Source organism: Chroicocephalus ridibundus, chromosome 23, assembly GCF_963924245.1.
Source record: "Chroicocephalus ridibundus chromosome 23, bChrRid1.1, whole genome shotgun sequence".
Taxonomy (NCBI): Eukaryota; Metazoa; Chordata; class Aves; order Charadriiformes; family Laridae; genus Chroicocephalus; species Chroicocephalus ridibundus.
In genome coordinates, this window is record NC_086306.1 from 2,119,976 (window position 1) to 2,232,100 (window position 112,125).

Here is a 112,125-nt window from a genome sequence, read left to right on the forward strand (position 1 = left end):
ACCTGGTGGCTCGGAAGGGGGTCGGGAGGGGACCCAGGAGTCTGGGAAGGGGACCCAGGTGTCTAGGAATGGAGTCAGGAGGGGACCCGGGTGTCTGGGAATGGGGTCAGGAGGGGACCCAGGTGTCTGGGAATGGGGTCAGGCGGGGACCCGGGTGTTCGGGAATGGGGTCAGGAGGGGGCCTGGTGTCCAGGAAGGGGATCCAGGTGTAAAGGGATGGGGTCAGGAGGGGGCCTGGTGGCTCGGAAGGGGGTCAGCAGGGGACACAGTGTCCGGGAATGGGGTCAGAAGGGGAAACGGTATCCGGGAAGGGGACCCAGGTGTCTGGGAATGGGTCAGGAGGGGACCTGGTGTCCGGGAAGGGGATCAGGATGGGACCTGGTGGCTCAGAACGGGATCCGAAGGGGACCCAGGAGTCTGGGAAGGGGACCCAGGTGTCCGGGCATGGGTCAAGAGGGGACACCGTGTCCGGGAATGGGCTCAGGAAAGGAGCCGGGTGCCTGGGAATGGGATCAGGAGGGGATTCGGTGTCCAGGAAGGGCACCCGGTGTCCAGGAATGGGGTCAGGAGGGGACCCAGGAGTCCAGGGCGGGGCCCAGACATCCGGGAAGGGGACCCAGGCATCTGGGAATGAGTCAGGATGGGACACAGTGTCCGGGAATGGGGTCAGGAGGGGACCCAGGGGTCTGGGAATGGGTCAGGAGGGGAGCTGGTGTCCAGGAAGGGGGTCAGGATGGGATCTGGTGGCTCAGAAGGGGGTCGGGAGGGGGCCCAGGAGTCCGGGAATGGGGTCAGGAGGGGATCCAGGAGTCCAGGGCGGGGCCCAGACATCTGGGAAGGGGACCCAGGCATCTGGGAATGGGTGAGGATGGGACACAGTGTCCGGGAATGGGGTCAGGAGGGGACCCAGGTGTCCAGGAAGGGGGTGAGGAGGGGACCCAGGTGTCCGGGAAGGGGGTCAGGATGGGATCTGGTGACTCGGAAGGGGGTCGGGAGGGGGCCCAGGAGTCCAGGAATGGGGTCAGGAGGGGATCCAGGCATCTGGGAATGGGTCAGGAGGGGACACGGTGTCCGGGAAGGGGGTCAGGAGGGAACTTGGTATCCAGGAAGGGGACCCAGGGGTCTGGGAAGGGGTCAGGAGGGGCCCCAGGCTCCAGGGGGTCCCAGGCGTCCGGGAAGGGGGTCAGGCTCCGGCCCCACCGGACGGGCACGAAGCCGAAGCCGTGGGCCATCCCGGGGCAGCAGCCGAGGCAGCAGCCCACGGACACCTGGAAGACGACGGCGCTCACCGGGACGCGGTTCCTGCCGGGAGACGAGCCCCTGTAGCACCCCACGGGCACCTATAGCCCCCCACAGATGCCCCTATGGGCACCTACAGCCCCCCACAGGCACCCCTATGGGCACCTAGAGTGCTGCGCAGGCTCCTATAGCAGAGCCCCATATAGCCCCATAGGCACCAGGGGGTTCTATACGGACACAGAAGAGGCCCCATAGCCCCCTGTAGGCCCCACAGGCACTGGGAGAGCCCCTATAGCCCCCATAGGCACCAGGAGGGCCCCCAAAGCCCACAGGCATTGTGAGAGTCCCTATAGCCCCCATAGGTACCAGCAGAGCCCTATAGACCCCACAGGCATTGGGAGAGCCCCTATAGCCCCCCTAGGCACCCGCAGGGCCCTATAGACCCCACAGGCACTGGGAGAGCCCCTATAGCCCCCATAGGCACCAGCAGGGCCCTATAGACCCCACAGGCACTGGGAGAGCCCCTATAGTCCCCAGAGGCACCCCCAGAGTGCCCGTGTCATACCCAGTGTCCCCCCATAGCTGGTGTCCCCCGTAGGCGGTGTCCCCATAAGGCACATAAGGGTGGCAGGGATACTGGGGGTACTGGGAGAGGTACTGGGGGTACTGGGAGAGGTACTGGGGGGATACTGGGGGTACTGGGGAGGATACGGGGGGTACTGGGCGTACTGGGATTCCCTGCGGGTAATGGGGGACATTGAGGGCACTGGAAGAGATACTGGGGGTACTGGGGAGGCATACTGGGGGTACTGGGAGGGATACTGGGAGGACTGGGGAGGATCCTGGGGGTGAGGAGAGTATGGGGGGATACAGGGAACACTGGGGATACTGGGGGATACTGGGGATAATGGGGGAGCTGGGGGTAATGGGGGGACATTGAGGGTACTGGGAAGGATACAGAGGTACCGGAGGGGGATACTGGGGGATACTGGGAGAGGTACTGGGGGTATTGGGGAGGGATCCTGGGGTTAATTGGAAGGGGTATTGGGAGGACTGGGGATAGTGGGGGCACTGGGGGATGCTGGGAGAGGTACTGGGGGTGCTGGGGAGGGATACTGGGGGTACTGGGTGTACTGGGGGTTGTCGGGGGCACCGGGAGCACCGGGGGATACGGGGAGCACTGAGGGGGTGCTGGGGGCTACTGTGGGTGCTGGGGGTAATTGGGGGTTACTGGGGGTACTGGGAGTAATGGGGGGTACTGGGAGCCCTGGGGGTACTGGGGTGACTGGGGGTTGCTGAGGGATAATGGGGAAACTGGGGGTACTGGGAGCCCTGGGCGATACTGGGGGCACCGGGGAAACGGGCTCCCAGGGGCACTGGGTGTTACTGGGAGCACCGGGGGGGGCACCGGGGGACGTGCGCGATGTCCCCACCGCGTCCCCCCCCCCCCTCCCCGTGCCCGCTGCTGCCGTGTGCGCGGGGGGGGGCGGGTGTCACTGGGGGGGACACGACACGGGGACACAGACGGGCCGTGCCGGGGGGTCGCGCCCCCCCCCCCCCCCCGAATTCCCCCCCCCCCGGGGCTACCGCACCCCCCATCCCGCATCCCCCCCCCCAGCCCCCGGCAATTCGGGGGTCCCGGTGTCTGCCGCCCCCGCCCCCCCGGGCTGGCAACGGCCCCTCCGTGGGGCGGGGCGGGGGGGGGGCGGCACAAAGGCTGTCACACACACACACCCCCCCCCCGGAGGGTGCCGGGGAGCGGGGCTGGGGGGGGACAAAGGGTGACCCCCCCGGAGGGTGCCGGGGGACACACGCAGAGGAATGACCCCCCCGGAGGGTGCGGGGAGGGGGGAGACAAGGAGTGACCCCCCCCACAGACACACAGAGGGTGCCGGGGGGGGCACGAAGGGTGACACCCCCCCCCCCGGGGGCGGGGCGGGCGCAATGGGGACCCAAGGGCCCCCAGCTGGGGGGGGCGGGACCCCCCCCCCGGGCACAGCTGTGCCCCATCGCGGGGCTGGGCACGGCCCCCCCCCCCGCGGCCTCTTAAACCGCCGGGGGGGCTGCTGGGAGCCACTGGGGGCTGTTGGGAGGTCTCGGGTGGCGACTGGGAGCGGCTGGGAGCCGGCTGGCGCTTACTGGGAGCGACGGGGGGGCTCAGGGTCGCCCGCTAGGCGCTGCTGGGGGCTTGCTGGTGTCAACTGGGAGCAACTGGGAGCTCGCCGCCGCGTCCTGGGAGCGGCGGGGGGGCTCGCCGCTGCCTGTGGGGGGCTACTGGAGCCTCCTGCTGCCTCCTGGGAGCCGCGGGGGGGCCAAGCGCTGCCTGCGGCGAGTCGACTGGGAGCCCCTGGGGCTTTACTGGGAGCGGGGGGGTGTTTACTGGTGCGTGGTGGGAGCTGCGGGGGCCCTGCTGGTGCCGCTGGGGAGTAACTGGGAGCCTCCTGGGAGCCGCGGGGGGGCTGTTGGGAGCTGCCGGGAGCGCGTTGGTGCTGACTGGGAGCTACTGGGGCCTCTCCCCCCCCGCCCCGCTGCCGGTGTGGACTGGGAGCGCCGGGCTTGGGGGGGGGGGGGGGGCGCAGGAGGGAGCCCCCCAGGGTAAGGAATGGCTGGGGGGGTGTCCGCCCCCCCCCGCCCCCAGTGTCGTTATTCCCGGCTGGGAGGTCGGTGGCGGGGGCTGTGCTGGGGGAGGCAGGGCTGGAGCGGGGTGAGGCCGCGGGGGGGGGGTTATGGCCGCCCCCCCCCCCCCCCCCGGGGCTGTGCTGGGCGGGGGGGGTTGCTATGTTCTCTCACTTTTTTTTTTTTTTTCCGAATTCTTATTTTTATTCCCCCCCCACAGGCCTCAGAGGAGCCCCCGGGACGGAGCGGAGCCGTGGGTTGGGACCCCCCCAGAGCCACTCTTTTTTGGATGTGGGGGGGGATGACCTTTTCCCCCTCCCCCGGTGTGTGGGGGGGGCCCGGCGCTGCCCGCGGAGCGCGGCCTCGGCCCCCCCGAGGCCGGCAGGGTGAAGCCCCCCCGCAGCCTTGGAGGACGCTCGGGGTGAGTCCTGCCCCCTGCCCGGGCTTGGGGGGGGGGTCCCCCGGGTGTTCCCCCCCCCCCGTCTCAGCGGCGGGTGCAGGGAGGCTCCGGGCACCCAGTGTGGGGGGGGATGGGGGGGGGATTATTAATATTGTTTTAATTGTTTTCCAGGTGTTTGTGGCGGAGCAGCAGCGGCGCCATTGTCCGTGCAGGTGCGTGGGGCGCAGTGCGGGCCCCCCCCCCGCCTCTAAAACCAGTGTGTGTGTGTGGGGGGGTGTCAGGGGAAGGGGAGGGCGGGCAGCGGGGCGAGGCGGAGGGGGGGCTGGGCGGGGGGGGGCGCGGCGGGGGGGGGGCCGGGGCGGGCCGGGGGGCTGGCGGGCGCTGTGGTGGCCGTACTGGAATTTGAGGCGCAGTTCCCCGATGCGGGCGCGGGGCAGGATGTCGGGGATCCACTCGATGATGAAGGGGGTGGGCTCCTTCTGCGTCGGGGAGGTGTTTCCTGCGGGGGGGGGGGCACAGAGAGAGAGAGGGCTGGGTTATTCGGGGGCTCTTTTATTTCCCAGGAAGTTGCGGGGGGGGGCTGTTTCCCCCCCCCCCACCCCCCCGGGGTTTTTGGGACTGACAGCGGTGCCGCGGTTCCCTTTGCCGGCGGCTCTGGCCGGGTGGGGGGTGTTCAAACTGCGGGTGTTTTGCCGCCCCCCCCCGGGGGGAAATGGGGGAGTTTGAGGCGGTTTTTTTTTGGGGGGGTGTGTGTGACGAGCCGTGCCGGCGCGGGGAGCCCCGGCCTTCCTGGGGCCGGGTCGGCGTTCCCCCCCCCCGGCGTCCCCCCCCCGCGGCGTCCCGTAGCGGTGCCCCCCCCGGCCTGCGCGTGTCTGCCGGCGGTGGGGGGGGCCGGTGTGATGGCGGTGTCTGTGCCTTCTCCCGGGGTGAGTCTCTGTGCTGGGTTTTGTGTTTTTGTTAATTGCCGTTAATGAAGTGATTTATGGGGTGTTGGCGGGGCTGGGTTTGCCCTTTGGCCTGGGGGGGGGGGGCGGTAGCGGGGTCCCCCCCGGGGAGGTTGTTGGGGGGGTGTTTGTGCGTCAGGCGCCCGGCGGAGCAGCGGGAGGCTCTTGGCGGGCGAGTGTGTTCGGGGGGGGGGTTTTGGGGGGGCTCAGGGCTGTTTGCGTGGCAGGGGCCGGCGGTGCCGGGCGGGGTGAGGGTCTGTGGCCTTTCTGGCCTTTTTGTTGCCGTTTTTTTTTTCTTTTTTGGGGGGGTGTGTTTTGTGGGTCGTTTGTGTGTGAGTGGTGGTGTGTTGTTTTTTTTTCCCCCTGGGTTGTGGGGGGCGTCTGTATTTTTGGCCTTTTTGTGTGTTGTCTTTTTTTTTTTCTGTTTTGTAGGGGGGTTGGTAGTGGGGCATGTGTGCTGTGTCCCTTGTCTTGGAGGTGCCTGGGAGAGCAGCTGGAAGGTGGCAGTGGGGTGAGTGTTTCAGGTGTTTTTTTTGGGGGGGAGGGGCGTGTTTGGGTTGTGTCGGGTGTTTTGTGGGTTGGGGTGTGTGTCGTTTTGGGGGGCAGGTGCCTGGGGGAGCAGCCGTAAGGTGGCGGTGGGGTGAGTGTTTTTCTTTTTTTTGTGGGTGGGGGGGGCTGGTGGTAGCCGGGGGGCTGTTTGTCTTTGGGTGGTTTTGATATTTATTTTTTGTGTGTTTTTCCCCTGCAGGTGCCTGGAGGAGGGGGAGGAGGAGCAGTGGAGAATGGAGGCTTCGGGTTGAGGTGAGTGCCTGGCTGGGGGTTTTGCCCCCTGGCCTTGCCTCTTTTGGTGGCAGGGGGCTGCAGTGTGTGGTGAAACCTATCTCAAGTGTTTGAGATTTTTTTTTTTGGGCGGGGGGTGGGCACGGACACTGAGCTGTGGCAGCTGGGGACACGGGGGGGGGGGGGGGGAGGGAGGGAGGGACCCCCCCGGGGTGGGGGGGGACCCCCTCGGGTGGGGGGGGCAGGACCCTCCCCCGGGTGGGGGGGTCTGGGGAAGGGGGGGCCCCTTTGGGCTTCGGGGCCCCCCCCCGGGTGGGGGTGTGAGGGGGGAGGCCCCTTTGGGCTTCGGGGCCCCCCCCGGGTGGGGGTGTGAGGGGGGAGGCCCCTTTGGGCTTCGGGGGCCCCCCCGGGTGGGGGTGGGAGGAAGGGGGGAGGCCCCTTTGGGCTTCGGGGCCCCCCCCGGTGGGGGTGGGAGGAAGGGGGGAGTGGGAGGCCCCTTTGGGCTTCGGGGCCCCCCCCGGTGGGGGTGGGAGGAAGGGGGGAGTAGGGGGCCCCCTTAGCCCTGGGGGGGGGGGTGTCCCTGGGGACTGGTCCCTGGCGACTGGTCCCTGGCTGGGGGGGGGAGGCCTCATAGCTGGAAGAACGCAGCACTTGGAAGAATTCCCGGGAAGGGGCCCCCAGGGCAGGCTGGCAGGAGGCAGCCCTTAGAAGAAGAAGAAGAAGCCCTCCGGGGGAAAGGCCCGGGGGGGGGGATCCTGGGCCCTGGAGGGTCCGGCGGGGGGGGGTGAGGGGGGGGTGTCCCAGCTTGCCCCCAACTTACCCACTTTGAGGAAGGTCTTGAGCTCCAGGGGCCGGATGGCCGGCTGCTTCTCCAGGGGGCCGTAGGCCTCGGCGATGCTCTCCACCTCCACCTTGGGACACCTGAAGAGCTCGTAGGAGCCGTCCCGGTTCTGCACGAAGCTGCGCGTGATCTCCAGCGGCAGCTGAAGGCGACGGGCAGGTGAGGGGCGGCCGGGGGGGGCAGCGGGCGGGGGGACGGTGGGGGGGGCCGGGCGGCGCTGGGGGGGCTCACCTCGGGCGTGTCAAAGATCTGCTTGACCTGCAGGACGTTGGTGATGTGCCACGTGTACTTGGAGAAGGTGCCCAGGGGGAGGGCGTCCTTGCGGACAAAAGCTGCGGGGGGGAGAAAGGGTCACTCTGCACCTCTTTCATTGGGGGGGCGGGGGTTTCTTCCCTTTCCTTGGTGGTGGCCTCAGCTCTTGCTCCACTCTGTGGCTACGGGCCCGGGCTGGGGGGGCAACTGCTGAGGATCGGGCTCTGCCCTTGGCCGCTGCTTCTCCCTGGGACTCGGCTCCAGAGTAACAGCGACTAAATGGGGTCTTAAACAGTGGTGCCGGCCTCGGGAGAGCTGCTTTGGCTCGTGCTGCCGGGGGGGGGCACGGGGGGGGCCGGTGCCGGGGGTCCCCAGGCCTCGCCGCTGCAGAGACAGTGACTCGTGCTCCCGCAGCGCCGACAGGACGGATTTAACTGTGCCCGGAGCCCCGAGGGGGTGGGTGAGTCTGGATTTACACCCCACGCTCGGGGAGGAGAGAGGAGGTAAAGCAGTGAGGACGCTCGCCCGCACGGGGGGCCGCCACCTTCCCCTGGGGGGGCGGGGGGGTAACAGAAGGAATAAAGTCTTTTGGCTCTAAGCCTGGCTGCGTCTGTTCCTGCGGCCCCAGCGGGGGCCGGGTTTGTGCCCTGCCACGGGCTGAGGGGGTTGCCCCGAGTCGGGCGTGGGGTCCCACTCAGCTCCGGCCCCCGAGGGGAAAAGCTGCTGGAAAGCGGAAGGAGGGAGGGAGGGATCGTTGGGGGCTGCTGGGGTTTTCCTCCTGCTCCTGGGGGGTCTCTCACGTGCGCGGGGCAGTGGCGTCTCACCCGTGGTGGAGTTGGGCAGCCTCTTCTTTGCGCTCCCGCTGGAGATCCGCTGCTGCAGCGCGTCGAAGAAAGCCTGAGGGATGTGGAACACCAGCGGCTCCGGCTTCCCTGGGGGGGCAGGAAGGAGGAGAGGGGTGGGGGGGTGAGGGAGAGGCGGGGGGCTGGGGGAAAGCCCTCCCCCCCAACTCCTGCTCAAGGGGCGAGTGTCTCTGCTGCTCCAGCCTCCAGCGGGGGGGCGGCAGGAGCACACTTTTATCACCTTTACAGTAAAGTATTTTCTCAAATTTAGAGTCTGGTGCCTCTGGTTCTGGCGTGTGGCCCTGCTGCCGTGGCTCCCTGCCCCCAGAGAGGGCGGCCCCCCCTGGTGAGGGGCAGGGAGTTGGGCCTCCAGCCTCAGGGCTCCCTTGGAACTGGAGCCACTCCATCGTCCTCCTAAGCAACGCCAGCCCTGGCTCTCTGCTCCCCCCCAGTCCCTCCAGCGCCTCTGCAGCCCTGAACTGGACGTGTCCCAGTATGGCCCTGTCTCACCCTGGGCAGGGTCCAGGTCTGGGCTCCCCGGTTCCAGAAGGACAGGGAACGGCTGGAGAGGGGACAGCAAAGGGCCACCAAGAGGATGAGGGGACTGGAACATCTCTCTGATGGGGAAAGGCTGAGGGATTTGGGGCTCTTCAGTCTGGAAAAAAAGCCGACTGAGGGGGGATCTTATCAACGCTGATCAATACTTCAAGGGGGGGTGTCAGGAGGACGGGGCCAGGCTCTTCTCAGTGGTGCCCGGGGACAGGACAAGGGGTAACGGGCACAAACTTGACCGTGGGAAGTTCCATCTCAAGACGAGGAGGAACTTCTGTGCTGTGAGGGTGGCAGAGCCCTGGCACAGGCTGCCCAGAGAGGTGGGGGAGTCTCCGTCTCTGGAGACATCCCAAACCCGCCTGGAGGCGTCCCTGTGCCACCTGCTCTGGGTGACCCTGCTCTGGCCGGGGGTTGGACGGGGTGATCTCCAGAGGGCCCTTCCCACCCCGGCCACTCTGGGAGTCTGTGAACGCACGGCCCGGCGGGGGCTGCCCCCCTTCAGCCTCATGGTCACTCATTGCTGCTGCTGCGTGGGGACAATATCATGGTCTTTAAGAGCCACAGAATCATTCAGGTTGGAAAAGACACCGAAGATCATTGACTCCAACCACGAACTGAGCAGAGCCAAGAGCAGCTCGTGGCCGACGCTGCCGGCAGTGTGCTCGCCTGCTCCCCGCACGGAACACGGCACGGGGGGGATCGTGGGCGTCAGGATGGGTGTCTCTGCCTTAGGTGACAAACTTACAACACGCTTAAGCTGCTTGCAAAGAGCTGCTTCCCCTCCAGCCCTGTTTTGGGTCCCTCTCTTCAGGGGAGCAGCTGCCCAGCTCTCCCAGCAGCCCAGAGACACACAAAGTCCATCCCCAGTAAGGATTTTCACAGACCCAACACAAGCTGCCGCCTCTCGGCTGGAGGCCGGGCCGGAGCCGTGCCCCGCTGCCGGCTCAGAAGCGGAGTGGGGCAGGCGACAGGTATCGCGGCCACGAGCCATCGCCCAGGGCCGTACGTGCCCAGGGAACGCTCGGGCCCTGCCTTCGCAAAGCGGCCCCCCCCAGCCCTTCTGAGTCGGGCAGCTCACCCGCCTTTGCCTCCCCGAGCTCGAATTCGAGCATCAACCACCTCTCGGGGAATTTCTCCCTTCCCCGGGATAAACCCCGGTGCCCGGCTGCTGCTGAGCGCCGAGTCCACCGAGTCAGGAAATAAATCCCAGGGGAGAGAAGCTTCCCCAGGGCAAAATACTGGGTCCGAAGCGGGTAAAACCACTTCCCTCCCTGCTAAGAGTTATTTAACGCTGCCAAGAGCTGAGCGACTGAGATGATGACAGTGCACGGAGGGGAGGGGAGGGGAGCGGTGCAGAGAGGCTCCCCCCAGCCTTACCCTCAAACTGGTAATGCATGGTTTGGTGGATGCGTTCGGTGACGCTGGCCAGCCAGTCCTGGAAGGAGAGGGTCACCTGCGCCTCGTCCAGCAGCTGGTTACAGCCTGCACGAGAGAAAGGGCAGGAAAAATCACAATCGGAATCCGAATTAGAACCAGAATCCGCACCCAAGTGAAGCGCCAAGCCCGACGGGCAGGAGAAACAACAGCTCGGGGCAGGAGAAACAACTCAGAAATAACAACTCAGAAATAACGACAGCCAGCCACTCGCCTCCCTGTTACCCCGCTCCCCCATAATCCTCACCCCCCTCGAGGCACTTAGGGATAACCCAAACCCAAGGCCTTCAAGCCTTAAACACGAGTTAAAGCCTCTCAGGTTCTGCTCAGACCCACGGGATAACAACCTGCATCTTCAGAATCCAACCCAGCCGCTTTCATTAAGCCTTTCCTAGCCCGACGAGCCCGGATGCCCTGGAATTCCAGGGAAGAGCCAGATGCCTAAACCAGCAGCCTTCTCTCTACCGGACCCCGGTACGCTCGTGGCGTGCGCCGAGGGGCTTGCAGCTCGACCGGAATGGCCGCTGCCGTGGCCCGCTGCGGTCCAGTATTCCCCGTTCTACCCGCACCGGTTCCCCCAGCGGCGCCAGCCGCAGCTGCCTGCGTTAAACCGAGCCCCGAAAGGCAGCAGGACACCGAACGCGACCCCGTCCGTCAGCTCGATGGACGAGACGCCGCTGCCCCGGGCACCTCGCTCCCAGGGCCGGAAACGCGGCACCGCTTGAATCCGCTTCCGAACCCCCCTCTGCTCTCGGCGCCGCCGTACGGCGACACCCGGGAGCCGCCTCCGTGGCCCCCGGCCCCGGGAGCGGGACCCGACGCCTCCTCGCCCCCCGCCCAGAGCGCCGCGACCCCCCGGGGCCGCGCGTGGGCATCTGCGGGAGCAACACGGGGAAAGAGACGGGATTTGTACCCCTTTCTAGGCCAACGCTAAAGCCGGGAGGAACAAAAGCACTAAAGCACAGCCCCAGACCGCAACCAGCCAGGAGAGCGGCTTTCTCTGAAGGGCCCCGAGTCGCTTTTCGGGTTCCCGTGGCATGGGGCTGACCCTTCCCTCCCCGAACATCACGGCGGAACACACACAACCACCCGGCCGCCTGCTCAGAGACAAGGCACGACGCCGGTGCCCGCAACCGCCTCCCCGGGGGGACCCCGGCTCCCGGCTCCTCCCCGGCCGGGCCGTGCTTCCCAGCAGGGATTTGCCACCAGAAACCACAGCGGCTCCGGCCACAGCAAGCTCCCCCCCGGCAGCTCTGGCCATTCAGAGACGCTGCAAACACTGGCAAAAAACCACTGGAAACCGGCTCGCAACTGTGTCTGACCCCATCCACCCCCTCATTGTGCCCGGGAAAGCACCTCGTGGCATTAGGAGACACCGACCAACACCTGCCCCCTCCCCAGCGGCACCGGCCCTACCAAAAGCCAACCTTTTTAAGCTCGCCGTGCCCAAAAATCCACCAAAGAGCCACCCTGGGAGGACGCCGGCATCGTCCTTCTCTAACAACAACCACGTCTACGGCCAACCGGAGCCACGCCGGACACACGGCTACCAGTAACACCAAGCTGCCCGAGCCCGACTGCCACCTCCTAGAGCCGGCGAAGGAGGGCGAGGGCTCGGCTGTCCCCCCCGCGGGGGTCACGGCGGCACAAACCGAAGGGCCGCGAGCGTCCGCCCGGTCCCCGAGCGTCCCGAGGCGCGTGGCCGAGGCTTACCTTGTCTCTTCAGCGAGGAGGCGACGGCCGGCTTCTTCAGGCTGCTTCTCCGGGCGTTGCCGTGAGCCGCATCCTGCGCCAGGAGGGGGCTGGCCGCCCGCGCCCCTGAGGGATGGGTTCAAAGAGCGTCGGCGCACGAGTCCCGGGGGTCCCCGGGCACCCCATGCGGGATGGGACGGGGAAATCCCCTCTCTCCCCAGAGCCGGCTGTCACCACAGCTCTTAACATCGCTAACGATCCTTAAAGGACCCGCCGGACCCAGGGCAGGGGTGCGCCCAACACCTGGAGCCGCTCCGAAAGTCACCGCCGGCGCCGGACACGAGCCCGGCGGGTCACGGCGGGGCTGCCCCTCCGGCTGGACAATGGCTTACGGCTCCGGCCCGCGTCCCTCCCTGCCCCGCAGACACTCACCCGGCGCGACGTCCTTTTTCCTCTTCTTGGCCTTGGCAGCAGCCGCCTCCCCGGCCTGCCCCGGGGACTCGGGGCTGCCCACCAGCTGCGGGACCGTCAGCCCTTTCAGCCCTGGGAGAAACAAGACTCCGTCCTTAAAAGCATCTCAACCACGCGCGGCAGCACCGCGGGGGACGTGGGGGGTCTCGTGTCCCCCTCCCCACGCCGGCGTTTGGGCCCCAAGACCTCCCAGCACACCCCGGACGTCCTCGGAGAGCCCCCAAAGCCCTCCCGGCCCCCCCAGACACGCTTCTTGGGGGGAACATCGAGGTGAATTCACTCAGGGCACCCTCCTCAGGGTGGATTTTCACCTTTGGGGGCCTAAAACCAAGGCGGCATTATCCAGGCGCGCCTATCGGGGCACACAACCCCCCGGGGGACTGAACCCCAGAGGCTGCTGCCATGGAGGGTGCGGGGGGAGTGGTGTGGTTCACAACGAGCTGGGCTCCCCCCAGCGCTGCTCCGGCCCGAGGGAAGAGAACACCCGGCTCCCCCCGCCAGGAGAGGAGCCCGACTCACCCCGAGCACCCATCGGGATCTGGCCGCCCCCCCCCACTTTGTCCCAGCTCCCGGGGGAGCGCAGGGAGCGCCCCGCTCCGCTCCCACACGGCAGGAGGGAGCTGCAGCCCAGGAGGAATCGCTCCCCAGGAAGCCCTGTCCTTGCAGAGGGAGGGGGCAGGCAATTAAACCCCAGCTAACGAGGCCCCGATGGGGAGCACATGCGAGGGCAGCCCCGGTGAAGCGAGGCAGGTGAGCAGGAGGGGAGTGGGCGGCATCAGCCCCACACATGGTTCCCCCCCCCCCAAAAAAATCCTCCGCGTGTCGCTTCCCCCACCTACCGCCGGCGTCGCAGGCGAGGAACTCGGCGAACTCCTGCGCCAGGCTCTCGTCGCTGGCGAAGGCGCAGAGGCAGGCCAAGAAGTGAATGCAGCGCGGCGACGGCGCCTCCTCCTCGGCCGGGCCGCCCTTGCCGGGCTTCGGAGCCTGGCAGGAGCAGGAGAACCTGTGGTCCGTCAGCGTCTTGGCGTTCACCTTGTGGGCGAAGGAGGCGTGCAGGTAGCCGAGGCTGTGCTTCTGGCTGGCCTTGCACTTCACCACCAGGATGGTCTTGGTGACGCGCTGCACCAGCGGCCCCGTGGGCTCGGTGGCCAGCTGCCAGATGGTTTGTTTGGTTTCGGGGGAAGCCTGCATGGAGTTGAGCACCGAGCTTTTCAAGGCCAGCGGGGTGGCCTCCGTCTGGCAGTTCAGGGCCAGTTTGACGTGCTGGCACTGGTTTTCCACCACCCCTTGCGTGGCCGCTTTCAGACAGGCCGGCAGGTAGCAGCGGCCGGAGCTGAGCTGCGTGATGATGGTGCCGTCCACCGTCTGGATGGCCGTCTCCGAGACCCCCAGCTCCACAAAGCACCGGGAATCCGGTCCCCGGTCCCTCTGCCGCACCGAATAAACCTGTAAGTCCGAGCCGGTGACGATCTTGACGGCGTCGACGCCGGGCTGCTTGCGGGCGCCGTAGCGGAAGACGGTGCCGCACGTCTTGTTCTTGCAGATGAGGCCTCGGGTGCCGTTGTAAGTGCCGCAGCGGGGACATTTCCGGATGCCCCGCAGCGTGGCCTTCCCCAGGTCCGACAGGAAGGAGGGGACTTTGGTCCTCACCGACGCCGGCTCCATCCTCCGGGAGACCTGGAAGGGCAGAGAGCGGGGGGCGAGTTAACAGCCCGGGGAGGGACAGCGGGGACGCCGCGCTCGGCTGGTGACACCCACGGGTCCCTCTGCAGGTGGCCGTGGCCGTCCTCGGTCCCCAGCAGCCGCGGAGACGGAGGGGACAGAGCGAGAGAGGGGGAAGCGATGGACTGAAAGGACATGGCACGTAAATAAAGCTGGGTGGCCTGCCGCCATGGCGGGGGGGGACGCGCGGCGGGGGGGGACGCGCGGCGAGGGGACGCGCGGAGCAGCTCCCCGGAGGGACACCGGAGCGGCAGCCGCCATCCGAGGTTTGGACGACGGGAGAGAAAAGCCTGCGTGGACGGGACAGAAACGGGGCGATTCCCCCCAGATCCACCCGGGTCGGCTTTTGGCAGCAGGTCGGCAGCCGAGGAGCACGAGTGACTCCCGGCGAGTGGCCCCGGTGCCGCCGGACCCACAATCCTGCCCGGGTCACGGCATGACACAATCATTTAGGTTGGAAAAGACCTTTCAGATCGTCACGTCCAACCGTCACCCCAACACCGCCCAAACCCCCACTACCCCACGTCCCTCAGCACCGCGTCTGCCCGGCTTTTAAATCCCTCCAGGGATGGCGACTCCACCACTGCCCTGGGCAGCCTCTCCCGATGGCTGATAACCCTTTCCGGGAAGAAATTTTCCCCAATATCCATCCTAAACGTCTCCTCCTGCAACTCGAGGCCGTTTCCTCTTGTCCCATCGCCTGTTCCTTCGGAGAAGAGACCGACCCCCCCTGGCTACCCCCTCCTTTCAGGGAGCTGTGGAGAGCGAGAAGGTCTCCCCTCAGCCTCCTCTTCTCCAGGCTGAACACCCCCAGCTCCCTCAGCCGCTCCTCACCAGACTCGTGCTCCAGAGCCCTCACCAGCTCCGTTGCCCTTCTCTGGACACGCTCCAGCCCCTCGAGGTCCTCCTTGGAGCGAGGGGCCCCAAAATGAACACACCGTTCGAGGTGGGGCCTCACCGGTGCCGCGTACGGGGGGACGCTCACTGCCCCGGTCCTGGCCACGCCGTTCCTGACACAGTCCATGAACATTTCTCCCCTGCCAACCCCATTTCCCCCTTCCCCTGTCCCTCTCCCTCTCACACCAGGCGGGCTGGGAGGGGGCTGCCTGGCTCCCCTCGACCCCACGGCAGAGCCCTCCGCTCGCCCCTGCCTCCCCACCACCACCAAAACCCCCCTTTTTGGGGCAAACCCAGGCACGGCGTGAAGAGCCACATGCGGCCGAGCCTTCGAGCCGGCGTCCCAGAGACGCAGACAGCGGGCAGAGGCAAAGGGACGTTTATTGTCACCGCCAGAGGCGAGCGGTGGGTGTGAGGAGAGGCCGGGGACGCTGAAAAGCAGCTCCAGCTCCCGGTGTCCCCGTGGTGACTGAAGCCAGTCCCAGACCTCAGGGGGGATTTATACTGGATAAACTGGCCGTACTGGGAGCTCCCGGCCCAACCGCAAAGGACAGGGCACAGCTCGGGGGATGGTGGGTCTGCGCCGACAGTGCCCCGACACCCCCCTGGGTGAGCGGAAGGGCCGTCACCGAGGGGAGCACAGGGGCAGGGTCAGGGACACCCCGGTCCCAGCAGGGCCCGGGGGCCAGTGCAGGAGTGAAGGGCCAGGCTGGGCGCTGGGTGACGTGGGACCAGGATGGGGGCACCCGGCTGGGCCGGGCACCGGGAGCAGAGCCTCCCCCTCGGCCACTGTCACCTCAGGAGGGAGGCTGGGGCCTCCCCATGGCCGCTGTCGTCTGAGGACAGAGCCTCCCCTCAGCCATCGTCACCTCAGGACAGGGCCTCCCCTCAGCCACTATCGCCTCAGGACAGAGCCTCCCCTCGGCCACTGTCACCTCAGGACAGGGCCTCCCCTCAGCCACTATCACCTCAGAATGGGGTCTCGGGCCTCCCTTTGGCCTCTGTCACCTCAGGAGGGGGCCTGGGGCCTCCCCATGGCCACTGCTGCCTCAGGACAGAGCCTCCCCTCGGCCACTGTCACCTCAGGATGGGGCCTAGGGCCTCCCCTTGGCCACAGTCACCTCGGGAGGGGGCCTCCCCTCGATCTCGGTCACCTCAGGAGGGGACTGGGGCCTCCCTTTGGCTACTGTCACCTCAGAATGGGGCCTGGGGCCTCCCCTCGGCCCTGATCACCTCAGGACAGAGCCTCCCCTTGGCAACTGTCACCTCAGAACGGGGCCTGGTGCCTCCCTTCAGCCTCTATCGCCTCAGGAGGGGGCCTGGAGCCTCCCCACGGCCGCTGTTGCCTGAGGACAGAGCCTTCCCTCAGCTACTGTTGCCTCAGGACAGGGGCTGGGGCCTCCCCATGACCACTGTCACTTCAGGAGAGGGCCTGGGGCCTCCCCATGGCCACTGTCACCTGAGGACAGAGCCTTCCTTCGGCTACTGTCACCTCAGAACAGGGACTGAGGCCTCCCCTTGGCTGCTGTCGCCTTAGAACAGGGGCTGGGGCCTCTCCATAACCACTGTCACCTCAGGAGTGGTCCTGGGGCCTCTCCGTGGCCTCAGTCGCCTCAGAACGGGGCCTGGGGCCCTCACGACCAGGCCGGGGTTCGCCTCCGCGGCAGGCCCGAGCCCCCCCGCCCCCCGCCGTGCAGCCTCACCCACAGCCCCTCGCCCGCCCCCGACCCCCGCGCTGACGTCACTACCGTGGCGTCACCGTGACGTCGCCTCCCCCCCCCCCATCCCCGCCGCCACCACCACTACCGCGTCCCTCCGTCCCCTTCCCTTTCCCCGCGCCGTTTCCCCGCCATCCTCCCCGCCCCTCTGATGTCACTTCCTGTCCCGCGCGCGCGCGGGGCTCCCCCCCACCCTTCCCCTTTTTTTTTTTTTTACCTGCGCTGCGGCGCGCGCCCCCCGCTCCTGCCCGGGACCGCCGCGAGGGCCTCCGCCGCGGCGCCACGCCCCCTCGCTTCTATTGGTCGGCCGGTGTCACGTGGGGCGCCGCGGGGAGTGCTGGGAGGTGTAGTCCGCGGAGGAGCCTCCGCGGACTACACCTCCCAGCACACCCCGCGGCGCATTTGCAGCATGAATTGACCTATTTCGGCCTTTTTCCACCCAAAATTCCCCAAAAAGCCGCTTCCCTCCCGCCGGGGGAGGGCGAGGGCCCACAGCATGAGAAAAGAGAGCACACAACAGGCTTCTCTTTTGGGTATTTTTTTCCTTTTTTTTTTTTGGCATTTTTTTTTTGGCATTTCCCCCCCCCCCCTTTTTTTTTTGCAATTTTCCCCATTTTTTTGCATTTTTTCCCCTTTTTTTTTGGAAGGTCGGTCAAGAGGTAGGACAGAAAAAAGGGGGGTTTTGGCCTGGACGAAACGCAGACCCGGGGATATCGGGGGCAGTTTTACACAATTCATTAAAAGCACGAGAGGGTGAAATTTATATTCCAAGCCATGCAAAAAAAATTTAAAAAAAAAATTAGAAAAATGAAAATTTGAGGCATCGACGGACCCGGCGTCCTACCTTTAAATAAGGAAACGGACAAAGGTGGCTAACGGTTGTGCAAAATTCTTAATTTGCTAAAATATTTTACAGAATCGATACACGTAAATGTAGAAATCGGTAAAAAAAATGAAAAAAAAAAACAAAAAACGAAAAAAAAAAAATTACCCCAAAACCCGGCCGGCGCGGAGGAATTTATCACAATTTTTTTAAAGTACCAGGATTTTACACCCTCCCGGGGTGGAACGTCCTCGCTCCCGTAAGGCAAAACCCACCCTGAAGAAAACAAAGCTTGAGATATTTTTAAAAAAAAAAAATAAAAATGATGGAAATTCAGACTTTATCCTCAAAAAAAAACAACCAAAAACCAAACCAAGCCCCGGGGGTTTATCCCAGAGGCTGTCGGTGCGAAGGCTGAAGGCGGCTCCAGGATTCACAACGCTTCGGGCTTTCTTATTTCTTCATTATTTTTTTTTTTTTTCCTTTTTTTTTGGTTTCGTTTTTATACAAGGGTTTATAATACAGAGAGGAGAAGGGCGCGCGGCTTCCCTGGGCGAGAAAAAGTCGGGGGGGGGTGGGGTGGGTGGGGGGGGTGGGAGGTTGGGGGGGGGAGGAATAAAACGGCAAATAAAAAAAAAAAAAAAAAAAGAAATTCAAAGGTCGACGTTGTGCAATTCGCTGCCCCCGCTTTCCCGGCGGCAGTTGAGTCCCTGCAAATTCCCCGTGTTTCCCGAAAAAAAAAAAACAAAAAACTAAAATAAAATTTAAAAAAAAAATAGACCAAAACCCCACCAACAGTAACAAAACCCGGATCGTGGGAAACACGTTAAAAAAAGGAGACGGGGCTGTGGGGGGGGGGGGGAGTGGGGGGGCTGGGAAGGGGGGGGGGAAAACAACCGAAAAAAAGAAGGCAGAAGTTGGCAGACATCCAGCATTTCCTGTGATTTTTTTTTTTTTTGGATTTTTGTTGGTTTTTTGTTTTTGTTTTTTTTTGTTTTTTTTTTTGTTTTTTTGTTTTTTGTTTTAAAACCAAACGGGGGGAATGTGACAATTTCATGATTTAAAAAAAAAATGCTTTTTTGTTGTTTGTCGTCCTCGTCGTTTGCGTGTGTGGGGTTTGGTGTTTTTTTTTTTTGTTTTTTGTTTTTTTTTTCTTTTTAAAATAAATACGTGAGGCTTGATCCCATCAATCCCGGCTCGGCGACGTTGCTCCCCGCGTCCTCTCTTCTTCCACCTCCTCCTCCTCCTCCTCCTCCTCCTCCTCAGGGCGCCTCGAAGCCGGCCACGCGGTACCCGCTCTGCCCCGCCAACACGCTGCCATTCTGCCCCTGGGGGGGCTGCACCCCGTAGCTCGCCCCCAGCCACGCCGCCGAGGACTGCGTCTGGCTGTGGGTGGGGGGAAGAAATAAAGCACTTCATTAGGCAAACGGAGCGGTAACGAGGGAGAATTAACGAAGAACCCCAATCCCTGCGGTGATCTTGTCCTGGTTTGGGGCGACACCGCGCTCATTTCTTGTCTAATATTGGGAAAACCCCCCCTTTTCCAGGGCTCAAACTGGTGCCACTGTTCCCTTTCCAGCCAGCTCTGGAGGGGGGGGTTCAAGGTCTGGGTGTTTTCCAGCCCCCCACCAGACGCAGGGACGGAACGAGGAGGAGCAAGAGCCGGGCGCCGGCCCCCCGGGATTATTTCATCCCAGGAACGGCCCCTTCCAGGGGAAACGAGGGAGTTTGAGGAGTTTTCTCTCTGGGATGAGAACTCCTGGCCCCGGTGCCGGAGCCCTGAGCCCTTCCCTTCCTCCCGCGGGGGCTGTTCCCTCCCGGGGGGGGCGGGAAACAGGCTGGGAATGATCCCGGGGTATTTTATATCGGCGTGGGGATCAATATTGGCTCTTTAGCGTCATTAATGTTCATTATCTAGTCTCATTCCCTTAAATCTGCTTCTATTTTAACCCTGGGGTTTCCTTGTTTTCCCCAATTCCCCTTCCCGGGTGGGGAGGGGTCACGGGGTGAGAGAATAATCGCCTAAACCCCAATAAATTGTGGGTTCCTCAAAGCGTAACAAGGAGTCACTCCACCGAGCTCAATTTCTTAGGGCAGAAGGGTGGAATACGCTCAGAACCAACCGAGCTGATCCCAGCTCTAAAAAGCTCCGTTATCCCTCCAAATCCTTAAAACCCCGCAGCCCGACGCTCCTCTCCCTCAGCCTTTGCCAACAGCCTCGGACACAACACTGCGCTTCAATTCGCAAGAGATGCCATCAGCAGCTTATAAACCCAACAAGGTATTTTCTTTAAAAAGCTCATTTCAGTGATTTCACCGAATCCCAGAGTGGCCGGGGTGGGAAGGGACCTCTGGAGATCACCCCGTCCCACCCCCGGCCAGAGCAGGGTCACCCAGAGCAGGTGGCACAGGGACGCCTCCAGGCGGGGTTGGGATGTCTCCAGAGACGGAGACTCCCCCACCTCTCTGGGCAGCCTGTGCCAGGGCTCTGCCACCCTCACAGCACAGAAGTTCCTCCTCGTCTTGAGATGGAACTTCCCACGGTCAAGTTTGTGCCCGTTACCCCTTGTCCTGTCCCCGGGCACCACTGAGAAGAGCCTGGCCCCGTCCTCCTGACACCCCCCTTGAAGTATTTATCAGCGTTGATAAGATCCCCCCTCAGTCTTCCCTTCTCCAGACTGAAAAGCCCCAAATCCCTCAGCCTTTCCCCATCAGAGAGATGTTCCAGTCCCCTCATCCTCTTGGTGGCCCTTTGCTGTCCCCTCTCCAGCCGTTCCCTGTCCTTCTGGAACCGGGGAGCCCAGAACTGGACCCAGGGCTCCAGATGGGGCCTCCCCAGGGCAGGGCAGAGCAGAGGGGGAGGATGACCTCCCTCCACCTGCTGGCCACGCTCTTCTGGATGCCCCCCAGGATGCCACTGGCCTTCTTGGCCACCAGGGCCCATCGCTGGCTCGTGGTCATCCCGCTGTCCCCCAGGACTCCCAGGTCTCTCTCCACAGAGCTGCTCTCCAGCAGGTCACCCCCAACCTGTGCTGGTGCGGGGGGTTATTCCTCCCCAGGGGCAGCACCCTGCACTCGCCCTTGTTGGATTCCATAAGGTTTCTCCCCGCCCAACTCTCCACCTGTCCAGGTCCCTCTGGATGGCGGCACAGCCCTCTGGGGTGTCAGCCACCCCCCCCAGCTCTGTGTCACCTCTAAACCTGCTGAGGGGACGCTCCATCTCTCCATCTAGGTCGCTGATGACATATTAAACACACATTGAATGCATTAACGCCGCAGCTCCTCGGAAAAAGGTGACGAGAAGAGGCTCAGAGCAAGGAGCGCTTTGCCTCCGCCGTCATCCCACCCTGACGCCCCCGGACGAAGGGATGAGACAATTCCAGCGGGACCAAAAAACATCCAGGAAAGACCCCGTCCTGCCGGGCACCTCCATAAAAGCCCGAAAACCTACTGAATCCGAACCAGCAGCTTTTACGTTGGGGTTGTCGCCTCCCCCCCAGGGTAGGGGGGCGGGAAAAGTCCAAATACTCACTTAAATCCCTGCTGATTCCACGCTTGGCCGTACATGCCGTAGGCGGGGACCTGCCAGCCGTTGGGCACATACTGGCCGATCTGGGCGTTGCCGTACCACTGGCCCCACTGCCCGTACGCCGGCGGGTACCCGATCTGGTTCTGCAACGGCCAAAACACCCCGAGTTAAGCCCCAAAATGGCCAGAGAAAGCAGCAATTTTTGTCAACTTGCGAAAACACCCGTCTCTGAGGGGGGCGGATGAGGCTGCTGGGTAAATCCACCCTGAAACGGCCACGCGGATGGGAATTTCTCCGGAATTTTACACTCCCAAGGGATTTAAAATCTTTGCTCGTCCTTCAGAGAAACACTCTCTGGTGAAATAAAGCCCTAACGCGGGTGACGGGTGCCACGCCGAGCCTCCCACCGCGTTTTACAGCCGCTCGGTGCGTTTCCGGTCGAGATTAATTAGCAGCGTCGTTAGCAGAGGAGAAGTTCTGACCTGCTGGACGGGGCTGACCATGTCCGGCGTCTCCTTGCCCCAGTAGCACTTCACCACGTGTCCTTCGATAGTCGTTCCGTTGACGGAAACGATGGCGTGCGCCGCGCTCTCGTGAGAATTAAACCTGTCGGAACAGAAGCCGTGGCCACGTCAACGACTCGCTCGGCAAGTAGCAGCCAGAATTAACCCCCAGCGAGCCCCCCACTAGCCCAGCACAGGTTTGGGGGCTCTTAGGACCACGGAGACGTTCTCCTCTTGCCCCCACAGCAGGGATCGCTTGGCTACCGACACTCATTCCTGTCGTGGCATCCTAATTCTCCCTAAACACATTGGGAAATTCCGCAGCGAGGAATCGATTTGCGATTAGTTTTTATTATCTGGAGGCTGTCAACAAAGAGATGAGGCTTCTGGAAAAGCCTCGAAAACTGTGAAATCGCACCAGCGGAAGAGACGGTGATCTCTTCCGGCGAAGGGCACCGCACCGGTTCAGACCGGGAGAATGGTTTTTCCAAATCCTTGTGCCACAAGCCGGAACTCGCTCCTCACATGGGGCTGCTGTAACGCATCGCCTCCGCTTCCGCGCACACAGCTGCGCCGCCAACTTGTCCTGGCGTGGGCGACACCGCGCTCATTTCTCGTCCAATATTGGGAAAAAAACCCTTTTCCGGGACTCAAACTGGTGCCACTGTTCCCTTTCTAGCCAGCTCTGGAGGGGGGGGTTCAAGGTCTGGGTGTTTTCCAGCCCCCCACCAGGCGCGGGGACGGGACGAGGAGGAGCGAGAGCCAGGCGCCGGCCCCCCGGGATTATTTCATCCCAGGAACGGCCCCTTCCAGGGAAACGAGGGAGTTTGAGGAGTTTTCTCTCTGGGATGAGAACTCCTGGCCCCGGTGCCGGAGCCCTGAGCCCTTCCCTTCCTCCTGCAGGGGCTGTTCCCTGCGGGGGGGAACGGGCTGGGAATGATCCCGGTGTATTTTATATCGGTGCGGGGATCAACGTTGGCTCTTTAGCGTTACTAATGTTCATTATTTAGTCTTATCCTACTAAATCTGTTTCTATTTTAACCCTGGGGTTTCCTTGTTTTCCCCAATTCCCCTTCCCGGGTGGGGAGGGGTCACGGGGTGAGAGAATAATCGCCTAAACCCCAATAAATTGCGGGTTCCGCAAACCCTAAGAGCATCCAAGCCCGGAATTCTCATTAAATTCCTCCAGACGCAAACCGCACGACAGCCTACCGTACAAAGGAGTAGCCTTTATCCGGGAAGACTCGAATTTCCATGATCTGCCCGAAGGGAGAAAAGGTCTGGCGCATGAGCTGTTCTGCAGCGGGGGAAAGAAAAAAACCAATGAGGCGACGGCGGCGTTACTGCGAGACCTTCAAGGCGAGGGGATTCGGAAGCCCCGATACCTGTGAGGCCGGAGGTAACGCCGCCGCAGTAGACGGTGCAGTTGCTGGGGCTGCTTTGATTGACCACATCGTCGTAAGAGAGTTGTTTGGCGTTTGCTTAAAGAGATTTTTACAGAGCTGTTCAGTGGACGGGGACAGACGGTACGGAGAAATTCTAATCCTGGTCGGCACGAGGTGTCGAGCACAAACTGCAGACAGTAGGTCTGATACACCTAGTTTGAAATGCTCTCTTTGACACGGTCCCGCTGGGTTATCACGAGCAAAAGATTTCAAAGCCAGGGAGCAAAGGGAAAAAGCCAGAGCGGTCCTGGCTGCCTGGAGAGAAAGCAACTTCCCACCTGAGCGTGGGAATCCCCCCCGTGGCGATAATACAGTCGCCGCAGCTACGGCAGCTGCTCAATTCAGGAGGTTTCGAACTGTCCGAGAGAGTCTTTGCCTTCAGCGCCCGCTTCTCCCTCCTCCCACAACCTCCAAGGCTTGCAGCTCGCCCTGTTCTCTTCCCTCCTTACCGGGAGGTTTGCAGAGACGCCAATAACTGAGAACCTACATTCATACGTGCTCTTTGGAGCCGGAGGTTTTCTCGTCGCCCAGTTCGTTCGGATTTGCCTTCCGCCGAGCCACTGCCCGCCCATCTGCTGAATGGCATTCTCCGCGTCCTGTCCACGAGAGAGGGAGGGGGAAAAAATAACCCCCGCCGTCGGCATCTCGTCCTTCGGCGGCAGAGCCAAGCGAAGGACATCGCCGCGCAGCCGCCCCGCCTGACATTGGCACCGTGCCACGAGAGATCCTGCTTCAAAAGAAGCGGGTTTAGGGCAACGAAGGACACCGTTAGGCCTCACTGAGCCCATCTAAGACCCTCTCGATATACACCAGATGTATCGTCACTCTGTCACGCACATCGCTCATCGGATGTCACTTCACAGAGTGGCGGGGGTGGGAAGGCACCTCTGGAGATCATCTCCTCCAAGCCCCGGCCAGGGCAGGGTCACCCAGAGCAGGTGGCACAGGGACGCCTCCAGGCGGGGTTGGGATGTCTCCAGAGACGGAGACTCCCCCACCTCTCTGGGCAGCCTGTGCCAGGGCTCTGCCACCCTCACAGCAAAGAAGTTCCTCCTCGTCTTGAGAGGGAACTTCCCACGGTCAAGCTTGTGCCCGTTACCCCTTGTCCTGTCCCCGGGCACCACTGAGAAGAGCCTGGCCCCGTCCTCCTGACACCCCCCTTGAAGTATTGATCAGCATTGATAAGATCCCCCCTCCGTCGGCTTTTTTCCAGACTAAAAAGACCCAAATCCCTCAGCCTTTCCCCATCAGAGAGATGTTCCAGTCCCCTCATCCTCTTGGTGGCCCTTTGCTGTCCCCTCTCCAGCAGTTCCCTGTCCTTCTGGAACCGGGGAGCCCAGAACTGGACCCAGGGCTCCAGATGGGGCCTCCCCAGGGCAGGGCAGAGCAGAGGGGGAGGATGACCTCCCTCCACCTGCTGGCCACGCTCTTCTGGATGCCCCCCACGATGCCATTGGCCTTCTTGGCCACCAGGGCTCGTGGCCATCCCGTTGTCCCCCAGGACTCCCAGGTCTCTCTCCACAGAGCTGCTCTCCAGCAGGTCACCCCCAACCTGTGCTGGTGCGGGGGGTTATTCCTCCCCAGGGGCAGCACCCTGCACTCGCCCTTGTTGAATTCCATAAGGTTTCTCTCCGCCCAACTCTCCACCTGTCCAGGTCTCTCTGGATGGCGGCACAGCCCTCTGGGGTGTCAGCCACCCCCCCAGCTCTGTGTCACCTCTAAACTTGCCGAGGGGACGCTCTGTCCCCTCACCCAGGTCGTTGATGACCACGCTGAACACGACCGCACGCAGCACTGACCCCTGGGCTACCTGCCACGTCCTTTACGAACGCTAAAGCACCAGCAGAGCATTTCACCAAGCAGAGAGAAAAAGCGCAGCCGGCAGCCGGACGGAGACGGGGACCGACACCGCAACGCTCTTTCCCCGCTGAAAACCATCCTCCGCCCTTCAGGGCCGCTGGAGAGCGTGCCGCAGCTTACCCATTTATTGAAGAAGGAAACGAAGCCGTATCCTTTCGATTTGCCCGTCGCCATGTCCTTAACCACCCGCGCGTCTCTAAAAAGCAGAAAGGAGAGGCAGTTTAGCGCCTTGGAAAGCCGCCCTTCCCAAAATGACAACTCGAGTCACACGTACAGCTCATTTGCACGTTTCGCCTTTACTAAGGTCAACTGTTTTTACGGCACCAGCAAGACAAGTCAAAGCAAAAGGCTTCTTTTCGAAGCAGAACTTTACTACTGCTTTGCCAGGTAGTAGCAAAATTAAACTTAAATGGGGTAAACATGCAAATCAATAGCTGCTCTAACAAATAACGACAGTTGGCTCCCGCTTCAAAATGCTTTTTACAGACTGTTAAGACACAAAGCATGGTCAAAGCAGCTATTCAAAAGAAGGACTTAAGGCACTGACTAACATTAGCTGAACGGCTCTCTTTAACCATGCAATTTTTTTTTTTTTTACGCTCGCTCTTTGCCAACACATTCTACCTACGTCATTCAAAATATTAAATAGAGAAAAAAAGAAAAAAATGAAAAAAAAAAAAAAGATAGGAATTAAAAGGCATACGTCGCCTGTTAACCGAATTCTTTAATTTTCCCGGGTCAATTCGTTACCCCCTTTTTGGACTGTGGGCAGCTGTAAATTTTGAGAGATTGACATTTTCAGAAATTATTGAAGAAAAGAAAACACCGCAACATTCATGTCTTAAAACTACATATTACACATCATTCACAACGGCATTTGTACGACAGCAATCATTACAGGACCGATTGGAAACTCCGAGAGATATCAAAAAAAAAAAAAAAAGAAAAAAAGGCGAAAAAAAAAAAGAAAAAGAAATGATAAAAGTAAATAAGAAAACTACAACGTTTGTCCACTGTGAACTGTAGCTTGTAGTTAGCCATGGCAATTCTGTCCATTCTTCAGAGACACTCTGCAAAATAACCAGAGCCCTATTATTTGAGATTGAGAGTTAAAAAAAGAGAACCCAGCTAACAAGAGCTAAAACCCCCGCTCGTGGAACGCCGGCCTACGGCGTTTCTCAGGCAATTTGCGCACCAAGTTAGCCGAGGATCGAGACGCTCTCGCGTCCGGGCCACCCTCTCCTCCCCTCCTTCGCCCCAACACGAACAGGCAGTAAAAGAACAGAAACGACGACAGAAAACCAGTCGAGAGAGTCATGCGATGGGACTTAACGGCTGCGTAATATAAAGAGGGTTCAGGGAAAACTAGCGTGCAACGTTTAGCGTGCCGAGACTGGCGAAAAAAAGTCACGGCCAAGAGAAGGTTCGTTACGCCCGGGGTTTGTTGGGGTTTTTTTTAAGCCTTACGTTAAGGATCCTAAGCCTAATTCCGACATCCGTTAGCCCAGAGTGCTGACACCACCACCGAAGGCAAGACCTCTCCCAAAGCTCCAGCAGAAATGGGATTGCTTTTCCCTTTTCGAGCCCCCCACCGCCCCCCGCCCCCTTCCCCCTCTTTTCTTTCTTGGGTTCAATCCGAATTTGGGCCGTACGTTACAAATTGCCTGAGAAGAGCCACTTTGGGAAGCTTTAGATGGGTTCGCTCTGAAGAGTCTAGAGAGGGAGAGGGGGGAGAACTCATCTCTACTTACCCTCAACTGAAAACTTTGAAAATAAAGACTTGAGAACAAGTGAAAACATGCGTACAGCAAGCATCGAAGGAAACCACAACGACAAGTGTGCTTTGACAGCGATTGGAAAAAACAACCACCCAGATGGAAAGAATTACCCCAAATCTCTTATGCGCTAATCATGCAGTAGAGTTCAACCTCGGTGCCATTAAAAAAAAAAAAAAAAGCTCAGTTTAGCAGTAACAAATGTGAAACTAAAAAAAAAAAATTAAAAAAAAAAACCAAAAAAAAGGGGAAATATTCCATTAGCACCACATTTCCAGAAATCAGTCACTGACGAAGAACAGGTACAGTAAAGTAACTTTGTTTGACCCCTTAAGAGGCAGCAGCAGGATTTTTTCAGCTTCAATTTAAACAAGCAGCAAATCGAGGTCCCTTCGGCTTTATTTAACCCCTCGGTTTTGTCCCAAAAGAGTCATCCCGGGGCCAATTCTGAATCTGACAATACTTTGGCGGGAGGAAAAGGACTGAGTTTGGGTTTGGCCGGTCACTTTGAGCCGTTTTCCATCCGTGGGCTCTGGCAGCCGAGCGCCCCGAAAACCAGAGCTTCCCCGGCACCACCACCACCACCACCACCACCACCACCAGCACCACCAACAGGCAGCGACAGCTCTGCATCCGAAAAGCTCTGCGAGAAAAAGACGGGAGGACGGGCACGGACCGACGTGTGGGTTTTATACTCCCCCCCGCCTCCCCGGCTGACTTGGTTTTTTGCTTCAGGCTCAGGAGGGGGGTGTTTTGTTTGGGTTTTTTTTGGGGGGGGTGGTTTGTTAAAGGTTGAACTGTCACCTCGCGCTGACTCAGCTGGGGGAAAACCTCTTCCACAGCTCCCTGGCCGTCCCACCAACGCCACCGTCTACTACGGCCTCCCTTTCCCCCTCATTCCAGCAGCTGGGATCTACTCTAGCGTCCCTCGTCCCTTCCCTCCAGACCACATTTGGCCGGGGGACGAACGGACTCTCCTTTAGGAGCCCGACCCCCCGCGTTTCCTGGATGACAATTTGCAGTCGAGCGTTAACAGCTGTTCTGAAGCGAGTCACGTTCCGATCCCGGATTTGGGTGTTTTGGTTTTTTTAAACCTTATCGTTAAGAGGGAAATCAAGCTGGCATTGAGAGAGTAACACACTGGACTCTTGAGGGGGAAAAAAAAAACAAAACAACAAAAAACAAACTTACTTCAATTAAATGCTTCACTACACAACACTCCAAAGCACTCTACGTTCTCTTACATCACCATCAAGAAACTTCAATGTCCAGTACAGACAACACTACAAGGAAAATTAATGGTTTACATTCGGAGGATGGAATGAACGAACCGCTCCTTACTCTGCTCCGCCCTGAATCCACGGCCCTGCCGGCACCGTTCCCCGCCTGCCACGCGCTCGGCCGCGACGCCGGCGCAGCTCCTTGACCCGAGCCGCCCCGCGGATTCGGCCGAGCCCTTCGGGTCAGGGGCCAAAGGCTTCGAGGCCTGCGGGTGCCGCCAAGAGTCCGGAGCTAAAAAAAAAAACCACCTAAAAAGGCTCATTTTTGGGGGGAAATGGGAATTTAAAAAAAAAAACAACCAAAAACCCATTGGCTACAGGTGGCCGGCACACCACGGCTCACCAAAAAAATCTAAAGGCTGACAAGACGGGAACGTGCAAACGGAACTCGGTCACAAACTGCCCAGCGTGACGGTGAGCTGAGCGCTGCGGGGGGTGACGGGGCGGGGGGGGACGGGGAGAAGCGAAACGCAAAACCCCCGGCTTTTTAGGAGTCAATTTTTACCAGCGTCGCTTTGCCAAAGGAGGCAAGGAGGATAAAACCAAAGCAAGTCGGATGCGATTTTTCTAGGAAAGCGGAACAAAACTACTAGAAAGGAATGGGGTTTCGCGTCCCCGCGCTCGACGCCCGACCGTTCGGGCTCGAGCCGCTGCGTGATCAGATGAACGTATCTTCCTGCACTGCCACGACTCATTTTTTACTTACTGAAACATAAGGCTGCCTCCATTGAGGAGAGAGAACTTTTGAGTTTACTTGCCCTAGGAAATTACTTACGATATTCTTCCAAACGGCGCAAAAGCTGCTTTTATATCTTCCGTTGTAATTTCCGGGCTGAGGTCTCCGACAAAGACATGGAAATGGTCTTTTGGGAGGGAAAACAAAAAAAAAAAAAAAAGAGACAAAAAAGGATCTTACCATTGGAAGATGGTGACAGGCGCGCACGCACGGCGTAGCAATCTCACAGAGCACCGATTTCCAGCTAGTATTAAATACTACGTGACAGCCGGAGTTTACTACGGAACAGAATCTACTGCTGCGCGTAGCAGATCCTTCGCTTGGCAGCGCGACGGAGTCAGTGATTTTAAGGATACTACAGCGACACACGCCGTTTACGCTTGGTACTTTACAAACTGCTTTTAAGACCGGTCGGCATTTTACCGTACGAAGTCTTAAAGCATTTACTTCACGTGCCAAGACTACGGGAACGTCTGCTCTCTCCGGACGCTAGCGCTACGCTCGGGCACGGCAGGAGACGACGAGCTATTCAAGATCTCCTCGGCTCAAACGTCTCGCCGTTGCGAGAAAGGCAGGGTAACGCTCGTCGTAGAGCGGGCCGTGTTTTGAAGCTAACTGCAGTGTCACCGTAAGGGCGTGAAGAACAAATCAAAAAAAAACCAAAACCCCTCGAAATAAAGAACCTGCACGGCAACAGTTTGCTGTTAAAGAATTTTGAGGTCCCAAAAGCCAAGAGTTTTGGTTGCCCGGCCAATACGCCGCGCGAATCCAGGCGAATTCAACGTGTGTGAATCCGCGTGCAAGTCAACTGTGACTGAAGGCACCGGAACGGAAAGAGCGATCCCTTCGGTTGACAGCAGAGCCACAAAAAACCACGCAGCAAAGACAAAACGCGAGTCCTGCCTCTAAGGAGTTTCCCACCAAATGAAACGAGACGTCCCACGCCATCCTAGCGATGGCCAGGCTCATTTGTACTACGGCAGGCAGGAAACTCTCGACTCCACTCGGACGCTGAGGCCGTTCGGCCCCACTCGCCCGCGGGAATTCGAAGCTCGCCCAGCACAGCAGCGATCCGTGGGCTCGCCGGGAGCGACGGAACCCGATTTGGGATAAAGTCGGGATCCTGCCAAGGAGCGCAGGCTGCAGCCGCCCAGGGAGCCGACTCTTTGGCCTCGGCAGCAGGGGACAAGGGGGCTGGGGGCTTCATTTTTACAATTGCGCTCGTGACAAACGGCACCAGAACTGAAGAGTGGACGCTAGCTCGCTCTTTGGTGCCAGGGGGAAACGAAAGGGAAGTCTTCGCGGAAAAAAAATAAGTTCATCAAATTCACAAAAATAACTTCACGAAACCCCCATACGGAGCTTCAGGCGGTTAGCGAATACGCTCGAGAGATTTCATTTTATGTTGGAGAAGATACAATTACCTTGCGCACGCTGTGTGTTGACAGCGATACTACCTGATGACAGAGGTTACATTTGTTCTTAAGTTTATTAACACAAACACATGAAATAATATCTTAGGACTACGATCAAGACGTTACCGCATACGACCGTACGATGCTTACTGCTGACGTTTAAAAACGAGTTGTACAAATTGAACCCCGTACTCAAAGCGTAAGCGACACTTACTGCTGGTGTCTTTCTTCTGGCTGCTGGGGGTCGTCGCCCAGTTCACTTTGACCTCCTGCAAAGGCGAGTCGCTCACGTTAGAACAAGCAAATCCCACCTCGGATCCCTCCAGCGCTTATTTCTGACCCTACAGGGGCACCGGTCTGGGGTGAAAGCTCAAGTTTAAGACACGCGCCTCGGGAGAGGGTTCGCTCTTCCAAACTGTGTTCCACTGGTTAAGAGCAAAGACGGGAAGCAGATAAAATCCCAGAGTGGCCGGGGTGGGAAGGGACCTCTGGAGATCACCCCGTCCCACCCCCGGCCAGAGCAGGGTCACCCAGAGCAGGTGGCACAGGGACGCCTCCAGGCGGGGTTGGGATGTCTCCAGAGACGGAGACTCCCCCACCTCTCTGGGCAGCCTGTGCCAGGGCTCTGCCACCCTCACAGCAAACAAGTTCCTCCTCGTCTTGAGATGGAACTTCCCACGGTCAAGTTTGTGCCCATTACCCCTTGTCCTGTCCCCGGGCACCACTGAGAAGAGCCTGGCCCCGTCCTCCTGACACCCCCCCTTGAAGTATTGATCAGCATTGATAAGATCCCCCCTCAGTCAGCTTTTTTCCAGACTGAAGAGCCCCAAATCCCTCAGCCTTTCCCCATCAGAGAGATGTTCCAGTCCCCTCGTCCTCTTGGTGGCCCTTTGCTGTCCCCTCTCCAGCCGTTCCCTGTCCTTCTGGAACCGGGGAGCCCAGAACTGGACACAACTGGTTCCAGACTGGTCTGGGAGTTTGGGTCGACTGGACAGGTTTTTCTGCAGGGTTGGGGAGAGAGGGACGTTGTCCCGATAGGGTCGGCAGAGGTAAATCACTCATTATTGCCGACGTCTCCGAACCCTCCCAGTTCTACATCCCCACCTCCCGCCCTCGGCATCCTTCCTACAACAGCTTTTCTTCTCAGCCGTGTGACGCTGAGGCCTCTGTCCAAAGGCAGTGCCTAATATTTGCAGCGGATCCGCTCGGTCTCAAGCGCTATTTCACCCGCGTGACCTGAGCGAGCCTGATTTTCAACTCCAACTCACCCTGGAGACACGACAGCTTACCTTACCCATTATCTTCCGGCCGTTCATAGCAGCCAGCGCTGCAGCCGCGTGCCGGTGCTCGTAGAACTCCACAAAACAGTACGGATCGTTTCCAGCTGTCTGAGAAAAGAAACAAACAGGATTGCTGAGACAAACCTCTCCGAACTGTACCCTCGCTTTTCTGCTCGGCTCTATTTGTTACACCTAAACGTCTCAAAACGTGCAGGCTTTTTTACTCTACGCTGTAACTACACACTAACGCAGCTCCAGGAGGCTTCAGTTCTTCTTTAAAAAGGTAAAAATACAACAAAGAAGAACTTTTCAAATCTCATCTACAGCACACACGTGTATCGAGCTGTTCGCTCCCTCTGACAAATCCACCCATCCTTAAATTTAACGCTGGATACAAGGCAGAAATGATGCCCCTCGTCCACGACCGCGATCTCCAGCCCTGCTGCACCCCTACGACGCGGTTGTGCCGTATTCCCAGCGGGAATTCCGCAACACCCGAGTACGGCCCAAACGGGAAACAGGAAAATCCCTCGGCGAAAGGCTCTTACATCCATTATCATTTTGCAGTTTTTGCATGGTCCGATCTGGCTGAACAGCTGGAGGATCAGAGCTTCCGTCACGTCTCTTGACAGGTTCCCCACGTACCTGCGGCATCAAACACGCTGTCAGAAGCCATCCTGACGCTCCCGCCTGCTCGTCGGTAACCGAGCAAGCACGGCCCAAAGTTGTTCCCCCAACACCCAACCCACCATTTCCCCAGCCGCCCGAGTAGCTCAACCCGGCCTTCAGCACGTGCATTACACAATATTTAGTCAGTTCCTTTTAAAAAAGAAAAACAGCCCCGGGCGAACGTGCTCCTGTCCTCCTCCACGCGAAAGGATGAGGCTCCTCAGGTGCAAACAGAACCCAGGCCCCTGCTCCCGTTTGGGGTTTTGGCATTCTCAGCCACGAAGCCCGTCCTTCACCCGCCGGTGTGGGGTGGTTTTGTTGTTGTTATTAAGCCCAAGTCACGGGATTTTTAAAAAAAGCGCAGAGAGAAACCTCAGCTCCAAAGGCGGGGCAGCGCCTTCCCGCAACGGAATGTTACGTGGCAAACCGCGGCCGCATCGCGCCGCCGAAACCACCTCAATCAATCAGCAAATCCGCCCCGTCGGGGGGCAAGAGCGGCAAAGGTGGCGTAAGAAAACAACACGGCAGCGAAACCAGGGACTCCTCGCGTCCCTTCTGTTGACACAAGGCTGCGAACGGCCCTCCCGACGAGACGGACACGCTCCAATATTTGCTTTAGCAGAGGAGAGAATGGGGGAAACAAACACGCAGCCTCTGTTTTTCGGTCAGAAATGACCCGGCGAGCTCTGTATTAATAGTTTGGACAACTATTTTAGGTAGGACTCAGAATTGTGCTCCTTTTTTAAAATCCACACACGCTTCGCCAGAATCACATCGTCACCGGCATCCTCTCGCTCGACAAAAAAACTCCCGACGAGGTGTCCTTAAACAGAGAAGGGTTTAGTGCACTTCCATTAAAACAATTAATTTTTTGGCTCGATAACAGCAGGCCATTCCACCCCGCATCAAGTTCAACCGAGAGTTCGAACTGGCAACGCTTCTTTTTCTCCCTCTTTTTTTTTTTTTTAAGTATTATCGTTATTTGGATAATGAATAAGCCAAGGCACTAAAGCGAGGAGACTCTCACCTTCCAGGTCTAAGTTTATTCACGGTTTATTTGTAACTGATACACGGGGTGCCCAGACCCCGACCTTTGAACTCCCCCTGGATTTTCCACCCCCCCGCTAATCAGATGGCAATCTCCCCAAGCATTCCCTACCTTAACGCTGGATTTCGCTGGGAAAAGCGGGCAAGCGATCTCTGACAGCCCCATGAACCTCTGCCCGGCCAGATGTTTTACAACGCGTCCTCGAAGGATCAATCGCACACACATATATACAGGGAGAGCATGTGCAATCGCATACACGACGTTGAGCTACTCGCTTCCGCGCAAAGGCAAACCCGAATCTCGGCTGCACGGACACGGCCAGGGCAGCCCTTAGCGTCCGCGCAAGCAGTTAACGACGTGCGGAACGAGAGCGTTCTGCGAAACGGCTAAAAACGGGAAGAGGGGGAGCACCGTAAAGCACATCGCTCGCTCCGAAAAACAGCTTAACAGCGTCCAAATTCAGCAGCGGGCAATTTGTCAGCGTAACCTCGTTGCCCGTCGCCGCCTACATCTGCAGCCAGCGAGGCCGGAGAGGTTTGGCCAATCCGCCAGTTGACAAACTACAACCAAGTCCTGCGATACTCCCAAGCCTGCCGAGACGGATGGGAAAAACACAGCACCGTAAACCCCCCTGCCAAGCACCAATCCCCGCGTTTCTTCTCCCCGCTGTACTCTCTCCCTGCCAGGCTGGAGCTGTTTGACCACCCCAACCTCTCCACGGAGCCCTGTCTCCACGGAGCCGGCACGGGGGCCGGGGCCGGCACTCCCGGACCTTGTCCTGCACCACTTACACAAGAAACAACCAGTGCCGAGGTGACCCGGCCAGGCAGGGACAGCAAAAGCGGCAGGAGGAGGCAGTCCTGTCGTCTCCTGCACCCTTCCCTCTCTTTCCTGCTAATTGGATTCTCATTAACGAGTCGGTCAGTGCTTCTTTGCAGATGAAGGACTACACTACCGAAGGCAAACGACGCCGACACCTCTGTTTATTCGCTGCACGTTGCTCAGCACGCGGCTTCTTGAAAAGTAACACCGAACTATCGAGCATCGGCACTTCTGCAAGGTTTTAGACACACAAAGTTAAATCCAAAGTCCACGTATTCCGCAAGCATCGGCATACGCATAAGAAAAATAGAAACAAGAGATCTTTGTAAAGTGCAAAAAACACTGTCTGCCTTGTAACCGCTCTTCAGATTTATAATCTCTGCCCTTGAAGAGCGGCTTTCAAGGAAGGCAACTGGCCACGGGAAACTGAGCTGCCTGTCCAGGAAATCATTTACGTCAGGAACGCAGCTCCCAACGCGCCTCCAAAGGCTCCAACGACCCCCACTTCTAAAAAACAGCTCGGGCGGAAACTGCAAAACCGAGAAGTCGCTCCCAACATCACCTGGAATCTGTGGAAAGAAAACCAACTGAAACGTGAACTAAAGAACGAGGCACGTGGGGTGGAGGCCGCTTTGGTGGCCCCTGACGCCGTGGCAAGACAGCGCAGCCGAGGGGAGGGAGCACCGTCAGCCCCATCCAGAGGGGGTATCCGCAGAAGGGGATTTCTACAGAAATCACAGAATCATAGGGTGGGAAGGGACCTCTGGAGATCACCCCGTCCCACCCCCGGCCAGAGCAGGGTCACCCAGAGCAGGTGGCACAGGGACGCCTCCAGGCGGGGTTGGGATGTCTCCAGAGACGGAGACTCCCCCACCTCTCTGGGCAGCCTGTGCCAGGGCTCTGCCACCCTCACAGCAAAGAAGTTCCTCCTCGTCTTGAGATGGAACTTCCCGTGGTCCAGTTTGTATCCATTACCCCTTGTCCTGTCCCTGGGCACCACTGAGAAGAGCCTGGCCCCGTCCTCCTGACACCCCCCCTTGGAGTATTGATCAGCGTTGATAAGATCCCCCCTCAGTCGGCTTTTTTCCAGACTAAAAGGCCCCAAATCCCTCAGCCTTTCCCCATCAGAGACCCAAATATCCTCACGCCACCCGATATTTAACACACACTTCAGACCCCAGCCAGAAAGAGCTGACTCCGAGCTGCTTTTTTCTTCCCTCAAGCCGCTCGTTCTAAACTCCCGCCTGTGAAATTCAGCGCGTCCCAATCCTCCCTCTGACTTTTGAGAAAGGCGCTCGGGAGCGATCCGGAGAAATACGGTTGCTCAAGGCTCGGAAAAACCCGGCCGCGTTCGTGCAACGAGCCGCACGTGCTCGAGGCCAGGTAATTCGTGCCCTGGAGCACACGCACCACCACCACCACCACCCCCCGTCTGCTGCCCAGACCACTAGCCTCCAGACAACAATTTCACTGGGACGGGGGCAAAAACATTTTTTTTTTTTTCTAAACAAACAACGCAGGAATACGCCAAGAGGGCTGACCCGTGTTTGCAGACGCCAAGAATAGTTCCAAAAATGCACGTCCGAGAAAAGACAAGGGGATCGTATGCACAGGGAGGCAGAGTGTTTACCACTAAAGAAAGCCTGGCCCGGAGGAGCTGGCGAAAGTCACGTAAAAAGTCTTGTTTTCCTGCACTCGGGCAACTCATTTCTCAGCCCTGGGGGTAGGCGCAGCCACCGTCCCAGGGCAAAACCTTCCCCCCTCGCCTTGGAAAGTTTCCCCCTCGTATCTTCCCGCGCCGAAAACGAGCGATGAAAGCTTACGCAGAGGAGAAAAAAGAGAGACGGGAGCCTGCCGTTATCCCTCATCTAAACCAGGGGAAAAAGCCCACTCCTGGAGAGAAGGACGCGAACAGGACGGGCGCGGGAGGCTCTTCCAAACACGAGCCGGCCGCAGGAGCGACGGCCGAAAAGTCCGAAAGCCTCTTGACAGCGGCGGGTGTCAGCGGCCCAACACCGCCAGGAAGGCGGCTTGTAATTAAAAGCACCCCACTGATGATTTTCACAAGGCCAGGAGCTGCCCTACAGCTACGATGAGTTCCCGGGGTTGGGGCGGGGGGGAAAAGACCAGGCTCGCAGCGTGCTTTAAACACTTGGACAAGCGCCGATTTCAGGGGCAACCCCCCCCGTTTATTTCCATCAAGTTGTTGAACGTGGCAGCGGGGATCCGGCTGTTTGCCCAGGGCAGCCCCCCCCCCCCCCGGGGGCTAATATAACCCAGAAACGGCAAAATTCAGCCAAAAACGTACATGGAGAAAGTACCGAGTGGGGGTGTACATCTCCCCAGCCCCTCCAAATGTGAGGCGGAGAGGGATAAAGGCCGGGGGTGAGGGGAGGAAGCCGGCGAACAGCTCTGGGAAGCGAGGGACGGGACACGAATGGCGGGGCAGGGGCGGAGGGGCCGGGGCCGGCCCCGGTCGGGGGCTCTACCGGGGCCGGCCCGCCCTGAGGGGAGCCGGGTGCCCGGCGGCGGCGGGGAGCCGTCCCCCCTGGGCACTGAAGGCGGCTGAGGGGCCGTTGCCCGTCGCGGAGGGCCCGATCGCGCCGCCCGGGCCTGAGGGGCCGATGCGTGAGGGGAGCCCGGGCCGCCCCTCCCCGCGGAGCCGGGAACAATAGGCGGTGTCGCCCCCTCCCCACTCACAGGGTCTTGGGCATTTCATCCTCCATGGTTGCCGCCGCCGCCCACCGACCCAGCCCCGGCTGCTTCAGGCCGAACCAGCCGGCCCCCGCCGACCCCGTCAGCGCCCGGGCAGCCCGAGCGGCGCCGGCCCCGCCGAGCCCCAGCGGCGGACAATGAGCCCGGCGTTCCTCGCAAGATGGCGGCCGGCGGGCGAAGGGGCCCGGCCGCCCGGCAGGGGGCGGTAACGCGCATGCGCCGCGGGGAAGCGGGAAGGGGGGGTGGGGGAGGGGGGGAGGGCTGCGCATGCGCCTCGCCACGGCCCGGGAACCGCCGAGGCTTCGTCCGGTGAGTCCCGGGAGCGGGGCGGGAAAAGAAGAGAAATAAGGATGAAAAAATAATAATAAAAAAATTAAAATAATAATAAAAAAAACTAAAAATAAAAATAACAAAAAATCAAAACCAGAAATGATAGAAATAAAAATATAGAAAATAAAAAATAAAAAGTAAGAACTATAGAAATAAAATATAGAAATTAAAAAAATAAAAAGTAAGAACTATAGAAATAAAATATAGAAATTAAAAAAATAAAAAGTAAGAACTATAGAAATAAAATATAGAAATAAAAAATAAAAAATGATGTAAATAAAAATAAAAATATAAATATATTGAAATAAAAAATAAAAATAAATAAAAAAAATAAAAATAAAAAATAAAAACAAGAAATAAAAATAAAAACAAAAACAAAAAGTAAAAATAAAAAATAAAAACAAGAAATAAAAATAAAAACAAGAAATAAAAATAAAAACAAAAACAAAAAGTAAAAATAAAAATAAAAACAAAAACAAACAAAAAAAGAATGAAAAAGGGTTCAAAAACCGAGGTGCGCCGCCCGGGAATCGAACCCGGGTCGCAAGAATGGGAATCTTGCATGATACCACTACACCAGCGGCGCTGTTGGTTTTGGTTTTGCCGCCCGCCGCTATGGCCCTGCCCCGGTCCGGCTCCCTCCGGCCTCTGTATCGACGGGAAGCAGCCGCCGGCACGGCCCCGCCCGCCCCGCCGCTGCCGCCGCCGCCATGCCGGCCCTCCGCCTCCTCCTGCTCCTCGCCGCGCTCTGCCCCGCCGTCCCGGGCCGCCGGGCGCGCCGCGATGGCCCCGCCAGGATCGGTATGGCGTGGGGTGGGGGCCTGTGAAGAAGTGGGGTGGGGTTGTGAATGGAGGGGGGTCTGTCTGTGTGAATGGGAGAGTGTCGGGGGGGGGGCTGCGTGGGTGTGTGTGTGTGTGTATGGTGTCTGGGGGGGGCCGTGGGTGGGTGGGTGTCTGTGTGAATGGGAGGGGGGCTGTGTCAATGGGAGGGGGGCTATGAGGGAGGGGGGCGGTCTGTGTGAATGGGAGGGGGTGAGGGGGGGTCTGTGTGAATGGGACGGGGGCTGTGTCAATGGGAGGGGGGCGGTCTTTGTGAATGGGAGGGATTGTGAGGGGGGGGTCTGTGTGAATGGGAGGGGGTGAGGGGGGTGTCTGGGGGGGGCTGTGACGGGGGGTGTCTGCGTGAATGAGAGGGTGTTTGGGGGGGACTGGGGAGGGGGCTGTATGAATGGGAGGGGGGCTGTGTGGGGGGCCTGTGGGAACGGGAGAGTGTCTGGGGGGGCCCGTATGAATGGGGGGGCCTGTATGAATGGGAGGGGGGGCTGTCTGTGTGAATGGGAAGGGGTGGGGGGGTGTCTGGGGGAGGGGGGACTGTGTGAATGGGAGGGGGTGTGGGGGGGTGTCTGTGAAGGGGGGGAGCTAGGGGGGTGTCTGGGGGGGCAGGATGTGTGGGTGGGGGGGCTGGGTGAATGGGAAGGTGTCTGGGGGGGGCTGTGTGTGGGGTGGCTGGGGGGGGGGGGTTCTGTGAGGGGAGGGGGTGTCTGTGAAGGCGGGGGGGGGGTCTCTGATGGAGGGTTACCGTTCCCCAGCCGTGGTGGGGGGCGGGCTGGGGGGGGCGGCGGCCGCCTATTTCCTGCGGCAGAAGTTCGGGAGGAGCGTGCGGCTGGAGGTGGTGGAGAAGGCGGCGGTGGGGGGGCGGCTGGCCACGCTGGAGGTGGAGGGGGCCGGCTACGAGGCGGGGGGGTCCGTCCTCCACCGGAACTGGGTGAGTGGGGAACCACCACCCCCCCGCCCCCAAAATCACACACGCAACCCCTGCCATCCCCCCACCCCCTACAAAAAAAAAAAAAAAAAAAAATCACACACACACACACACCCCCGGCATCCCCCCCCATCCCCAAAATCACACACACAACCCCCGCCATCCCGCCCCCCCCCCCCCCCCGTACAAAAAAATCACACGCAAACTCCTCTCCGACCCCCAAAGGAATCCCTACCCCCAAAATCACACACCCCCCCTCCCAAAATCATACAACTCTCCCCCCCCTCCCCCCCCCCCGGGATGCTCTGGCTCCAGCTCTCTGGCTCGGGGGGGGGGGGATGATGGACATCCCCAGCAAGAACCCCAAGCTGTCCCCCTTCCTCCCCCGATATTCCCCCCCCATATTCTCCCCCAATATCCTCCCCCCATCAAAAACAAGCCTTGATTGCCCCCCTTCGGCCCCCCCATATCCCCCCCAGCACCCCCCCCCACATCCTTCCCCGACATCCCCCCCAATATCGCTCCCCCTCCAATATCCTCCCCCATCGAGAACAAGCCATTTTGCCCCATTTTCGCCCCCCTTCCTCCCCCCATATCCCCCCAACACCCCCCCACATCCTTCCCTGACATCCCCCACCAATACCGCCCCCCCCAATATCCTCCCGCATATCCTCCCCCGATATCCTCCCCCCATCAAGAGCAAGCCTTGATTGCTCCCCTTTTGCCCCCCTTCCTCCCCCCACATCCTCCCCCAACATCTCCCCCCCAATATTGCCCCCCTCCAATATCCTTCCCCAATATCCCCTTCCCCAATATCCCCCCCCCCCAATATCCCCCCCATCCTTCCCCAATATCCCCCCTATACCCTTCCCCAGTCCCCCCCCTGCAGTACCCCAACCCCCTGGGGAAAAGGAGACCCCCGTCCCGATGGAAACGGGACCCCCCCCCCGCACACCCCCCCACCCCCCCCCCGCCCCCCCCCGCCATGGGAGCTGCGTTAATCCCATCATAAGGGTCCAGAAGTCGCCGTCAATAACGCCCTGGCTCCCGCCCAAGAGCTCATGTCCTGCGGTTCCCACCTTTAATTGCTCGCCCTTATCAACGCCCTTATCGAACTCCAGCTATAATATAGTTTAGCTCCACAAAAGCTCTACTTTTCCTTAAATTACCTTTTTTTTTTCTTTTTCTTTTTCGCCCCCCACCCCCCTCTCCCTGGTCCCTGGAGGCCTGGCGGCGGCCCCGGCACAGGGCGGCCTGGCGGGCATCTATAACGGGGAAGAGCTGGTGTTCGAAGAGAGCGGCTGGTACCTCCTCAACCTCCTCAAGCTCCTCTGGCGCTACGGCCTCAACCCCCTGCGCATGGCCATGTGGGTGGAAGACGTCCTGGAGAAGTTCATGCGGTACGTACGGCGGGAGGGGGGGGAGGGAAAAAGAAGAGAAAAAAAAAAAGAAAAAAAAAAATCGGTGAAATCATCTCCTTGAGAAAGGAGTCCCTGGTTGTGTCCGTCTCCCCTGCCTACCCCCAATTTTTTTCCGAAGGGAAAAGACTGAGATAAGTGCCGTCATCTTCAGACGGGTACCGCCGTCGCAGCGGTGGAAGCGCGCGTTAGATGTGGGACGTCATCGAATTGTTTAGGGTGGGAAAGAGCTTTCAGATGAGGAGGGGGGCCTACGGGAAAGCTGGGGAGGGACTCTGGAGCAGGGAGGGGAGCCATGGGACGAGGGGGAACGGTTTTAAACCAAAAGAGGGGAGATTGAGATGAGATCTCGGGAAGGAATCGTTTGCTGTGAGGGGGGTGAGCCCCTGGCCCAGGTTGCCCAGAGAAGCTGTGGCTGCCCCATCCCTGGAGGGGTTCAAGGTCAGGTTGGCCGGGGCTTGGAGCAACCTGGGCTGGTGGGAGGTGTCCCTGCCCAGGGCAGGGGGTGCCACTGGGTGGACTTTAAGGTTCCTTCCAACCCAAACCATTCCATGATCATCGAGCCCAACCATCAACCCAACACCGCTCAAACCCCCACCACCCCACGTCCCTCAGCACCGCGTCTGCCCGGCTTTTAAGTCCCTCCAGGGATGGCGACTCCACCACTGCCCTGGGCAGCCTCTTCCAATGCTTGACAACCCTTTCCGCAAAGAAATTTTCCCCAATATCCATCCTAAACGTCTCCTCGTGCAACTGGAGGCCGTTTCCTCTTGTCCCATCGCCTGTTCCTTGGGAGAAGAGACCGACCCCCCCTGGCTACCCCCTCCTTTCAGGGAGCTGTGGAGAGCGAGAAGGTCTCCCCTCAGCCTCCTCTTCTCCAGGCTGAACACCCCCAGCTCCCTCAGCCGCTCCTCACCGGACTCATGCTCCAGAGCCCTCACCAGCTCCGTTGCCCTTCTCTGGACACGCTCCAGCCCCTCGAGGTCCTTCTTGGAGTGAGGGGCCCCAAAATGAACACACTGTTCGAGGTGGGGCCTCACCGGTGCCGCGTACGGGGGGACGGTCAATGCCCCAGGCCTGCTGGCCACACCGTCCCTGATACAGGCCATCGGTTTGGCAGCGGTGCTAAAGGGAATTTGGTTCGTAACCCTGCACAAAGTGCTTTCATTAGGAAAGAACGCTAAATGAATAACGAAGGTCCAGATTTCCTCAGTCAAGTACCACTCGGTCCCCGCTGCTCCCAGACAGGGCTCCGGGGAGCCGCGCGCGCTGCGAGACCCTCCGTGCCTTCCGAGGGCGACAGAGATAATTAACGGCAGGCGAACGCTAATTTCTCGTCTCCGTGTTAAAGGATCTATCGCTACCAGACGCACGACTACGCCTTCAGCAGTAACGAGCGCCTGCTTCACGCCCTGGGAGGGACCGACTTCACCCGCATGCTCAACCAAACCATCGACGAGGCCATGCAGAGAGCCGGCTTCTCCCAGAAATTCATCAACGAGGTGGTTTGTCCGGCCATGAGAGTCAATTACGGGCAAGGGGTCAACATCAACAGCTTCGTAGGTGAGCGTTTTCTCCATGAACCTCCCCATTCCCCCCCCCAAATTCTCCGCTTTCCCTGAAAACGCTCCCCTGCGGAACGACGCCGGATGAGCCGCTCTGATAACGGCGGTTTCCTCGTAGGCGCTGTTTCCCTGGCAGGGGTGGAATCGGGTCTTTGGTCGGTAAAAGGGGGGAACAAACTCGTCTGCACCGGCCTTCTCTACGCCGCCAAAGCCGACGTCATCCCTGGCACGGTTTTGTCAATCGAGCCCAAAACCAGACCCGGCCCCGCCGGTGAGTTGGGGGTTTCGCTTTCCCTCGGGTGGGGAGGGCAAAGGGCGCGTTCCGGCGTCCTGCTCGTCCAACGGCGGGCTCCGTCACCGCTCGGCAGAGATCCCGCCGTCGTTTGAGATGAAAACGGGGCCGCGCTCAAAGCCCCCAGTCGCAGCCCTCCCGCCGATAAGCTGCGACCAGTTTCTAAAGCTACTTCAGCTGGCGGCAATTCGCCAAAACAGCTATTTTCGAAGCTTGGCGTTTCTCCGCGGGACAAAGGAGGGGGATAACCGAGCTCTCCTCCCGCTCTTCTCCCCCCAGGGGACCCGGTGAAGCTCTACCACGTCACCTACAACACCACGTCGGGGCTGACGGGGGAGACCTACGACATCGTCCTCATCGCGGCTCCGCTGGGCCGCCAAATGGCCAACATCGCCTTCAAAAACTTCCACCCTCCCATCCCGGACTTCCCCAATCCCTACCACCAGACCGTCGCCACCTTCGTCCACGGCCGATTAAACGCCTCTTTCTTCGGTTACCGGGACCCGTCCGCTTTTCACCTGGGCGCTATTTTCACCACGGAGAACCCCAAACTCTTCATCAACAGCCTGGGGGTGGTGTCTCCGGTGGAAGGCGGCGGCGCCGACGGCACGTCGCCCTCGCCGTCGGCCGTCTGGAAGGTGTTTTCGAAGGAGGTGCTGACCAAAGAGCAGCTGGATTTGCTTTTCTCCTCCTACGACTCCGTCAAAGCGAAGAAGTGGTTGGCGTACCCCCGCTACAGCCCCCCGGAGAAATGTCCTCCCGTCGTCCTCCACGACAACCTCTACTACCTGAACGGGCTGGAGCGAGCCGCCAGCGCCATGGAGATGAGCGCCATCGCCGCCAAGAACGCCGCCCTGCTCGCCTACCACCGCTGGCACGGCAACGCCGACAGCATCGACCAGGAGGATTTGCACGAGAAGCTGAAAACCGAGCTCTGAGCTCGGCGGAGAGCGCCGTAATTAAAGCTAACGAACGAGGAACCGTTTCGCCCCCCACAAGGGGACACCCAGCCGAGGAAGCTTTCCCAAGCGAGCTGGGCCTTCCTCGAGCAAACTCTTCCGTCAAATTCCTCCACCTGTCCCTAATCGGAGATTAAAAAAGATATTTTAAATGCCGTATTGACGCCCTCCGGGGTCGGGACTCTGCCAAACTCAGGATCCGCGTCACTGTGATTAACCCCTGCGCATCGCCTTCCCTCACTGGGCGCGTCTCAGGCAAGGGGGGGGAAAAAAAAAAGAAAAAAATCAATTTATTGATTGTAAATCTCTGCCTTAGCCCTTTTCCATAGGATTTATCGAGTAGTTATTCCTCAGGGTGGGATCGGTGCCGTGGAAATCGGGGCTGCCGCCTTAATTTGCTTCCAGAATGAGTACTGGAGTTTACGGTTTGGGTGGAACTGGGAGCACTGGAGTTGCCAAAACGGGTGGTAAATAAGCAAAACCACTGCTAGAAACACTAATAATTTAAACGCCCTGACCCCACAGCGGGGCAGCCCCTAGTTTTGGGTAGGGAAAAATCCCTTTTCAGGAAAATACTGCGTCCCTTGACTGTATCTAATGCCGCTGCAATACCTCAACCCTGTCCGAAGATAAAAATTAAGGTTTAATAATAATAAAATTAACACAGTGGTTGGAAAATAAGCTGGTGGACGATGGTTGTTATTTGCAGCCGGGGCCCAACCCTCCCGCTGGGCTTGTGTCCAGCCGTGGCCTCGCTGCGCCACAACAGCAAGAAAAGCTAAAAAAAAAAAAACAAACCAAAAAACCCAAAAAAAGGTGTTATTGTACTTAGAATCTGCGTTATCCTCGCAGAAAATCCAAAGAGCTCCGGATTTGTGCTCCCCGGCGGCTGACCGAGGCTTGGCACTGCCGCAGGCATCGCTCGCAGGGAGCGATAATCACATTTTCTTAAAAAAAAAAAACCAAAAAAAACCAAAAAACCCCAACGTTTTAGCTCTGTCCCAAAACTCGCTTTTTCCCGGTTTTGGGATCCTTACCGGTGCCTCTTTAGATTAAAAACCCGGTGACAAACGCGACCGTCCCCGTCAATAAGGGAGTTTGCCTCAAAAAAAGCGAACCGAAACGGCCAATTTCTACCAAGCTCCCGCTTTGGAGAAAAATCCCAAAGCCGCATCCAGCCTGTCCAGCCCCCCGCACGCTTTCCCGCGCCAGATGCGGAAATAAGAGTTAAAAAAAAAATAAAATCATTATTTCCTAAAAAAATTCCTCATTTCAGGCAGCCCAGCTGGGCAAAATTACCCTTCCTCGCTCTTCAGAGGGGAGTTTTACCATTTTCTCGACAATTAATAACAAATAACCATCAAAACACCACAACGCAGCTCAGTAGCTCGTTCTTTATGAGGTGTTTAAGGGAAAAAACCACCCAAATTAGCGCTAATTTAGCACCCGCTTCAACAAATTAAGCCTCCTGAGAGGCCCCCGGGGGAGTTTTAAAGCTGTCGGGAGCGTAATTAACAACCAACCGCCCCCAAAAAACTCAAGGAGTGACACAAGTGAAATCAACCATTACAAAATTTATTTAAGAAAAAAGAAAAGAATAAAAACAAACCCAAAACAATATAAGTTTACACTCGGGGATACTTCGGGGTGGATTCAAGGAGTAAATGAAGGGTGGGATGGGGTTCGTCAGGGCCGGTAACGAGGGGGGTTCTCTGGGGTTATACTCGTTCCAAGGCTTCCAGCATAATGATGCTGTTTCCTCGGATGACCTGAAAAGTGAAAGTGAAGAGCAGCACATAGTTACCGCCAGCGTGCGTGTGTTCCCCCCCCCGCCCCCGGCGTTATGGCCTTAAAAAAGCTGGTGTCAGTTTTTTAAGGACATAAACACATAAAAAACAACAGTCTCGCTTTTGCTGCGCCAAAAAGTGACATTAACTCCCCCTCGCAAAGACACAGAGGGACCGATTTTAGCCCTTAAACCCCACGGGTTGTTCCGTGTTGTTAAAAGGCATTTATTTATTTAAATTAACGTGGTCTGGCACGGCAGGCGGCACTCACCACCATGCCGATGTTGTTCTGCTGCCCGCCGGGCGCCATCTCCACGCACTCATCGATGACGAGGTTCATGAAGGGATCAAAGCCCCGCAGGATGCCCTGGACGTGGCGGCCGCCGTTTAACTTCACTGCAAGAAAGGCAAAAACCTTTTACGAACGGAATCGCAGACCCCTTTTTCCTTGCCCGGACCGCGGCTTTGATAATAAGTGGGGACACAGGGATCTTTTGTTAATTGGGAGCAATTAGAGCATCACATCCTAAGGGCTGGGAAGGGTTTGAGGTGTTCAAGGCCAGGTTGGACGGGGCTTGGAGCAGCCTGGGCTGGTGGGACGTGTCCCTGCGAAGGGTGGGGGGGGACTGGTTGGGCTTTGAGGTCCCTTCCAACCCAAACCATTCCATGAGTCTATTAAGGCTGTTCTAAAGGTTTAAGAAAGCAATTATTAAATTAAAATTGATCTAATTAATGGCTTTTAGAGCCTGAATTCATCAGGGCCTGCTCTTGGTGCTCTGGTCCCCACCAAGCAGAAGGATGAGCCCAGGCAGCCGGCACCCCCCGGGGCAGCGGGGGAAGAGGAGGCGGTGAAAAAAGAAGGGGCAGAGGGAAGTGCAGGGGGCAGCAAGGGGGGTGGGGGGCGTAAAAGGGAAGGGGAGGTGGCGGGGAGGTAAAGAGGGGGTGAGAGAAGGGGAGATGGGGGGGGGGGGTAAAGGGGGGGTGAGAAAAGGGGAAGGAGAGACAGTGGGAGTAAAGCGGGGGGTGAGAGAAGGGGAGACGGTGGGAGTAAAGGGGGGGTTGAGAGAAGGAAGGGGAGATGGGGGGGGGGTAAAGGGGAGGCCAGGGGGTGGGAGAAGTGCAGATGGCGGGGGGGGGGGGGTAAAGGTGGGGGAAGGGGAGACGGCCGGGGTAAAGGGGGGATGAGAAAACGGGAAGGGGAGGTGGCGGGGAGGTAAAGGGGAGGTTTAAAGGAGAAGGGGAGACAGCGGGGGTGGGTAAAGGGAGGTGACAAAAGGGGAACGGGAGGCGGCAGGGGCGTAAATTGGGGGGTGAGAGAAGGGGAGACGGTGGTGGGGGATAAAGGGGAAGGGGAGACGACGGATAAAGCGGGGGCGGCGGGAGGGCTAAAGGCAAGGCGGCGCGGGGCGGGGGTGTAAAGGGGAAGGGGAGGCCGCGGGGTGGTGGTGGGGGGGTGTCTCCCCGCCTCAAAGCCCACTCAGGCTGAGCGGCGGGCGGGCGGCACTCACACGACAGCTTCTTGTCCATGAACCTGCAACGAGAGATAGCGGCGGCGGGTCAGCACGGGGCGGGGAAGCAGCAGAGCCCCCATCACACACATACACCCACCCACCCACCCTCCCCGCCGCCATGACACCGCGCCGCCCGCGGTGCACGCCGGGACACCGGCGGCCGGTGGGGGATGGCGGGCCCGGGCGGTGGGTTTCCCCGGGTTTCCCCCGGTCCCCCCCCAGCCCGTCCCAGCACCTCCCCCCCTTCCCGTCCCCGGCGGCGGCCCCGTCCCCGCCGCGGCCTCACTTCTTCAGCTCGGGCGGGTGCGCTTTGCTCATGGCGTCTCCTCGACCCCCTCACGCCGCCGCTCGCGCCGCGCCACTACGTCACCGCGCCCCCTCGCCGCCAGCCAATAGGAGCCACGCTCCCCCCTCCGCCCCCCCCGCCTCACTCCCCTTCCCGGCGCCCCTTGCGCCCACCATCCCCGGCAGCCAATCAGCGCCGCGCCGGGCTGGGGGGGGGGGGGGGGGGGGGGGGGGGGGGGGGGGCGGTACCGTAATTCCCCGAGAAGCGGCGCGGGGCTACACGCGGCGGTACGGCCCCACGGCGCCTCCCTGCGCATGGGGGGCGCCCCACATCTCGCACACGTCGTCGCCCCAACACACGGCCCGTGGGCAGGGGCCGGCCCCCCCCACCTCCCACGCGCCCTCTGCAGCGCCCCGCACCGGGCTCGCCCCACCAGCATCGCCCCACGCATCACCCCATAGAAAGCCCACCCCATACATTGCCCGGTACATCGCCCTATAGATCACATACATCACCTCCTACATCGCCCCCTACACCTGCCCATACATCGCCTTGTACATGCCCCATACATCACCCCCTACATCACCCCATATGAAGCCCTGTACATTGCCCCATACATTACCCCATACCTCACCCCACAGATTACATACATCACCCCCTACATCTTCCCATACCTTGCCCCATCGAGCATCGCCCCATATACCACCCCATACATCACACAGCCCTGTACGTCGCCCCATAGATCCCCCCCTACCTCTCCCCATACATCACCCCAAGCACTGCCCTGTATATCACCCCATCCATGACCCCCTACACAGCCCCATACATCGCCCCATAGATCATCCCCTACACCTCCCCATACCTCGCCCCATACATTGCCCCACAGATCCCCCATCTCCCTATACATCACCCCATACATCGCCACGTAGATCACCCCTATATCGCCCCATAGATCCCCCCATACATCACCCCAAGCACCGCCCTGTATATCACCCCCTACATAGCCCTATACATCGCCCCATAGATTCCCCCCACATCTCCCCATACATCACCTCAAGCATCGCCCCGTGTATCACCCCCTACATCTCCCTACACCTTGCCCCACACATCACCCCATAGATTACACACATCCCCCTCTACGTCTCCCCAGCCATCACCCCAAGCACTGCCCTGTGCATCACCCCCTACGCAGCCCCATAGATCCCCCCCCATCTCCCCATGCATCACCCCAAGCATCGCCCCATGTATCACCCCCGACATAGCCATGTACATCGCCCCATACGTCACCCCTACATCGCCCCATAGATCACCCCCTACATAGCCATGTACATCGCCCCATACGTCACCCCTACATCGCCCCATAGATCACCCCCTACATAGCCATGTACATCGCCCCATACATCACCCCCTACATCGCCCCATACATTACCCCCTACATCGCCCCATACATCACCCCCTACATAGCCATGTACATCGCCCCATACGTCACCCCTACATCGCCCCATACATCACCCCCTACATCGCCCCATACATCACCCCCTACATAGCCACATCCATCGCCCCATAGATCACCCCCCACACCCCCCCTGCCCCCTGCAGCACCCGCAGGCGACGGCAGCGTGGCACCTCGCCTTTAATGAGCGCGTCGCGAGTGGTGTGGGGAGGCGGGGGGGAAGGGGGGGGGGGAGCGTGTGTCCCCATTCCCCCCCCAAACCCCGGCGCCCCCCCAACTACTGCTGGAGGGCGGCCAGCCCGTCCTCCATCTTCTTGGCCATGGCGGGCACCAGGCGGAGGTGGTCGTCCCCGCAGGTGGCCAGGCAGGCTTCCAGCTGGCCCCGCACCCGCCCTTCGGCGGCCCCCGCCGCCAGCGCGTCCGTCGCCTCGTCGTTGCAGTGCAGCGTGCAGCGGCTCAGGCGGTCCTGCGGGGATTTTGGGGGGGCGGAAGGTGTGTGTGTCAAGGGGTTGGGGCATCACGGGGTGTCGTGTGTGTCCCCCCCACCTCACCGCGTCCCCGCGGCGTCACCTGGAAGCGCTCCAGCTCGGCGGTGACGAGGGCCTGGGCGCGGGCCAGCGGCGCGTGGCAACGCTCCAGGCAGCGCTGCACCTCCTGCATGGAGGCCGCCCCGTCCTCGCAGCAGCGGGCGCTGCACCGGAACATGGCGCCCTGTTTGGGGGGGGGGTGTTAATGGGGGGGGGGGGGGCACCCACCGGCACCCAGCGCCCCTCGGAGGTTGGGGGAGCAGCCTGAGAGGGGGCGGCTGCGCAGCGAGGCTGGGGCGGGGGGGGGGGGGGGGGGCGGGCATGGGGTATGCGCTGGGGGGGGGGCAACGTGGGGGGGCATGGGGTATGCACTGGTGGGGAGGGGGGCACAGGGAATGGGGGGGGCGCGGGGAATATGGGGGGGCAAAGGGAATGGGGGGCACGGGGAATATGGGGGGGCACAGTGAATATGGGGGGCACGGGGAATATGGGGGGGCAGGGGGAATATGGGGGGCAAAGGGAATGGGGGGCACGGGGAATATAGGGGGGCACGGGGAATATGGGGGGACAAAGGGAATGGGGGGCACGGGGAATATGGGGGGGCACAGGGAATATGGGGGGCAAAGGGAATGGGGAGCACGGGGAATATGGGGGGGCACAGGGAATGGGGGGCACAGGGAATGGGGGGAAGGCACAGGAAATATGGGGGGACACAGGGAATATGGGGGGACAAAGGGAATATGGGGGGACAAAGGGAATATGGGGAGGACACAGGGCAATGGGGGGGCACAGGGAATATGGGGGGGACAGAGCATGGGAGGGCACAGGGAATGGGGGGGCACAAGGAATATGGGGGGGCACAGGGAATATGGGGGGCAAAGGGAATGGGGGGCACGGGGAATATGGGGGGGCACAGGGAATATGGGGGGACAGAGCATGGGAGGGCACAGGGAATGGGGGGGCACAAGGAATATGGGGGGGGCACAGGGAATATGGGGGGCAAAGGGAATGGGGGGCACAGGGAATATGGGGGGGCACAGGGAATATGGGGGGCAAAGGGAATGGGGGCACAGGAAATATGGGGGGGCAAAAGGAATGGGGGGGCACGGGGAATATGGGGGGGCACAGGGAATATGGGGGGACACAGGGTATGGGGGGGATGGGGCATGCACTAGGGGGGCACAGGGCAATGGGGGGGCACAGGGAATATGGGGGTACAGAGCATGGGGGGGCACAGGGAATGGGGGGGCACAGGGAATATGGGGGGGACAGGGAATGGGGGAGGCACGGGGAATATGGGGGGGACGGGGCATGGGGGGGGCACAGGAGGGCACAGGGAATATGGGGGGGACAGGGAACATGGGGGGCGGCCAGGACAATGGGGGGCCCAGCTAATAGGGGGGGACACAGAGCATGGGGGGGCACAGGGAATGCAATGGGGGGGCACAGGGAATGGGGGGGGAGACAGGGCATATGGGGGGGCCCAGGGCATGGGGGGGGGTCCAGGGAATGGGGGGCCCAGGGAATATGGGGGGGACGGGGCATGGGGGGGCACAGGGTATGCACTGGGGGGGACACAGGGAATATGGGGGGGGGCACAGGTTGTGCAGTGGCGGGGGGGGGCACAGGGCACGGGGTCACACAAGGCAATGGGGGCACAGGGAACATGGGGGGGGACACAGGGAATGGGGGGCACAGAGTATGCACTGGGGGGGCGCAGGCCATGGGGGGGTCTCAGGCTATGGGGGGGCACAGGCCATGGGGGGGGTGTCTGAGGGCACAGGGGGGTGTGTGTGCGCACGCCATGGGGGGGGGCACAGGCCATGGGGGGGGTCTCAGGCTATGGGGGGACACAGGCCATGGAGGGGGGGGGGTCTCAGGGCATGGGGAGGGGTCTGTGCAGGCCATGGGGGGGGCACAGGCCATGGCGGGGGGTCTCAGGCCATGGCGGGGGGTGTGTGTGTGCAGGCCATGAGGGGGACACAGGCCATGGCGGGGGGTCTCAGACCATGGAGGGACACAGGCCATGGGGGGGGCACAGGCCATGGCGGGGGGTCTCGGGCCATGGGGGGACACAGGCCATGGGGGGGGCACAGGCCATGGGGGGGGGGGTCTCAGACCATGGAGGGACACAGGCCATGGGGGGGGCACAGGCCATGGCGGGGGGGTCTGAGGGCACGGGGCGGGGGGTGTGTGCAGGCCATGGGGGGACACAGGCCATTGCAGGGGGTCTCGGGCCATGGGGGGACACAGGCCATGGGGGGGGCACAGGCCACGGGGGGGTCGCAGGCCACGGGGGGGTTCTGAGGACACGGACGGGGGGTGTCTGAGGGCCCGGGGGGTTCCGCAGGGGCGCGGGGGGGGGCCGCGGTCTCGCGCGGGACCGGGGCGGGGGGGGGCAGGTCCCAGCGCCGCGCGCACGTGGGGCCCGGCGGGCGCGCGCTGCCGGGGTGGGGGGGGGGGCGGTGGGTCCCGAGTTGCGGGGATGGGGGGGGGGGAGGGGGCGGCCGCTGGGCCCCGCCCCGTGCCCCCCCCACCCCGGCCCCGTGGCCCCCCCCCTCGCCCGGTACCTGCATGGCGCGGATGCGGTCCCGCTCCAGCGCCTGCACCGCGCCCTCCACCGCCGCCTGCACCCGGGCCTGCGCCGCCGCCGCCATCGCGGGACGGGGCGGGGCGGGGCGGGGCGGGGGCGGGACCGGCAGGGCCCGGGGGGGACACACGGGGACCGGGGCACGGCCTGGGCTGGGCAACGGCTGCGGCCCCCCCAACCCCGCCGCCATGGCCCGGGGTGTCGTGCAGTGGCCTGCAGTGCACTGCCCGCGCTGCCATGCGGTTACTGCAGTGCACTGCCCGCGCTGCCATGCTGTTACTGCCACCCAATTCCCGCGCTGCCATGCAGCTACTGCAGTGCACTGCCCGCGCTGCCATGCGGTTACTGCAGTGCACTGCCCGCGCTGCCATGCGGTTACTGCCACCCAATGCCCGCGCTGTCATGCAGTTACTGCAGTGCACTGCCCGCGCTGCCATGCGGTTACTGCAGTGCACTGCCCGTGCTGCCATGCTGTTACTGCCACCCAATTCCCGCGCTGCCATGCAGCTACTGCAGTGCACTGCCCGCGCTGCCATGCAGTTACTGCCACGCAATTCCCACGCTGCCACGCGGTTACTGCAGTGCACTGCCCACGCTGCCATGCAGTTACTGCAGTGCACTGCCCACGCTGCCATGCAGTTACTGCCACGCAATTCCCACGCTGCCATGCAGTTACTGCAGTGCACTGCCTGCGCTGCCATGCAGTTACTGCCACCCAATGCCCGCGCTGCCATGCAGTTACTGCAGTGCACTGCCCGCGCTGCCATGCAGTTACCGCCACCCAATTCCCGCGCTGTCATGCAGTTACTGCAGTGCACTGCCCGCACTGCTATGCAGTTACTGCCACGCAATTCCCACGCTGCCACGCGGTTACTGCAGTGCACTGCCCAGGCTGCCATGCAGTTACTGCCACCCAATGCCCGCGCTGCCATGCGGTTACTGCAGTGCACTGCCCGCGCTGCCATGCAGTTACTGCCACCCAATTCCCGCGCTGCCATGCGGTTACTGCAGTGCACTGCCCGCGCTGCCATGCAGTTACTGCCACCCAATGCCCGCGCTGCCATGCGGTTACTGCCACCCAATTCCCACGCTGTCATGCGGTTACTGCAGTGCACTGCCCGCGCTGCCATGCAGTTACTGCCACCCAATGCCCGCACTGCCATGCGGTTACTGCAGTGCACTGCCCAGGCTGCCATGCAGTTACTGCCACCCAATGCCCGCGCTGCCATGCGGTTACTGCAGTGCACTGCCCAGGCTGCCATGCAGTTACTGCCACCCAATGCCCGCGCTGCCATGCGGTTACTGCAGTGCACTGCCCAGGCTGCCATGCAGTTACTGCCACCCAATGCCCGCGCTGCCATGCGGTTACTGCAGTGCACTGCCCGCGCTGCCATGCAGTTACTGCCACCCAATTCCCGCGCTGCCATGCGGTTACTGCAGTGCACTGCCCGCGCTGCCATGCAGTTACTGCCACCCAATTCCCGCGCTGCCATGCGGTTCCTGCCATGCGCTGCCCGCGCTGCCATGCAGCGCCTGCGCCACGACGCGATACTTGCGCCACGGTGCGATAACCCGCGCTGCCATGCAATTACTGCCACGCACTGCCGCGCTGCCAGGCGACGCCTGCACCGCTACGCAGTGCCCATGCAGCGATGCAACGCCCAGGCTGCCATGCAGCTCCTGCAGCGCAATGCCGCGCTGCTGCGTCGCACCTGCACGGTGATGCAGTGCCCATGCACCACGATGTGATGCCCACGCTGCCGTGCAGCACCTGCGCCGGGTTGCAATACTCGCACCGCGATGCAATGCCCGCATTGCCATGCAACACCTGCCTCAGGATGCAGTGCCCATGCAGCGATGCAGCGCCCACACTGCCCTCCAACGCCCGCACCGGGGTGCAATACTCACACCACAATGCGACGCCCACGTTGCCACGCAATGCCTGCCGTGCAATGCCCACACTGCCATGCAGTGCCCGCAGTGCCATGCAGTGCCTGCAGTGCAATGCCACGCTGCACGGTGATGCAATGCCGCGCTGCCGTGCAATTCCTGCCCTGCAATGCCCACATGGCCGTGCAACGCCTGCTCCAGGATGCAATACTTGCAGCACGGTGCGATAACCCACACGGCCATGCAATTACTGCCATGCACTGCCACGCTGCCATGCAGCGCCTGCACTGGGTTGCAGTCCCCACACCACGATGCAGTGCCCACACCGCGATGCAGCGCCTGCACGGCCAGGCGACGCCTGCATTGTGATGCACTGCCATGCCATCCCTGCACTGCAACGCCCGCGCTGTGCCGCGCCGCGCCGCAAGCCCGCGCCGGGATGTGGCGCCCACGCTGCCATGCAGCGCCTGCACCGGGCTGCGATGCCCGCACCGTGATGCAGCGCCTGCACGGCCACGCGCCGCCCGCGCCGCGCCGCAGTGCCTGCGCCACGCCGCGCCGCAATGCCCAGGCTGCCATGCAGCGCCTGCGCCTCGCTGCCATGCTGGCAGCACCGTGTGTCACTGCAGCCCCCCCCCCCCCCCCCCCCCCGCCCCGTGGCACGGCCAGCTCCTGCCCCGTCCCGGCACGTGCCACCCATGCGGTGGGCACGTGCCGCCAGCCTGGTCCCGGCACCGGTGTGACACCGGCACGGAAAATTCCAGAGGGTGCAGGAGGGAGCCAGAGCCCCGGCTGCCCCCCAACAGTGGGCGAAGCAACACATGCGACCCACCCCCCCACCCCCCAAAATGCTCTGGGTCCCATATGGCGTCACCCATCGCCCCCCCCCCCCCCCAAAACATGGCCCCGTTCAGGGACGTGTCCCCAGCCCTGACCATGGCGGGGGGGGTTGGGCTTGCCCCCACCCCACACCTCCCCCCCCCCCCCCCCCGAAAACCTGCTGCGTTTATACCCCGCAGCGAAGAACCTGCATCTTCCAAATCAAAGAGCTGGGGGGGTCCAGGGAGGGCCAGCAGTGCCCCCCGCCCCCGCCCTGTGCCCGTAGCCCCCGTGGGTCCCTGTGGGGCAAGATCCGGCCACGTTTTGCAGCAGCCACAGCGTTTTGCTGTGGGCTGATCCGGAGACCCCCGCTGTCCCCCCCCCATGCCCCCCGGCGCCATCCCGCACCCGCCTCAGCCCATTTCCCAGCTGGGCACACCGAGGCTGGGCCGGGGGTGCCCTGACCAACCCCCCCCCAGCGCCATCCCGCACCCGCTTCAGCCCATTTCCCAGCTGGGCACACTGAGGCCGGGCCCGGTTGCCCTGACCCCACACCGGGGTGGGGGGGCTCATAGGGCAGGGTGAGGCCTGTGTCTCCGAGGGGGAGGCGGGGGGAGCACCGGCATTGCCTGCTGGCCCCCCCCCCCAGCCCCCACGAGGCCGTATCCGCTGCGGCACCTGCGCAGCAGCTGGGCCGGCGGTGGGGGTGGCGGAGGAAAGGGTGGGAGCACACGCACCCCCCCCCCGCCCCCCACCACCACCATGCGCGGCACGCACACCGCCCCGGCACCCCCTGCTCCCCCGTGGGGGGGGGGGGGGGGGCTCAGTGCCAAGGGAGGTGCCACCCTTTGGGGCAGGGTGGGGGCTTTGGGGGCAAAGTATTAAAAAAGAAAAAAAAAGGGATTAAACCCCCCCACCCCGCCCCCAGTGGAATGGAGGTGTTTGTCCTCAAATTGGCTGGGGGGGGGGACACAGAGCTGGGGGGTGGGACATGGCCTGGCTGGGGTTGTTGGTGCCCCCCACGCACATACTCCCACAATGGGGGGTCTCGCCCTGGGGGGGGGGGGCACCAGTGGGAAAGGGATCAACCCCATCTGCCCCCCACCCCCCCAGGTGTCATGGTTTGGGCTGGAAATGTGGGGAAACGGGGCTGAGCCCATCACCGGGGTGTCAGGGCACCCCCTTTCGGGCTGGAAATGTGGAAAAATGGGGCTGAGCCCATCACCAGGGTATCGGCGCTGTGCTTTTTGGGCTGGAAACATGGAGAAATGGGGCTGAGCCCATCACTGGGGTGTCAGGGTACCCCCGTTCGGGCTGGAAATGTGGAGAAACGGGCTGAGGCCATCATCATGGTATCGGGGCACCCCCGTTTGGGCTGGAAACAGGGAAAAACGAGGCCAAGCCCATCACTGGGGTGTCAGGGTGCCCCCATTTGGGCTGGAAATGTGGGGAAACGGGGCTGAGCCATCACCGGGGTGTCGGTGCTTTGCCGTTTGGGTTGGAAACATGGAGAAACGGGGCTGAGCCCATCACTGGGGTGTCAGGGCACCCCCATTTGGGCTGGAAACAGGGGGGAATGGGGCTGAGCCCATCACCGAGGTGTCAAGGCACCCCCATTCGGGCTGGAAATGTGGAGAAACGGGGCTGAGCCCATCACCGGGGTGTCAGGGCACCCCCTTTTGGGCTGGAAAAGCGGAAAAATGGGGCTGAGCCCATCACCAGGGTATCGGTGCTGTGTTTTTTGGGCTGGAAACATGGAGAAATGGGGATGAGCCCATCACCCGGGGGTCGGTGCTTTGCCGTTTGGGTTGGAAACATGGAGAAACGGGGCTGAGCCCATCACCAGGGTGTCACGGCACCCCCATTTGGGCTGGAAACGTGGAGAAACGGGGCTGAGCCCATCACCGGGGTGTCGGTGCTTTGCCGTTTGGGTTGGAAACATGGAGAAACGGGGCTGAGCCCATCACCAGGGTGTCAGGGCACTCCCTTTCGGGCTGGAAATGTGGAAAAATGGGGCTGAGTCCATCACCAGGGTATCGGCACTGTGCTTTTTGGGCTGGAAACATGGAGAAATGGGGCTGAGCCCATCACCGGGGTGTCAGGGTACCCCCATTTGGGCTGGAAACAACGGGGAATGGGGCTGAGCACATCACTGGGGTATCAGGGCACCCCCTTTTGGGCTGGAAACATGGAGAAACGGGGCTGAGCCCATCACCGGGGTGTCAGGGCACCCCCATTTGGGCTGGAAACAGGGGGGAATGGGGCTGCGCCCATCACCGAGGTGTCAAGGCACCCCCGTTCGGGCTGGAAATGTGGAGAAACGGGGCTGAGCCCATCACCGGGGTATCGGGGCATCCCCGTTTGGGCTGGAAATGGGGGAAAACGGGGGCCGAGCCCATCACCGAGGTATCAGTCCTGCACCCTGCGGCTGCTCCCCCCAGGACGCAGCGGCTCCTTGCCAAATATCCCCCCCCCCGGCCACGTCCGTCCCCCCCCCGCCCCCCCACCCCCCAAAAAAAAACCCCAAAGAAAAAAAAGCCTCGAGAGAGAAATTTTCTGAAAAAAAGTGTCCTTTATATCACTTAAATAACTATAATCCAGGTACTGGGGGGGGGCGGGGGGGGGGGAAGAAACAAACAGCCGATCACGAGAACGTATTCTAGAAATCGAACATTAATTTAACCACACGCAATAAATTAAAACATTAAATATTAACTTTCAGTGCAACATATACAGAAGACACGAGAGTAACCATGACTTTTTTTAAAAAAAAAAAAAAAAAAAAAAATCGACACCCCCCCCCCAAAAAAAATACACCCCCCCCCCAAAAAAAAAAAAAAACAAAAAAAAAAAGCTTTGGGTGGGTTATGATAAAGGCTACGGAGAGGATTAACGCTGCGCCGGGGGGGGAAAGGAGGTTTTTTTTCTAGAGATTAAGGTTTATTTTATTATTAATAAAAAGCTCCTATTTGTCCCCAAAGGCGACGCGGGCCGGGCCGGCGCCGGCGTTTCTGTCTCTATAGAAAAATAAAGCCCCATCCTGCGGGAATCGGGGGGCGGGGGGGTGGGGGGAAAGGGGAGGGTGGGGGGAGTTCTGGCTTCGGTTAAAAGAAAAAAAAAAAAAAAATTAAAATTAAAAAACGGAAGAAAAAGGAAGAAAAAAAAAAAAAAAAACAACCCCAAAATAAACCCAAAGCGAAGCCGCAGGTGGCCGGGGTTTGGGGTGGGGGGGTGGGGGGGCAGAGGGAGCCCCCCGCTCGCCGTCTTCCGTGGGGGGCGGGGGGGGTGGGAAATAAGGAAAAAAAAAAACCAAAAAAACCAAAAGAGAAAATAAAAATAAAATAAAATAGAGGAAAAGCGGAGGAGAGATGCTGGGCCCCAGCGCGGGTGTCCTGGGTGGGGGGGCGGCGGCAACGGGGGCCCCCCCCACATACACACACCTTCTCGGTCAGCCCCCCGCGGGGAAGGGGACGCGGTTTAGACGCCGGTGGCCGGCGTGGCGGCGCGGTGGCCCCCCGTCCCCTTACCCGTCTCGGCGTGACAGCAGGAGGTGCCGCTTTTCAGGAGCCCCCCCGGTTTTTCCGGGGCACCCATGGGCGTCCGGCACCACTGACATCGCTTCCGCAGCCGGCAGCAGCTGCAAGAGGGAGGGGACAATCAGGGGTTGGGGGGGGGTGGGGGGTGTCTCAGTCCCGTCCCCCCCCCCCCGTCTCCTCGGGACAAATCCTGCCCCACAGGGGGTGGGAAGGGGGCTGAGGTCCCCCCCCCCGGCCCCGGCAGCCCGTACTTACTGTATGAGCACGCAGACGCCGATGAGCAGGACGGAGGCCACCACCGCCACCACCAGCAAGGCGGTGATGGTCTGCTTCTTCTGGTTGGCGGCCACCACGGCCAGCAGGTCGGCGTGCTCGCACCGCGTCCCCACGTACCCAGAGTGGCACCTGCAGCGGGGGTGGGGGGGGGGGACAGGACACACAGCAGGGCATCAGCATCACCCGAGGAACAGGGGTGGGGGGGGACACAAGAGCATCAACATCAGCCCAAAGGACCAAGGGTGAAGAACAGCATCAGCCCAAGGATCAGGGGTGGAGGAGAAGGACATCGGCCCAAGGACCAGGGGTGGATGAGAAGGACATTGGCTGAGGACCAGGGGTGGAAGAGAAGGACATTGGCCCCAAGAACAGGGATGGAGGAGAAGGACATCAATCCAAGGACCAGGGGTGGAGGAGACGGACATCAGCCCCAGGCCCAGGGTTGGGAGAAGGGCATTGCCCCAAGGACCAGGGATGGGAGGACATTGGCCCCAGGGCCAGGGGTGGAGGAGAAGGCCATCAGCCCAAGGACCAGGGTTCTGGGGAGAAGGACATCGGCCCAAGGACGAGGGTTCTGGGGAGAAGGACATCGGCCCAAGGACCAGGGAGGGGAGGAGAATGACATTGGCCCCAGGACCAGGTGTGGGGAAAAGGACATCGCCCCAGGGACCAGGGTGGAGGAGAAGGACATCGCCCCAAGGACCAGGGTGGAGGAGAAGGACATCGCCCCAAGGACCAGGGTGGAGGAGAAGGACATCAGCCCAAGGACCAAGGGTGGGAGAAGACCATTGACCCAAGGACCAGGGTTGGGGGAAGAAAGGCATCGGCCCGAGGACTAGGGTTGGGGGAGAAGGACATGGGTCCCACGACTGGGGTGGAGGAGGACATCGGCCCCAGGACATTGGCCCAAGGACCAAAGGTGGGAGAAGACCATTGACCCAAGGACCAGGGTTGGGGGAAGAAGGGCATCCGCCTGAGGACGAGGGTTGGGGGAGAAGGACATCGGCCCCAGGACCAGGGTGGAGGAGGACATCGGCCCCAGGACATTGGCCCCAGGACCAGGGTGGAGGAGAAGGACATTGTCTGAGGATCAGGGATGGCGAGAAGGACATGGGTCCCACGACCGGGGTGGAGAAGGACATCAGCCCGAGGACCAGGGGTGGAGGACAAGGACATCGGCTGAAGGACCAGGGTGAAGGACATCACCCAGAGGACCGTGCCGCGCGCTCGCAGCCCAGCAACCCAGCTTGAACTCCCCTTTCGGGGCTGGGGGGGAGCGGGGGTGTGGGGGGGTGGTTCCCCGGGGGAGGGAGAACCGCGGGGAGAACCCTCCGGAGCGGCCGGCGTTTTTCCGGCACTTACACGCAAGCCGGCTTGTCCTCCTGCACCAGGAAGCGGCAGGTGCCGTGGAAGCAGAACTGGCTGTGGGAGTCGGGGCAGTCGTCGAAGTGGGACCTCACCGCCGCCGCCACCGGCGCGCCCGCACCTGCCCGGGGGGGTGGAAAAAAAAAAAATAAGGAGAAAATCCCATTTTGGGGGGCGGGGGGGGAACTTTTTTGGAGGGGGGCAGCCCCCCTCCCCTCCTCTCCCCTCCCCAGGGTGCTGCTGAGGGCGAGGTTCAGTGAGGTTTTGGGGCTGGAAAGGGGGTTTTTTTTGGGATTCCCGGGTGGGATGCGGCCCAGCAGCTGCATCCCGGGTGGGACCACCCGGAGGAGCCCGGATGGATCCTACTGAAATAGGAATATAGGAATAGGAACATAGGAATACCAAAACAGGAACATAGGAATACTGAAAAAGGAATATAGGAATATAGGAATACCAAAACAGGAATATAGGAATATAGGAATATGAAATAGGAATATAGGAACAGGAATATAGGAATACAGGAATAGGGATATGAAATAGGAATACAGGAATACTGAAATAGGAATATAGGAATACTGAAAAAGGAATCTAGGAATACCAAAATAGGAATATAGGAATACAGGAATATGAAATAGGGATATAGGAATACTGAAAAAGGAATGTAGGAATACCAAAATAGGAATGTAGGAATACAGGAATATGAAATAGGGATATAGGAATACTGAAAAAGGAATGTAGGAATACCAAAATAGGAATATAGGAATACAGGAATATGAAATAGGGATATAGGAATACTGAAAAAGGAATGTAGGAATACCAAAATAGGAATATAGGAATACAGGAATATGAAATAGGGATATAGGAATACTGAAAAAGGAATCTAGGAATACCAAAATAGGAATATAGGAATACAAAATAGGAATATAGGAATACAAAATAGGAATATAGGAATACCAGAATAGTGAAAAAGGAATACAGGAGTATGAAATAGGAATATAGGAATACTGAAAAAGGAATCTAGGAATATGAAATAGGAATACAGGAATACTGAAAAAGGAATATAGGAATACCGAAGGCTGGGAATAAGCCTCCCCGGCACCGGAGGAATTTCCTAAAGAGCTTAAAGCTTTAAAACGGAGGAGGAGAGAGTTAAACACCGGCCGTTTCGCCGGGATGCTGTTTCCCATTACATCCCGCCCTGGTTCAAATTATCCTGCCGCAAGCGGAGACGGAAAACAAATATCCTGCTTTGGGATCAGGCCCGGCTCTCGAGCACATCCGATCGCTGTCGTTTCAAAGCCACCTCAAGTTTCCTGCCGCCGGGGATTTATGGCAGGGCCGGGGGTAATTAAACCCACGTCTCTGCCCGAATGCTTCCGGGTCTCCGGGGAGGCGAAGCCAGGAGAAGCCGGAGCGGGGACGACGGGGATGCGCCGCTGGCTCCGTGTCCCCGGCGGCAGGGAGAAGTTTGGGGATGCGGGATGGAGACAAACCCTCGGAAAGGTGGGATTTGGGGTTCCCGGTGAGAAATGGCGCCGCCGGGAACCAGCCGGAGGGGAAACCCCTGCCCCCGGCACCCGCCAAAATAACCCTTTTTGGGGTTTTCACCCGCAAAGCGGAGCCGCAAACGCGTCCCCGCGGCGCCGGTGGGGACGGTGCCAGCAGGGCTGCACCCGGCAGCGTGTCCCCTTGCCACCACGTCCCCTTGCCATCGACGCCAGCAGCGTGTCCCCTTGCCACCACCACTGTGTCCCCTTGCCATCGTCACTGTGTCCCCTTGCCACCACCGCTGGCGCTGTGTCCCTTGCCGTCATCACCGTGTCCCCTTGCCACCACCACCGTGTCCTCTTGCCATCGTCACCATGTCCCCTTGCCACCACCGCTGGCGCTGTGTCCCTTGCCGTCATCGCTGTGTCCCTTCCCGTCATCACCGTGTCCCCTTGCCACCACCATCGTGTCCCCTTGCCACCACCACCACCAGCATGTCCCCTTACCACCATCATCCTGTCCCCTTGCCATCGTCACCATGTCCCCGTGCCACCACTGCCACCACCGTGTCCCCTTGCCACCACTGCCAGCAGCATGACCCCTTGCCACTGCCACCGTGTCCCCTTGCCACCGCCCCCGCTACCTTGTCCCCTTGACACTACCACCAGCAGTGTGTCCCTTTGTCACCGCCACCGCATCCCCTTGCCACTGCCATCATGTCCCCTTGCCACCACCACTGCCACCGTGTCCCCCCTTGCCACCACCCACCGTGTCCCCTCGCCACCACCACCAGCAGCGTGACTCCTTCCCACTGCCACTGTGTCCCCTTGCCATTGTCACCATATTCCCTTGCCACCGCCACCACCATGTCCCCTTGCCACCGCTGCTGGCAGTGCGTCCCCCTTGCCACTGCCACCGTGCCGCGTCCCCTTGCCACCGCTGCCATGTCCCCTTGCCATGACCGCCAGCAGCGTGTCCCCTTGCCGTCATCACCATGTCCCCTTGCCACCAGCACCAGCAGCGTGTCCCCTTGCCATCGTCACCATGCCCCCTTGCCACAGCCGCTGGCACTGTGTCCCCTTGCTACCACCGCCGTGTCCCCTTGCCACCACCGCCAGCAGCGCATCCCCTCGCCACTGCCACTGCGTCCCCTTGCCATGACCGCCAGCAGCGCATCTCCTTGCCACTGCGTCCCCTTGCCATCGCCGCCATCGGCGTGTCCCCTTGCCACCGCTGGCTCCCGGCACGTCCTGGCTCGCATTAAGCCCCGGCGTCCTCGCAGCTGCCGGCCACATTGCAGCCGCCTCCTCCTCCTCCTCCTCCTCCTCCCGCAGCAGCCCCGCGCTGCCACCGCCCGCACGGACCCCATCCCCATCCCATCCCCAACCGGCACCACACCCCCCCAGGGCACCCCCTCTCCTCCAGCCCCCCCGGCCGGACACGCATCCCTCGGGAAAGACGCCTCCGAGCATCCCCGGTTTTGCTCCGAAGCCGCCGGCGCCGCGGCACCACCGGTTCCTTCAGCCCTTCCCAAACCGTGCCCTTCAACCACCCATTTTTCCAACCCCCAAATGTGGGGGTTTCCCCCCCCCCCCCCCATTCCTGCCTCCAAACGGCCCTTCCCATGGGTGGCAGAGCCCCCCGTGCCACGCCGTGCCGGGGCTGGCGGGGGGGACAGGACACGGGGACGAAGGGCCCCCGGCTGCCGCAGCCCATTGTGCCGCTTTTATGAATGAGGCGATTTACGGGCCGCGAGCCGGCGTCAGGCACCGAGACCCGGCTTCGCCGCACGCCAGGATTCGTGTGTGTGTGTGTGTGTGTTTTTCCCAATTTTCCTTTGGGGATAGAGCCCCCCCGCGGGGGTCAGGATCCCCCTCCCGACCCTGGGCGATGGGATGCGCGCGTGGGGTGAGGATGGTTTATCCGCGCCCGCGTTTTTGCCGCAGGTCGGCAGCGCCGTCGCCCCAAAAAAACACACACACACACACACCCCCCACCCCGGAATTGTGCTGGCTTTCCCCCCCCCCCCACCCCCCCCACCCCGTTGGCAAACTCACCGCTCCCGGCTGCCGTGGTGTTCTCCAACGCGTGGCACGCGGCGAGCAGCACACCTGCGGAGAGGCCAGAGACACGGCGTCACCAAACCGCCACGGGTTTGAAGAAGAAACCGCCACCGCGCTGTGCCGGGGGGGTGGCCGTGGGGGGGGGGAAAGGTTAGAGCCAGGATGGAACCGCGAACCGCTGGAAACTCTGTTATCGCGCGTTATTTGCTCCGGCGGCGACGCCGGCCCTTTGCCGTCACGCGAAACGTGGGGTTTTCCAGCCCCCGAACGCTGCCCACCAGCGCGGGGCACCGCCATCGCTGCTCTCCCCAGGGACGAGCCAGCCCCCCCGCCCCGTCCCCACCCCCCCCGGGTCCAGGTCCTGTCCCGTGTCCCCCCAGCGACACGCAGGATGCACACCCCCCCCGACCCCGGGGCGCAACGCCCGGGCACGGTGGGCAAAACCACCCCGTACGGGCAAAAATACCCCGTTACGGGCAAAAATACCCCCTTAAGGGCAAACACACCCTGTTACGGGCAAAAATACCCCGTTACGGGCAAAACCACACCCTTACAGTGCAAAACCACCCTGTTATGGTCAAAACCACACCGTTACGGGCAAAAAACACGCCGCTACGGGGCAAAAACCGCCCCGTCACGGGCAAACCCACACCGTTTCAGGCAAAAACACCCCACCCAGGGAAAAATACCCCATTACGGGAAAAACTACCCCGTCCTGGGCAAAAATACCCCATTACGGGCAAAAACGCGCCGTTACAGGCAAAACCACCCTGCTATGGGGCAAAACGCACTCCATCATGGGCAAAAACGCCCCATTATGGGCAAAAACGCCCCGTTATGGGCAAACCCACACCATTTCAGGCAAAAATAGCCCATACAGGGAAAAATATCCCATTACGGGGAAAACCACCCCGTCCAGGGCAGAAATACCCCATTACGGGCAAAACCACCCCGCTATGGGGCAAAACCCACCCCGTTACAGGCAAAAATCCTCCGTTACGGGCAAAACCACCCCATTATGGGGAAAACCACCCATTACGGGGAAAAACACGCCGTTACGGGCAAAACTACCCCGCTACGGGGCAAAAACCATACCATTTCAGGCAAAAACACCCCATAGAGGGAAAAATACCCCATTATGGGGAAAACCACCCCATCCCGGGCAAAAATACCCCATTACGGGCAAACCCACCCCTGCATCCCCCAATCCGGGGGGGGGCGCAGGTGCAGGCAGGCTGAGAACACCCCCCTTTGCTCTGGGGGGGGTGGGGGGGGGGGTGGGAGCAGACCCCCCCCCCCAGGCCAAGCGGCTTTCCAGGGCAGCCGGAGCCGGGGGTGCGCAGGCAGACGCGGCCGCGGCCCCTCGGCTGGGTCTGACCCACTTTTCCTCGGCGGGTTTGAGTCAAATCATGCGGAAAGGCCGCGGGAGAGAGACACCGACACCCCCTCTCTCCTTACCTCTCCAAGACCCAGCCGGCCCCCGGGGATCCCATTCCCATGGGAATTCAATTTAAGGCACCCACCACCACCCCCGCCAAACTCTCCCCCCAGCTTTGGCATTTTTCGGCTGCTGCCGGCGGCTCCGTCGCTGGAAGACGCCTTCGTCCTCCTGCCCCCACCGAACGTCGCGCCTCCGCGTCCCGAGGAACCGGCTCATCCCTGTGTCATCCCCTCCCGGAATTCCGCTTCGTCCATCCTCCTGCCGGGCCCCCCCCTCACCTTGAAGCCACTTTGGCCGGAGGAGCCGGGCTCCAGGAAGCCACCCCGGGCCATCTCCTGGTCCCCAGTCTCTGCTCCACCTCCCACCTCTCCGACACTGGCCGAGGGCTCCGGGAGCTCCCCTGGAGCCAACCGGGGGGGGATCGGGGTCTCGACCGGCCAAACTGCACACCCCCCATCCCCCCCCCGCCTCCAAGCAGGGCTGTGTCCCTCGGCCACCCTCCCGCCATTTTTGGCCACCTAATCCCAGCCCCCCGCTCCGCCTTTTTCTCTCCCCAAACCCGAAAGATCAAATCCTGCCTCGGCGCCTCCCGTTTTGTTTGGAAGTTGGTGTTTGGCCGGGTTCAGCCTGACTGCTGCCCCCCATCCTCATCTTCATCCATCCTCATCCCCATCCCCATCCTCACGCCCCTCCATCTTCACCGTCATCCCCATCCCCATCCCTCCTCATCTCCATCTATTCTCCTCCTCATCCCCATTCCCTGCCCATCCATCCCCATCCTTCCTCATCCCCACGCCCCTCCCCATCCTTCCTCATCCCTATCCCCATCCATCCTCACCCCCCCTCCCCATCCATCCTCATCCTCATCCCCATCCCCTTCCTCATCCATCCCCATCCACCCACTGAGGAGGGACAGGCCTGCGGAGCGACGTCCCGAGGGATGCTCGGAGCGGAGCGAGGTGGCACCTCGGCGCGGCCATGCCGGAGCAGGGCCGGAGTGTGTGTGTGTGTTTGTGGGGGGGTCTCCTTCCCTGACCCCCCCCCCCAAGCCCCGGCTGCACCGCGGCAGGCGCAGCAGTACCGGTGCTGCCGGGGGCACGGCGGGGAGGGCATGGGGGGGGACACAGGGGGATGGTGGGGGGGACGCACGACCCAACCCCACCCCAACCAAGGTCCCCCAACGTTGCCCCCGCATCACCCCCGGTGTGACCCCCCCCACCCCCGGTCCCACGGCAGCACCCGCGTCCCCGGGCTCTCCCGCCTCCCACCAAAGCTCCAGGCTGGGAAGCGCATCCGGATGCATCCCGCATCACCCAGCCTCGCGCCCCGTTAACCTCCCCTCTTTTTCATCGCCAAACTGCTCTGGCTAATTAACTCTGCCCTTAATTAAAGGGGGGGGGGGTGGGTGCGGGGGGGAGCTGGTTCTCCCGCCGAGGCCGCGCTCGGGAAGCGGAGGAAGGCGCGTCGCGGCGGGCGAGGAGCGGGCGACGCCAATACCGCCGGGGAGGGACCCGCGCCAAATATTTGGCAGGATTTACGGAGCGAGAGGCGACCGATTCACACCCACCCCCCCCCGTACTCCAAACACCCCCCCACCCCCGGACACCAGCCCCCTGGAAAACAAACCGTTTTGGGAATGCTGGGGGGGGTGGGGTGGGTGGGACACGGGACGGGGCGGCTGAGAAGGTTTGGGGGAGCAGAGTCACCCCCCTGCCCCGGCTGGGGACGCCCCAGGATGGTGGCAGTACCGGGGTTCGGAGGATCGGAATACCGGGGCTCAGAGTACCAGGATACTGGGGTACAAGGGCTTAGGGCACTGGGCTACTGGGCTACCAGGCTACCAGAGCTCATAGTACTAGGCTACTGGGCTACCAGGCTATCGTGGCTTGGGGTCCCGGGATACTGGGCGACCAGGGCTCAGAGTACCGGGATACCAGGGCTCGGTGTTCCAGGATACTGGGCTACCAGGGCTCAGAGGACTGGACTACCAGGGAACTAGGGTTTGGGGTCCTGGGATATAGGGATACGAGGGCTTGGGGTCCTGGGCTACTGGGGCTTGGATTACCAGGGTACAAGGTCTTGGGATAGCAGGGCTTGGAGCACTGGGGTGCCGGGATACTGGGATACAGGGATAGCAGGGTACTGGGCTACCAGGGCTTGAGGTCCCGGGATAGTGGGCTACTGGGGCTCGGAGTACCAGGGTACAAGGGCTCAGGATACTGGGTCTTGGAGTACCAGGGTACCGGGATACTGGGGTGCTGGGATACCAGGGTGCGGGGTCCCGGGATACTGGGCTACCAGGGCTCGGGGTCCCAGGCTACCGGGCTAGTGGGGCTCGGAGTACCAGGGTACAAGGGCTCAGGGGGCCAGGGCTCGGGATTCCGGGGCTCAGAGTAGTGGGGTCCCGGGATATCGGGGTATTGGGGCACGGGGTCCCAAGGAACTGGGACACTGGGCTACCGGGGCTCAGAGTCCCGGGCTACTGAGACTCGGAGCACCAGGGTACAAGGGCTTGGGGTGCCGGGATATCAGGGTACTGGGGCTTGGGGTCCCGGACTACCAGGGCTTGGGATACCAGGGCTCGGAGTACTGGGGTGCCGGGCTACTGGGATAGCAGGGCTCGGGGTCCCGGGATACTGAGCTACCGGGACTCGGAGCACCAGGGAACGAGGGCTCAGGATACTAGGGCTTGGAGTACCGGGGTCCTGGGCTACCGGGGTTCAGAGTACCGGGATACAGGGGCTCGGGCTACCTGGGCTCGGAGTACGGAGGTCCCAGGATACTGGGGTACTGGGGCTGGGGGTCCTGGGCTACCGGGGCTCAGAGCACCAGGGAACAAGGGCTCGGGATACTGGGGCTCAGGGTACCGGGGTGCCAGGCTACCGGGATACTGGGCTACCGGGGCTCAGAGTACCAGGGAACAAGGGCTCGGGATACTGGGGCTTGGAGTACCAGGGTCCCGGGCTACCGGGGCTCGGAGTCCAGGGGTCCTGGCATAACGGGATACCGGGACTCGGAGTACGAGGATACAAAGGCTTGGGCTACCGGGGCTCGGAGTACCGGGGTGCCGGGCTACCGGCATACTAGGGCTCGGGGTCCTGGGATACTGGGCTACCGGGGCTCGGAGTACCAGGGAACAAGGGCTCGGGATACTGGGGCTTGGACTACCGGGGTCCCGGGCTACCGGGGTTCAGAGTACTGGGATACGGGGGCTTGGAGTACCAGGCTCCCGGGCTACCGGGGCTCGGAGCACCAGGGAGCAAGGGCTTGGGCTACCGGGGCTCGGAGTCCCGGGCTACCGGGATACCAGGGCTCGGGGTCCCGGGATACTGGGCTACCGGGGTTCAGAGTCCCAGGCTACCGGGGCTCGGACTCCCGGGATACTGGGCTACCGGGGTTCAGAGTCCCAGGCTACCGGGGCTCGGACTCCCGGGATACCGGGGCTCGGACTCCCGGGATACTGGGCTACCGGGGCTCGGAGTCCCGGGGTGCCGGGCTACCGGGGCTCGGGGTAGCAGAGTACAAGGGCTCGGGCTAGCGGAGCTCGGTCTACCGGGGTGCCGGGCTACCGGGACGCCCGGGGTACGAGGTCTCGGGGTGCCGGAGTACCGGGACACCGGGGCTCGGAGTACGGACGTCCCGAGATAGCGGGCTATTGGGGCTGGGGATCGCGGGCTACCGGGGCTCGGGCTACCGGGCTACAAGGGCTCGGGCTACCGGGACGCCGGGGTACGAGGTCCTCCCCCCCCGCCGCGCACCTACCCATGGCCATGGCGGCCGCCGCCTGGCCCGGCATGCTGGCGGAGGGCCCGGGGCGCCGTCGGGAGGCTGGGGCCGGGCCGGGCGCTCGCTGCCGGTGCCGGGACCGGGGCGCTGTTGGGGTTGGGGGGGGGGGGGGGCGTGGGGGGGGGTGTGGGGACGGGGAGAGGGACGGGGAGGGCGGAGGGGGGGGTGTGTGGGGGGGGGGGCGGGCCGGGCTCCGCCGGCGGAAATGGGCGAGGACTCGCCGCCAGCCACTGCGGGCCCGGGGCGGGGACAGCGCTGGGCCGCCCCCCCCACCCCCCCCCTCCCCGGCCCCCCCCCCCGGTTCTGACACACACACACCCCCACCCCCCGGGCTCTGAGCGCCCCCCCCGGCTCTGACACACCGATCCCCTTCCCCTCCTCAGGCTCTGAGACACCCCCCCCCCGGCTTTGACACCCCCCCACGGCTCCGACACCCCTCGGGGTTTGACCCCCCCCCCCACGCCCCCCCCCAGAGCTCCGATCCCTTTCACCCCCCCAAACTCTGACCACCCCCCCCCCCCCCCCCGAGTCTGACCCCCGCCCCGGCCTTCACCCCCCCGGAGCTCTGATGTCCTCCCCCCCCCCCCCACCCCGGGGCTCTGGCACCCCCCCGGGGGCTCTGTTTCCCACCCCCCCGGGACTCTGACACCCCCCCCGTCCGGAGGCTCTGACCCCCCCACCTCGGTGCACTGCTTCCCTTTACCCCTCCCCGGACTCTGACACCCCCCCCCGCCCCCAGGGGCTCTGTTACCCCCCCCGTGGCTCCGCTCGTCCGTCCCCCCCCCCCCCCCGCCGGGGTTCTGCCCCACTCCCGAGGCTCTGACACACCACACACTCCCCCCCCCCCCCCGTTGCCCCCCCCACCCGGGGCTCCGCTCCTCTCCCGGTGACGGGGGGGACACGACAGTGGGGGGGGGACGCTGCCCCCCCCCCCCCCCCCCCGGGGAAGCTGGGGTTGAAATTTGGGCTCGGGGAAGGGGGGGGAGTTGGGGGTGGGGGGGTGGGGGGGTGTCACCCTGTGCCATCACCCTTTTGCTGCCAGCAGGTGACACCGGCGGGGTGACTCATTGCGGGGTGGGTCGCACCCCCCCCCCGCCGTGCCCCCCCTCCCCGGGCCCTGTTGCCCCATCCGTCCTTTGGTGGCCCCCACCGGCCTTCCTCACCCCGGGGGTCACCGGCCATTGTCACCCCCCCCCCCCCCCCAGACTGTCACCCCCAAATCCACAGGGCCCAACCCAGGTTTCCTTTGGGGGCGGGGGGGGTAAAAACAACATGGGGATTGGCGGGGGGGGGGGGGCAGCAAGTCCCAATGGGGGTCCCGAAAAGATGCTGGTGGCCAAAACTGCCCCTCCCGTGGCCCCGGGAGGATGGAAGCCTCCTGAGGTGGGGCTTGCAGGGCAAGTGCGGTCCCAGGACGGCCAGCATCCCCCCCCCCCGCCCCCCCCCCCCCCAACCCCGGGCGTGCGGGGGCTGCTCCCAGCGCCGGGGGGGGGGGAGCGGAGCCTCCCGGTTCCCAGGTGATACCATCGCACCCCCGCACCCACAGCAGCGCTTTGAAGGGGCCGGGAGATCTTCCCACCCCCCCCACCCCCCCCCCCCCCAATCTACAAATCCCCCCCCTCTTCCCCACCCCCCACCCCCAAATCCCCCCCTTCCCACCTCCCCCACTCCCAACCCCCCCTTTCTTCCCACCCCCCCCATCCCCAAATCCCCCCCCCCATCCCCATCTCCCCTCTTCCCCCCCCCCCCATCCCCAAATCCCCGCCTCTTCCCCCCCCCCCCCATAAAAAAAAAAACAAAAAAACAAAAAAACGACCCCGGGGGAGGGGTGTGACTCCCACCGTCCCCAAAAGGGCCACCAACACCCCCCCCCCCCCCCCCGCGGCGAGTCCCGTCCCACCCAACCAAAGGACAAACACCGGGGTGGGGGTGTGGGGGGGTGTGTGTGCCTCTGTTCTTGCCCCCCCCCCGGGCTGATAATGGGGGTATTTATTTATAAATAAAAGTTTCCTCCTTCGCACCAGGCCTGAGTCACCGGGGGAGGGCGGCCGGGGGGGGGGCGGGGGGGTCAGTGGGGCCGGTGGGGCTGGAAGCCCAAAGGGACTTGGGGGGGGGGGGGGGGGCACTGCCTAGAATGCCACCGGGCAATGCCACCCCCCGAAGCCCCCCCCCCCGACACCCCTCCGACACCTCCCGGCACCCCCAGCAGCCCCCAACACCCCCCAGCACCCACTGACACCCCCAGCACCCCCCTGACACCCCCTGGCACCCCCTGACACCACCCAGCACCCCCCGACACCCGTGACCCCCACCCCAGCATCCTCAGCACCCCCCCATCATCCCTGACACCCCCCTCCGACACCCCCACGACACCCCCCAGCACCCCCCCCAACAGCCTCCAACATCCCTGACACCCCCCAGCACCCCCCAACACCCCCAGCACACCCCCATCATCCCCAGCACCCCCACCCAACACCCACCGACACCCCCAGCACCCCCCCCATCACCCCCCCCCGACACCCCCCCCAACATCCCCAGCACCCCCCCTTCATCCCTGACACCCCCTCGGCACCCCCCCCCGGCATCCCCCATCACCCTCCAGCACCCCCCAACATCCCCGACACCCCCCCCCATCATCCCCGACACCCACCCGACAGCCCCCCAACACCCCTGACCCCCCCCCCCGGCATCCCCAAAACCCTCCAGCGCCCCCCCCCCCATCATCCCTGACCCCCCCAGGCCCACCCCCCGCCCCCCCCCAGCACCGGCTGGACACTTCCATGCATTTCCCTGTTATAAAACCACAAGAAAACAATTATTTAATTGTTCCCCCCCCACCGCCCCCCCCCTCAAAAAAAAATAATGAAGTGAATCGCAAATTGAGCGAATTAGGGCAAAACCCTGAGAAAAGAATAAATACACACACACACACCCCCCCCCGAATGGGGAGGGTGGTGGGAATATTATTTATTTTTTTGCATTTTGGGGGTTATCGGGGCTGGGGGGGGGGGGCGGTGGCTCGGACCCCTCTGCTGGGTGGGGGCTGGGGGGGGGGTTTAAAATAACACAAGGACCCTCCGCCTCCTCCGATAGTAAAATGTTCTGACTTGTGGGGGAGGAAAAGGGGAAAAAAAAACCCATAACCCCCCCACAACCCCCCCCCAAGAAAAAAAAAAAACCCTCCCATAATTTATCTCCTGCCCCCCCCCCCCCCAGCAGCGGGTAACAAGGTGGTGGGGCTGGGGGGGGGGCTGGGGGGGGGTTGGGGGTGGGGGGGGCTGTATCCCGCGCTCCGGCATAGAAGCCTCCGGCCGCCCGTTTATTTTAGATTGGGAGGGGGGGAAAAAAAATCCGGCAAAGGGCAAAACATGGCCCCCCCCACCCCCCCGACTCATCCCCTCCCTCACCCCCCCCACCCCCCCGCCACCCCCCCCCGCCACCCCCCCACCTCAGGGCTCGCACAAACCCCAAATTGTTGCCGCCGGGAGGTTTTTTTGGCTTCTCCATCCAGCCCAGAAATCAATCAGGCTGCGGCAGCCGGGGCCGGGGGGGGGGGGCGTGTGTGTGTGTTTTATTCTCCCCCCCCCCCCTCCTCAGTGTTTATTTTCTTAATAACATAAGATTGGGGATAAATTCAATATTCCGCCCCGGGGTAGGTACCGGCTGCTTCGGGGCGGAATATTTAATTACGGAGAATCCCCCCAGCCCCAATTTGGAGCCAGGGCCTGGCGGGGGGGGGGGGTGGTGTCCCACTTTTCCACGGGGGGGGGGGGGAAAGAACCTTGACCTTCTGGGCCAAAATCCGCTAAAAACGGGGCCTTATTGGAGCGGTTTTGGTTTGTTTTTTTGTTTTTTTTTTTTTCCTGGCTTTATCTCCCAGCCGCCGGGTCTGTTTTGCTGCCAGCTTAAAAAGGCTCTTTCATAGCCGGGATTTCCCCCCCCCCCCCGCCTTCCCCCCCCCCGACTCCCCCCGTGAATGTACATCTTATTCCACTTTTTAAATTTTTTTAAATTTTTTTTTTTTTGGCTTTTCCTAAATAACTTCTTGGGGGTTTTTGCTCCTTCCCAAGCTTTTTTTTTTTTTTTTTTTTAACACACACCCCCCCCCCCCCCCCCCCAATTTTTGTTTTTCCCAGCAAACCCCCTCTATAAACACAAGGAATTTTTGGACCTACTTGGCCTCCCCAGTTTGAGCCACTGGCCACTAAAAAGGGCTTTGTTGGCGGCGGCGACGCGGCCGGTTCCAGGCTGGCACCTCCCGGGATAAAGTCAATAATGGCCAGATTATATTTTTTATATATATATATATAAAAAAATATATATATATTTATCTTTCTCCGTCAGCGTTTTCCGGGTGTTTCGGCTCTTTCCCGGCCTCGGTCCCCCCACAAGGGACACGGAGCGCTCGACCCCGCTGCCCTGCCCTGAAAAATTCCCAACTCTGGGTTTTTTCTTCCAGTTTTTTTCGTAGGGATTTCCCTCCTCCCGGAGTTTTTCCAGCCGGATCGGAGTTGGGAAAGGCAGGAGGGTGTCTGGGGGCGGGGGGGGGGGGGGAGGGGGGATTTTGGTGGTGGTCAAGGCTTGGAGCAACCTGGTGTAGTGGGACGTGTCCCCACCCATGGGGTGGAACGAGGTGGGCTGTAGAGTCACTTCCAACCCAAATCATTCCACGATTCCATGATTTTGGGGGCGCGACGGCTGCAGGACACAGCGGGAAGGGGCAGGGATGCTCGGGATACCCTCGCCGCGCCGTGGGACCACCAGGCACGGACCCACCACCATCTCCGAGCCATCCGGCTCGCCGGCCCCCGTCCGTTCTCCTGGGGCAAAGGGACCTCGGTGTCCGGCTGGGAAAAAAAATAAAAATCACCCAAGTCCGGTCGGAAAAACAGCCGGCGGCAGAACAGAGGCCCTCAGTCTCCGGGCCATTAATCCGGCCGGGACAAAAGGCGCGGTGGCAGGTCACAATGGGTGGCACATGCCCCGGCTTGATGGATTTTCTCCTTGTTCCGCTTTGTTTGTCCGTCCAGCCACGTCGCGCTCGCCTGGCCGCCGGGAATGCCGACCCCCGCGCCCCGTCTCCCCTCCGGATCCCCATCGCCGCAAGCGGAGGCCCCTTATTTTGGGCAAAGCAACCCCCTTTTTTTTGTACACCCCCCCCCCACCACCACCACCCGGGGAACGTGGGAAAGCAAACACGTCTCTCCCGGCGCGATAGGGGACCCCACCTCCCGCGGGAATGACTCAGAGCCACCTTCGGAAGCGGGGATGGAGGTGAAGGATCACACACACAGGAAAAAACCCAAAGGCTGGGAGGTGCGGGGCCGGCGCGGGAGCCCGCAGGGACACGGGCGGGAGTGACTCAGCCCGGCAGGAACGGCAGGAATCCGTCCCTGCCCCGGGAAACGGCACACAGGTAGAACAGGTCGGGGCGTCCCCCGCTGCCGCAGCTCCTGCGGGAAGGGAAGGAGAGACCCCGCGGGGAACGGGTGCTCCCCAACCCTCGGGGATCCTCCCATGTCCCCGCACCCGCGTTCCCCAGCGGGACGGAACGCCGGGGTCGGCACCGCAGCCCGACCGACAGCCCCGGCACCGCCGCCGCCACCCTGCCCGCGGTTCGGGTGTAAAACCCACGAAAAACGTTCCGAATTTGGGGCGTAACGGAGCAGGGAAGAGCCCACAATGGCCTGGTGGGGGGATCCCCTCGGTGGGGATTTTGCCTTGGATTTCCGCACTGGGGAAGGTCCGACAGCCCCCCACCCCGGTGTCCCAGCCCCTTGAGGACCGCGATGGCCACCTGGCAGGGGTGACACCAAAGGGCCGGTGACACCACAAGGGGTAAGGTGGGGCCGGGACGAGGAGCCGTGGTGCCGCCTTGCTCCGTCCCCATACGGAAAGACAGCCGAGACGCATTTTAAGGAGCAAACGTCATCCCCCCCGCGGGGACAGGAGCCCCGTGACAAGGCCACAGAGCTGCCGGCGGCTCCGTGTGGCGCTGGGCAAACATCCAAGGCCGCCGCGGGGACTTTGCCCACGGGCCACCCCGGTGTGAGAGCACCGAGCCCATCTCTGCTCGGCCCCCGGCCCCCGCCGAGCCGGGAAACAGCCGGCGGCAGGAGCAGCGCGGGAGGAGATGGGAGTCACCCGCCACGGCTGCGTGTGGGGACGGACGGACGGACAAATGGATGGATGTATGGATAGATGGATACATGGCTGGACAGATGGACATCTGGATGGATGGACGGACACATGGATGGACACATGGATGGATATATGGATGGACGGACAGAAGGATGGATGGATGGACAGATGGATGGACAGACGGATGGATGGACAGATGGATATACGGATGGATGGACAGATATATGGATGGACAGACAGATGTTTGGATGGATGGACAGAAGGATGGATGGATGGATGGATGGATGGATGGATGGATGGACAGACGGATGGATGGACAGATGGATATACGGATGGATGGACAGATATATGGATGGACAGACAGATGTTTGGATGGATGGACAGAAGGATGGATGGATGGATGGATGGATGGATGGATGGACGGACGGACACACGGATGGATGGACAGATGGATATAAGGATGGACGGACAGATATATGGATGGACAAACAGATGGATGTATGGTTGGACAGCTGGACAGCTGTATGGATGAACAGATATATGGATGGATGGATGGACAGACAGACGGATGGATGAATGGACGGATGGAGCTTGCACCGTGCTCCACCATGGCAGCCCAGGAGCTGCCCGGTCCCCGGGGCGCGGAGGCCGCGGCTGACGCACGGCGGGGAGCTGGGGCCGGGAGAAGGGCAGGAGTTTTCTGGGGCCGGTTTCTCTCTCGGGGTTTGTGTTGCAACGGTTTCCGGAGCCCTGACACGGCGCCTGGGCCGGGTGACGCCACCCGCGCGCCTCTTGCACAACAGCTGCCCCAGGAAAACACCCGGCGACGCCCGGCCTGGGGCTGCCCGGGGGCCTCGCACAGAAAAGGTGCCGGGAGCCATTCACCGTCCCCCCGGGGACGCTCCGGAGCTGGGCCCTCCTGGGACACAGAGATGTGGGGACACCAGCCCCCGCACCACGGCGTGTGGCCGCCCTGCGGAGCTCCCCGGCCGACGGCCTCAACGCGCCCAGGCAGTACCACAAAGCATAAAATAAAATGAAATAGCCAAAACAACAATGGAATAAAAAAACAAGTCAAGGAAACCAACCAAAAAAAAAAATAATTAAAAGCAAAAATAAAAAATATAAAGTAAAATAAAATATTATAACTAAATAATAAAATAGATTAATATAGAAAAGAAAAAGAAGAGGAAAAAGAAGAGGAAAAAGCAAAAGAAAGAAAAAAGAAAAAAGAAAGAAAAAAGAAAACATAAAAAGAAAAAGAAAAAGAAAAAGAAAAAAGGAAAAGGAAAAAGAAAACAGAGAAAGAAAAAAGAAAAAAGAAAAAGAAAGAAGAAATAGAAGAAGGAAAAGAAAAAGGAAAAGAAAACAGAAAAAGAAAAAAGGAAAAGGAAAAAAGGAAAAAAGAAAAAGAAAAAGAAAAAAGAAAAAGAAAAAAGAAAAAGAAAGAATAGAAAAAGGAAAAGAAAAAGGAAAAGAAAAAAGAAAAAGAAAAAATAGAAAAAGGAAAAGAAAAAGGAAAAGGAAAAGAAAAAAGAAAAAGAAAAAAGGAAAAGGAAAAAAGGAAAAAAGAAAAAGAAAAAAACGAAAAAGAGAAAAAGAAAAGGAAAAACAAAACAAAACAAAACAAAACAAAACAAAATAAAATAAAATGAAGTAAAGTAAAATAAAGCAAGATAAAGTGAAATAAGTAAAGTAAAATAAATATCCTTTTCTTCTCCCATCCCACTGAGAAACTGGGTAACAAAGTTGGCCGCATCCCCCAGTCTCTCTGCTGGCCCCCGGGGCCACCAGCCCCCCGGCGGATGGTGGAGCCCCCCCGGGCTCGGTGGGAGCCCCCGGCGCCCCCCCCTGGCCCCCGCTGAGACCCCGCCGAGGAGAAGCGGGAGCAGAAAACGCCGCCCGCCATCACAAAGGCGGCCTGACGTCAGGGCAGGCGAGAGGCGGCCGGCCGGGAGAAGGGGAGCTGTGTTTGAAAAAATAAAAAAAAATAAAATAAAAAAAAAAAAATAATGACAATTTCTGTCTAGGAAAGGCTGGGCCGTGAAAGGGGCCCTTCTTCGGGGCTCCACGGGGGCCCGGCCGCCGAACAAGAAAGGCCTTTGAAGAGGCGGCGGCCGGTTGCCAGCGCCGGCAGGAGCCCGGCGGAAAAATCTCCGGCTCAGGGAGTGGGGAGACATCCCGGCACGGCCGGTGTCGGCGCGGGGAGAGCTCCCGCACCCCCAAACCACATACCCTGGTGGTTTTGGAAGGGTTGTCCTGCACCTGCTGCACCCACAAATCAACCTTCTCCCGTCCCCGGCGCCAGAAGGACACGGAGCTGTCGGAGCGGGGCCGGAGGAGGCCCCGGAGATGCTGGGAGGGCTGGAGCCCCTCTGCTGTGGGGACAGGCTGAGAGAGCTGGGGGGGTTCAGCCTGGAGAAGAGAAGGCGCCGGGGAGACCTTGGAGCCCCTTCCAGTCCCTCAAGGGGCTCCAGGAGACGTGGGGAGGGACTCTGGATCAGGGAGGGGAGCCATGGGACGAGGGGGAAGGGTTTGACACTGACAGAGGGGAGATTGAGATGAGATCTGGGGAAGAAATTGTTTGCTGTGAGGGGGGTGAGCCCCTGGCCCAGGTTGCCCAGAGAAGCTGTGGCTGCCCCATCCCTGGAGGGGTTCAAGGGCAGGTTGGCCGGGGCTTGGAGCAACCTGGGCTGGTGGGAGGTGTCCCTGCCCAGGGCAGGGGGTGGCACTGGGGGGGCTTTAAGGTCCCTTCCCACCCAAACCATTCCATGATTCCATGATCCTGGCCCAGGTTGCCCTGAGACCACCCAGTGCCACCCCCTGCCCTGGGCAGGGACACCTCCCACCAGCCCAGGTTGCTCCAAGCCCCGGCCAACCTGCCCTTGAACCCCTCCAGGGATGGGAAGTTCAGTGGGGAAGAAGAGCTTTTATGGGGTCTATAAGGTTTTTAGAGGGTCTAGGTGGGCTTTGCACCCCCAAGGAGGGATGGTGTGGTGCTTAGGCCACCATAGGCCGCCACCCACTGCAGAAATGCCAGGGCAAAGAGCCGTGCCAGCCCTCGCCCATCCGCAGGGAACCCTGGCACGGGGCTCTCCCGGAGCTGGGCAGCCCCGGCTGGGAGGATGGTGCCATCTCCTGGCACCAACGGGCTTTTCCCACCCCACGTCACACCTCCGAGCAGCAGGAACCAAGGATGGCCATCTCCACAAAGGGCCAGAGCTGATCTCCTGCACAGATGGGGAAACTGAGGCACGGAGCAGCAGCAACTGTGGCCCACCAGCACCTGCAGCATGTCCCCGGCTGTGACCTGGGGACCCTCCTGTCACCATCCTCTGCGGTTCATCCCATCCCGTTTGAAGATTAACTCCGCGCAAGCGGCCACGGGGCAGCTTCCGGCAGACGAGGAGCAGCGCGGGCCGGGCAGGGATCGGGCTCCGAGGGGCCGCTTCTGCCTCTCAATTAAATTAAAAAGCAAACTTTTTTGAGATTTCCGACGCAGACAGTGAAGTGACATCGGGAACGAGACCTTCTCCCCGGCTACGTCCCTGTTGACAGCCACGTCGAGGAAGGAATCCTCACCTTCCTCGAGCACAACCCCGCCAACGCGCGTAACCGGGGGGGAGGGAATCACGGTTCAACAGCTGAACCGCGCAATAAAAAGGGCTCCGGAAGAGGATTTCAAGCTTTTTAAGTACAGGCTTGAAACAAAACAGGCGGGTTTTGGATTGTCCGGGAAGGGGGAAAGCCCGGAGAGAGGCCACGCTGGCACCCAACGTCACCCTCAGGTTCTGTCCTCCCATCACCTTCCCCCAGTTTCGCTTTGGGGCCGTTTCCAAGGAGGTTGGGGGTGGGGGTGGGGGGACACACGCACACACGACCAAACAAAAAAACAACAACCCACCGCTTTCAATCAAAGCGCTCCGCTCCTAAAGCTCCGCCTGAAACCCTGGAGCGTTGCCAAACCCGCATATTTTTAATTGTCGGCTTGGAATGTTTTGACATTTGCAAGTATTTCCCCCCCCCCCCCCCTCCCCCCCCCCCCGCAACTTTCCTCTTCGGCCAAGAAAAATTCGTTGAATGAAATCCAGCTCGACTAAAAGCTTTCGGTCCCTTTTTTTCGAGGAACGAGCCTTGTGCGGAAAGGGAATAATTACAGCGAGGAGCCGAACGATTCGTCTCGGCCCCGATTTAAAACAACACGAGAATCTCTCCTAATACCTACAAATCGCCGGGGATGGAAGAGGTGGGATGGACCCCCGGGGAGCGTCGTAAGGAATTGTTTTCCTGCATGAATAATGCAATACCATCTTTATTTATTTTATTTTTCTTTTTTTTTTTTTGTTGTGTTGTTGCTTTGCTCCTCCAACTTGCTTTAAAAGTGCAGAGGCGCTGGCAGGGCTCCCCAGGATTTCCTATTTAGATTAAATTGAGAAAATTGCCCGTGTAGGACGGCAATTTCGTCTTCTGGATTAGTGACCGGCCCTGAGATGGGGGGGGAACCAACTCGGCCACACGCAGTGGGATGACCGAGAATTCCCTTTCCCATCACAACAAGCGCTTCCCACCTTCTCCCAATGCCACTTTTGTCGTCTGCAGCTCAGGACTGACCCCTCGCCCCGCGCAAGGGGGGTCTGCAGATCCCACACGGCGACTCTTCCATGGAATCTCAGAATGTTTAGAGTTCGAGGGACCTTAAAGACCATCTCGTTCCACCCAGGGACACCTCCCACCAGCCCAGGTTGCTCCAAGCCCCGGCCAACCTGGCCTTGAACCCCTCCAGGGATGGGGCAGCCACAGCTTCTCTGGGCAACCTGGGCCAGGGGCTCACCGCCCTCACAGCAAACAATTTCTTCCCCAGATCTCATCTCAATCTCCCCTCTGTCAGTGTAAAACCCTTCCCCCTCATCCCACGGCTCCCCTCCCTGCTCCAGAGTCCCTCCCCAGCTTTCCTGGAGCCCCTTTAGGGACTGGAAGGGGCTCCAAGGTCTCCCCCGAGCCTTCTCTTCTTCTCTTTTTGGGGAGAATGGGCCAGGTTGTCACAGTTCTTCAGCAGCCGTGCAGGGCACAACGGGGAAAACTTGAATTCCCTTGGAGCAGAAATAGAAAATCCCCCTCGGCTTTTTTTGTTTCACTCCTTTCCGCCATTCCTACAAACCATCCCCCAGAGCCGGGGTCCAATTCCTATCAGTTAATAATCACGACTAAGCCCAGAAGATCCAGCCGCGATCAACTTTTGATTTGTTTTTTTTTAATCTGTTCTAATATGGGCCGGTACATCTGCCCCGTGCCGAGGGTTGGGAAGGAGTCGTTATCCCGCGTTATCCCCAGGTGGGTCCCTCCGGCTCCTCGGCTCGCTCTCCTCCGCCAGCCCCGTCGCCTCGCGCTCCGCAGCCCCAGCAGAAAAGCGTTTCCATTCCCCTCCAACGCTCAGGCGCTGGCGGCTTTGGCATTCCTAATGAAAAGATAAAGGACAAAGAAATTCCGTGAGCTCCGGGGGGGGATCGGGACTGACACAGCCCGGGCTCTTTGCCAGAGCTCAGCCCCCTCCCCCCCCAAGGCGTTGACCCCTCTTGGGAAACACCGTGTGGGGTCCCCGAGAAACAACATTTCATAGAACCATAGAATGGTCTGGAATGTCTCCAGAGACGGAGACTCCCCCACCTCTCTGGGCAGCCTGGGCCAGGGCTCTGCCACCCTCACAGCAAAGAAGTTCCTCCTCGTCTTGAGATGGAACTTCCCACGGTCAAGTTTGTGCCCGTTACCCCTTGTCCTGTCCCCGGGCACCACTGAGAAGAGCCTGGCCCCGTCCTCCTGACACCCCCCTTGAAGTATTGATCAGCATTGATAAGATCCCCCCTCAGTCGTCTTTTTTCCAGCCTGAAGAGCCCCAAATCCCTCAGCCTTTCCCCATCAGAGAGATGTTCCAGTCCCCTCGTCCTCTTGGTGGCCCTTTGCTGTCCCCTCTCCAGCCGTTCCCTGTCCTTCTGGAACCGGGGAGCCCAGAACTGGACCCAGGGCTCCAGATGGGGCCTCCCCAGGGCAGGGCAGAGCAGAGGGGGAGGATGACCTCCCTCCACCTGGTGGCCACGCTCTTCTGGATGCCCCCCAGGATGCCACTGGCCTTTTTGGCCACCAGGGCCCATCGCTGGCTCAATCAAAGTAAGCGTTAATTGACTTTTCTGGCGAGGTGATGAACGCTGCACCGCTCTTCATGCTGCAGGTTTTACCACTTTGGCTTTTTTAGCCTAGAGAGCGGTAATATTCCCGTATTACCGTAACAGAGAAGTCTTCGCTGGGCAAGAGTGGAAAGGCAAAGCCTGATTTTTCCCTTTGTTATTAGGAATTCAGAGAAACCGTCTCCAGACTCAACTTTGTTGGCCGCGGAGCTGGGGCAAAGCCCAGCGGTGCCTCGTGCTGCTCCTCGCCGCTTCCCCGGAGAAAAGCTCGGTGTGCGCAGGGACTCCGGTGCCAGCGGGGTGGAAGCTGGTCACGGAGGGAGTCGTCCTCACACGCAGAGCCGTTCTGAAAGCTCCCGTCTCCCGAAGGGATACGTTTGTGCCATTCCTTCCACCCACTGCTCGGCATTATCACGTTTCCCAGGGGTGTGAAGCGTCTGAACAAACGGAGCGAAGGACCTTGGAAAAAAAAACACGCTATGAGCACCATCTCGCTGCAAATGTCACCGGGAATCCAGAAGCTGAAGTTCGCTTCCTACGAAAGCGAAGGCTTCAAAGCCAGCTCCCTCCCCAGTTTAAACCAGAGGGAAACGCCGCTGCTGCCGGCAGTGGGCTCTGGAAAGACCCAGCTGGGAGAAAGAGGGATGCAGATTTTCCAGAGGCATCCGCCCCTCCCTCATTTGGTTATTTGAGTTTCCGACAGCCCTCCCTTCCCAATGTCTACGGCGTAATTGGCTTTGAGATGACTTCGTGCGAACACCAGTCCTCTTCGAGGACAGCCCAGCCCGGGGGACCCCCTCCTGGGTTACGTCTGGGCAGCGGGGGCAAACTCTAAATTTTTGGCTTCCGGAGGCAAGCGAAAACTTGTTTACAATGCATCTGAGGTAGCTCGGGGAGCAACACCAGGGAAAAAAAAAAAATAAATCACAAAAATGGAGCCTTTTAACATTCTCGGTTTCTTTACTCATATCCCTTTTCTATGACACCATGACGCAAGGATTGCCAAGGCCGTCACCGCACCCTCGTCTTCCTCTTGCTTGTTGGAAGAGACGCAACCATTCGAGAAACGCCATCCTGTTCCACCTCGACGAGGGTCTCCCTGTGATTCTCCAATACGCCCGTGCCGCTCCGACACCACCTCGGAGACACACCAGCATTCCGCTTGTTTCATCTTGGGCAATCATAACTTTGCCAACCCGACCCTGCCTCCCGAAGCCAAGGGATGCTCCGGAACCCACGGCGTCCCACCGGGATGGGACTTTCTGCTCCCCTCTGATGTCTCCCGTTGCCTTTGATGTGGCTGAGCCAACCCTGATCGGGACTAGCAGCCTCGGGCAGTTCGTGCTGGGAAAATGAAACTTCCCAGCTCCGGAGAACAGGCGGCACAGAAAAATGGGTGGAAAATTGAAATGACAAGGTTGTTCAGGTTGTTTCTTTAAAGGCAGCTTCAGCCTGGGCAGGTGGTGAAGGAGAATAGCTGAGACTCCTCTTCTAGCGAGAGGGATTTCTACCTCTTCGACCTAAATCCCAAAGCACTTCTCAATTTATGGACCAAATCCTAAGTTTCACGGACGTACCCCCAGCTAGCTGCTTTTTACCTGCTTTTTTTTTTTTTTTACTTCTGTCTCTAAGTTGTCCTGGTTTGAGCGACACCGGACTAATTTCTCTTCTAATATTGGGAAAACAGCCCTTTTAGGGGACTGTGGTGCCTGAGCTGGTGCCACTGTTCCCTTTCCAGCCAGCTCTGGAGGGGGGGGTTCAAGGTCTGGGTGTTTTCCAGCCCCCCACCAGGCGCGGGGACGGAACGAGGAGGAGCGAGAGCCGGGCGCCGGCCCCCCAGGATTATTTCATCCCAGGAACGGCCCCTTCCAGGGAAACGAGGGAGTTTGAGGAGTTTTCTCTCTGGGATGAGAACTCCTGGCCCCGGTGCCGGAGCCCTGAGCCCTTCCCTTCCTCCCGCAGGGGCTGTTCCCTGCGGGGGGGAAACGGGCTGGGAATGTTCCCGGGGTATTTTATCTTGGTGTGGGGATCAACATTGGTTCTTCAGCATTAATAAAGTCAATTATCTAGTCTTATCCTACTAAAGCTACATTTCAACCCTGGGGTTTCCTTGTTTCCCCCCCCAATTCCCCTTCCCAAGTGGGTCATGGGATGAGAGAATAATTGTCTACACCGCAATAAGTTTGGGGGTTGGAATTAGATGATCTTTAAGGTCCATTCCAACCAGAACCATTCTAAGTTGGTGTGGGTTCTTCAAACCAAGTCCTTGCAAAGACTTGGTCCCTGTAAAGCCATCGGTGGTTGTTCGTGGACCTTCTTCTGCTGGTTCCACCAACACGCAGGTCCCAACCCAAGCGCTGGCGAAGCCGGAGCATCCTGGAGTCCTGGCTCCAGCAGCTCCTGCCGGGGATAAAACTTCACGCTGCGGCTTTTCAGATCCTTAACGGCAAAAGCATGGAGTCAAAGATCACGCGACTCGGCTGAAAGGAATCCTATTCCGTTTGAACAGTGGAAATCGCAACGGGCCATGCCGGGAGGAGCTGGACCTTCGGCCTGGGGAAGGGGAAGAGTTTAATCCCATAGCTATAAGGCACCGTCAACCGGTCTCAGCGTAGTTGGTATCAGAACGTCCGTCTCTGGAGCTCCAGAGAATGAATCGTTCAAAGTATTTTACACGCAGACGACTTCTTTTGTTGAAGGGGAGATTTGTGGGAGAAATCCCATCGTAAAGAAGCTTTTCAGGATTTTATCAGAGCGCTCCCGGAAAGCAACTCTACTTCATTTAATTAACTTTTATTTTTTTTTTTTTTTTTGGGTAGCTGTTATTTGGCAAAAGGGCTTGATTTTTAATGAAAACGGGAGGAGTGTTTTGGACAGAAGTGAGAGAGATGCAGAAAAAGTCGCCCAGCTTGGCTCCAGGTGTGGTTTTTGTCACCGAGGTGATACAGCGTGATCCTAACAGGAATGGGCAAAAGCTGTCAGGAAAGGGACTCGGAACTTCTACTTTTTTCCTGATCCGTTCCCTTATGGGGCCTCCCGGCAATGGGGTTTTGTAGGACGCGGGGAACTACAGCGTGCGCTCGCAGAAAGGAAGGTTGAAGGCGTGGAAAAAGGGAGCCGGAGAGGGGACATCCATTGGTGGTGGGGGGGGACGACTTAGAATGAATCTCCCCAGTGCCGCTCCGAGGGATGGAGTTATTAATTCATATCCACACCAGATGTTGGCACGGCAAAACCAACCTACCCTCGGGGTGGGCAACGAGCTCTTTCCGTAGACTCGTGCAGCTTCTCTGGTGGGAACGGTGCCTGCGGATCGGGAGCCCGTGTAAACATCAACGCTCTTCAGGTAAATACCAGCTGGTGGCTCTGTCCTGTTAGCAAATAAAAGCCCTCTATCACAAATTAGTGTTGCAAGGGAGAGCAATGTTTAAATAGTTACCTTGTCTTCCCCAGGAAAATAACTACCTGAAATACCGACGGTAGGGTGAGCTGCTGGGGAAGACGCTCCACCTCGCCAGGAGATGCGCGTCCTCTCAGCCGCGGGGACAAGGGGCAGGACGACAATTGGGATTCTGGCAGCGGTGAAAGGAGGCACCGAAAAGTGTTTTGCTGGAGACAGTAACGCAGAACCGGCAGCGTCCCTGCCTGCTTGGGGAGAGGCCGGGAGAGCCCCCAGCCCAAACCTCCTCCTGCACCTTCCTCGGTGGGGCTGGGCTCTGCACCCACCGCTGCCCTCAGCTCTCCTGGCCCCTTTTTTCCCCCGTGGCTGCTGCAAACTTGGCTTTTTCTACGAATTTAATAAGCACTAGAGGGCTGCAGAGAACTGCGTTTCGCAGCTGCAGACGCTGATGCAGGCGATGGCCCTCTGCTGCCGCTCGCTCTGGGCCTTAAAGGAGAACCGGGAAGGGGGATGCGGAGATCATGGAATCACAGGATGTGTTGGGTTGGAAGGGACCTCCAAAGGCCATCTAGTGCAACCCCCCTGCAGTCAGCAGGGACATCCACAACTAGATCAGGTCCCTCAGAGCCTCATCCAGCCTGGCCTTGAATGTCTCCAGGGATGGGGCCTCCACCCCCTCTCTGGGCAACCTGGGCCAGTGTCTCACCACCCTCCGTGGAAAGAACTTCTTCCCAATGGCTCATCTAAACCTGCCCTGCTCTAGTTTAAACCATTGCCCCTCATCCTATGGCTACGTGCCCTTGCCAACAGCCCCTCCCCAGCTTTCCTGTAGACCCCTTCAGGGACTGGAAGGGGCTCCAAGGTCTCCCCGGAGCCTTCTCTTCTCCAGGCTGAACCCCCCCAGCTCTCTCAGCCTGTCCTCACAGCAGAGGGGCTCCAGCCCTCGGGTCATCTTCGTTACCTCCCCGATGGGAGGTTTTGCTGCTAAATCGTGAAACAGTTCAACCCCAGTCCAACCCCTCAGTGTCCTGTTGGGTTTTGAGTATTGCCAAGGACAGAGACACCTCAACTTCTCTAGAGACACCGCAACCGCCCTGGACATCCCCTTGCGGTGTCTGATAGCTTGCTTTTTTTTTTTTTTTAAAAAAAACCCAAACCTTTCTCTCGTGTGTAAATGGAGTCCCTGTATCTCAAGATTTCAATTTGTTGCCTCCTGTCCTTTCAGCGAACGCCGCTGCCAAGCGTCCGCCTCCGGTGACAGCGGGGCTCGGACTGCAGGGCGACTGTGCTGCAGGGTAACGCTCTGCATTTAATTAAAAGAGAAGATGACACCTAGAAAAAAGTTGAGGTATCAAGTTAAAATCGGGAGACTGCTCTAGAAAGGGCCTCGCGAGACCGACCCTCGCTTCCCCACGCACTTGTCTGCGCTGACGGCTTTTCCTACTTTCCATTAGGAAATTTATCCAGGGTCAAGTTTAAACCCAGCTGCGGTGGTGCCAGCGCTGTCACAGAATGGTTTGGGTTGGAAGGGACCTTCAAGATCACCTTGTTCCAACCCCCCTGCCCTGGGCAGGGACACCTCCCACTAGACCATGTTGCTCCAAAATAATAGACTATACATTTTTATCCATATTCTTAAGTTTTTGTATTCATACCCAAGTTTTTAAGGCCATTTCTCTGATCTAATGGTTTCTCCTGAGTGCTGTTTTTATTATCAGAAGACTTTCTCTGGATCCTCGTTACTGTTTTAGTGCTTGAAGTCATCAATAAATTATAGAGCCAAGCCAAGCCGGTCTTGGAAGGTCTCCCCAAGCATTTGGGAGGTCTTGGAAGGTCTCCCCAAGGATCTGTCTCTTTTCAGCGTCACGTACTGGGAGCTGCTCCCCTCGCACCCACACATCCCAAGGTGCTCCTTGGAAATGCCACCCAGGAGACTCCACCTTCTCCTTCCCAAGGATTTACAGGACTAGGATCAAGCCCACAAAGGCCGAATCCCCCCTGGGGAGGGCAGGAGCCTGTTTCATCCCATCTCAACATCCTAAAAAACCCCAGGAGAAGCGCCCGGTTCCCTTCTGCTGCCAAACGAGACAAACGCGAATCGTAACTTTCTTTTTTTCCGTTGTTTCGCAACCAACCCTACTCCTGACTACATGAAAATCACAGAATCCGGCATGGAAAGCTTTGGGAAAAAAGGCCTTACATGTATATACGTATTTTTTTTTTCTTATTTAGAAATGTAAATAGATTCAGTGGGATGGAATTTCCAGTATAATTACGCAAAGAGAAGTCACCCAGGCCAGCGGCTGCTCTTCAGTCAAGACGGGCAACGTCTCAGCCCGCCATCGCCCCCTTAACAGCGGCTGATGAATAACACGAGTTTCCTCGATTTGCTTTAGGGTGCAATTCACCCATCTGCAGAGGGTCAGCACAAGAGCTATGTTCTAGCCGAGTCTTATTTAATACCTATAAATAAGGAATAAGCGACGCGCGGCCTTGCGCTCTGCCATCACGGGGGGGGCGAAGCGCAGCCTGGTGACATCTTCGTCTCAGCACGTCCCTTCTCCTTGTAGTCCCGGTCATTTCCCAGTGGATAAGAATATATTGCGTTTTTCTCTCTCTCTCTTTTGTGTCGCCGTGTTTTTCAGAAAGGCGCTTGGGTGCTGGCAACCAGCTTTCGCTGGGCGCTGAAACACCCCCTGCATCGTTCTGAGCTTAAATATTACGGCATTATAATTAACATTTGATAAACGTATTTTACAGAGAAACACCCCAAGTCCCCCCCTACCCATTTCCCTGTTTTCTTCCTGTATCGGAAAGCAAAATAAATTATTCAGAGACAGAAAATATAAGGGCCTTTTCTGGCCGTTGGCTTTGATTTCCAGTTTTGATTGTTTCTCCTCTTTCTCTTGAGTTCATTTATCCACTGAGGGGATGGCAAAGGGGAAAAATATGAAGTTAAGGGGGAAAAGCCCGGGTAAAAGCCCAGGGAAAAGGGGGAAAAGCCCAGAGAAAAGGAGGAAAAGCCCAAGGAAAAACTGGCAATTGAAAGCAAAGAAAAAGGGGCAGCTTTAGAATCTAGGCCTTGCAGGTTGTCTTAGTCTTCCACTCTTAGAACAAGAACTCAAGAGTATCTTTATAGAGACAAATTACTACTCCCTGGAAAAATCTTTCCCAGCAATCAGAGTCGTAATGATCCAACGCCCGTGATGGAGGATGGAACCAGGGCTGCGAAGGATTGCTGCTGGGCAGAGCCCGTTCTCCTGGAAGCCCCCAAATTTGTGATGACCACTCGTCCAGCCCCTTCCCTTTACAGAATTATAAAATGGGTTTGGGTTGGAAGGGACCTTAAAGCCCACCCAGTGCCACCCCCTGCCCTGGGCAGGGACACCTCCCACCAGCCCAGATTGCTCCAAGCCCCGGCCAACCTGGCCTTGAACCCCTCCAGGGATGGGGCAGCCACAGCTTCTCTGGGCAACCTGGGCCAGGGGCTCACCCCCCTCACAGCAAACAATTCCTTCCTCACATCTCACCTAAATCTCTAAAAAAGTGTTTTTTAATAGAGTTTTGTCTTGACTAAGGTCATTTTAATCGTGTTTTCTTTCCTCCGGTTTGCCACCAGATGGCACGTACGGACCAGGCGAGAGGGAAGGGAAGCGGTGGGTCAGCCCTGGCCAAGGCGACAGGTCCAGCCTGGAATTCCTTCTGCTGGAGCAGAAAGAAAGAGGCTTTAAGGCAAGTTTCTGTTCATAACAAGTGACCGCCCGTATCTCCGGAATATATTCCCTTTGATTAATATGATAATAAAAGAGAAGTTTTCATTAGATCTGAGGAAGAAATTCTTCCCTGGGAGGGTGGTGAGACCTCGGCCCAAGTTGCCCAGAGAAGCTGTGGTTGCCTGTCGTGGTTTAACCCCCCTCCCAGAAGGATGGGGAGAAGAGGGAGGGAAAAAAAAGGACAGAAAAAAAGAAGGAAACCCCCCACCCTGTGGGTTGAGATAAAGACAGTTTAATAGAAATGCAAAAATATTAATAATAATGACACAGGTCACTCACCGCCAGGTGAACTGGCACCGTCCCGAGCAGCGATCACCGATTCCTGCCCCCGGCCAACCCCCATTTCTCCACCGAGACATCACGTCTGTGGTACGGGCTATTCCACTGGCCATTCCATCCTTCTCTCTGGGCTTCTACGGGAAGCTGGAAAAAGTCCTTCAAAAGTGTAAACATCGCTTAGTAACAACTGAACCCAACAAGCATTCCTGCCATTCCTGTCCCAGCCATCACCAGAAGCAAAATTAACCCTCTCCCAGCTGAAACCAGGACGATGCCCCATCCCTGGAGGGGTTCAAGGCCAGGTTGGCCGGGGCTTGGAGCAACCTGGGCTGGTGGGAGGTGTCCCTGCCCAGGGCAGGGGGTGGCACTGGGTGGGCTTTAAGGTCCCTTCCAACTCGAACCATTCTGTGATTCCAAATCCTCCATTTTAGCAGCTATAAAACACATGTAAAGACTTGGAGAACTCCCGTTTTTTGTATCCCCTCTGTGATGCCCACCACTTGGCAACAACTGACCCCAACAGGTACCATTGACATTCCTGTCCCAGCCATCACCAGGAAGAAAATTAACCCTTTCCCAGCCGAAACCAGGACGATGCCCCATCCCTGGAGGGGTTCAAGGCCAGGTTGGCCGGGGCTTGGAGCAACCTGGGCTGGTGGGAGGTGTCCCTGCCCAGGGCAGGGGGTGGCACTGGGTGGGCTTTAAGGTCTCTTCCCACCCAAACCATTTTATGATTCAGGTCGATAACTTGGCCATCAGGCACCACAGACGCCGCGGTTTCCCTCCACCCCCGTGTGACAGTGTTTTACCCCCTACACAGGGGAGCTCGGAGTGGCTGCGACCGGCCCAAATTCAGAGCAAATCTGAGCCAGTCCCGCAAGAAATAACTCCCCTTAAGCCTCTACTGTTTTTCAGTTTAAATTTGCTTTCGCTGTGCGGTTTCTCAGGGAGGGAAGTAGCCGTCAATGAGACCCGGGCACAAGGCGGGCACGAGGACAGTGCCAAGGCTCTGCCGCCGCATTTCACCCCCTCGGTCCCTCCTCTGCGAGTTGCGAAGGGGCACAGAGGGGTGACGGCGCAGGGAGAAGCAGGGCTGGCGCATTCCTGCCTCTATTCACTGCCAAATGGCAAAGAAAGGTCGATACCCAGCAATTCGCGTCCTACCACGGTCCCGCTTTTGCCAACGGGAAACGCTCCCTTTTCAGCATCTCTCTTTTGTGCCTGTCGCGCCCTAAATGCAATCTCCAGCATTTTTGAGATGTTTAATTGTTTTCCCCTAGTACCATTTGTGTTGATTACATTTTTTTTCTGCGGGTAAGAGAGCGGGAGAGTGCCTCACACCGAGAGCAAACGGCTGCGCGATTGTGAGCGCTTCCCAGGACGGCGTCTGATCCCCCCCTGGCTCCTGCTGCTAAAAGCGCTAACGCCGTCCCAAAACAACGCGAGGCTCCTTCAAAAATATCTTTTTAATTGCCTAATCCACGTGCTGATAGAGGGAGCTGTTCTGACCCTCATTCCTCCTGGTGTTTATGGACCCCGAGATGGTTTTGCTGCTCCTCCTGCCCTGGCCCAGCCTCCAGAGATGTTTGTCCGAGACTCCCGTGAAAGGGCTTCAGCGTCTTTTCCCAGGAGGATCTTCCTAAAGTAGGAATGCAGCTCCCCTAATTGCAAATTAAGCCAAGACCCTCATTGCCTTAGTGACTACGGTGTCTGATCGTTGGCTTTGCAACACGTGGAGGTATTTCAAGCCGTGATCTGTCCTTCTGCTGTGGCCTCGCTGCCTTCTCCGTCCCGGTCCCTCCCATGCTCCCCAGTCTGCCGACGTCTTTCCAAATACATGGTGGCCCTGAATCCCATGTCTTACAAACAATGTTCTACTTCAAATCCTTCCGCATTCATTTTTCTGCTACTTTTTTTGGCGTTGGGTTATTCTGCGGGCTCCAGTCCCGTTCTGCCCTACCGCTGCCTGGCCGGGTATTTCCCCCGTTGAGTATCTCTGCACCCACCTGCCTTTATCCTCTCGACTCCAGCCTGTTTCTCCCCGTGAACAGGATCTTTTTGAGCGGTCAGTCTGTCCTCCAAAGGGCCGTACGTTTCCCCCTCTCCCAGCAGGAACGTCTGCCATGGGATGGGCTCTCCAGACCCCCTGTTTGGAGACAAAAACCCAAATCATAGAATCACCTCGGTTGGAAGGGACCTTTCAGATCATCAAGTCCAACCACCAACCCAACACCGCCCAAACCCCCACTACCCCTTGTCCCCCAGCACCGCGTCTGCCGGCTTTTAAATCCCTCCAGGGATGGCGACTCCACCACTGCCCTGGGCAGCCTCTTCCAATGCTTGACAACCCTTTCCATGAAGGAATTTTCCCCAATATCCATCCTAAACCTCCCCTGGCACAACTCGAGGCCTTTTCCTCTTGTCCCATCGCCTGTTCCTTGGGAGAAGAGACCAACCCCCCCTGGCTACCCCCTCCTTTCAGGGAGCTGTAGATATCGGATGCGTTGCCTGGGGCACCAGGCCCTCCTGGGGACGTTTTTCCATGTCACCCAGGGTAAAACCTGTGTCACCCGGTGGGAGAGGAGCCGCTGTGTGACGGGGGATGTCCTGCCCCATGTTGGGCGAGAAAGGACAGGACCAGGGGAGGGACGTGACCGTTCAACTCCTCTTAACCACCATTTGCTGTTTCTCCCCCCGACCTGCAAGCCGGATTTTGATGTACTGTGGTAAACGTTATGCCTTGGGAAAGACCCACACATGAATAAAAAATCAGGCTGTCACTCCGCCGTGCTCCTTTTAAAGAGAAATTGCTTAAAGCAGCAAGAAAGACGTCTAATCTTGGGACTCTGGGAGCCGGTGTTTGCAAGGGGGGGAGGTGGGGGGTCACTGCAGTTTATGCTCATGAATAACGAAGCTGACATTGTAGCTATGCAAATGTAACCTAACAAGCTCCAAACTAAATAAGAATCTTGTTTGTTCTGTCAGTTGTTCGCCAGTCTCCTTTCCCAGCACTCACTTGGATTTTTTTGGGGGCTGGAACCGATTTATTTGAAGAGGTGGAAGCGGGCGAGCGGCAGAGAATATCGGGTGCCCTTACGAATCCCAGAGCTTTGAGCCTAGAAATACGGAAGAGGATTCACGGGCTGAGCACGCAGAGGGATCTGCTCCCAGCCGAGACTCCCTGGCCTTCTACAGCAATGACCGAGAAACCGGCAGCATTGGGAAACTCTCCCTGTCACCTGGTTATTGTAGAGTAAACTATTTCAAGGCCTGACCTTCTTCTCATCATCTGGTGATGGCCAGCAGCAAGACACGGGAGCGTCAGGACTTGCGATAGTCGCTTCACCCCCACTTCATCCTTCCGCTTTGCTCATCTCGCGCGGAGCGTCGGCACTTTCTGCGTCCCCAGGCTGGCACGTGGCTGGTTTTGTGCGGCACAACGATGGTATTTAATATCTTAACACATCGCCGGATGGCTTTACAAACCTGTATCCACCCCACGCAGCCCCAAAACCGATGAAAAATGACGATCACAGAATCCCAGAGCGGCCGGGGTGGGAAGGGACCTCTGGAGATCACCCCGTCCAACCCCCGGCCAGAGCAGGGTCACCCAGAGCAGGTGGCACAGGGACGCCTCCAGGCGGGGTTGGGATGTCTCCAGAGACGGAGACTCCCCCACCTCTCTGGGCAGCCTGGGCCAGGGCTCTGCCACCCTCACAGCAAAGAAGTTCCTCCCCGTCTTGAGATGGAACTTCCCACGGTCAAGTTTGTGCCCGTTACCCCTTGTCCTGTCCCCGGGCACCACTGAGAAGAGCCTGGCCCCGTCCTCCTGACACCCCCCTTGAAGTATTGATCAGCGTTGATAAGATCCCCCCTCAGTTGGCTTTTTTCCAGACTGGAGAGCCCCAAATCCCTCAGCCTTTCCCCATCAGAGAGATGTTCCCGTCCCCTCATCCTCTTGGTGGCCCTTTGCTGTCCCCTCTCCAGCCGTTCCCTGTCCTTCTGGAACCGGGGAGCCCAGAACTGGACCCAGGGCTCCAGATGGGGCCTCCCCAGGGCTCAATTCATGCCCTGCATCGCCCCTTGCCCATCGCCAGCTCTTCCTCCTTGCCTTCAACGGCCTCGCAAACCCATCGCCCGCAGGAATATCAAGCCAAAAAGCTGCAGACATCATTTCTCTACCGAGGTAACCTTTATAGCTCTGATGAACAATATTTTCCACGGCTATTGCTCGAAGAGAAGTCGCTGTACGTTTTTTTTGTACCCCTGTCTCTTGTCAGGGAGAAGCCAGAGGAAATTCTCCTCGGGCAGCTGGCTGAAATCCTGACCCGCGTGCTGACCTTCGATGGGTTTTCTCAACTTGGAGCACAGACAAGGATGTCCCTCGGGTTATTGAGAAGTCCAGGTCAGTTGTCACCTGTTTTTTTTCTTCTTTTTTTTTTGGCACCTGTATACGGCCTGGCTTCGGTCGTGTTGTGCCTTTCCATTTGAACCAGCGACAACAGTGACAACATTTGAACCAACCTGACAACGAGGCATTGAAACAACCGGCTCTGGGTTGACCGTGATAAACCGCGCCGGCCGGGTGCCTTTGCCACCGTCAGCAGCTTTGACAAAGCTCGGAAGAGCAGGGCTGGATGCTGAACGTCACCCGGGATTGTCACCCGGAGCTCTCGCCCCACTTCTTGCCCCATCCCAGACCATCAGCTCCTCGCCCGCAGTGGACACAACTTTACATCGATCATTTTAAGGAGGAGTGTGTAGATGGGAAACTACCAAGTAATTGAATTTTCTTTCTTCTTCCTGCTGCCTAGAGAGGAGCGTGCTGGCAGCTGCCCTAGGGGAACAAATCGAACCGCGTCCCGCTGTCAGAAGCTCTCATGATGAATAGCCGGTCTTCTGACGAAGCACAACCATCTTCTTACTCTTCACCTGATGGAAATTATGCCGAGCAAGTACCGAGATGGTGCGAGTGACAGGCTGCCTGCTGCGGGCACCGAAGAGGAGCCGGATGGGTGCCGCTGCTCCCTCCTCCCAGGGCTCCGGCAGCGAGGGGGGAGCTTGTCTCAGGCTCCAAATTCTGGTGAGGAAACCGGCTGCAGCTCTTGGCAGGGGGGTTGGACTAGATGGCCTTTAAAGGTCCCTTCCAACCCAACACATTCTATGATTCTTTGTGGCCAAGCGTAAGACAGGAGGAAGATTTACTCTTTCTGTAAGTCGTCAGTCCCAGTTCTGGGGGCCAGGAGAAAGCCCGGCCGATGGAGAGCATCCAACTGCCCGTGCTGGGCCATCAGGGATCTGTTGTGCACAAGGTGGAATACAATAATTCCTGTCCTCTAAGGATGCTCTGATCAAAGCTGAGTTGTTAGTTCAATGGAAAAATTAAGAACAGGAGCAGGAAAGCTGGGGAGGGACTTGGGATCAGGGAGGGGAGCCATGGGATGAGGAGGAATGGCTTCAAACTGAGAGGGGAGATTGAGATGAGATATTGGGAAGAAATTGTTTGCTGTGAGGGGGGTGAGCCCCTGGCCCAGGTTGCCCAGAGAAGCTGTGGCTGCCCCATCCCTGGAGGGGTTCAAGGCCAGGTTGGCCGGGGCTTGGAGCAACCTGGGCTGGTGGGAGGTGTCCCTGCCCAGGGCAGGGGGTGGAACGAGATGGGCTTTAAGGTCCCTTCCAACCTGAACCGTTCAATGATTCCATGACTGTATGCCGTGCTCTGCATGGTACGGTATGTTTAGAGCAAGCAGACGGCATCGACTACATCACCTTAACTTCAGTGAGCGACCGAGAATTGCAAATGAGCAGCAGCGTCGTTAATGCAGGCATTAAGAACGTTACGGAAGGGGTAGCTCTAAGTCGATCTTCCAGGTAATTAACGGTACCGTTCTGCAAATTAGCGGAAATTCCGTATTGAAATGCTTGGACAGCAGCCACGCCAGAGGGAAAGCGCCGACTTCTGTCTGATCCGAGACGGGCTGCTCGGGGCCTGACAAATACCCCAAGGGGAAAAATCCCTGGAACCCCGGCGAGTTTCTGGCAGCGCCGAAGAAGCGAGCAGCAGGCCACCGCGCCAAAACCCCCACCGCCCCATCCACAGGCGAGAATAACAGGAATAAACGAATCCCCAAACCCAGAAACCACAGGCTCGTTAGGAAATAATTACGTTGGTTAAAACCTTTCCGTCCTTTCCCCTTTGCCTTAAAGCCTGGCTCCTGAACCACGGGAAACGCCGTTTGTGGGAAAACATAAAAGGCATGAGCCATACCCCAAATATTTGGGCATTTTTGCCTTTACCTTGTGCAGAAATGAAAACAAGAAGAGAAAAGGCAGGCGGTCGGTTCGCCTGCCTCCTGCTTACCTCTACACCAAGGGCCAACGTATTCGTGAGTCCTTTGGAACAACCACGAGACGGGACGGTTCGGAAGCTTCCCAGGGACGCGGCCCTCTGGAAAAGAAGGTGTAGGGGGCACAGTTACGCACGCAGGGAGAAGCAGGTTCCCTCCAAAAAGCCCCAGACCCGGCGGGACGAGGTCAGGCATCCTCATCCCACCGGCCTTACCCATGTCATAGACGGAGGCACCCACGCGCCCGCTACAGCGGCATCCATCACCCTCCAAATCAGGCATAAAGGCTCCGTTCCCATCCCACAGAATATACTTTTTTGCCATTCCTGCCCTCCTAATTCCCCGCCGCGGATCCCAGAGGAGCACTGGAAACGAGAAGAGAGGGGATGAGAAAAGCTCATAATTGCACATCGTTTCCCCTCGGTGCCGGCACAACGGTGTTGACTTTGACGAGGAACTCGGCGTAGCCGGCCGAAGGCGCAGCAGCCTTCCGCAGGAATGCTTAAAATAATGAGGAAAGATGCTGCTTTTAAACAAAACAATGCCGTGCTCTAAACGACAGCGGCAGCTCCGATACCCGCGGCCTTACAAAGAACGCTCTCGACATGTAGGACTCTGACAGCAACTCTCCTCCTGCCCTCCCTCCACCTTTCATTTTCCTTTTTTTTTTTTAGTTTTTTATTTTTTTTCACTCCAAGCATTCGAGAGCCAAGGGAACAAACCTTCCCGGCCTTTCTCTCTTTTTTTTTTTTTTTTTTTCTCGCGGAGAAAAAAAAATACAAAAGGGATCTTTTTTTTCAAAGGGAAATCTGAAAAAATAGCTACAAGCACCCAAAATCCCAGGCAGGTAAAAGCAAGGTGCTGGCCAACAGAGAATGAGAAGGAGGGAATTAATTCCCAAGGAGGGAAATTTCCCAGTATTTCCCAAAGAGGGAAATACTTCTAACGTCTCGGTGTTGGGCAGTGGGTTCCGGCTGCCTCTCCATCGAGTAAGACCCCCAAAACCTGGGCATCTTGGTGGATTCCTCTCAAATGAGAAAGCGGGGCTTTTTATTCCTTATTATTGCAGGAAATAAACCCACGGAGCACCGGCAGGAATTTCTCGGTGTTTCCCCTCCCACCGGGATGAAGTTTCTCGCGTGTCCGCCAGACAAATTGCTGCTACTTTCCGAGTTTTATTCATTAAGGGAGTGAACGGCGGAAATAGCCAAACGTCTCCCATGGTACCAGTGCGCTCTTTTTAAGGTGATACGGGCCTGATCTCGTCAAAATTAATGGCTTATGGTTATTCATGCCATTATTCTTAATGGGGCCAAGCATATACTGTACCCAGCAAGAAGCAGCGCTTGACTTGTCAAAGATTTATAACACATCGTGACCTGGCTGGGCTCACTGTAAAGTATGAAAACTTCATTGCTAATAACGCCGCTGTGCTGGGAATAAAAAGGAATGAGGAGGGAAAGGGAGAGCAGGATCCCATCCACCCATCCCAGCATCTCCCTCCAGCCCGGCCAGAGGCTGCTTACGGGCACCTCAGTCCATCGGAGGCTAAAGGATGCGGGGAGGTGGGGAAGGGACGTTGGGAGACAGAGGAGGGACACGAGGAGGTGGGGAAGGGACACTGGGAGGTGGGGAAGGGACATGGGGAGACAGAGAAGAGAAGGTGGGAGATGGAGGAGGGACGTGAGGAGATGGAGGAGGGACGTGAGGAGATGGAGGAGGGACGCGGGGAGATGGAGGAGGGATGCGGGGAGATGGAGGAGGGATGTGTGGAAGTGGGGAAGGGATGCGGGGAGGCGGGGAAGGGACACGGGGAGATGGAGGAGAGAAGGTGGGAGATGGAGAAGGGACGCGGGGAGATGGAGGAGGGATGTGGGGAGATGGAGAAGAGAAGCTGGGAGATGGGGAATAAAAGTGGGGAGATGGGAGGAGGGACATGGGAAGGGACACGGGGAGATGGAGGAGAGAAGCTGGGAGATGAGGAAGGGATGCAGGAGACAGGGAGGGGATGGCAGGAGATGGGGAAGGGACACAGGGAGACGGAGGAGAGAAGCTGGGAGAGGAAGGAGGGATGTGAGGAGATGGAGAAGAGAAGGTGGGAGATGGAGAAGGGATGCAGGGAGATGGAGGAGGGACGCGGGGCGATGGAGAAGGAACGCAAGGAGATGGAGAAGAAAAAGTGAGAGATGGAGAAGGGAAGCTGGGAGATGGAGAAGGGACACGGGCAGATGGAGAATGGAAGCTGGGAGACGGAGGAGAGATGCGGGGAGATGGAGGAGGGACGTGGGGAGATGGAAGAGAGAAGCTGGGAGGTGGGGAAGGGACACGGGGGGACGGGGAAGGGACGCGGGGAGGTGGAAAGATGCTACAAGATGGTAGGCTGCTCAGTCTTTACAGCAAAAACCATCATTTGGTTCTGCATTTGTAAAGCAAATACTGTCCTATTGCCTTATGATGCTGAGCCAACTGGTGCAAAAGCTGTTTATAAAGCCATTGACCGAGGATCAGAGCCTCAAAAAATCCCTCTGGAAAACCACGACAACATGGAAGAGAACGGGATCCCAAGGATGTAACTCTTTTCACGATGGCGCTCTTACAGCGGGGGCAAGGACATCACGGGAAGACAACGGAGTTTGAAAGCCCACAGCGGGTTCCCTCCACCAAAGGTCCCGTCCGAAAAAAAAATCGCAAATGAAAAACCCTGCCACGATGGGGAAAGAGGGAAATTCCGCAGGGCAGGGGAACCCCATCCTAATTAAAGCCGAGCCGCTGACAACAGTCACACAGCCTGAACGATTGCGGAAAGATGCAGTGAAACCACTAGGACTTCGGAGGACGCGGACTGAAAATTGCCTTAATTAAATAAAAAGAAAGAAAAAAGCGTGGAGATTTATAAGCATTGCGAAGCTCCTGAATACTAACTCCTGACTGCGGAAAAAATATCCTCCCATATGTTTATTAAAAACATATGCCTCTGCCCATTAGGCAGCGGAGAAAATGATTTTTTTATTCTTCCACTAGAAAGAAATGTTTTTCTGATTGCAAGTAAATATTTCTGTAACGGGAGGAAACCTCCCAGGAAACAGCCTCCTGTAGAAAAGGGTTCGGGTTTCTCTTCTGCTCCAATTGCATCATTTCTTGTTTTCAATCAATGCATTAATTATTATTAGCCTTACGAACCCAATATCCCTAATTGCTTTATTCGTTCACAACAAGAACCGTGAAGAAGCACAAAAAGGGCAGGTTTAAACCGCGGACTGGAGGGCTTAAAAATGAAAGAAAAAGGAAATTTGCCTAGTTTTGATGTCCTAAACGCTCGGGTCCCCTGGTTCATTAGGAGAGAATCGGCTCTGCGCCGGGCCTGAGAAAGAGCTGAAAGACAGAAAAGCCTTGATCAAAGCCTTAATATTTCCGCATCAGAGCGTGAGAGAGATTAAAATTGTCGTTAAACTCCAGCGTTGAGTCTAACCTGCCAAATTAGGGGGCTAACACCACCCCCCGGCTCTCTAGTGCAACCCCCCTGCAGTCAGCAGGGACATCCACAACTAGATCAGGTCGCTCAGAGCCTCATCCAGCCTGGCCTTGAATGTCTCCAGGGATGGGGCCTCCACCCCCTCTCTGGGCAACCTGGGCCAGTGTCTCACCACCCTCAGTGGAAAGAACTTCTTCCCAATGGCTCATCTAAACCTGCCCTGCTCTAGTTTAAACCGTTGCCCCTTGGCCTATGGCTCCATGCCCTTGCAAACAGCCCCTCCCCAGCTTGTAGGCCCCCTTTAGGGACTGGAAGGGGCTCCAATGTCTCCCCGGAGCCTTCTCTTCTCCAGGCTGAACCCCCCCAGCTCTCTCAGCCTGTCCCCACAGCAGAGGGGCTCCAGCCCTCCCAGCATCTCCGGGGCCTCCTCCGTCCCCGCTCCGTGTCCTTCTGCTGTTGGTGCCCCAGCGCTGGAGGCAGCGCTGCAGGGGGGTCTCCCCGTGCCCCACTGCTCACGCTGCTGGGGAGGCAGCCCAAGCTGCGGGGGGTTTCTGAGCTGCCAGCGCACGTTGCCAGGTCGTGTTGAGCTTCTCATCCACCAACACCCCCAAGTCCTTCTCCGCAATCCTTCTCCATCCCTCCCTCCATCCCCAGCTTGTGCTGACACCGGGGGCTGCCCCGACAGCGTGCGGCTCCCTCGATAGGAAAGCAAAAGAGGAGCCCACCAAGGATGGAACCAACACGGCCAACGCTTCTGGTGCCAAGAAGGGAAAACCAAATTATGTAGTCACATACAGTAATCATACACGAACCATTTTGCCCACTGATGCCTCAGCCCCCCCCAACACGAAAAGTCTTTCCCAAACTTCTTGAGATCCACAGATACAAACTGGTCCTGACCTTTGATTAGCACGTGGGGTTTTTTTCAGCTGCAACATTGATGTAATTTTAAAAGAAACCTCAGCATTTCGCATGGGCGGTGCAGTGCAAGACTCCAGAGAGAAGGTTTTTTATGGAAAATACTGAATAACATTACACTATTTTCTAAATCACAAACTGTGGCAAGAGTTAGTGTGTGTGTTATCTACGTGTCTGGGTACACCACGTGAAACATTAGACAGAAAAACAGAGAAGATATTCAAAATTATTGTAAAAAAAATCCAATAAAGCCCAACAAGAAGTAACTTCCAGTAACAGCAATGCCTTGCACTGAGAAGCGCTTTCATCTGTGGACTGGAAAACATTTTGCTTACAGCTAACGATGGTTTACAACCCTGACACGCTTCGTTATGTCTATATTTAGACTGCAGCAACGCGAAGGCAGACTTCATGGCGCAGGTCTTCCGATGATAAACACCGCACGTACCCAGAATAAGAGGCACCTTCTGACCTTGGAGAGATTACAAAGGATACAGAAGAGGCAAAGAATCAAAGGCTGAAATTAATATTTTAATGCTTAGAGGTGTAAACGACTAAAATCGGAGGGCAGCCTACTCAAGCTCTGTAGGGTCTTCCCGCCATGAGCCAAGTGCCTTCAAGTGGCAACATCTGGGCCCGACGGACTGGTATCGATTATCAGAGACTTTTGATACGCTACTGAATTTTCCAAGATTGCCACCAAACTGAAAACCGGATCACATCCTATTAGCTGCGTTGATCCATCTGCTACCACTGCTCTTATTTTCGCGGCGCCGGGGAATTTCTGATGCGTGTCCGTGCGTGTTGCGCGCTTGGAGGAGCCCAGGTACGTATTAGCAATTCTCGCCGTTACTCCTGCCAAGCTCCCTTTCCTTGCTGTCTTTGTTATAAACGACTCATTTATGAATGTAGTTACTTGATGAGTGTTTCAATTAACTAAGATCTGGGGAACTCTTCTGCTTCCAGCTAATCAAAGATCACTGCGAGGAACCCGAACGTCTCCAAGCATCCCAGATAAAGGACGTATGTGCATGTAGTATTTCACCAGCGCTCTCCATGCCTCGTAACACAGGTACAAATAAATAAATTAAAAAAAAAAAAAAAATCACAGCTTAAAAACCCAGTTGTCTTTGTGCTCAGCGCTGTCAGATCTCACCGACTGTGGCGGGGAGCTGGAACGCAGACCCGGGGAAAATTTGCTGACGGTAATAAAATAGCACGTTGCCTTGGAACCGACACACGTTTGGCTTGCCTTTTTTTTTTTTTTTTTTTTCTTTCCTTCTTCTTGTAGCTTTCTCTGCGAAGAAAGCAGCCCTAAATCTTCTGCAAACGGTTCCTGCAGTGTGGACAAGTAGGGAAGGCTTCAACAAACCCTCTGAAATTGCAGGGATTCGCATGCCGTCTGTGTCTCTGGAAACGCAACACCTGACGTCGACAAATACGCTTAACATCTTGCCCGCTCCCAAAAAGAAAGGACGTTATTTTCCACAGGTTTCTGCCATGCAAAGGCGGGCTGGGCCAGCAAAAACGGCACGTGGGCCACCATCAGAGCGGTGTTTGGAGCCAACCCTTGCAACGAGCAGGTTACGGGTGGACAGCAGATGCCACCAGAGACTCTGCCCGTTTTAAGACTGGCAAACCAGCGCCCAAAGCTGTTCCCGAGCTCCCGAAACGCAACTCTGGCTGATACCAACAAACCAGCGAGGGGACCGGCGGTGGCAACGGGTGTAAATTCCACAGAACTGCGTAAACTGCACCCACACCAACCAAGAGATCGATAACGAAGTGCTAGTGCTGAAAGGGCATGGGAAAGCTTTTGGGAACTAGAGAGCGAATGTCTCATGAGGGTTTGTGCAGTATACGTGGCTTATTGCGTCGTTTATAAGATACTTAAATCAATGAAAATGACCTGCGGTACTCTTCAGTACAGGTGCCCGGTCACTGGTACTTACACAGAAGATGTCGGGAATATATTTCCGCATGTACGATCATTAAAAATACAATTACATCTACTGAGGAACCACCCAGCCACGGTTATCAGATGGACGCAGAGGCGCAGAGACAGACGTATCTCCTAAAAGCATTGCTCGAATTTGCCACCCAAACCCAACAGCCAAAACCGTCTCATCGAACACCCGGCTCCGGCCGGTTCATGAACACCAGCCAACAGAAACATGAGGAGAACAGGAGGATTTAGGTCTTTCACATCTAAACGACTTAACAACGCACAGGAAAATCTACTGGACCCCACTCGGGTGAATTCCATCCGACAGGACGACTCCCATCCGGATTTTTTAAGTCGCACTTTTCTTTTTGGCTACAGCAGAGCCTCACCGAATGCCCAGCAGTGACCACAGAAACGAAGAAGTTCACATGATATCAGCAGTTGGGACACGGACAACCAACCCTGAACACAAAGGTCTTAAATATCCTGTAATTAGTAAAAATGGAGAATACCTGTCACAAGGTAATTGCGGTGTCTAGAACTTCAATCTTAGCAACTGCCAATGTAGGAAAATAATTAGTCTTTTGTTATCTCTGATGTTCCTTCACAGAAATAGACTGTAAAAAAAGATCAACTGATCTCCTCTTCTCCCCAGAAAAACCTGTCTTGGAGAAGCACGACATACGAACAGGCGCGAGCTGCTCTCAGACCCAGCAGAGGGGAATCGGCCTCTGGAAAATCCCCCAAAGTTACTTAAAACCCGCTGCCACCAGAGGTGCAAACGAACTGGAAAAGTCTCTCCAGGACTTAAAGAGGGGAGGGTTTGGTGTTGCCTGTAGCGATCGCAACGGAGCCCACGGTGGGGAAGTCGCCCTGGGCAGAATTGCGCTCAAATTTATTTATTGGCCTCAAAGCCTGAGCGCAGGAGCAGACGAGTAACAGGCTCTAGCGAAGAGGACGGGAGAAGAGACAGCACCCACTGTCTCGAGGGATCAAGACCGAGGTGCCTACCACCCTCGTGAAGGAAAATTTAAGGTATAGAGAGCCTCAGGATCCTGTTCTGCAGCACACCAGCGCTCACTCGCCTCTGACTTGTTGCCTCTTAGCCAGGTTTCCCATGCTCTAGATCTAAAATCCTGCCCTGACTCCGGTTCTTTGCCTACACAACAGGAATCGCACCCATTTCGTCTCGTTTATTTAGGCTCCAGCCTCTCTGAGATATGCTCTTCAACGCGCACATGGACGCCCACGGCACTGGCACAACGGGGAATTTCACACGATAGAGCAGTCTGAATGCTCCGTGAGACAAATAACGATACCGGTGTATCGCTGTTATCCTCTCTCTCTTTTAGGTGTGGTTAAAAAACGGAAGGTTCATTGTAGAAGTCTGTCTTACTCTTCGGATGAAAGGTTATAAACTTTTCCCCTGATCTCCTGTCGTTTTATTCCGTAATTTGCATTTTGGGAAAGGAAAAAGAAGTCTTTCCAGAAGGCTCCAGTGTATAAATCTCAGTTTATTGTTTTCTATCAGGGCAAAACGTTAGTTCTGTGCCAGGTGTCTTAAATTAATAGGCTACAGGTTTAAAGCAAGGAGAAAATTGCCGAAAATGTTCCCGCATTTGTTCTAGTCTTGAAAAGCACTGATTTAATTAATCTTCCTTCATCAGAAGCAGAAAGCATGGGTCTAATTGCAAGCTCAGAAGCATCAGTTGTCCAAGTGATTGGAGAGTAGTTAGAGATGAAAGAGAGTAAAACAAGGCATTGATGGATGCAGGTTTATAAGGAGCTCTGTCTCATTGACTTGTCTCGTGAAGCAGTTGGAAATCGGCTACAAAGTAATAAAAGAAAATTAAAAGACATAAAACTTTGTTAAAGTAACGTGGAAAGGCCTGCATTAAACCAAAAAAGCAAAAAAAAAAAAAAAAAAAAAAAGGCGGGGAGCTGGGAAGTGAGAAGTAAAACACATCGCAAAGACTTAGTGTCCAACGTGACGCCGACTGAAACCAACGGCAGGGTGATAGACTGAGCCGAAGCCGCCACCCGGCCGTTAGAGGTCTATCGGGGCTCTACAGAATCACAAAATCGTAGGGTTGGAAGGGACCTCTGGAGATCACCCCGTCCAACCCCCGGCCAGAGCAGGGTCACCCAGAGCAGGTGGCACAGGGACGCCTCCAGGCGGGGTTGGGATGTCTCCAGAGACGGAGACTCCCCCACCTCTCTGGGCAGCCTGTGCCAGGGCTCTGCCACCCTCACAGCAAAGAAGTTCCTCCTCGTCTTGAGATGGAACTTCCCATGGTCAAGTTTTTTGCAGACTGAAAAGACTCAAGTCCCTCAGCCTTTCTTCATCAGAGAGATGTTCCAGTCCCCTCGTCATCTTGGTGGCCCTTTGCTGTCCCCTCTCCAGCAGTTCCCTGTCCTTCTGGAACCGGGGAGCCCAGAACTGGACAGTCTACAGTGTCATGGAGCACATGTCTCTTCTGTGGCCACCTTGGGCAGAAACAGCTTGGGCTGGGTGAGCTTATGGGTAGGTACAGGCGACAGACAACAGGACAGACAGATGATCAGTGTCGTGGTGCCTAGGAGGGTTCCTCAGGAATATCACTTGCTCGGAGCAAGCTTTACAGAGGCTCAGCGATGGTGGCCTGTCCCCTGAAGCACTGAGTCACTGAAAAGGGTGCTGCTCCTTCAATGGCAGCCCCAAGGTCCAGCTCCTCTGCAGTGGCACTGTCCTGTCTCAAGGGTGCTGTGTTTGAGCGGCAGATGTACACAGCTTGGATCATCACCAAACACGACCCTGACCATCACAATAAGGTTCTTCACATCAATTGACTTCTCCCCACAAAGTTTTATCCACCATTGCTTAGAATCAGAGAACCATTTTGGTTGGAAGGGACCTTTCAGATCATCGAGTCCAACCATCAACGCAACACCGCCCAAACCCCCACTAACCCACGTCCCTCAGCACCGCGTCTGCCCGGCTTTTAAATCCCTCCAGGGATGGCGACTCCACCACTGCCCTGGGCAGCCTCTCCCGATGCTTGACAACCCTTTCCGCAAAGAAATTTTCCCCAATATCCATCCTAAACCTCCCCTGGTGCGACTTGAGGCCTTTTCCTCTTGTCCCATCGCCTGTTCCTTGGGAGAAGAGACCGACCCCCCCTGGCTACGCCCTCCTGTCAGGGAGCTGTGGAGAGCGAGAAGGTCTCCTTTCAGCCTCTACCTTTCTTTCAAGTACTCATTGCAATAAAGTAAATTCAAGAGCCTTACAAAACTTCTGTATCTTGTGAGGAGCAACGTTTGGGAAGAAGAACTAGACAGTAACTTCTTTTTTTTTTATCGTTTTTTTTTTTTTTTTTTTTTTTTATACCAAGATCGAGAAGGCTGGAGATGACTCAGGTCTGAGACTAAAATTCCCCGTGAAGTGTCCTTTTTTGTTACCTGCCGACTGCACCCCACCCACGGAGCAGTCCCTTCTCCGGGCAGCTCACAGCCTTACGTTGTGTACACCCCAGCCATTATTTTCAGATATTAGGTGTTATTTCAAGGTACTAGACTTGTCTTCGTTCTTGCTCTTTCCTACCTGGCTGCCTATTCGCATGTCCTGGGGACTTTGTCCTTCTCAGTGCAGTTCGTCATATCAAAAATCTGATCTTGGCCAGGGCTCCCGGGGGCTCCGGGGTATTAAAGAATAAAATAATAAAATAAAAGTCTACAGTTTTGGTAAGACGCAGCTGACATATAAAGGGAGACAATGCAGTGGGCGGAGAGCGGAGAGAAGGTAGCGGTGGAAATCAGTGTGCCTGCATAAGTCAAGAATCACAGGGGTCTCCCAGGTGGCAGCCATCCTAGCTTCTAAATTTAATAGATGAGATGGAAAATAATGCCTCCCCCAACACTTCCCCTTAGGGGACTGGTATCTCTCAGGAAACCGTTTCCCAGTAATTAGCACCTGTGTCTTATAAAAATCGGCGCCTGCCAAGGCTTCTTGAGCAGGGCAGTGGGGAGCTCTGCCGCATTTGCATTTTTTTCTGGGTATCAAAAACGTGCTCCAGAGGATGCAGTCAGATGAAATTGCCTGCGGCGGGGCGCGCTGCGGGTGCGGTGACAGCGCTGCCCGTCCCAAAAAGCGCGAGACAGCTTCGGCAGAATGGTTTCCACTGAGGGAACTGCAACCAAACTGCATTCTTACTGACACTTAAAGGAATCCCAGAGTGGTCAGGGCTGGAAGGGCCCTCTGGAGATCATCTCCTCCAACCCCCTGCCAGAGCAGGGTCACCCAGAGCAGGTGGCACAGGGACGCCTCCAGGCGGGGTTGGGATGTCTCCAGAGACGGAGACTCCCCCACCTCTCTGGGCAGCCTGTGCCAGGGCTCTGCCACCCTCACAGCAAAGAAGTTCCTCCTCGTCTTGAGATGGAACTTCCCATGGTCAAGTTTGTGCCCGTTACCCCTTGTCCTGTCCCCGGGCACCACTGAGAAGAGCCTGGCCCCATCCTCTGGCCACCTGCCCTTTAGATACCAATGAGCTCCCCTCTCAGCCTGCTCTTCTCCAGGCTGAAGAGCCCCAGGGCTCTCAGCCTTCCCTCAGCACAGAGACGCTCCAGCTCCTCAGCATCTCCGTAGTCTCCACTGTCCCCTCTCCAGCAGTTCCCCGTCCTTCTGGAACTGGGGAGCCCAGAACTGGACCCAGGGCTCCAGATGGGGCCTCCCCAGGGCAGGGCAGAGCAGAGGGGGAGGATGACCTCCCTCCACCTGCTGGCCACGCTCTTCTGGATGCCCCCCAGGATGCCATTGGCCTTCTTGGCCACCAGGGCCCATCGCTGGCTCGTGGTCACCCCGTTGTCCCCCAGGACTCCCAGGTCTCTCTCCACAGAGCTGCTCTCCAGCAGGTCACCCCCAACCTGTCCTGGTGCGGGGGGTTATTCCTCCCCAGGGGCAGCACCCTGCACTCGCCCTTGTTGACCTTCATGGGGTTCCTCTCCGCTCCACTCTCTAGATTATTCTCTAGAATAATCTCTCTTGAGATTAAAAACGCGATCAAAGAAGGTGCCCGCTGTGCAGAAGAGCAGAGCAAACACCCACACCGCATACACCAACGCACCTGGATCCAGTACAGGAGGATGGAGCACTGCTGGGATGGTGAGACGAGAGAGTCAGCCCCCCTCCTATTGATATTCAGAGGCACAATGTGACGTCTCACTCAGGTGCAGATATACACCAGAATCTCGAATCGCACTGAGCTTACGCTCAGAGGCTTTTTCAGGGAGAAAGGAGGACCACGATATCGCTAACGAACTCCGAAGCACCTCTGCTGGCTGAGCTTTGCTGGGTGAAAGAAGACAAATAATTGATGAGCGCGGAGACTCCAGGGAGCCGCCCGCTTGCAAACGGAGAGAGCTCGCACGCTGGCAAGCAGGAAATGGAATTTGAATAATAAACCTTTCCCCCCCCCCTCAATCGAGACAAATTCCTTGTATAACCAACCTTCCCATGCAACCGCCGGGGGAGGTGCCCAACTCTGTCAAGTTGCCGAATTTTACGTTGCACGTAGAGATGGCTTCCCCCCCCACCCCGCCTCAAGGAAACGTAACTATAAAGAGATCTGCTAAAGTATTATCATCAATACACCATCTGAATGAGGAGAAAAGGGATTGATTTTTAATGAGGTACTTAGTTTTCTGAACGAATCCCATTTTCTTCCAGCATTTTGATTACAGCCACTTCTCTGATCCTAAAACATCTCCCGCTTCAAGAATTACTTAAACCTCGTCTTTGTGTACGGAAAGGGATTGATTCCTTTATTTTATTTTGCAAACCCAATTTTGCTTGCTCTTTGAAGAAGATCACACAAATTTTTATTTTGATGCTTTGTCATTTTGTTGCTTCGCAGGAGGAAAAAAAAGAAAAAAAAAGAAAAAGGATGTAATTATTTTGTGCTAGCGATTAAAACAACGGGGGAAAAAAAATCGTTTTGTGAGGGCTATAAACTATGGGCTCATCAGAACTGCAACGGCTTTAAATCTACCACAACTGCTGCCTTGAATTTGTGCGTACAGCAGCAGCGGCAGTGAAGCAAGAGGAAGACGGGACAATGACCCGAGAGGATCAGCGCTCGTCGCCAAACTCGTTTTTTTGTGTTTATACGGCCCACCTGCCCCTTGCAAACCCAAACCCACCAATTTAGAATCACAGGATGTGTTGGGGTTGGAAGGGACCTCTAAAGGCCATCTAGTGCAACCCCCCTGCAGTCAGCAGGGACATCCACAACTAGATCAGGTCGCTCAGAGCCTCATCCAGCCTGGCCTTGAACATCTCCAGGGATGGGGCCTCCACCACCCTTCTGAAGAGGTGTTTGTGACGGTGGGAGGTTTATCGCGGCTCGGGGGCTGCTCCAGCCAGAGACAACGGTGTGGTTTGACTGAGGTCAGTCCATGGCGAGAACTATTTTGCCAGACGTTACGTTTGTCACCAGCTGAATTTGAGAAGAAATCAACCGCTGGGCACCCGGTGACGGCAAACAAGAAGCCTTTGGTGTTCTGCAGAACTTGGGGAAAATCCCTCCTCCCTGGCAAAGGGATAGCTGGGACTCGAGCTGGACACTAGGATGGCCACGATCATAGACGGTACGACACGGACACCAAACTGGATTCATGCACTGAGCCACCTTAATCACTCGGCTTCAACACCACGTTCACTATTTGTAAAACAAACACCTAATTTACTACTTCAGCTCGAGAAGGGCCATTCCCAAGAGGGGAGAGGGGAAAAGCATCCCACCTCTATAGGTCAGCACCATGTTTGTGCATCCCAAAGCAAACACGGCTCCAGAGATCCATCCACAAGACTAGCACCGCAGGGGATCACAGACTGGCGGGGGTGGGAAGGGACCTCTGGAGATCACCCCGTCCAACCCCCGGCCAGAGCAGGGTCACCCAGAGCAGGTGGCACAGGGACGCCTCCAGGCGGGGTTGGGATGTCTCCAGAGACGGAGACTCCCCCACCTCTCTGGGCAGCCTGGGCCAGGGCTCTGCCACCCTCACAGCAAAGAAGCTCCTCCTCGTCTTGAGATGGAACTTCCCATGGTCCAGTTTGTATCCATTACCCCTTGTCCTGTCCCCGGGCACCACTGAGAAGAGCCTGGCCCCGTCCTCCTGACACCCCCCCTTGAAGTATTGATCAGCGTTGATAAGATCCCCCCTCAGTCGTCTTTTTTCCAGACCGAAGAGCCCCAAGTCCCTCAGCCTTTCCCCATCAGAGAGATGTTCCAGTCCCCTCATCCTCTTGGTGGCCCTTTGCTGTCCCCTCTCCAGCTGTTCCCCGTCCTTCTGGAACCGGGGAGCCCAGAACTGGACCCAGGGCTCCAGATGGGGCCTCCCCAGGGCAGGGCAGAGCAGAGGGGGAGGATGACCTCCCTCCACCTGCTGGCCACGCTCTTCTGGATGCCCCCCAGGATGCCATTGGCCTTCTTGGCCACCAGGGCCCATCGCTGGCCCGTGGTCATCCCGTTGTCCCCCAGGACTCCCAGGTCTCTCTCCACAGAGCTGCTCTCCAGCAGGTCACCCCCAACCTGTGCTGGTGCGGGGGGTTATTCCTCCCCAGGGGCAGCACCCTGCACTCGCCCTTGTTGAATTCCATAAGGTTTCTCCCCACCCAACTCTCCACCTGTCCAGGTCTCTCTGGATGGCGGCACAGCCCTCTGGGGTGTCAGCCACCCCCCCCAGCTCTGTGTCACCAGCAAACCTGCCGAGGGGACACTCTGCCCCTTCATCCAGGTCATTGATGAATATATCGAAGAGGACTGGACCCAGTACTGACCCCTGGGGAGCACCACTCGTCACCAACCTCCAACTAGACTCTGTTCAGGCCCATGGCTTCTTATTGTCCAAGGGAAAGGGACAAAAGACATCGAGCAAGCAGAGACGCACGCTAACGAGATAGAAATTATTGCCTAATGCCGCTTCCTTTGGCTTCAGTTGAAGCAGGATTGCGAGCTAAGACACGATTTATTTATTTTTAAATCCACGTACTTCTAAAGATGAACGCTTTAAAAATAAAACCTTAGTGGAAAATCTGCATTAAAGATATAATCCAGTAGCATTGTGGCTCCTTAGCCCGTAAAGCTGCAATTGAAAAACGGGGCAGATAATGCGAGCTTTTGTCAATTCTACCTGAGAAGACTTCAGGAGGCAAAGACTTTCATGTGAAACATGTAAAAGGATTCTCTGCCAAACTCTGCGTCTGAGTGAGAATAAAAAAAAGAAAAATCTCAACTCCAGAAAGGGCATCATGTTAAACAGACGTACAATATCGCCTGGCAGGTCTAAACCCCTCACGAGCTCGAATTTTTAAGTTTGCTAAACCTTAAAAAGTTTTACTGTTATTTATATCAGAGCTTTTTTCTCCCCCCCTCCCTTTCGAATACAATCTCTGTCGGAAAATCCTAGTTATCAAGATTGCAAAGTCAGTGATTTGAAAAAAAAAACCAAACCAAACTTACACAGAAGGGGCACACCAGCTTTTCTGCATTAAAACCATCCTCCTGCAAGCTGGCTGGTACTCAACCCAGGCCACGTGACGGAAAAAAAAAAGATGGGATTTTGAGAGATGGCTTGAAAAGAGAGATCCCTACGGCTGGAACCACCAGAGCCGTTGGATCTAAACGAGCATGGCGCTGTTTGCATCATTTCCTCATGACAACACCGGCTCTTAGGACACATCCAGCACTCGTTGCTCCTGCCGTGAAGCTTTAAAACGCCAGATGTAAACACTAAATCTTTGTTTTTCTCTTCTGGTAACTGGGGCAAACGCAAAAGTCGCATCGCCAAACTCCGTTTTGGAGTCGGGAGTAAACTTTCCACTCCTGCGGTAAGTGTTAAAGCATGCTCTGAACTTCCTGATTAGTATTATCCCTGATTAGGTTGCAGATAGTCCTCTGATTAAAGTGCTCTTGGCTATTTTGGAGCTTCACATAAATATACATGAATGTCAGAGATGAGAAAAGAGTAAACAGACAACAAAACAGCGGCTGGCAGCTATCGCCCGGAGACCCGTAGGGAGACCCAGCTCCTGGGTGAGGGAGATGTGGGACGCGAGGAGGGATGTGCCCCCACGGGAAGGCTCGTGCTCTGGGCCAGCGGGGACCTGTCTGAGGCCACCAAGGGCTCCTGGCAGCCCTGGTGGGAGTCAGCTTGAGTCTCCCACGGTTGAGAGGGTGGGCGCCTACAGGAAAGCTGGAGAGGGACTTTCTACAAGGGGACGTGGTGACAGGACGAGGGGCAATGGCTTCAAACTGAAAGAGGGGAGATTGAGACGAGATCTGGGGAAGAAATTGTTTGCTGTGAGGGGGGTGAGCCCCTGGCCCAGGTTGCCCAGAGAAGCTGTGGCTGCCCCATCCCTGGAGGGGTTCAAGGCCAGGTTGGCCGGGGCTTGGAGCAACCTGGGCTGGTGGGAGGTGTCCCTGCCCAGGGCAGGGGGTGGCACTGGGTGATCTTTAAGGTTCGTTCAACCCAAACCATTCTGTGATTCTATGAGGTGTCACAAACGGGTGTTTTGGGCTCAGCCCACCGTAGACACAGAACGCAGATCCGCTGCCCGCACTTGGACTGAGCTCTGAGGTTTCACATCCAGGTTCCCACCTCAGGATGAACACACTGGCATTTCAAGTTTTTCATTTGGTGCATCAGGCCTTCTCGACTAAAAGCAAAGCTCCTCCGTTTTCCCACAAAAGTCCATACTGCTACCCCTAGACCCAAACATGCTTCCAGTTCTTGGATACGTGGGGAAAAGATGAACGTGGCCTGGGGTAACCACAGTGGTACTTAGTTCAGCTCAGTGGGATACAAAACCTGGCGGTTTAGGCCCGAAAGTGCTCCCTTGCCACGAAGAAATACCAACCCAAGGCCAGGTTGGACGGGACTTTGAGCAACCTAGTCTAGTGGGAGGTGTCCCTGCCCAGGGCAGGGGCGTGGAACGAGATAATCATTAAAGTCCCTTCCGACTCTAACCGTTCTATGATTCTATGGTTCTATGACGCTTTCACGAGAGGTTGCTTTATCGCACACCAGCTGAGCTTCTCCCACCCCACCTTCCTCTGCAACGCCTGGCAGAGCCCAAGAGACAAGGACTGGCCTGGTGATTCTCACTCTCCCCATCCTTCAAAGACTTTTCATTATTATCTGAATGAGATAAAAACGAAATGAAAAACAAAAACCATCTGGCACTTCCCAATACAATGGAAAAATCAATAACAGCGTAATAAAATTAAATCGGTAACGCTTCTCTCACCCTTCCCTGCGTCTTATGACTTTCTGCACAAACAGATGTTTCCATCACGCGTCCTCCGCTGCCGTCCCACTGCCCGGTGCCCAGCAGCCCACCGCTTTGATCTGAAAGCAAGAGAGCAAAGACTCCTCACCAGCACTGCTGCGTTTCCTTTCAGGCAGCTTATTAGTAGAGGCTGCGGGCACAAAGCTCCCTCCTCTCCTCTCCGCCACCTGGAGAGCTGTTTCCAATTGTTTTCTCTCGAGGCTTTTCATCCTCATTCCCTGGCTCTCCTGGTGACCTTTATTCTCACCAGGTTTTTATTTTCATCTCCGCTTTCCCTCGGAGGCTTTGCTAAAGATGAAGGAGAACTTGTTCAGCTGTAATCGCGCGCAACCGGGCTCTCAGCCCCTGAACAGCCTTAGCCGGAACCGAATGGACAAAAATAAGGCAGTTGCCCCCATGTCCCTGCGATGTGCGTACAAAGAAGAACATGTGCCTTCAGAAGAAGACGCGAGCCCTCTTCGGCTGCTCAGTAATAGAGTTTCTGCTTTAATTTACAGAGGAGATGTTCACGCTACAACAGTGGAAGACGACTACTACCAGCATAATTGATTGTCACTGTTAGGGCTTCACTGCGCTGTAAAAAGAGGTGCTCAATATCTCCAAATGTCAACGTGTCAAACTGACAATGCTGAGCAACACGCAATTAAGGTTTCTGTGAAATCTCCTCAGTAGAGTTTCCTCTCCGCCATGGGAGCTGCCTAATCTTTAAGTGCTTGTCTGCATTTGATAAATCATGAAGTTTTGAATTTAGGAAAATGAACACCAACGTCCATCTTTTTCAGCCCAGCTCCAATACTCTCAAGCACAGCCAGAAAGTAAGGAAGTACCTGATCTCTCTCAGGGAAGACGTCCCTTCCCGTTTCTATAGCAGGATATGACACTATACGGCAAAACGACAACCTGGGCAGAGACACGGGTGTGTGGCCATCGAGTGATCAAAAGCACCAACTATCAGGGTAACGAGAAATAGAGAACTAACTATTTTAGAATCACAGAATCATAGAATCACAGAATGTGTTGGGTTGGACGGTCCTCTAAAGGCCATCTAAGTCCAACCCCCCTGCAGTGAGCAGGGACATCCACAACTAGGCCAGGTTTTCACAGCTTCCTCCGTGACCAGCAGACATCACAACCTTTAGAAGATCATCCGGCTGCTCCCCCCGAAAGGGCAGCAATCCGCATTTTTACGGAGGGGGAGAGCAGCCCGTGACGCGGTCCAAGGGAGAGGTGGTACCCTGCCCACCCGAGCATCCCGCATCCCGGCGCAGATTAATGGCCTGCTGAGTCTTTGTTCTGACTCCATCAATTCAATGGCCATTTAATAATGTCCTATTTTTGTATTGTGGGTACAGGTCTACTGGGAACTGGACTGAGACCAAATCATCTTACGCTGGCCCTGAACATCCATCAACTGTTTTACAGCCGGCAGTCATTTCTGGCCTAGGAGTGACTCACTCTTACTATCAATAAACCCAAGAAGTCGTCTACAATCAAGAATAATTGCAATTAAGATGAGCGACGACAATATTGAAACCTGCCCACTGAAAAGTTGGTTGAAAAACACACATTGCAGGCCCCACGATGATTTTTTTTTTCTTCAAGAAAATCTTTTTCTACGCACATTTAATTGTTACTTGAAACCAACTGGAACTGCGCGTGCAGCTTTTTTAAGAAAATAGCCGAGACGCGTCCGATCCAAATCAGCAGGTCATTTGCTCTATCAGCTACGGGAGCACGGGGAAAATGTTCGTGGAGAGCTGGAGCGTGCAGGGAAGTGCCAAGGGAATAGCTGGAAAGCCAGGAGCGACTCTAATTACTGCTCTTTACGTGTCTGAGGCACTTTGTCACACTACATAGGGCATCTCTTCTCAGCACTTCAAGATTAATGAGTAACAGGAACGGGCTC

General features: G+C 58.3%; 6 protein-coding genes, 3 long non-coding RNA genes and 1 other non-coding gene across 17 annotated transcripts; 2 read left to right on the forward strand and 8 right to left on the reverse strand.

Annotated features, from left to right (window-relative positions):
- Window positions 1–3,634: 3,634 nt before the first annotated feature.
- On the forward strand, window positions 3,635–4,538 carry LOC134526690 (uncharacterized). Its single transcript, XR_010074018.1, has 3 exons — window positions 3,635–3,834; window positions 4,076–4,276; window positions 4,427–4,538. It is a non-coding gene; the product is annotated as an uncharacterized LOC134526690 (long non-coding RNA).
- LOC134526689 (uncharacterized protein C2orf42-like) lies at window positions 4,389–15,594 on the reverse strand. The gene is given in 10 exon segments (XM_063358810.1): window positions 4,389–4,607; window positions 4,609–4,754; window positions 6,800–6,962; window positions 7,052–7,152; window positions 7,897–8,004; window positions 9,844–9,948; window positions 11,614–11,718; window positions 12,025–12,135; window positions 12,903–13,740; window positions 14,645–15,594. Coding segments are annotated over 10 exon segments (1,923 nt in total). The 5' UTR covers window positions 14,816–15,594; the 3' UTR covers window positions 4,389–4,532.
- Window positions 15,595–17,136: 1,542 nt separating this feature from the next.
- LOC134526584 (cytotoxic granule associated RNA binding protein TIA1) lies at window positions 17,137–36,484 on the reverse strand. 7 transcript variants are annotated; one of them, XM_063358603.1, is made up of 12 exons: window positions 36,286–36,484; window positions 31,595–31,691; window positions 31,056–31,150; window positions 29,981–30,035; window positions 28,391–28,478; window positions 24,681–24,756; window positions 23,188–23,296; window positions 22,641–22,736; window positions 22,468–22,552; window positions 21,235–21,358; window positions 20,756–20,895; window positions 17,141–18,609 (listed from the first exon to the last, which is right to left on the reverse strand). In XM_063358603.1, the coding sequence occupies exons 2-12, from the start codon at window positions 31,620–31,622 to the stop codon at window positions 18,486–18,488; spliced, it is 1,020 nt and encodes a 339-aa protein (XP_063214673.1). In that variant the 5' UTR covers window positions 31,623–31,691; window positions 36,286–36,484; the 3' UTR covers window positions 17,141–18,485. The 7 variants fall into 7 exon arrangements, 5 of the variants coding, with proteins under 5 accessions (XP_063214676.1, XP_063214675.1, XP_063214673.1 ...); XM_063358604.1 differs by lacking the exon at window positions 36,286–36,484 and adding an exon at window positions 31,796–31,818 and having other exon boundaries at window positions 17,345–18,609; window positions 31,056–31,154; XM_063358607.1 differs by having other exon boundaries at window positions 17,346–18,609; window positions 31,056–31,154.
- Window positions 36,485–37,145: 661 nt separating this feature from the next.
- Window positions 37,146–37,216, reverse strand: TRNAG-CCC (transfer RNA glycine (anticodon CCC)). The gene has a single exon. It is a non-coding gene; the product is annotated as a tRNA-Gly (tRNA).
- A 105-nt stretch (window positions 37,217–37,321) lies between these two features.
- On the forward strand, window positions 37,322–43,307 carry PCYOX1 (prenylcysteine oxidase 1). The gene is made up of 6 exons (XM_063358700.1): window positions 37,322–37,431; window positions 38,220–38,385; window positions 39,595–39,792; window positions 41,162–41,373; window positions 41,494–41,646; window positions 41,947–43,307. The coding sequence occupies exons 1-6, from the start codon at window positions 37,341–37,343 to the stop codon at window positions 42,603–42,605; spliced, it is 1,479 nt and encodes a 492-aa protein (XP_063214770.1). The 5' UTR covers window positions 37,322–37,340; the 3' UTR covers window positions 42,606–43,307.
- Window positions 43,308–44,180: 873 nt separating this feature from the next.
- SNRPG (small nuclear ribonucleoprotein polypeptide G) lies at window positions 44,181–47,859 on the reverse strand. Of its 2 annotated transcripts, none has more exons than XM_063358699.1 (4): window positions 47,842–47,859; window positions 45,922–45,944; window positions 44,685–44,809; window positions 44,181–44,395 (listed from the first exon to the last, which is right to left on the reverse strand). In XM_063358699.1, the coding sequence occupies exons 2-4, from the start codon at window positions 45,938–45,940 to the stop codon at window positions 44,345–44,347; spliced, it is 195 nt and encodes a 64-aa protein (XP_063214769.1). In that variant the 5' UTR covers window positions 45,941–45,944; window positions 47,842–47,859; the 3' UTR covers window positions 44,181–44,344. The 2 variants fall into 2 exon arrangements, with proteins under 2 accessions (XP_063214769.1, XP_063214768.1); XM_063358698.1 differs by lacking the exon at window positions 47,842–47,859 and adding an exon at window positions 46,211–46,391.
- A 26-nt stretch (window positions 47,860–47,885) lies between these two features.
- On the reverse strand, window positions 47,886–50,909 carry FAM136A (family with sequence similarity 136 member A). The gene is made up of 3 exons (XM_063358697.1): window positions 50,761–50,909; window positions 48,234–48,374; window positions 47,886–48,129 (listed from the first exon to the last, which is right to left on the reverse strand). Exons 1-3 carry the CDS (start codon window positions 50,845–50,847, stop codon window positions 47,941–47,943), a joined length of 417 nt encoding a protein of 138 aa, XP_063214767.1. The 5' UTR covers window positions 50,848–50,909; the 3' UTR covers window positions 47,886–47,940.
- A 5,800-nt stretch (window positions 50,910–56,709) lies between these two features.
- On the reverse strand, window positions 56,710–67,537 carry TGFA (transforming growth factor alpha). Its single transcript, XM_063358648.1, has 5 exons — window positions 67,421–67,537; window positions 62,212–62,265; window positions 58,664–58,787; window positions 57,281–57,430; window positions 56,710–57,126 (listed from the first exon to the last, which is right to left on the reverse strand). Exons 1-5 carry the CDS (start codon window positions 67,452–67,454, stop codon window positions 56,967–56,969), a joined length of 522 nt encoding a protein of 173 aa, XP_063214718.1. The 5' UTR covers window positions 67,455–67,537; the 3' UTR covers window positions 56,710–56,966.
- A 15,089-nt stretch (window positions 67,538–82,626) lies between these two features.
- LOC134526587 (uncharacterized) lies at window positions 82,627–89,353 on the reverse strand. The gene is made up of 3 exons (XR_010074004.1): window positions 89,223–89,353; window positions 87,217–87,372; window positions 82,627–83,135 (listed from the first exon to the last, which is right to left on the reverse strand). It is a non-coding gene; the product is annotated as an uncharacterized LOC134526587 (long non-coding RNA).
- Window positions 89,354–90,496: 1,143 nt separating this feature from the next.
- LOC134526586 (uncharacterized) lies at window positions 90,497–93,921 on the reverse strand. Its single transcript, XR_010074003.1, has 3 exons — window positions 93,776–93,921; window positions 93,575–93,661; window positions 90,497–90,637 (listed from the first exon to the last, which is right to left on the reverse strand). It is a non-coding gene; the product is annotated as an uncharacterized LOC134526586 (long non-coding RNA).
- Window positions 93,922–112,125: the final 18,204 nt, after the last annotated feature.

Coding starts and splice junctions, on each gene's coding strand:
- PCYOX1 (XM_063358700.1), top strand. CDS start 37,341: ATGCCGGCCCTCCGCCTCCTCCTGCTCCTCGCCGCGCTCTGCCCCGCC. Junction 39,793..41,161: donor GTCCTGGAGAAGTTCATGCG/GTACGTACGGCG, acceptor TCCGTGTTAAAG/GATCTATCGCTACCAGACGC. Junction 41,647..41,946: donor AACCAGACCCGGCCCCGCCG/GTGAGTTGGGGG, acceptor TTCTCCCCCCAG/GGGACCCGGTGAAGCTCTAC.
- FAM136A (XM_063358697.1), bottom strand. CDS start 50,847: ATGGCGGCGGCGGCGCAGGCCCGGGTGCAGGCGGCGGTGGAGGGCGCG. Junction 48,375..50,760: donor ACCGCATCCGCGCCATGCAG/GTACCGGGCGAG, acceptor CCCCCCAAACAG/GGCGCCATGTTCCGGTGCAG. Junction 48,130..48,233: donor CCGAGCTGGAGCGCTTCCAG/GTGACGCCGCGG, acceptor AAATCCCCGCAG/GACCGCCTGAGCCGCTGCAC.
- SNRPG (XM_063358698.1), bottom strand. CDS start 46,242: ATGAGCAAAGCGCACCCGCCCGAGCTGAAGAA. Junction 44,810..45,921: donor CATGGACAAGAAGCTGTCGT/GTGAGTGCCGCC, acceptor CCTTTCTTGCAG/TGAAGTTAAACGGCGGCCGC. Junction 44,396..44,684: donor AGAACAACATCGGCATGGTG/GTGAGTGCCGCC, acceptor TTCACTTTTCAG/GTCATCCGAGGAAACAGCAT.
- TGFA (XM_063358648.1), bottom strand. CDS start 67,454: ATGCCGGGCCAGGCGGCGGCCGCCATGGCCATGG. Junction 58,788..62,211: donor CACCACGGCAGCCGGGAGCG/GTGAGTTTGCCA, acceptor CCCCCCGGGCAG/GTGCGGGCGCGCCGGTGGCG. Junction 57,431..58,663: donor GAGGACAAGCCGGCTTGCGT/GTAAGTGCCGGA, acceptor CCCCCGCTGCAG/GTGCCACTCTGGGTACGTGG.
- LOC134526584 (XM_063358607.1), bottom strand. CDS start 36,311: ATGGAGGATGAAATGCCCAAGACCCT. Junction 30,036..31,055: donor GCCGGAAGATAATGGGTAAG/GTAAGCTGTCGT, acceptor TCGCCTTTGCAG/GAGGTCAAAGTGAACTGGGC. Junction 20,896..21,234: donor TGGTCAGCCCCGTCCAGCAG/GTCAGAACTTCT, acceptor TGGCCGTTGCAG/AACCAGATCGGGTACCCGCC.